At 33.0% G+C, this 103,006-nt stretch overlaps 2 protein-coding genes across 2 annotated transcripts; one reads left to right on the top strand and one right to left on the bottom strand.

The window, feature by feature from the left end:
* Positions 1–7,083: 7,083 nt before the first annotated feature.
* On the bottom strand, positions 7,084–83,094 carry MS3_00009124 (uncharacterized protein). The gene is made up of 8 exons (XM_012940808.3): positions 82,839–83,094; positions 34,927–35,026; positions 25,436–25,518; positions 19,659–19,803; positions 14,944–14,998; positions 13,027–13,282; positions 9,675–10,031; positions 7,084–8,493 (listed from the first exon to the last, which is right to left on the bottom strand). Coding segments are annotated over exons 1-8 (1,620 nt in total). The 5' UTR covers positions 82,840–83,094; the 3' UTR covers positions 7,084–7,870.
* On the top strand, positions 54,442–61,690 carry LAMC1_35 (Laminin subunit gamma-1). Its single transcript, XM_051217458.1, has 2 exons — positions 54,442–55,166; positions 60,535–61,690. The coding sequence occupies exon 2, from the start codon at positions 60,989–60,991 to the stop codon at positions 61,457–61,459; it is 471 nt and encodes a 156-aa protein (XP_051064866.1). The 5' UTR covers positions 54,442–55,166; positions 60,535–60,988; the 3' UTR covers positions 61,460–61,690.
* Positions 83,095–103,006: the final 19,912 nt, after the last annotated feature.

The following is a 103,006-nucleotide window of genomic DNA, read 5'->3' as shown; positions in this document are numbered from 1 at the left end:
TCGTCTGTTATACGATGAGCCAATATTGGATCACCCCGTATTTTACCGTAAGATAACGGAACTGAGTTAAAGTGTCTGTCTTCATTAGATAGGCCATGTAGACCTTTTTACCATTTTAGTCCCTGATCGTCGAACTCGTTCAGGCATATCCGCCTCATGCTTGAGTCCCATATTCCAAATGTGGTTGAACGAAAATCGGATACAATAATCTAAACATTTCTTCATCCAAATACTGCAAAGACCTACGAGTAGACCATAATACCCTATAGCATTTCGCAGCAGCAGCAGCCTTACAGTGATTGGTAGTTCTGACGTCTATGCTTAGTATGACCTCTAAATCTTTGTGGTTTCTTACTTTGGGTAATAAGAAACATTATTCAACCGCATCACCACCTTATCAAGGGCTTTAATCGGATCTATGAAAATTACATCAAAGTTTTTGTGGGTTTGTGTAACTCTAAGATTTTGTGAATGCGTTTATTTCAGGATAGTGGGGATCGTGATTACCACTAGCTCTCTATCAAGTCTCTCTTAAAGCCATACACCTATAGAGCTGTGTTCACTTCACCGTGTTGGGACAACATTCCAAACGTTAGAAACTCCCAGTGGGAAAAACTGAGAGCATATCTAGGTTTTTACTGTCAAATGTCCGACATTTTGAGTTTGTTAAAGATGCCCCATGTCGACAACGCCTTAACCAGTAACATCTTCTATAATCAGAGCGTGCCAACACAGTGAAGTCAGAAGCGAAGAGGATGAGACATCAGTGTAACACGAAGTGATGAATTTAATCTGGCTAGCAGTTGTAGAGGAAGTGGAGCGCGGCGTACTCACCGATCTGGTGCGGATTCATGACCGGGCGCTTTAGCTAGGTGAGTCCATTAAAACTAATGTGGTAAGCAACAAATGTCGAAGACCTACGGGGCTATTTATTTTGGGGATTTATTTATCTCTACAATGTTCTGGTAATATGCTAGTTTTTGATTGATTTGGTGAGATCAATATGTTTCATGCTATTGTAGCGTGGCGTCGAGTCGAGATTAACTATGAACACCGCTACCAAGAAAGCACGTGCCAAGTAAATCAGAAGGCGGAGGTTGAACGTAACCAAATAAATCCATAAAATCCCCGAGAAGCCAAATATCAGAAGGCAGTTAATGGACCAAGTCGAGATATATTTGCTGGCGATCTCATGGTATCGAAAGAATACCGAGATCGTGCCAGGATACAAGCTTGGTTACAGAACGTAGCCGAATTCGCGCGAAGTCACAATCAAAGTGTAAGAATCAGAATGGAAGCATAATATAGCTGTCATTAGCACAGTCAAACAAAAGCACATTAAAACAAGCACTGGTACAGTTGGTTATAATAATGATTGTTTTTATTAAACCAGTCGTGTTCTCGTGATAAAGGTCAGTCACTACACCATCATCAGATCACCTCTTATTTTCCTGCAGCTCAATGAGACTAATCCCATGTGTTGGGATCTTTCCTCGTAAGATTTGTGCTGTAGACCTATCACTCACTCGGTTGCACGTCTCAATAATACGTCTAAGTGATTTGTGTGTATTCTGAAGAGAGAGGAACTGACAATGTTCTGAACTTCAAGGCGAGTTTGTGTATTCATTTTGAGAACGTGCTAGTAAGAACTATGAGACAATGGCACTAATCTGTCTTCATAAAACGTGAAAGTCCATATGTATTTTTGCTACATCTCTAATGTATTTTAAGATGGAGTCCTGGCCCCCATTGGTCAATGTCCCTAGATCTCACTCTGTTGGGCAAAACGGAGAGGATTTTTGTGGAAGATGTGGATTGTTTGAGTATTGTTAGGTTAAATATTCCCAACACGAAATTTTGAGAGACCACAATTTGACCTGTTATCCACCATCCATTATTCCATTTTTGTGAGCCCTTTTTGTGAGCCCTTTCTGTAGATCTGGTGAATCGTCTCTGCCGCCTAACGACCTGGATATCTCGCTGTCCTAGTGAACCTCCAAAGAGACCACATGCCGGTTTACTGATGGTCTCTGCCTACTGTTTTAGCATCACGGGACTATTGATGTCATACCCTAATGACGTATATTAGCTGTTAGCTTTTTCTGAAAATATTTACTTTCACTTCGCATTTTAGTGTCACATCCAGTTCTTATTGCCAAGTTATGGCTGCCGTTAAACCCCTTTCGAGAAGCCTTCCAACTACACAAGACTCCCCCTTCTCCAGGTGTGCATGTAGCTTGAAGTAACTTCCCGAATGATATCTTATGTTAACTACCCATGGTCGTTACCTCTTACATTCAGCCGCTGATGTCGCCACGGAGTGTGTTTAATTTTTATCAATTTGCATTCAAGTTCCATTATATTGTTGTAGCGGAACATGATTACGTGTCGTCTTACGCGGTATTCCTCTGTGACAGCGAAGTTAGTAAAACATTATGATTTATAGTAGGTTGGCCATTTCTATGGGAACTGTTGAGGTCTTTCCCCACATGGTGTCAGACATATAGGACTTCCAATGAGTCTTCTAGACTATAGAAGTTTACGGAGATCAGATGGGGAGAATTGATTATAGCTGGGTATGGCGGAAGTGAAAGTCCGAACTCATAGATCACCGTTGTTACCTACGCCTGGGCGTACCATCACCACTGCTGTACGTCATGTGCATGAGCTTCATCCATAGTGTCGCATATCAGTTCAGGTTGAAGATGCCACAGGTATTTGAAGTTTAATAGACGCTTTATCAACAACACCTCTGATTATGAATCGTACCCAACTAGTGAAATCAAAAGACAGAAGTGAGGAGGTTCGAAGATATGTTTGATAGGTTATCAATATGCCGACGATCGACTAATCTAGGCTGGCTAGTGATTGTAGGGGATCTTGAGCACGACGTTCCCACTAATGATCTGGTGCGGATGCATGACCGATCGCCTTCAGCTAGGTGAATCCACTAAAACTAATGTGGTCAGCATCCAATGTCGAAGACTTACAGAGCTATTTATTTTGGGGATTTATTTACCGCTACAAGGTTTTCAAGAGCTCTCTGATGTTTTTCTTGCCGTAGCTTTCACAGATTATGGTTTATCGTGTTGAACTCTGCTGTTTGAGGGTCATGTATTGCTAGTCTCTGAGACATCAGAGGAATTTATTTCGCTATATCTTCGTCATTCAGGATTACTATAAGTTGAGGGAGCTTACTCTTTATTGCTGTTTTGCCTCTGTAAAAGCAGTACAGTCTCAGTAGGATAACGACCAAGCAAGATACAATATGTATCTCAACGTTGTTTGTCGAGATCTGTTCTGCGTTCCAGTAGACTATACTCTGATGATAAGACAACTAAAAAGAGTAAGAAGTTTTATTTAGCAAAACTTTTCATTCAATAGAAGCTGTATAAATTGTGTATTTCAGACGTATTCGGTTTATATACAAGCAGACCAAACCGCATCATATCATTAAATAAATAATAGTTATACAAGATCAAGTCAAACGTGTCTGTGAGTGTGAGAAACTGAAACTTGTAGACTGGGAATAACTCAAGAATAGTTAATAATATAGTAGTAGCTAACAGATCAAATAAAAGCTTATAATGAGAGAAATATAAATATTTATAATCTAGTGACTTAATGGTTACACAATAAGAATATATATTTAATAACAATCCATAAATAGTTCCCAGAAGTTACCCAAAATTCGATCTTTTTCGGACGCAGACATTCTAGCGAGCTAATTTGCACTTTTCAGCAACTTTCTCATAACTCTCGCACATGGACGCTTTTGAGTATACAGATTTTTAGTCGACAATCTGATAAGTCACATCTGATTCAAAATAAGTAAATTAACCTACATAATCCTAACACTAAACAGTCCTTTTTTCAGACAAATTTACGCCAAATTATCTATTTTCGCTCGGCACAAGTGTACTCCAATGATTTACTTTCCCCTAAGTTTAGGCCAAATTTCTTAGTTTTCGTAAGACTGTTTATTTTCCATTCGAATTAATATTAACCGGTCTGACTTGGTATATGCTTATGACGTTCATCACTACTTTCTCAGGGAGACCAAGTTTTCTACGCAGCCAGCATGATTTAGGGGAATGGTTCATGTCTGTAAAAATCATTTTCACTTACAGTTTTTAAATCTATCAGCGTTAGGATATTAGTCAAACGTCTACATTGTGGCTGACAGATATGATTATAGTCACCCGCAGTCTGATAAATAAATAGGTTAGCATTTCATACTGGGTTTACTAAACATACGAAGTTTTCAAAAATGTTTCCTATTTAATAAACTATGCTAATTTATACAAACTTTTACCGTCTACATCTTATTTTCTTACTCATCACGTCCAAATGAGATTGTGGGTGTGTGTGTAGAAAAATCGATCTAGGAACAGTTGACAACAATGTCGAAAAATCAGAAATATTTCTCGTGTATCATGAAACAACTAGCAGGGGGATTCTGAGGTTGAAGACCATAATTATCAAATGTGGCTAAGTCGGACGATGAGCATGAGAATCTTCATAAACTACTATTGCTAAAATGTATTTCGTATCGCCATTCGCCACATACAGTCCCGCGTAATGGATACTGGCATAGATGTTGAAGTGGAAAAAGTTAGGGGCTGTTAAACCATAAATTCACTGAGTATATATGTAGATTGCATTGCTACAGACTACGCGATAACCTTTGTCAGTGGTTTAAGACATTAGGTGACTATGATGAATAAAAGTATCCAAATTATTGTAAGAAATGGGAATTCCCTAAACGGTAAGATCTAAGCCAGACAGAACTAGATGAGCGAAAACGAGCATATTGCATTTGGAATTCGAAATCAGGCAGTCATCAGGTACAAAGTAACCATTAGTTCATACAAACACAACAATGTCCTCTTCCAATTTTTCCGAGTATTGTTATCTGCTATACCTGTTTGATATAAAATCCCTAAATATCCCATCTGTTTAATATTAGTAACTCATTGGTTTCTTGACGATTCAAACCTAAGTAATTCCCGCGAATAATTGGATCATATCACACAAACCAATGAGTCAGATAGGAATACAAGTCAAGACAACAAGAAGCGAGCTCAGAGAAATCAACTGGTTTATACAGTCTTGTGACAAAGATATTGGATGTTGGAAGTCACATAAGTTATTTATTCGGATTTTTATTAAACTTTACGATGCTAAATATGTGTAACTATCTGGACAAATTTATACATACCTCTTTTAAAACCTGATACGTTTGACTGAAACTAGTATTATTCTGACCCGTCGGGATTCCAATCATAACAATTATTATTGTAACCTTATATATCCTCATTTATTACGTCCTCTATAATTTTCCAGTTCTACTTGATTTACTCTTATTTTTATTGGTTGGTTTGTCTTTCGAAATACTATATATCCTATTGTGTATACTCAGATTTTTGTGTTATTCAAAGGACGAAAACCTTATTGAAAGTTCAGACTCCTCCTTATATATTCGTATCAAGTGTCTATAAAAAACGAGTTTGCTCATTTCTCTGTATTAATTTTTCTATTCAGTGTTCATAAGATAATGTATACTCCATCAGATCTAAATGTGCCGGATTCAATCTAGATTTAGGTAATTAATGCTGACAGACAAGAGGTCTAAGAATAAGATGAAGTGACCATCCAGTGTTTCCTAATATTTGAAAATTCTTCAGATAACACAATTCACTAGAGTGAGCTCCCAATCCCACTATCTTGGGGAAAATTTGGGGAACTTTATATAAATTTTGAGGAGAAACCCCAGTGTTATAATATTCTTGGGAAATATTGGGGAAAACTCGAACGTTTTAGAGTTTTCATGCCATCTCCCCGAAATTTCCTCAAAATTTTCTATAGCAATTTCCCAAAAATTTACCCAAAATACACGTATCCGAAATTCATTCTAGTATTTGACTTATTTAATTCCGTTATTCACTAACAGTATTTAAGTCCATAATTTTATACAAGGATTGACGATATGTACATTTCAAATAACATTCATTCATACGATCGACCTGGAGTCAGATTCAGTGCCACAAAAAACTGATTAACATGTTTTTAAAGAATAGATTACAGTGTTGTTTTGTTTTTTGCTGTTATGTATGAATGATAAATATTCGGTATTTTGATTGTTAGTAGCTTCCGTAACCTAATTTGTATTTATTTATTTGACCAATATACCTACCTGTTGATGGAAAAGTCAACATTAGAACAATTCATGTTTTTTATTTTTTATTTTCAAATTTTTCAATGTTTGGTTTGATTTCTAACAATAATATCATACTTCCACAAATATTTTGTCGTGTGACTTCGGAACATTTACATGTAACTCAATAATTAGATTATAATCCTTCATGATATCAATAAAAACTCAATATTCTGCACAACCCTATAGTGATAATTATCATTTGCTCACTAGTAACTAGCTTTAAGAGGTAGTTCTCAGAGTTCTAGTGAAAGGTAGTGACCAGTGGAGTTCAACGGTGTCAGGTGTGAGTTAGTTACCTACTCAAGACAATGAAAGATGGTCGCGCAATATTGTGAATTGGTTGAAGTTAGAATTTAACAATGTTGGATGATGGCTCAGTGGTCTAGAAGTTAAACGTTAGCGCGCGAAACTGAAGGTCCTGGGTTCGACTCTGGCTGGATGCGCACTGTTAAGGAGTGCCATACTAGAACGAAACGGCCGTCCATCGCTTCCACGTTTTCAGTGGTGACTTAACTTGGATCGGTTCTTGACTTCAATAAAGTCGTAGTATTCATTTGAAACTCAGTGTATCAATAAGGCTATTGCTAGTGTTAACTTATGACTCCAATTGCCTAGGATAAGTTAAAATCGTACCCTAATTTAATTATATATATTTCAGTAGTAAGAATCGCGCAAATGAACACACTATGAACACTATGAATTCCCTTTTTTTGTGGTAACTATATTTATTCCATGTTAATCATTTCTATCTATTAAATACAAGACCGTTCAGTACTAAAGTAAAAGTGGTTTAAAATATGTTATATAGAAGAATCCTAATGGACAAAACTATGTTATTTGAAGCCATAAGTGTATAGTTTAAAATTCATTATGAGCTCCGGTGCTCCGGGTTGTTTACTTATCTGTCAACTGAATCTCATCGTTAAACAAATTAAATTTGACTAAGGTCCAAATAAATTTCAGTAACCACTTTTTACTCAACATTAGTGATTGAGTAAAAATAGTCTATGAAAAATATTAATCTCTGTATTTAATTAATATGCAGTAAATATCATTACATAATAGCTGTTTTGATAAGAATATTGAAGAAGAAAAAAAAGATCTATGATGAATACTGACTGACAAAGTTGACCACAATACCTTCTTTTCGCCCCATTAAAATAAACCCAACTTGAACATCAGTAATGGTGACAATGTGTCGTTAATAATTTCTTGAATAAATGTATGCAGTGCTTTGGATTGTTTTCCCATTATTATTATTATTATTATTATTATTATTATTATTATTATTATTATTATTAGTAGTAGTAGTAGTAGTATCGTAGTAGTAGTGGTAGTAGTAGTGGTGGTGGTAGTAGTAGTAGTAGTAATAGTAGTAGTAGTACTGAGATCAATTTTTTTAATGATAGAAATGATTGATTCAATTGGAAATTGATCCCTGATAATATTTCTATCAGTATTATGATTATATACTTGTTTAATACTAATATCATCACAATTTTTTATTCAATGTTTAATTCCACGGATATTGATGATAATCATTTAAGATGATATTGATGAATAATGAATATGTACATGAATATAATTAATACATGTACATGCTAATGTGTATTCATATGTATCGTTGATTTACTTTACGTATGATTATTATTAAAATGTACTTTTTGGACGTGATTCTCCAGGATTTGAATTCATACCTCGATGTAATAATTCTGATAATAATGCATCATGTTGTGATGCTACAATAAATGGTTCTTGTTGTCCATAAACTAATTTATTACTCTTGTAATCTTTAGTTAAATAACGAGATGGTTGGTTTCTATGAACAGAATTATTATTATTATTACCATTACTATTAGTATTATTATTACGATCTTTTACATTAGTTGTATATATTTCTTGTTTATAATCACGTGGTAAAGTTGAACTTATTTTTGTATTCATCAGATTGTAATATTCTAAATCATGATAAGGATTCAATGTTGAATTAGATGAATGTGGATCGAATAATGTATGAATTTCATCGGCATTAATATATGGTCTATCTAAAATAGCATTACTTAAAATATTTGCTATAGGATAATTTGAATTAGATAATTTACGACCAATTGTATTACTAACAATTGGAGCATAAGTTTTATTAAGATGATGTTGATTTTCCATAGACAGACGTTTAGATGGATCAAAGTTATGATCAATTTCATCATTTCGTATTGTTATGTTGGATTTCTTTGATAGTTCTGTTGTATGTGAATTTTTTATGACATTTACACCTAAAATAGAATAATAAATTCAAAGTTTGAATTAACGAAAAGATGCGAAAGTGAAAGAGACTGACTCTTCATTGGAATATTATTATGACTTATGGCCCCTATCTAATATATCACATTATTAAAATCAACAATCAACAAATCGATTTCTATGACCCTTGCTTCCATACTAAACCAATGATACGCCAAGTGGCACTAATAGCTTTGAGTCAACTCTAAATCTTTATTAGTCTTCGATAAAGTATATTCTTGTCTTACCCTGCTCATTGAGCCCAGAACATAATAATCAGCCTCCATTGTATGAATATTGTATTACAGGTATACGTAGTTTATATACAAGCAGACTAGACCTCATCACACCATGAAATGAAAAATAATAATTATACAAGATTGATTTAAAAGTTCCTGTAGGCAGGAATGGCTTTAAATAACAGATTGAAAGTAAACTAAGAATAGTAAATCGTATAATAGTAGTTAATGGGTTAAATGAAAGCTTATGATAAAGGGGATATAAATATACATAACCTAGTTACTTAATAATTATACAAAAGAATATATATGTGATAATAGTTCAACAATAATTCTGGCAGTTGCTATTCATTTAGTATTTGTTGGGTAAAACATATATGATTCAGTGTAAGCGTAAATATAATCATCTATGTTAATGAAATTCTGCATTATGTTCAATATTCAATATCAGTACAGGATTTTGTGGAGATAATAGAGTTTTCGTAGTTTTACATTATAAAAACCAACCTTAATTAGACCACTATTAAAAATCTGGAAGTACTAGAAGTCTGTTTCACTCTAGTATGGAACTCCTCGGCAGTATGCATCCATAATATCGCACACGGGAATCAAACCTAATACAACACTTTTATGTAAATCAGTCAATAATGTAAGTGAATAATCAACAAGATCAAGATGTGATGCAATGAGGATCAATTAAATAGTCTGTCTTAAAGTTAGGATAACCCATATAGGTGTAACATTGTCTTAGACACTACAATAAACAACTGCCATTCACTTACTGTTTTTCAGGTTTTCATAAACATACCTTCTATCACATCATCCATCCTTAAAACTAAAATCCATAATCAAACTAAAAGCAAACTATACAACAATTAAACATTGAAAAACACAGAGTAAAAGAAACAAGACTAAATCACAAGATAAACAATTACCTATCTCTTTTGTTTCTTCTTTCAAATCTGTATATTCATCATTATTCATTATGTTATCATTCAATGTATCAGTTAATTGATTACGATTTATTACAGATTGATTAGATATAAGTTGATTGTTTGAGTTTGATGCTATTCGTTTACTTTTAGTTCGTTTTTTCTGACTTAATTCATTATGATTGCTATTTGATAATTCTGTAACATTATTATTATTATTATTATTATTATTATTATTATCAGTAGTAGTATTAGAAGTTATAGTTATATAAGAATTGAATTGATTTATGTTATTCTCTTTGCAGGTATTCAGTTCACCAATAGATTTGATTGTTTCCACAATCTTTGAAGTGTTCTGAACTGATAATTTTTTATTAAAAGTTAAAACAAAACAAAATGACGTAGAAATAAAATTGTTTCGTATAGTTTTTGATTTAATCATATTAATAACAGAAGGGGTTTTTGTGGATATTATAGTAACTTCAATAGTTGAGATTATGAATCAATTGAAACTAGATCACTATGGAAAACCTGGAAACACTGAACGGCCAACTCGTCCTATTGTGGGACTCCTCAGCAATGCACCGGCTCAGTGGGATAGAGGTTAAGCGTCCGCACGCAAGACCGATAGGTCTTGGGAACGAATTCCGAGAGCTAGATCGTGGATACACATTACTGAGAAGTCCCATACTAGGACGAAATGGATGTCCAGTGTTTCCAGGTTTTCCATTGTGGTCTAGCTTCAATTGACTCATGAGATCAACTATTTAGTATTGTTTAATTTTCAAGTGATATTCACCATAGTAGTTAGAATATCGTCCAACTTCATTGATTATTTAATGTGTGTTTTGTTCAAGTGATTTCAGGGGTACACATCATTGAAGAATCGCATACCAGACAGAATAAAACAGCTGTCCATTGTTAATTAAATTCTAGTGATAGTCAAACTGAGTTTATTCTTTAATGACTATCAACTGTAAATTAAAACTAATCTTTACATAATATCAGAAGGTGTTTTTGTGGATATTATAATAAATTTGATGGTATAGATCATGAGTTAATTGAAGCTATACCGCGATGGAAAACCTGGAAGCAGTGGACGGTCGTTCAGCAGTGCGCATCCACGATACCGCCTCTCGAGATTCGAACCCAGGGCGCTTAATTTCGTGGATTAGTTGAAGTTGGACATTAAAACCATTGGATACCGGCTTAATTATATTAGGTTTAACAAAGTGTCCAGTTATTCAATCTACTAACAAACAAATGATAAATTTAAAAAAATTTATTACTATTGCTAACATAGTTAAATCTAATATGAATGATGAAAATTCCTGAAAATTAACTTCTTAATTGTTATTCAATAGTACTGTCGTATGTAAGACTTATGTGGACAGACACAAATAGTACGTAGCAGGAATTGGAAGTTGATTGTTTACCAGCAGAAGAGTAAAATAAAGAGAAAAGGAAGGAAAACGAAGGACAATCAAAATAATGACAGGATTGGAAGAATGATGAAGTATGTTAAAGATAACTGAAGAATGGTATACAAACAATGTACTGAATGTATGATTTTCGTATTTTACAAAGCTGCTGTTTGTTTTTGTATTAAACATAGATTGCTTTTCCCCATATGAGTTTACATTCACTGTAGTAGTGGTTTTGAAAGGTTCCATTATTAGTTTTTTTTAATACTTTTTTTCGTAAGGAATTATCACCCTTTTGTCAGTAGAAGATTAATTATTCATCAGTTCAACCATAAGGTGAAGTCAAATTAGTTCAAATTTCATATATTGATCTACAGTTAATTTGTGAGATACTCTGATTAGTGAATTTCAGCCCTGTCACCAGCACCAAAGTTTATCGTAAATTGATTGAATGTGAAGATATTAAGTATTGAGTAATAATGTGTTCACTAAAAGACGGAGTTTCTGGATATAATCCTGATAACGTTACAGATGTATGTCCTATGTTCTGACAAAAAGATCTTCCAGTCCACTGGTTTCTTAACTGATGTCAATCAGTAACAAAATTATGTCCACATCGTGCAGATTGTTGAATTTCTTTGAAATCTTCATCCGATCAATATCAGATCATCACTGAAGCCGGAAAGCACTAGAAGACCGTTTCATCCTTAGATGGCAATCCTAAGAAGTATGCATCTACAACATCGCACCACGGAATCAAACTCAAGACCTTTGATCTCAAGCGCAAACGATGTTTAACCCCAATGAGTCCATGAAATGGAGCAACCATCTTCCGTTGCCTTGGGTGGATAACTGCCTCACTACCTCCCCAGTGTTTTTAGGTTTTCAGTGTTGGTCTAACTTGGTCCAGTTCATGATTTAAATGATATCCGAGTTAAATGTACCACCACAAAAGTAGAAAGATCAGATAACCGGTCAAAGATTTAAACTAGACAACACAACACAAGAAGAAATCAACCTAAATGCTGCTCAGCTTAACTTGATGATGACTGCTACTTCAACTACGAGTTAAGAACCAAATAGAAATCGAGAGATAAATTCAAAAGTAACTAGATTGTAATCTGAATTTTTAGTTATTTCTAGACGAATAGAATTGTCTAGATATCTGCATATATCTTAATGATTACTTTTCTTGAAACAGATCCATTGAATGCTTCCCTGTTTCCGTCAACTAACAATCCTTATTTAAACAAGTTAGGAAACATAATTTCCACTTGAAGTGTTAAGAACCGTTTTGTCAAGATGAATGGATTATACAAATTCAGTCCATCAAAGTTTAAGGAGAACTTTCACTGTTTCGATAGCTGATATTAATTTCTAAGTGAATAAACTTCAAATAATAGTAAGCACTTCACTCCGAGTTAAATTGAACAGTGGGAAGAATTGGAATACAGGAATTCTGTTTTCTCCTATTTATAACTCGTAAAGTGGATGCACTTTACAAATGAAAAAAAAAACATTTAACTCCATCAGTATATTTCGTCAACCTTTGACTTTCTATGTTTCATCAAAGAAATTATGATATTCGACATTAACAGTTCAAATATAAACAAGCAGATTATTGATCTCCGAGGGAAGGACACTAATGAACCTTTAAAAATTGGGAGTAATTACCTCTCAAAGGTGCAGCCGAATATTACCAGCGCTATCCACCTAACTAATGCGTTGACATGACAACAGAAATAGGTCCGCTTTTGTGTGAAATATAAAAGTTCAGTCAGCAAAGGTTATATAAAACTATCTAAATAATTCAAAACGTTCATGGGGAAATTCACCTACCATCAAATATGTAGCTAAATTTAATTGCCATAAAACAGTTCATCTACTTATGCATTATTAAAGTAGTTAAAGTCTAAAACCAAATGTTTTACCTTCATTTCGTAAATTAAAATCGGAATATTCATCATTTAGTTTTTGACAATGATCATTATGCTCTGAATTGGTTTTGGCTTGCTCAAATTGGGCTTCTATGTCTTGTTTATCATTATCCACCCCAGGATCACCATCATCAAAATGACTGTTATTATCCAAAGAATGAATCGATTTATTTATTGAAGAAGTTTCCTTCTCATCAGAATGATCAAATGTGATTTGTGTTTGTTTGTCAGATTTCTCTTTGATATTTGACTGGGATGACAGTAAAAAAGTAACAGTAATAATAAAAGGTCCTTTTTCTGAAAAAGGAGCATTTATCTCAGTTTATTAATTTTAAAATAGTTCAAAATGTCTGTATGTGTTTGTACAGTATTTGTGTTGGAAGATAGATTCTAGGTGTTACTTATGATTCTAACATTTTATCGGTCTTAGTATGTCTTTCTTTCTAAGTAAATGAACTGTAAGTATAGGCTTGTGGAGGATATTAAGTTTTTGATTGGGATCATGAACCGACTGATTTTAGACCACTATTGAAAGCCTGGAAGCACTGGATGGCTGTTTCGTCCTATTATGGAACTCCTCATCAGTGCGCATCCACGATCCCGCTCGCGTTTATGAGTGAGACCGAAGGCTCTGGGTTCGTATCATGAGAGCGAGAACTGATGATTGTGAGTTCGAATTCTATAGGGATTATCAATTCATTCAAGTTTGCCGATTGCCAACTAGCTTGAAACCTATGTTCAGAGTTTCCGATCAGTTATCCCGAAACCCCTAAATTATTCAATAATTTGCACCATCATTTATAAGAGCTTGTATAGTCGCATTTACACTCAGTGCTTGTTGGAAGCATGTGGGCTATTTGTACGAATGCCTTAATATCAAGTTCTTTTTATAAATATTATGGTCTTATAAATGCATGCTATACCAAATAGTATTTTCAGTGATCACTGCTGTTAAAACATATATATACGGTAAGGAATACCTGTCGCTGATATCAAATAACTGCACAGCAGCTTTCACAATCAACTGACTGAACATTCGTGATAACACGTTTCTTTATAAAGGAGGCCGTGACGGTGTTTTTTAGAGCAAGGGTGAAAGGTTTGCAACTCAACCGTTCCGATTAGAGAATATAATACCACCAATAATATTCATATGAGCTACAAGAGTTCTTCATCATCTCAAAAATGAGTTTAATTTGATTAGCTACAGCCTAACAGTAAAATTTGTGATACACTTGAATCTGTTTTACAAAAGATGCTCAAAGCTCATATCCATCGATTCAAAAACCAAGGAGTTACTTAATAAGCTACTGACTTATGATATCCATATCTCAGTTACTAGGTATGATATTTGTATTAGTTGAGAAGTATGAACGACAGCATAGCGATGCATGTAGATTAAGCGGATGAATCACAAATGGGTCGAAACGCTGTCCCTGAACTTCACCGTAAATACGTGTTTAGAACGTAACTAATATTCTGATGTGCATAAATTACTTAACTACATGTTTCAATAGATCATATTTCCGAAGGAATTCAAGCAAACTCAGTGGTGGATGCATAAAATGGGATAACCAAACCGCTTAAGTTATAATTATTACATTGTTGTTGACTATTATGACTTTAATAATACTGACAGATAACGCTTTATGGGTTATGAATTTAATCCGCGTCACAAAGATTAATTCCGTGATGTGGACATATCCAGCTGAAGGCTCTTCAATAGTACTAAACAAGTGTTTTGTGATCCAACCATTTATCGTAATTGAAAGTATAACTTGTAAACTATTAACCATTTGTATTTGGAGTCAATTTAGTAAGATAAAATGTTTTTCTATATGCTATAATAAACAGTTAGACAGTGCTTTTTTCAAGACAAATACTATCATAAAACATTTTAAATAGAAATACCTTCATTGCTAACTCGGTCATTTTTCTCCATCTAGCATAATCTTTACGTCTACGCCTAAAATGTAAAATAAAAAGTATATTACTGGAAAGTGGAAAATAAGTAATAAGACAAACTGTTACAAAATACCAGTGAATAGATGTAACTCCACTAAGTATGTTGATGATTGATACAAAAAAAATATTAAGGAATTTTGTGATCAAACATCTTTTCCCAATTAATTCACATATTATTATGTAAGTTTGGTCACAATGATCTAGGTTATTCGTGAAATACCCAAAGTTTCCCAAAAAAATAGTAATATGATCATAAGTTTCAGGAGTTTTGTGGTGAATGAATCTAATGTTCAGGATGTATTTGTCACAGACTGATCTTGGCAGATGTTAAAATAGTAGATAAGGACTGTTGGAGAGTTCCATACTAGGATAGAACAACTGTCTAGTGCATCTTCATTTTCATTGGTGCTTCAAATGACAATAATCTGTGACGAATATAACCAAGAAGAGGTTTATTAGTTAAATAGATAATGTAATGGCAGTGTTCAAGTAAAAAGAAACTTAAAATAATGATTTTTAAACCAAAGTTGTTTCTGAATTCTGAAAATACGTTTTTTCACAAGATGATACTAAATAAATAGAAAACTGGTGAAACATTCGTTAAAAAGTACTTGAAAAGTTATTAGACTTCAGTGAAATTTCAAAAGTTGAAAATTCAACTGATTACATTTTTCTTTAGTCCGACTGGTCAAACTTTTAATGAGCTTCTAAAATTCCAAGGTCATTTGAACGTCCTATAAATATTCCTTGCTTATCTATCTATCCACACATCTATCTATCTATCTATCTACAAACCTATTTGTCATATCACATAAAGTAGGCTTCTAACTTATTTTCACAGTTGAATTCATGGGTCGATCTAACTTAAACCATCAAAGAAGATCTTGATGCGTTGAACAACTGTTTCACTCTAGTATGGGATTCTTCAACGGTGCTAATCCATGATCTCGCACGCGGGGCTCGAAACCTGGATTCCCATGTTAGTCTAGTTTAGATCAACTCGTCAATTGAACTGTGAAAATAGCTATTCTCGAAACGTTTTATCAGACTAAATTATACATTATATGACAAGCTTTTTCTTATTTCTGACAACATCTTCACTTCAGTCCTTAATTCGGTATTAAATTATTAATTATATCAGAAGGGGTTTTTGTGGATATTTTGGTAACTTCAATAGTTGAGATCATGAGTTATTAGAAGCTAGGCCACGATGGAAAACCTGGAAGCACTGGAAGGTCGTTTCGTTTTATTGTGGGATTCTTCAGCAGTGCTCATCCACTATCCCGCCTCGCAAGATTTCAACCCATGACTTATCAGTCTCGCACAAGAGCGCTTAACCTCTACACCACTGAGTTGGCATCCAACAATGTCAATATCTAACTTCAACTAAATCACGAGAATGAGCGACACATCCACCATTGTCATCAGTGAGTTACTATCTCACAACTGATCCAATTGAACTCCTCTAATCACTACTTCTCACTAAAACTCCAAGATATGCATTTTAAAACCAATCCTTAGTGACCATATATTGATTAGTATCAGAAGGGGTTTTGTGGATATTATAGTAATAGAGTAAATATTATAATAATACATAATAATTTAGTTAGTATTTAATTTATTAAAACTATGGTTTAAGCACAAGTTAGATAATAATAAGTGAATGAATGACATTGAAAAGATGATTGTTTAATTTTCGCTCTATAACTTTATGTACAAATTTCAATAATATATCAGATTATTGAATATGAACATGTATTCTATTCACAAAATATCAAGTTGACCTTGGTAACCGTTCAAAAATAAAAATTCTGATCTTGAAAAGTAATTTCTTTTCTTTGTTTAAATAAATTAATTTCATTTATATTAATTTAAACAACATGCAACGTGACCTGATTATCGGTATCATTACCAAGGTTTGATTTGATAATTTCGAATAAATTGAGCATTGGGTAGATTGTTATAAATAAATAAATAATATATTTGTAATATCCCAATGAGTAGGAACATTAGATTTTCTGACGTTTCGTGACTTAGTTCAAGTCACTTCTTCAGACAATAACTAACCAAACTAAAATTAATCCAAGTTTAAATAGTAGTCCCGTTGTACTATTTAAACTTGGATTAATTTTAATTTGGTTAGTTATTCTCTGAAGAAGTGACTTACATTAAGTCACGAAACGTCAGAAAATCTAGTTTCTCTACTCATTGGGATATTACAAATATATTATTTATTTATAACCTCATTATGTTCCATTTAAACAATTTCAAATAAATTAAGAATTATCAGATTCATGGGTTTTTTGTGGAGATTGTAGTCATTTTAATAGTTGAATTCATGAGTCGATTTAATCTAGATCATCATGGAAAGTTTTGAAACACTGGACAACCGTTTCGTCCTAGTGTAGGACTCTCCTAATTGAAAAGGCCATCCAGTGCTTCCAGGTTTTCTATGGTGGTCTAACTTTAATCGACTAATGAATTCTACTGTTCGATTATTACAATCTCCACAAAATCTTATTCTGATTACTAAATAACTGATCATTTATGGTCTTGGATTGGTATGAACTGTCTTTTTTCAACTATAAGCCTACTTTGATACTAAGAGTAATTCTACGTGTTGAATGTTTTCAGTTTTTAAACAGAAATACATTGCAGATTAATCTGTGATGTAATTTATTGTTTGTTCGATTTGGTTATAAAATCCAGTTGTTTCTAATGAATAGATCACTTGGGAATTAAAAAATTGCTTGTCTAGAATACCAAAGTAATATTCACTCATATGTAAGTAGTGTAAAATAGTTAGAATAAACTGCATTAATTTCATCTATTTCAGTCTGTAATTTATCAATAAGATTGAAGTGGTTCACACGTTATTCTTTAATACTGATATACGATAGTGAAAGTATGGATAAACAAGCATTTAGTCTACTGACTATCAAAAGTATGTGATTTCCTTTCCTCTCACTCGTTTCTACTCCGAACTCACTGAGTTTGACTGTTTATAACTGTGTTGAATAAAGTATTATATAGTCTTTACTCATTCTGGTTCTCTATTCTTGGTCGTGGATCATGAATTTCACATAACGCGATTAATCTATTTATCGTATTAAGCTTAGTATCCCTGATAGAGAGAAAATATATTTTAAACCGTTCATTATATCAAATACTAGATTACACAAGTATAGATCGTGACATATTGCTAATTCTTCTCAGTATAAAGAGTGTTAAATGTTAATTCTTTCTAATGTATGTTGTAAATGACAATGAACCCAAGCCTACCATTAAATACAAATTCTATATTGTTAATCTTATACCTTAATCTTAAGTCCCTAATCTTAATGCTAAATCTTTATAACTTTTTAATCACTAGCTAGGAGCAATGTATAAATGTCTAAGATACTATCTGGATTCATATGAATGTTCAAGAAAACAAGTTTTCTATATCCATGTGGACGAAATCGAACATAACTGTTATTGTGTTTTATAGGGATAGTAACCTTTAAATGAAAATATTTTTACCTTTTATAATATTATTGCTTTTTTTTAATGAACTAATTATACAGAAAAGCTGTTTTCTATTTCTGCAACAATTAGCTATCATTCATTGGGATTGCTTTATCGAACCGTATCAAACTGAAATGATGACCATCTATTATATCGCTGTTAATTCTACTGAATGAAATATAATATAATAGGTATTGTTGAGAAGTTCTACTGATTTATTGTTCAATCTGAATCAAGATGTAGAATGTAGAATTAAGAGCTAGTACTATGCTCAAGGTTATGAATTTTGGGTTTATGATTTACGTTTTAGAATTAGAGATAGGATAAAGGATATGATATCGAATTAAGAATAAAGACTTCGGGTTTAAAAACAGATTTAAGATAAGGATTATGATGCTAAGTCCAAAATCCTAACGTTAACTCCATGAACCAAAGCCCGATACTAACCTTTGACTCTAGCAGTTAAGAACCTATTTGAAACTAAGAAAAGTTCATTAATCATGTGGAAATTACTTATTTCCTCTGGAATTCAAACAAAATTGTCAACCAACATCAAAGTCAGAATTTTGAATACAGAAATTAAAACAGTTCTACTGTATGGGACTGAAACTTGGAGAATTACTATAACCATCGTCAAAAGGGTCTAGGTATTTATAAACAATTATCCACACAAGATACTCAATATCCGTTGGCCGGATTAAATAGTAACAACATACTGTGTCAGAGAACAAGTCACCTTCGTGCTGATGAGCAAATTAGCAAAAGATGCTGGAACTGGATAGGACAAACATTGCGGAAATTATTAAAAAGCACTATAAAGCACGACCTAACATACAATCCTCTGAGGAAAATAAAAGAAACAGACCAAGAAACATATTGCACCGGAAATTGGAGCCAGCCATCAAAAGAATGAACAGTACTTGGAAATAACTAGAAAAAAGAGCCTAAAACAGAGTTGTTTAGAGATCCTTAGTCGGAAACATAACAGCGTAAGTAAGTAAATTATCCTTCACTTATTTATACTTGTCACTTTCTGATTGGTTAAAATAAGTCAGTACCTCAAAGCCAATCAGCATAAAATTATTTTTAAAAAAATCACATTTAGCTCATCACCATAGTGAATTCAAATTCTGTATTGAAAAATAATCACTTACCTAGAAATATACCAAGCTAAAATTAACATTCCTAAAAATGTGACCACAATGAATATTAATGCAGTCAATGTCATTGCACGATCAACTGATCTTTTAATCATAAAACCTTCATTATTCTCATGATTCTCATGATGATTTATATTTTCTAAAATGAAAAAAAACAAGAATAAAAACCATTATTAAACTTTAGAAATGAGTAGTTTTGTAAAAGTATCATTATTAGTATACTTCTAAGTAATTTAATTACTTACTTTACTTACGCCTGTTATTCTTCGTGAAGTAACATAGGCCGCTCACCAGTATTCGCCATCCAACCCCGTCCTGGGCAATCCTTTCCAGCTCCTTCCAGTTGTTATTCATCCTTTTCACATGTGCTTCTATTTCCCTACGTAATGTGTTATTTAACCTTCCACTTTTCTGCTTCCCTTCACGATTCCAAGTTAGGGCTTGCCTTGTGATGTAGTTTGATGACTTGCATAATGTATGTCCTATCCATTTCCATTGTCTTCTCCTAATTTCTTCTTCATCTGGAAGCTGGTTTATTCTCTGACACAGAAGGCTTTTGCTGATGGTATCCGGCTAATGGATGTTGAGTATCTTGCGTAGATAACTATTTATAAATACTTGCACCTTCTTGACGATGGTTGTTGTAGTTCTCCAAGTTTCAGCTCCATACAGTAGAACTGCCTTGACATTCGTATTGAAGATTCTCACTTTGATATTGGTTGAAAGTTGTTTTGAGTTCCATATGTTCTTCAACTGTAGGAATGCTCTCCTTGCTTTGCCTTCTGAGTAATTCTTTTGTTAATATTCATAATTGATTTCTGATCAATCTTTGTTGACATATATGCACCTTATAGGAACCATCTTGATATATTCACTATATTGAAATTTGTATAGAATAGATGGAATTATGGCTAAGGGTGAAATCCAAGACCTATATTTCGTCTTATTATGAAATCTATCAGCTGGATATACTTATATGTTAATATTGATGTCCACAAGTTAGTTCCTAGTGAATATCATGTCAATGTGTTTGAAGCGAAAGATATTGTGTTCGTGTCCCATTGGAAACATTAACACAAAATACGCTTTCTAAATTCCCTAACCAGTCACAATTCCATCTATGGTAAGATAGAAGCATATTTGATAATTAAACTAATTTAATGACACTTAAATTGATAGTTAATATTTATTAAATGAAATTAAGTCCATTACATTTATTATGACTGGGTGAATAAATGGGAATAGGAAACTTTGAAAACTATTCTCCTGTGAATCAGTTTACATACATATTTTTAATGTGTATCATTTAAGTGATCGACTTAGGGTTTTCCTATACATTCCTAGTTGTAAGTTCCCAATTGACGTATTAAATACTGTCATATTAACTTCACTTGGTGTTGTTTTACTTGTATCTTCCCATTGTTATTTAGGACATAAACTGATCAGTCTCATGTTGGCATATGTGCATCCTCTGAGGATAGCCTCAATATAGCCTTAAGTCACAAGGTTTTTAAGCAAAGATGGATAGTGGCTAGCAGTGGAATCCAGGACGCGCGTTTCTTTCTATTTGGGACTGCTGGTCAGCTGGATGTACCTGCATCACAGAGTTGATGTTCACTTTGGGACTCTAACCTAGTACCATTCGCTTCAAACGCCATCATATTATCCACTTAGCTACTGAGTCCTGATAGCCACGTGCTTGTGCAATGAGGTGAAGTTTAAATTCACTTGGTGTTGTTCTACTTGTATCTTCTAATTGTTATTTAGGACTGCAGTTGATCGGTCTCATGTGTATTATGTCATATTATTTTTCGTACATAGATCATTCTTAATTCCTTATGAACCCATTATTCAAACTATTATCAAGAAAATCACTAATATGTACATATGGTGAATTATCATTTATTCTGTGCTATGATTTTGTATAATATGTATTTAATACTATGCTTTTTAAAGTTTGAATAATATAAGGTGCTGTATTCTCTAAGTTGGATGGTTTAATTGTGAAGCTTTCATTGTAATTCCAGATGACATTTGTTGTGTCTTGCCAAAAAAGAAGGCTGGTTAATGATTGAGAATGACTAGTTGATATCACGTACTATGTTGCTAGTGGGACCAGTGACCAATTTCATGAATTTATAGACTGACTAATGAATGATAATCAAAGCCTTAATACTGATTGGCCCTCGGGCCCCCTTCTAACCTAAGGGTCAATCAGAAGACGTTGACAGTAGGCAGATTAGTTCTCTATTGTATCTAATTCAATCACGGCTAAAAACTTATAAAATAATGTATTGAAAATCCCTGACCGCATAGCACGCCAAGTTAGAATTTGTGCTCTTAGCACCATCATACAATATATGACTGAGGAAGGAGCATACATTACATAATCAAATAGCAATAATTAAAGAATAGTAACGTGTATAAAAACAATTAATAGATCAATTGGAAGCTTACAATAAAGGGAATATAGAAATGCAATATTATAGTTATCTACTAATTATGCACTGAAAATATAAATAATAATTATCCGGAAAATAGCTCAGCGAATTTTAACTTTCCTTATATTCGTTTCATTTTCTACATGAAAGAGATATGCGCTATCGGTTGAAAACAATGACTTAATTTTCTTAAACAGATAGCTATATTTTAATAGTTGAGATCATAAGTCGTTTGAAGCTAGACCACCATTGAAAAACCTGGAAGCTCTGAACGGCGTGGGACTCTTCAACAGTGCACATTCATGATCCAGTCTCGCGGGATTCGGATCCAGGATCTATCGGCCCACATTACCTAAATGAATTCATTTTATTATCTTTTAAACAACACTGAACGATTTATTAAAAGAAATTATGTTTTTATCAACTTTACATCAACAGTAATTAAAACAAATCATTTCAAATACGAATATAGTTTGATCATAATTTTACAAGAAAAAATCGTTTGAATATTTCAATTATTACTTTAGATATCTTTATTAGATTTTGTGTTCTGTAACGACGACATTCTTTTTCTTGAAAAACACCCTGAACTTATCGTAATAGAAATCGCAACACCTTACTGTCTAACACAGTTGGCCGACTCAGTGATCTAGAGGTTAAGCGTTCACTTGCAAGATACAAGATCCTGGGTTCTAGTGCTGTGTGACATATCGTAGATGCTCAGTGCTGAAGAGTTTCATATTAGGACGAGCTGTCCGTCTAGTGCCTTCAGGTTTTCAATAGTTTACTAGCTTAAATTGATTCGTGTATTCAACTGTCAGTCTACTACGATCTCCATAAATCTTCATAATGATAAAAATTGATTTATTTATCGTTTTGTCACTAAAAATTATGTTCTATTTATTCACTATTAAACTGATAATATTGATAATAATGAAAAGGAGGAGGAAATAAAATATTTTATTGTTATGATGAAAAAAAGAGGTAAATAAATCATTATATATATATATATATATATATATATATATATATATATCATCAATAGTTCTAAAATATATATTAATGATCATTGCTTAACACTTATCAATCTGTGTCGTGTAGAGACTGGTATCTACCCCAGACAATGGACGAATGGTTGTGAAACCATTTATGGATCGATAGAAGTTAGACTAACACCGTTGGATGTCGGCTCATTAGTCTAGAGGTTAGGCATTAGCGAGTGAGACCGAAGGTCCTGGGTTCAAATCCCGTATATGCGAGATCGTAGTTGCACACTACTGAGTAGTCCCATACTAGGATGAGTTGACCGTTGATTGTTTCCAGGTTTTCAATAATGGTCTAATATCAATCGATCTCAATGATCTCAATCAAATACTTAACAATCTTTATAACCATAATACCTATCAATTAAACAACTTTACAATGAGTTAGAAAAAAGTAATCACAAAGATATGATCAATCTCTAATCATTCTATTTATGAATTAAAATTTAATTTAGAAGTGATATTCATTTAAAACTAGTGGAAATAATATCACTCATTGAAATCAATGATTCATGTAAATAACAATGAATTGGTTTGATAATTAGAATTAAGATAACCAGATTCGGATTTGTTTTTGTTTTGTTTTGTATGACGCTCAACTTGTATTTTAATAAGAGCTGAATAAAAATTAGGTAAATTTAATTTGGAAAATGCTTTGAAAATAATGAATGTAACTTCTGTAACCAAGTCATGAGTAGGATATTTTAGTGACCCGTTAATCTGACTCCACTTAGATCGTACGAATGTTTGTTATCACATATCCTCGTACACAACCATCTACTTAAATCACGTTAATCAATAACGGAATTTAGATAAGTCAATTAACGAGAATGGCCTCTGAATACACATATTTTGTGTGTAAAGTGAATGTAATAGGACAAAGCAAAACGACGCCCAGGGGAGATGGCTGGTAAGTCAACTCATTTTTAGCCAGCCGTTACTCAATATTTATAGGCAGACAATATAAACTACAGACCTGTGATGAGACATGGGATATGAAGTGTACATATATATACGCTCATATAAAAAGTCAAGATTGATAAGCGAATAATTAACAAGGTCAGAATATGACTCAAGTAGAATGAATAGACTGGGCTGTCCGAAAGTTAGAATAAAGTATATGGGCTTAACATAATAAGTGACACTACAATATTACGTTTGAGTTGAATTGTAAACAACATTTGCTATTTATGTAGATTGTATCTGAGATGGTAAATTACTTTTTTTAGTCTATTCTACTGATTCATGATATAGTCAAGGATGTTTGTAGGGTTTCTCGAGATCCGACGTGTATTATCATCTAACCAACATGGAAATATATTTCATTTATGTATGGTTTGTGCATTCAGAGGGGATTATTTATGCAAATCCATTTGTCATTCGCAATAATTATTTCGTCCACTGTACAACTGTTGTTTATACTAATCTTGTTGACACAATGTGATCAACCAGCCAGTTAGTAGGTAATGGTCAATGTTTATCCTAGTAGTATGAACGTCCTCATGATTCAATGATTTCTATTTTTAGAAATCAAATAACGCTCTATACATTATCCTTTAAGTGTAAATGAGTGACAAAGGGTCATCAGTTAAGTGATCGATAACAATCAGTTCAGTCATATTCTTGATTTAAATAGTATTGAAAGTATTTCGGTCATTTTAACTTCATAAAACTCATCATTGGACTTTATCATTAAGTATAGTGTTTGCAAGTTTGAATCTTAAAAAAATTTCTTTCATCATCGGAATACCAGTTAAATAAACATTGAACTAGAATTATCCCCAATATCTTCTATGTTAGATGCCCGTGTCGTTTCTAGAACTTTTGATAATCTCTTAGTTCATTTCAGTTGACTAAAATAATCTATAATTGTCTTCTATGAACATAATACAATAACGCAAGTGACATGGGTTGTGAAAAAAAAGTAAATGTGACGGTGTTAAAAGAGATCTATAATGTAAAATAGAGTCCTGTATGAAACATTACCCAACTAAATGAACAATACTACAAACTGATTAGATATTGAAACATTAAGCATAAGCTTATTGAATATTCAAAGACCCTAGATATTAATTCAAATCTCGTTTAAACTGAACTCAAGCTGATGAAAGTGAACTATTGGCTAAGTAAGAAATTAATCTTTGCAACGAGACTAATGATATACTAATTTATTATCATTTTAAAAAGAGTTCTTGTTTATATTTTGTTACGACGAAAGTTTTGAAACGCATATTGATCAATAACAATAACCCAAACCATAATGTAATATTTTCACCGCATAACTTACTTTGTATTTCTTCAACTTCAATTTGTTTATCTTTACCAGGAGCTTTATGTTCACACTGCGGTCCATAGAATGGCATAAAACAGCTGAAATGAAAAAAAGTACAAAGATCAATAAAGGAAATTGCGTAATTTTTGACAAAAGTAATGAATTATTTGTTGTGGTAATTTTATAGGGAATTTCATAGAATTCAAAGTCAGTTTACATCGACACTTCAGGTCTTGCATTTCATCCTGCATGAAATTGTGGGTTAGTATTACTTCAGAGTCGTAAACTAGAATAGAAAAGCATTCCAGTGTAGTGAAGTGAAACTGACTTTTTGCCATCTGGAAAGGAGGGAAGTAAAAGTTGATAAGGACATGATCTAGATTCTAGTTATTTTTAGAACCTTCAAGTCAGTGATTAAACTATTATGCTATGATTTCCACTTAAGTCCAAACTGTAAGTTAATACTGTTAATACTAATAAAATACATGGAGCTTATGGGTAGTGTTACGTCTTTGATCCGTCTACCTAATAATATACAGGTTACAACTTGTCTCAATCTAATCAATTTCATTTATTAACTATATGCACAAAGAATAAGAGTAAGGAATTTCTGAAGTGTTAATAAGATATTATAAACTGAAAATATACAAAATTGCGTTGTTTGAAAGTAGTAGTAAGCAGCTTGTTGAATGAGTTTTAACATTAAAAAAGGACGAGTTTAATATAACCAGTCAGATGAAAAAACCATGAAATCTAGGCAGTTGTTTCGTTTCGGTATGGAACTTTTGAAAAATGCCTAACCACGACCCTTCCATAGAGAATCAAACGCAAGACATTGAATTAAACCATGTCCAGGAGACCGAACGTCTTGGTTTGGATTCGCTATGATAGGTTCGTGGATATGGACTTCTGAGAAGTTTCGTGCTAGAATGAAATGGCCGTTTGGTGCTTTTAGGTTTCTTATGATGGTCTAAGAAGGGTCAGTTCATGGTTTTACAATTTTCACAAAATATTATACTAATAATATAGAAACGGTTGTTATAAATTTAAGGAGTGAAAATATTAAATAAAAATTGTCAAAAACATTTTGGCCGCTCACAGGTAATATGATTATCATAAGCAAATATCACCTAAGCATCGTTGAGCAATGTATGTTTGTTAAGTAAATAACCTTCCAGAGTTGGTTGACGATGTATGTATAGGATGGATAAATTTCAACGTTAAAAGTAGCTAGAGGAATTTCGGGCGTGCGTTGTTTCTCTGTTCTCATCAGTTTACCTGACCACTGAATTTATCCCATTTAAAACTTATTACAGAATTAAATATAATGAAATTTGTAAATTGTCATTATAATGTGATATAAAAGTCTTTTATCATTGTTATTCTGTTTCATAGACTATCGGTAGTTTAGTATCGTATATTGTTTAATCTCTTTCAAAACAATTGATTATATTAGTTCTAATAGTCGGATTCACGAGTCAATTGAAGCTAGACTACCATGGAAAACCTGGAAGCACTGGGTGGACAACTCGTCCTATTGTGGAGCTCCTCAGCAGTACATATCCACGATTCAAACCCAGGGCCTATCGGTTTCGCGCGCGAACGCTTAACCACTAGACCACTGAGCCGACATACAACGCTATTAATGTTTAACTTCAATTAATTCACAAAATTGAGCGACACATCCACCATTGTCATCAGTGAGTTACTATCTCATAAGAGATTCGGTTGAACTCCGCTAGTTACTGCTTTTCACTAGAACTCCAGGAAATACCTGTAGTGACTCACTTTTATCACGAGAACACGACTGGTTTAATGAAAACAATTATTATTATAATAACCAATTGTACCTGTGCTTGTTTAATGTGCTCTTTGTTTAACTGTGCTAATGACAGCTATATTATGCTTCCATTATTATTCTTATACTTTGATTGTGACCTCGCGCGAATTCGGTTACGCTCTGTAACCAAGCTTGTATCCTGGCACGATCTCGGTATTCTTTCGATACCACGAGATCGCCAGCAAATATATCTCGACCTGGTCCATTAACTGCCTTCTGATATTTGGCTTCCGGGGGATTTTATGGATTTATTTGGCACGTGTTTCTCTGTAACGGTGTTCATAGTCTACCGCGACTCGACGCCACGCTACATACCTCTTAGAGATCATCATCACTAGTGAGCATATAATTAGATATTATAGTAATTTTAACAATGTTTCCAGGCATTCCATGATTGTCTAGCTTCAATTGATTCATAAATTCAACTATTAAAATTACTATAATATCCACAAAACCCCGTCTCTGTTTATAATTGACTATATCTTTATATAAACTTATTTAAACAGTAAACCATCTTAAAGGGAGCAAGAACAAAGATTGGTGCAGAATAATATGGATTCATTTTATTTCATTAGGATCTCATCAACTGCTTACAACCTAAAATATTTAAAATTCAACATTATTACAGATATTGACATATTTATACATAAGAGGGTGATTAAGGATGAATAAATGTATCATGGTGTAGCGAAGATTTCGATAGTTAATGAGATCATAAAATTTTGTCTCGAATAAATAAAGTTTGAGAGGGGAAGTTCCGGAACATTGAAATAGTGATTAGAACTCATGAAAATAGATTAATGATAATAAAGAAAATAGGAACTGAAATCAGTTAGTTATGAATGACGTAATTTTAAAATTCAGGAAGAGTTGGAATAGTGAATGACGTAATAAATAAATAAGGAGGGTGTTATTGTTACCATGGTAAAGAAAGATTTATTACTGTCTCTTTTTGTATATATAGGTTTGGTTTTAGACGTTTGATTGTTAATGCTTCAGCAAATTTCAGAAGGTTGGAGCTTGATTGTTTACTAATCACCTTGGAGGACTTCAGTATATCGACTTCGTGTCCTGTGTCAAGGAGATGTCTTGCGACAGCGCTGCTAAATGCTTTTAGTCCGGTTGATCTCAAACTGTTCGGAATATGTTCTTTGAATCGGACGTAGGCTCTCCTTTCTGTTCTACCAATGTAACTGCTTTGGCAGATACATGTAAATTTGTATACACAGTTGGTGGTAACATGAAAGGGATACCTGTCGACCTTTGATTGTGTCAAAGAACATGTCGTTTTGGACAGGACAATCAATTTAGCTGCAGGATATGTTTTTGTCAGTGCAGTTTTAGTCTCATATTGATTGACCCTGTGACATTATCGCCTTTGAACTTGAGTTGAATAAAACAGGTTTTTTATTTACTGTAGTTTCTTTGGGTATTTTATCTTCACGTTTGCCATATTTCTCAATAAATTTCAGTGGATATCCGTTATTCTTTAAACATTTTTTAACATTCATAACTTCCTCTTTGTTGTAACTTGTGTCTGCAGATTAGACGACAGCGTATTATCGATCGAACCAAAGACGCGTAAACACATAAAAATGGCCCAGAGTTCTGATTGGCCCTACTTCCCTGTCTAGCCCAGCCAGTTGAGTCCAGAACGCAAGTCTCAGCCTCTGTAATATGAATCCTCGTATTTCAAGCATACTCTGTTTATATACCAATCAACCCGACCACAACGTACCAATAGAATAGAAAATAACATTTGTACAATAATTAGCCAGAAGTGGCTGTGAATGAGCGAGGTAGCGATTAACAGATAGCGAATAATTCATGAATGGTAAATCGTTCAATAATAGTTCATAGGTCAACATAAAGCTCATAATAAGAGGGGCATGAATATGAACAGTTTAGTTACATAACAATTATACAATAAAAAATATACTCATAATATTGGTCCATAATTGGATCCCAAAAATTACCATTCATTATTCTCATCGGGATACAACACTCTTCTAGTGTACTGCCGGCAGTACAGTAAACTATCTAACAAAACTACTTATCTACAACATTAACAATATCTCTATACTAAAAATATTCTTCAAAGAAAAAAAAGAGAAAAAAATATTCAAAAATTTATCACAATTTAGTTGTTGTTTTTGTTTTTATTTATCTTGTAACAAAATTGAATCATCAACCAGAACTGGTGACAATGAAAAGAAAATCTACTAGAAGAATAATGTTCCAATAAGATTGATTCAATATATGTCATTTATTTCTGTACATTTTTACATTGATAATGTAACTTATATAATGAAAGGTCGGTTAAAAGTTACATCATATTGAGATGATTTAAATGTAACCAGTTGGATAAACTCAATAATAATCATCATCGTCATAATAATAAGCGAGATATACAGGATAATAAAAAAGGGAGGGGGAAGGGGGAGGGCGGTAGAAACAAACTATTAAAATGAATTTAATTGGAATTTTATTATAAATTAATAAAACTAAGCATCGTTATTAATTTTCATAGGAGAACTATAGTAACCTGATATGGTTTTTTCATTTGGTAACGTAATTGAAAAGTAATTACATTTTTTAATGATTATTTTATTATTATTCTTAGGGAGGAAAAAATAAACATAAATTATTGCTTTCATTTGTTGTTGTTGTTGCTACTTTTCTTATTATGGATGATAATATGAGCATAGTAACTGGATAGGGATTGTATTATACTATTGACTTCATTATTACGTAAAACATTGATATCTTAGTCTAGTTATAGAAGTATGGTTATTAAGTGAAGTCATTATATATGATTTTTATTTTGGTGACGAAAATATTACTTATTAATGAATATTAGTAGACTTTGACATAATTACTTTCGTCTACTGAATAGAGTCAATTAGGAATTGTAATAAAAAACTGAATCTTAAATAGATGGTAATGAGTAGATTTGGGAAAAAAATATTGAGGTAATTGTTTGGTGACATGAACTATTGTAATGAGACAAAATTCACAGTTATTTGATTAAATAGTTATCTTGTTTTGGTATAAAACAGATTACAAGCATTACAATACAATACAAGCAATTCAGTAAATTTAATTTAAAAGCGAGATTCTATAGTTTACATCACAGATTGATCTTAGCTGAACAACCACGAAAAAAACAAAACAGAAAGTATTGGACAGTTGTTTTGTCACGATTACCCTCGTTCGCTCGCTAAAGTTTAATTTCGGAAAATGATTCTAATAGTTCTGACGAGAAACCGTGGTCAGTAGAGTTTAACCATGTCGAGTATGAGATAGTTACTTACTGATTATATTGAAGGATGATTGCGCAATTGCACGGATTGATCGAATTTAGATATATAAATTATTGAATATTATCTCAATGGTCTGAAAATTAGAGGCTTTCTACGAGGCTTGGGAGTAATGTTTTCGATGATTCTGTGGGGTTGTGGATATGGACTACTAAGGAGTCCTACATTCGGACGAAACAGCTGACCACTACTCTCTATTTCCCACTGATTGTTTGAATAAAAGTAGTTCGTGATGATACTTTCAACATTCAACAATTTACATCAGCCTTTATGGTAATAGAGGAAAGTTGACAATTTTCATGAATGGACTAATAAAAATAATCTCAATCATCTAAAAATCATTTTATAATTTGAGATTTTCCACTGTTTCACTTTAAAAAAGTCGTCAGTTCTTCAGGATTCTTTAATCAACAAAAAATTAGAAACATTATTCTTGAAGTTCATATCAATGAAACTAGTACAAGATTCTAAAATTTACACCAATCTACCAGCGCGTAGTAACCTTCAATAGCTTAGTCATTAATGTTTATTAAAAGCTATCGATCATATTTACAACTTTTTAACTAAGCTGACTTACCAGATATCATGGTAATATCATGTTTGTATTTAGCAATCTAGAAGCAATATTAACTGAAGGTGACTGATAATTATCTAGATGTTTTATCTAAGTTGTTATCGAGTTGTGAGCATGCATTTTTTTTTATTAAGCTTCTATTATGGATAAAGCATTTAATAAATTAATGAGCAAACTTTTGATTATTCAAAGTTTAGGACAAATTTATTGATCTATCGATGATATGTTGGTTGTTTACGAAACCAAACTATTAAGGGAAGCTTCTAAATGATCTTAAAGCAAAGACAAGGTCATTAACCTGAACATATTATGTAGAAAATGAATATGTCTATGCAAATCATTAACACGGAAATGATGTGATAAATTTCGGATGAAATCTGTTCCGTAGATCAGTTACTGTCCAATGAATTAAGATCTGACTGTTAAGCTTAGTTCTTACCAGTCATGCAAAAATACTAACCAATGAAAAGTTAATTTCTAAATGGTTAAAGTTAGTACGATAGGTCACAATAATGGACAACTTTTGTTGATTGTGTTCCAATATAACCCGTTTCATAACTAGATGATAATATGAATATAGTAACTGGATAGAGATTACACTTAGTCAAAAATGAGTTCACGAAACAAACAAAAGCTATCTAGTGCCACCCATTATCATCTAAATCTTCCTCTGCTGATTGTTACTAGAAAGTTAAGTATATTGAGTATATGAGTAGATGAATTCATCATGTTAATTTCGAACATAAATTTTAATACATTAAAACATGACAGACATAAATAATCAAGAGCTTCATTCACGTATACTTAGTTGACATTAGACGCCAAATTGACGCCACTATATCTTCTAAAAATACCTATTGAAGTCCCCTTAACCTACCTTACTTCTCATAAAAAAAACTACAAAGTGTGGAAAAGTCTATCGGAAACCTATGCAAACTAAACTTGATCGTTTGATTAAAATAATTCCTTAACTATTTCCTTTTAAATGATTATAATATGTCAGAAAACTATTCAGTCTACTATATTGAAAAATTAGGAAATCTATTTAATGTATAGAATTTATACGTTTACTGAATTAAACTGAATAGAAGTTGATCATTTTATATATTTCTTTGTTAATTTCTAACCTCCCTCCCCCTTATAATATTAATCAATTGATTTTCTTGTCACCAGGCAGTAATTAATTTTTCTGCCAAATTTATTTCGTTCTTTGAAAATCATGACAGTTACCGAGAAAATTCTTTATCTCATAAGTAGTTATTTTTTAAAAAAATTCAAAATTCTCCCAAAAGTTCTCATAAGCAAAGGTAGGCTACATATAATATAAGTAGTATAAACAACATTTAGGAAAATAATCAATAAGATTCTTAAGTGAATACTGTCTCACTGAATTGCTAGAAGCTTTCATATTTGCATTTTAATGACAGACCATAACAATACATTATGTAACTGGGATCGGTATAAATTTAATTTACAAATGCTGATCTTATCGATATCAGATCATTATCGCCTAAAATGCTTAAATATATAAGAATAAGTCTTTCATCTACTAACTCGATACTGACATGAAGTAGGAATAAGCCGAAAAATCGGATCAATTTAGTGGTGTTGGTTTACCTATTTTGTATACTTTCATTAATTCAAATTATTTGTTTTTGTTCATCATTGAGGGAAATTGTTTAAAATTAAGTTTTCTCACAAACCATTGCAACAACTTCATTGAAATTTATGCTAAAGCGGAGACACAGCATCTAAGGAAAACAAATGCATCACCTATGGAATAAGTTATGCCACACGTTACGAGAACTAAATTGGATAATGTGAATCATGCTTTATTTACTTATACACGAACATAAGCTATATCAAAACAACATGGTATGCTATCACTACTACTAATGAAACGACAGATATAATTCTTACTGGAAAAATGTTCAAATATTATATAGAGTGAATTCCAAGGAAGTTGGAGAAGTCTTAAAAGCATGAAATTCAGAGTAATCACTAATCAGGAAGTACATCAATAAAGATCTAATTTATACAATAAAAACGAATCAACCACATGATCATAGATCAATTAAACAAGAATATCAGAGTGAACTGATTTAACATTTCATTTATGAGTAGAATGATCTTTTCGACATGATATGAATGTTGCTAATGTTGTACAGTATGACTATAAGAGCTCCACAAGCAAACAAACTATTTTGGTCAATTAAAAAACAAAATCAGAATAGACATTGATTGTTTAACGTAGATTATAAATGTAGATTATTTGTTTTTCTCCGTTCTAAACAGTTTAACTATGAATAAGGTGTAACTCACTTGATTGAAGGTAAATTTTCTAGCCTATCTCATATAAATAATAATTAAAATGATGTGAGGAGAAGATTAATCTAATTATACAAGAAACTCATACACCAGAAGTGACAGATAAATTCAATTCAGAAAATATTCTGGATGGGAAGCCAAACAATAACGATTTTTATGTTATTTATTTTAACACATAGATATTGGTACAAGGAGGCATCAAATACATATGCGCCATACAAATCTCATTTGATGTGTGAGAGCTGTGATACCGCTCGAGTGCCCAAACTAAAGCAAATGGTTTTCTTAGGGGGCCACACCCAGAGCCTTCGACCTGAAGGTCTGATTCACAAGGCAGTGGAGCATCGTAAGGAGATGCAGTCCCATGGTAGCCGGTGACCTACGATTGGTTCATACACCATTTGTTCCTTCAGGATACTGGAGCACATGTGCACCATTGGTTTGGAGTGAGGGTTTTACAGCTCCCCTAGGTGGACTCTCCATGTGCACCAACCCGGTTAAAGTGGCGAGCATTCGCTTTTCGTCCTCTCGATTTGGTAAAAAAGCATCCCCGCCACGAGAAGGTAATGAGTAGGACTTGCCTGGCAGAGGCTATATAGGCGTGGTCATGTGAGAGCATTTCGAGAGGGAGAGCGGACTCTCCCCGCTCTCGGCCATACCAGGGCATTTGGGGGCTAAAATGAAGGGGGCATTGAGACTCAGTTATTCTTTTAAACACCAGGTAACTATTTACAGCTTAATTGTTGAATAATTTGCTTTCAATAGACACTGTTATTAAATTATATTAGATCTCTACTTCATTATATAAAGTACTTCTCGAATGAATCGGGAAAATAACCATTTTAGTATGATATTCCAATGAAGAAGGAAACTGATATTTTGGATATTTCGACACTAGGTATAACTATTCGTCGGTCTTACCACAAATATATTTTTCTGACCAAATTTCACATGAGGAAAGCTATCTGTTATTGAACAGTATTGAATCGTAATTCGTCGAGAATGTATGTATAAAAACACCATTCAGTATATCACTACCCATAAATGTATACTTTATATATTATTTATGTCATATTTGAAATGATCTCTGAAGATTTCATACAATTAAGACAAAATCTTTTGTATTATAAACAGAAATAGATGGTGGGTTGCAGTGGAATCCAGGATGTACGTTTCATCAGCTGAATTTATCTGATTCCTAGATTTGAAGTTCACCACTGTACTGGAACCTAGTACCGTTCACTTCAAAAGTCATCACATTATCCACTTGGATACTGAGTTCAGATATCCACTAGCCTGAGCATTTTTGCTTAAGATGCAGATATTCCAATAAGAAACTGATCAATTCCAGTCCAAAAACATTAATGGGAAGATTTAAACAAGCAAACCAAAATGAATTAAAATCTTTTTCATATATATATTCATGATAATTTTTCAAACTGACCTGCACATATATACACTTGGATCGCCGGATAAATAAAAGCATTCTCCACCATTTTGACAATAATCTTTAGCTTGAACTGGGCAATGATTAAAAATTGGCACTGAAAAGTAAAAAAAAAAACAAAAAAAAAACATTTGATAAAGTGAAAAGAAACTAAACACATGGGGATTATTTGAGTAATTGATTAAATGATTATATTGAAACATAAAATATAGTTATTGTTATACATGAAATCAGTTATCGTTATGGAATTATATGCGTTGGCAAACTATTAGAAACCAAACAATACTGAAACGTTTTTTTTGTTCTTGTATAGAAATCTTCATCTGTCTGCATTTTTTACTTTATGTAATACATAACTACAGAATATTAACCTCTCATGGTTGACAAAATATCAAGACCTATGAGTCTATACTACAGTAAATGTCATAAATTAAAAACCAAACAACTATTGAGCATAATTTTTAAAAAAAGGATATCAGTTCACAATGAAATTTACTAACATAATAGATAGTTATGCAATAAAATTGTTTTATCAGAATGGGTTTTGTGGAGAGTTTTTAGAAATTTCATAGGTTGAAAATTGTTTTATTATTTAAGCTATAACAGTGTTGATAATCAAAATATACTGAGTTTTAGGTTGCATAGTTTTTTATTCCAGTTAATATAAATTAAGGGTGGGTGAACACATACCAAAATGGTTGCAGAAACAAATGAATTTCAATGGTCAAATAAGATCACAGGATAGACAGACATCATCCTCCGTTGAGAAACATTTGATTGAGACGGGTCATAAGGTTGACGTCAAATCAGCATTTGTAGTGTTATACAAAAGCCTTCAAGGACGTATACTAAGGTTTATTGAAGCCTTGGCTATACAGAAATTGAAACCTCCTTTATGTGTTCAGAAACAATTTGTCCTTACACTTAACCTACCCTGGTAATGCTGATTGATTATACAAATTGGTAATCACATTTGTTTTTGTGTACTTTAATATTTTGCCTTTGTTATGACTTACCCTTAACCTGTCTAGTTGACTTTTTAATTTTTCATATATAAATGTTCTTAACAAGTATATGTATGATCAGATTGTTCGTAATATAAAATACACAGAACTTTAAAGAGAATAATATCAATTCATTTTCTTTCATAATAATGATTATCATCAGCTACTTAAAACCTATGATATATATAACTATATGATTCTTATTTCTGCTACTATCAATATTGTGGAATGTTTTCTTACATGTTATGAAGATATATTGAAAATTATTATTTAACTGCGTAAATTTATTTGCAACTTTGCTATACTATATTTGACATGTGATCATATTCATTGAAAAATTGATTGAAGGTAAATGTTGACACCGTTTGATATCGGCTTATTGATCTACAGGTAAAGTGTTTGCGTACGAGATCGATGGTCCTGGATGTGCAACAATAAGGAGTCCCATATTCGGATAAAATGGCAGTGTTTTGCTTTGAGGTTCTTAGTGATGGTCTAAAATTGGTCGATCCATGATTACAGTAAAACTCAACAATCTCCATAATTCTATACCGGTTATCGAAAAATGTTGACGAAAACCTGACGAAATAAGATGATTTCAAGTTACTCTGATAAAGTCTAACTTTTAGTATATGGAAATCCATAATGAGAACTAGATACACTCCTTATATTTCAGAAAGCATCCATATTATTGCCCTATTACCGTTAAACTATATAAGGTATGGTAAGAATGTAATAAAGTGACGAACCCGAAATAATTGAAATGAATTTTTAGCCAGTTATTAGTCCGTCAGACAATAGTTTCTTTAAATGATTAGTTTATGGAAAAGAAAACAGTAATCTAACAAAACGCATTTAGAATTTACATAATATATCAATCGAACAAACAACTTCATGAAAGTTCACGCATTATGCTTATGGAACGTTAGTGTTGTACGTCCACCAAAAAAAAAACACAAATGATTTTTTAAAGAGTCAGATCGTTCTTGAATAGAGTTGGGAATTAGGACTAGAGTTTTCATTACGAATTGATGTTAGCTATGTTGAAAGAATCCATTGTAACAATATGGACAAATCGATATCGCGTAGATATTTATGAGGCACTGCCTTAAATCTGATCAGATCATCCATAAAATATAATACTACCGAATTGAGGATTTTAGAGTTATTATTTTCGAATAGGATTGAGTAGGTGATATGTTTTAAACTATACAAAAGTCTTTCTAATACATGCTTTATATGTTATAAACTAATGTCTGCTATTAAACTCAACTCGATTTCGTAATCATGGCAGTCTACTTAGCGACTAATCAAAATTAAGTCAAAATTATCATATCCACCATCTTTGTATGCAATAGCGATTAACTTTCTTCGTTCTGTATATTTTCTTTTGTGTAACTGCATAACTTAACATTTCAATATGTTGAAATTCCACAATTAATGTAATACTCATAGCATAATCTAGTTTTTTTTTTTAAATTAAATAACTACATAAACGTAAACATAACCATTATTTCACTTGGCAATACATTAAGTTTACATAACACCAATCAATTTGAAACCATTCAAATTAAAAACCCTTCATTTTCGAATTAACCTCCAAAAAAACACACACACACAAAAAAAACTTTTTTCTCAACTCTGATTGGCTCATCTCTAGATAATATATTCTATCCCCAAATTAAAAAAAAATAAACACATCAGTTACATAATATTAAATGTTTAAATGTTCAATTTTTTTTTTAGAAAAATGAATTAAAACAAATTTTAAAACATTCAATAAATTTTAAGTTGAATTATTGATTACAAAAATTAATTATTTTAGTTTTAACAAATTTTGAACATGCAAGATTTTTCTCTCTGTTTTTTTTCTTTTTTAGTATCAGTTTACAAGTAGAATGTAAAACGGATGAATTATTTATTTATTTATTTCTGTAATTTCTATTAACAAATAAACAAAACTGTTTGTTTTTATCCAGTTTCTCTCTCATGTAATATCATACGTTGAGATTAGATGGTGGTTGGAGGTAGTCAACAGGAAACCCTGGACACGGGTTTCGTGCTACCTGGTACTCGTCAGCAAGGTGTACCTGTAATCTTGAGGGAACTGGTGCTCCCTGGCGGATTCGATCCCATGTCACCTAGATTCACAATCAGAGACGTTACCACTGAGCTATCCATGCCGCGACTGACCGTCAGTAGGACTGAGATGTAATCACAATTGATGGATCACTAGGTGGTGATCAATCTCATGTGTATCAAGTCCTTATTTAGTGAAGATCGAGCGCCAGTTCCCTCAAGATTACAGGTACACCTTGATAATGAGTACCAAGTAGCACGAAACCCGGGTCAGGGTTTCTTGTCGACTATCTCCAACCACCATCTAGTCTCAATATATAGTGCCCGCAGTGTCGAGTCACCTAGACTGGTGGCCACATTGCAACATGATCGATAGCATTCGATCTGCACTAATAATAAGGACTTGACACACATGACATTGATCATCACCCAGTGATCAATCAATTGCGAACATCATACATACTCAGTGTTTTATTTTTTTTTAATTTTTAAGTTAGGAGAGAGAAAAAAATTAAAAGAAAAGATTTAAAATAAATAGAATAAATATAGACACTTATTATTTGTCATTGTTAATATCATGTTTCGTTGAACAAAATTTTATTTGACAATCTATAGATTTATCGGAAAAACATTTTTTTGAAAGAAAAGAGAAAAAAGAAAAGGAAACTAGGAAATCAAAAATCAATTTATTATTTGAATCAAACTGGATAATATTTATAATCAAAGAAAAAGATTGTGTTCAATGAAGCTAGACCACCATAAAATACCTGGAACCATTGAATGGCTTTTTCGATTTGGAGAGTCCTGTACTAGGACGAAACGGTTGTCCAGTATTTCCAGATTTACCATGATGATCTAGCTTACATCGACTCATGAATTTGTGGTGGTCGGTATTCAATATAATCCTTAAATTTAGTATACAGTTCGATCGAGCGAGTGAGCGAATATGAGTAAGCGAGTACAACTAAGCGAACGAGAGCGAGACGAGAGTGTGTTGAATATGAATAACATGGACATATATATACCTAGTGAAATGAATGAGTCATCGAATCATATAAGCCGTTAGTAGTAGTAAGAGTAGCAGAGTGAATAAATGCGTGGGCAGTAAGCAATATTCAAGCATACGTATTTCATACAAGCACAAAATAATAAGGGTACAATAAATCGCCATAGTGCGGATGTCTTTGTCCGCTAAATAAGTTAGCAAAAGGGCTTAACTGTGTTAAATGAGAATAAACTCAATTGCATGTGAGTCGCTATAAATTCAACTATTAAAATTACTACAATCTCCACAAAAAAACTCATGAATCTGATCATTCTTAATCTATTTAAAATTGTTTAAATGGAACATAATGAGGTTATAAATAAATAATATATTTGTAATATCCCAATGAATAGAGAAACTAGATTTTCTGACGTTTCGTGACTTAATGTAAGTCACTTCTTCAGAGAATAACTAACCAAATTAAAATTAATCCAAGTTTAAATAGTACAACGGGACTACTATTTAAACTTGGATTAATTTTAGTTTGGTTAGTTATTCTCTGAAGAAGCGACTTGTACGAAGTCACGAAACGTCAGAAAATCTAATGTTTCTACTCATTGGAATATTACGAATTTATTATTTATTTATAACAATCTACCCAATGCTCAATTTATTCGAAATTATCAAATCAAACCTTGGTAATGATACCGATAATCAGGTCACGTTGCATGTTGTTTAAATTAATATAAATGAAATTAATTTATTTAAACAAAGAAAAGAAATTACTTTTCAAGATCAGAATTTTTATTTTTGAACGGTTACCAAGGTCAACTTGATATTTTGTGAATAGAATACATGTTCATATTCAATAATCTGATATATTATTGAAATTTGTACATAAAGTTATAGAGCGAAAATTAAACAATCATCTTTTCAATGTCATTCATTCACTTATTATTATCTAACTTGTGCTTAAACCATAGTTTTAATAAATTAAATACTAACTAAATTATTATGTATTATTATAATATTTACTCTATTACTATAATATCCACAAAACCCCTTCTGATACTAATCAATATATGGTCACTAAGGATTGGTTTTAAAATGCATATCTTGGAGTTTTAGTGAGAAGTAGTGATTAGAGGAGTTCAATTGGATCAGTTGTGAGATAGTAACTCACTGATGACAATGGTGGATGTGTCGCTCATTCTCGTGATTTAGTTGAAGTTAGATATTGACATTGTTGGATGCCAACTCAGTGGTGTAGAGGTTAAGCGCTCTTGTGCGAGACTGATAAGTCATGGGTTTGAATCTCAAGTGGCGGGGTTGTGGATGCTCACTGTTGAGGAGCCTCATACTAGGATGAGTTTTCCATCCAGTACTTACAGGTTCCTCATGGTGATCTAGCTTCAATTTACTCATGATCTCAACTATCAAAATTACTACAATCTCCAAAAAACCCCTTCTGATACCAAAGAAAAAGAATTGAGTATAAATACATTGTATTAGACAGTAACAACTGTAAATGAGAATGATAAATTTTGGGATCCATTGTATTTTTGATGAGCATAAGTTATATTTTAAGAGGATATTTAGGAGGATATTACATAGTTTATGAAATGTTTTTGATATTCTACCAATTGTAAGCTTTTATTTGAGTGTTGTTATATGTTTTTTTAATAATAAACTTATTGTAGATCAGTTATTAACTAATTAATCAAGGTGGGAGGTTACCTTAAATGCCCTAGTTAGGGACATGTAGTTTATGTATATGATTGTATAGGTTTTGGAGTCATATATATATATATATATATATATATATATATATATATATATATATATATATATATATATATTCATTTTAAATTGGCTATCATCTTGGGACTTGGAGGTAAATGATTTTTTCGTAGATCAATAAACGGTAGTATATTAGGTCAATTAGTTGAGACATCATTATTATTGGTTCGAGCATTGCAGAGAACGGTAGTAATTCTTTCAATCATGAATGATTAAACATATATATGTATATGATGAGACGTTTCTAGAAATATTTAAAACCTTAAAATCGTATAAAGTATCATATCATGTAGTGAACTTATAATAATTACATGCCAAGGATATTCTTTCCTGATAAAATTCATTCTATAAAGATGATTTACATTAAATATGAGAAAAATCCACATTATTTACATTGAGTCACAATTATGAAAATTCCAATTAATACTGTGAACGAATATTTGAATGTGTTTAAACATAATAGAACATTCACAACAATGATGTATGAAGTTAAATATAACCTAGTTCTCGTATTTCTGATATTTAGATCCCAGTGGAATTTAGAAAGAGGATTACGTTTTGCTTGAATATCGTCAGTTGCATATACCTTTATCCTAGTGTTGATTCAACTTGAAACTAGTATACTTCACATCATAAGCTTAATTCATTTCCCGTTGAACTACTGAGACTAGGCAGACACTATCTTGTTCAATGAGTATGTAACTATTCACAAGAGTTAGCAGTTTTTTATTGTTGATATTCAGGAATGGAGATGAAACCGTGTATAAACAAATTACACTGATTTAGGTAGTTAGTTACAAGTCTTAATTAATTTGAATTATAATTAGTGGTGAAATGTTACTTTTCATACTTTATCTTATGAATAAATGGCTGGTCAAAATTCAATCCGGACTATCAACTACAGGATATCGCATTTGAATTGGTTGTGTTAAATTTTCCCAATGATGTTTAGGACTGAAATTGATCAGTTACTTTTTTCACTCTATTATAAAAACGTGAGGTTATCTGAACTCAGTAACTAAGTGGGTAACGCGATGGCGTTTGAAGAGAATGATAATAGGTTCATGTTCCTGAATAGATATCAGCTTTAGGATGTGGTAGATACATCCGGCCGACGAGTTCCAAATAGGAAAAGCATTTCGTCCTCAGTTCGGTTGCTAGCTACATATCAAGTTTAATAAAACTTATGATATAACCTTCTGTCAAAACAATCTACTTAGGACGTATATAAGGCAACAGAGATTGACGTATTTTCAGTCCTGTATATCAACAACGGAAAATTTACAAACTTACTATTAGCTAGTTTCGATTAGTGTATGTTGGATAAGAAAACTGTCTAATGAACGAATCTTAAATGGAACACATTTAAAAAAGCAATGCTAAGTGAATAATTATTCCATTTCTTTGAAAATTGTTGAGTTTTAGAATTTATTTCATGAAATTATTTTAGTTAGATAACTACCCCATTCAGTTTCTCATATCTGGCAACCGGCATTTAGCATTTTGATAAGTTACAATTGGATGTACAATTGTAGCGTTCCCTGGAACGCCAACATACAACTTGTCAAGAGAAATTTCACAAATATTGAAACACTTAGTGGATTTATCCAAACTGCTGAGTCCCATACTAGGACGAAACGGCCGTCCAGTGCTTTCAGGTCTTCCACGGTGGTCTAGCTTCAATAGACTCATGATTTCAACCAGTGAAATTTCTAAAATCTCCACAAAACCCATTCTGATAAAAACTATAGACCTAGAAGTTATAATATTGCTAAAATTCAAGAATCCGAAAAACAGTAAAGAATACACTCAGACACAACTTGAGCCTTGAAAAAAACACTTGAGTCATATTATCTTAAATAATCAATGGTAGAAGAGAAAATGATTGTATAGATGATTTTAACCAGTACAAACGTAATAATTTAGTAGATAATAAATTCCAATCAAATATTAAACAAACATCCCTTTTTATCTAAATGATATTTCCGACTGAATTCATTGATGCAACAAAATGTTAACGTCTCTCATAATTTTTCTTTAAGGAAAGTTAATCAAAGCTTCATGTCAATCAATTTTAATGTTCAAATCTGATAGATGGATCATAGTAAGTTATATTACTTAAATGAGTAATATGAATGTATCTCACAAATATAACTTATTTTCTAATGTTCATAATTGATCAGTTATATAATTCTAAATTAATCATAATCCACAAAAATATGTGGGATGGATAAGAAAGGTTATCATTTAGATAGTTCATTTCAATGAGAATAATCATTTCAATATTGAGATCATTTGTTTTGTTTACATTTTCACAATAGAAACAAAAAAGGTTACTTCAAGGTAAACTAATCATTTAAATAGATAGATTATAGAGTTTCACACATGATTCTATAATTTAAGACTTATATAATTATCAGAAGGGGTTTTGTGGAGATTTTGGAAATTTCAATAGTTGAAATCATGAGTCAATTGAAGATAGACCACTATGGAAAATCTAGAAGCAATGGACAGCCGTTTCGTCCTATCAAGGGACTCCTCAACAGTGCTCATACACGATCCTGCCTCCCGTGAGATTCGAACCCATGACACATTAGTCTCGCGCGCGAGCGCTTAACCATTGTACCACTGAGCCGGCATCCGACGGTGCTAATGCCTAACTTCAACCAATCAATGATGTTGCACCACCGTACACCATTGTCTTCAGTGAAATGATTTCTCACACACTACCGAAGAGTCCCATACTAGGACGAAACGGTCGTCTAGTGCTTCCAGGTTCTCCGTGGTGGTCTAGCTTCAATGGAGTCATGATTTCAACCAGTGAAATTTCTTAAGATTTGTAAAAACGGATATACTTAAAATTCATTTTCTCAAATCAATCACTCATATGAAGTTCTTAATCAAACTCAATATTTTAACTTAAATAAATATAAATAACGATTGATTGAATTGTAAATAATCCCAATACTCTTTTTATAATTATAACCATTTTATTTTTATAAACTAACAAATACATACTACTTATTTCTGATTATCATCGACATAAAGTAGTAATAATGATTAATTAATGACCGTACCCTTTATTCAAAAATAGAAAGAAATAAAAAAATGTAATAAAGAACTATATTCATTGTTTTGTTTTTGTTTCTTCCTTTTTTATTTTTCACATGACCTTCATAGTTAGATATTTCAAGCAATCTAGATAATATAAAGAAAATTTAATTAATGTACCTAACTGTTGTCTTTTTATTATTAGTTTCATTCAACAAGATATTGCTATGTAGGGAACAAGAAAAATGATTCATAAATCATTTTGTTTTGTTTTTCTTTTCTTTTTTTTCCAAGAAAACTATTTTTTGATTAATATGAATGGTAAAATGATTTGAAAAACTATTTATGATATTTCTCAATTGTTATTGTTTAAATGAAGTAAATAGAATGAAAGACAATATCTTCGGAATATGGACGTTTATGGGTTCGAGTAATGTTACATTGGTTTTTCAAGAGAACCGTAAATCATTCAAACTTTTATGTGACAACTTAAACAGTACAGCTCAATACTGTTCTTAGGAGAATCAGACACCATATAGGCTTAAAATTTACAACACGAGCAGTACAATTCAATTCCACTTCATAGGAGAATAAGACATTATATAGGTTTTAAAGCTACAATGTTGAACAGTGCAGATCACTTCTGTAGCGCAACTACAAAGGTACCCAGTACCATGGTGGACCAGATCGACATGTAGAGGTTATATTATTCTACCTTGTGCTAAGTTTAAAAATTTTTATTTCTGGTTACAAAAATACACAATTTTTTATAGTTGAATATGAATACATAGGAACTGAACAAAATATAACTATTATTAATAATTGTGAGTTGTATTCATCACAGATTGATCTCGGTTGGAGTGGTAACATTGAAAAGTAGGATATATGTTTGCGAATTATTAACAGTGTTCTCACATAACCTGTCAGTTATCTTATCAAACGAATAGTTGTCTATTGGAACCACTAGGTCAGTGTTCAATTATACGGTTACAATTTTAGACAATTTGCAAAGTTGCATGAAAATTGTACAATGCTGTATGTAACAAATATTTCACTCTTAATCTGTTTGAACTCTACCAGTTACGATTTCTCTTACTAGAACATAAAGAATATCTTAGTTATGTTTGATCATAAAATTTACATTATCATTCTGGACAAGATAATCGGCACTTAATTCAAACAGCAGATCAATGACTTTTACCTAAACTAGGTACTAGCGATGTTTTCCAGATCGAAAATGGGGGCTTTAATAAAACATCATTGAAAGCTTCCACTTGAACTCGATGTTTATCATATCATTCTAGTTTAAAACTCTTAAAGTCTCCAATGACATAATTACCTGAATTATGATCAAATATAAGATATTCTAGTCTAATAAATTACCATTTTACAAAATCAGAAAAAAAACATTAGATTCATTTTTCAATAAAAGAACAACTTTTTCGATTCAAAGTCTTTTATAATCAAATAAACTATATTTTCCTGTCTTCTATAAAATGAATATTATTAAGTTTTATTAATATATAAAGTTTAATGTAATAATCAGAGAAGGAATGCCGGTTCAGTGGTCTAGTGATTAAGCGCTCGCGTGCAAGACTGTTAAGTCCTGGGTTCGAATCTCACGAGGTCTTGATCGTGGATGCACACTGCTGAGGAGTCTCATACTACAATGGAACGGCCATCCAGTGATTTCAGGCTTTTCATAGTAGTCTAGTTTTAATTGAAATAGTTAATATACACTCTTGTCACCTTTTCTAATCAGTTATTACAAACACTGAAATAATGTAATGCATATTTGAGTATATAAACTTTACTATAATATTATGTAATACTTTTCATTTCGTCACATTTCTTTTCATTTCTCTTAAGAAAATAACCAGCTTTTTTTAACGTCGGTTGTTTAGTTAAGTGAATAACAAACAATAAATTATTTTGTTTATCTGTCAACTATTGACAAACGACTTATAATCACGAGATGTATTTCAGTAGTTCTATTGATTTATGCATATAATATTTGGTTTGGATTTTGTTTCCTTTGGAAGTCTTACTTATTTATGCATTATTATTACCACTATTATTATTATTATTATTATTATTATTATTATTATTATTATTACTATTGTTATTACATCTTTCTGTATGTATGTGTTCAGAGGTATATATATTACTTAAGACGAAATTGATTAGAAAATCTAAGAAGGTTGTCACGGTAACTCTTTTTTTACAAAACAACATAGTATTTGGGTAATCTTTATCTAATTCGATTATACATTGTACATAACCATTTATCGACTATTTTATGGACAAGAAATGTAAGAAAGATTGAGGAGGATAGAGAATATGTTTGTAAAAACAATAAGAAGAAAATTTCAACATTATTGTAAGGACTACAAAATAAGTTTGTTTTTTAATATTTGTTGACTTTTATCATACTGTCCAAATGTAATAGTGTTTTAAGTGTGTGTATGAAATACTGGTTAAATGTAGTAATGAACATTTGTAGTGTATTATATTCAATGATTAGTTGTTATCCTATATGTTATCAGATATCAGTAGTCTAAACGTTTCTACAAATGTTTTTTTTCACTTATAAATAGAGAACATAAAATTGTCAACCTTGAGCAGTAACAGTAATGACCTAGATGGTTTCCATTAACAAATAAACATACAAACTACCTATCTATATCACAAATCTATCATTATAAAGTCGAATGAAATTAAAGTATCTATGGTCATTTTACGTGACTAATAACTATGAAGCTTTTTTTATTTTACTTTAAACTTAGTATATTTTTTTTACTATAGAAACTCATTTATTCAAAAGCTGATCGGTTAGTGTTTGAATCTCCCATCAAATGGTGGATGTGTGATGTAGATATATTTTTTTTACAATTTACATAAGATTTATTTTCTGACTTGATAAAATGTTGACAAGGAGAGTTTTTGAGACAATGATCTAGGAAACAAGTATGTTAAAACTGGAATCACTCTGATCATTTGTTTGACTACAACACTTATTATTCAGTGCATAAAAACACTTGTATGATTCGATTAAAAAGTCACTTGAACAAAGAAAAAAAAGAAACAACTTTCTATAGATACATGTTTTAAGTGGAGACTGTATTTGATTTAGATGGTAGTTGGAGGTAGTCAACAGGAAACCCTGGACACGGGTTTCGTGCTATTTGGTACTCGTCAGCAAGGTGTACCTGTAATCTTGAGGGAACTGGTGCTCCCTGGCGGATTCGATCTCGTGTCACCCAGCTTCACAGTCAGAGACGTTACCACTGAGCTATCCGAGCCGTGACTAACCTCCTGTAGGACTGAGATGTAATCACAATTGATTGATCACCACCCAGCTATCAATCAATTGTGACTGTATTTGATAGAATCAACACTTACTGTGATGTTGCTCGTGTATTACATCATTTTAATTAAACAATGTAACAGTAGATGTTTCTATATCAATCATAAAGAATTCAGGTGTTGCATAATGATATTTTTTTTAAGGTGAATACCAGCTTACAACATGTTTTGAGAGTTCTTTTCATCACAGGTTAAAAGTTCACTGTTTAGATCCTGATTTAGTTCATCACTAGATAGTCTGAAATTTCATCGCTTAGACTTCATCGAATACCGATATCAGCAATGAAATTACTAAACAATCACGAAGATCAAGTTTGAAAATATTTAACACTATGTGATGTTAATTTCAACTATGAATAAATATATGATAATTGTTTATTGAAACGAATACTATACAGCTAAACTACTGAATGATAAAAATCTATTATTCATAGTTATCGGACCTTGGTTAGCACTCTGCTGTGAGATAATTCTGGATACCATATCTATGATTTGACCATGAATATTCTTTGAGATTTCAGGTCTTAGATATAGCGGTTTTGTTTCCTTCTATTACTTCTATGCAATAAATATTCCTTTGGACCTTTTCATGCGTAGACTATTTGTTTGAGTAAATGACGAATAGTCATATGAGCATTCACAATCGTACATAAGGTCAAAATAAAACCCTCGGATCTTTCTGTATAAATGATACTATTTATACATTGAATTAAGATCACTTGCTTTACAATGTAAATTTTAATTAATGAATAAGATAACACTGGGATCATCTGGTGAAATTGTTGCATTTTGTCTGTTATGTTATAATTCCTTTATGCTGAATATATCAATGTTGATATAATGCCGGCTAAAACGTTAATATCAGGTTACTTTTTGAAGACTTTTCAATGTCACCATTCAATATCTAACATTGCTAGTAGATTATACCATTTAAATTTACTTCTGATTTACATTGTAAGTAATTTTAGTAATGACATAGTGAAGATTTCGTTTTAGCTTATTTAGATCATTTTGGCAGTGTGATATTTATTTCATATAGTCTTCTATTTGAAATTAGGCGTTGATAATGCTGTCCAGAATGAAAGAAAAGCTTCACAATTAAACCAGCCAGTTTACAGGATTGGATTATTTTATCTATGATATAATGAGATGAAAAGATAACTTTATTTGGATAAATATTTTTGTATCAATTCATTATAAATTTTGGCCAGAGTGACATGTGAGAACTTAGTTTAATGTGACGTTTTGAGGTTAATATTTTGTTATATTAATTCAGCATAAACTGTGTTCACTGTCATTGAAATCAGGCCTCAATCTAAATTAGATAAATATTAAAAACCTGAAAGCACTGTATGGTTACTTCGTTCTGGTACAGGACTACTCAGCAGTACACATACATTACCCTGCAACCGAGAATGTAACACCAGGACCTTCGGCCTTATGGGCAATCATTTAACGTCTAGACGATTGAGCCAAAATCTAGTGATGTGCAGAATCAACCCCAGTATGAAAATCGTGAACTTCCGTTCAGTGTAACAATTAACACATTCGGCATTAATTCAGGTGGACTTTATTCAGTGTATATTTTTTACGGTAACTTTATGTATTTTCTCCTAAATGTAATATTATTGTACGTAAAAATTAGTATGTTTATGATTGTATTTTGTTCTGATAACGTGATTTTCGGACTTGTTAGGGGAAGTGTTTTTTTTCTGTCTTTACATTACATTGTGGCAATCCCAGTAATTTTTATTTCAAGGTATAAGCATTAGGATTAAAAAGTTGTAGTAGTTTTCGAATGTTAAGTATAAGCTTTAGGACTGCAAATTTCACAGAGACCATATATGAGGAACAGCTATAATAAATTACTTTAATGACAATTTTGAACCTCTTAGATCACACTTTCAGAAACTAATCTATAATCAACTACTTCATTATAATTATGTCAGCGTATTGATTAAGCGACAAGTTATATATAGTGAAGCATAGTTGACAACTATGTGAAATTAATCACTAGTATAAACGAATTCCATTACAATGGTTACAAACAACTAAGTATGATAATATTCTGTTTTAGAAACACAACTGAGTTAATTTATTTGTTTTGTTAAATTTCTTTAAAAGACAAATACTACTTGTTGTAATCTAATAAGTAATTTTATGCATAATATATTGTAAATTAACTAGAGATTTAAAGAAGTCATATCGCGGACTACTTATAAATATGTTCATAAATTCAATTCAGTATACCCTATTTATCACTGAAGAAAATATACTACTATTATTCATACTAATAACAATTTCAATACTTGGTCAAAATATGAGAATTTTTTTTCAAATGATAATAGAAAAAGTTCACTTTAAACTAGATTTGAGAAATCTACAATAAACTATCGCTTGATCAACGATTTTGAAACATTGAATTTCTACTAAAATGAAATTTAACAAATGATTCTTAAAGTAAAATTCACTTGGTGTTGTTTTACTTGTATCTTCCCATTGTTATTTAGGACTGAAATTGATCAGTCTCATGTTGGCATATGTGCATTCTTTGCGGATTGCCTCGATATAACCTTAGGTCACAAGCTTTTTAAGCAAAGACGGATAGAGGCTAGTGGCTGGAATTCAGGACATGCGTGCACAGGATGCACATATGCCAACATGAGACTGATCAATTTCAGTCCTAAATAACAATGGGAAGATACAAGTAAAACAACCTCAAGTGAATTTAAACTTCACCCCATTGCACAAGCACGTGGCTATCAGGACTCAGTAGCTAAGTGGATAATGTGATGGCGTTTGAAGCGAATGTTACTGGGTTCGAGCCCTGAAGTGAACATCAACTCTGGGATGCATGTATATCCAGCTGACGAGTCCTAAATAGGATGATACATGCGTCCTGGATTCCACTGCTAGCCACTATCCATCTTTGCTTAAAAAGATCCTTAAAGTATTTGACAATCTTAATTTATCAAAAGAGGGATTTATGGAGATCGTAGTTATTTAATAGTTGAATTCATAAGTCAATTGAAGCTGGACCACCATGGAAAATCTGGAAGAACTGGACATTCAACTCGTCCTAATATGGCATTCCTCAGCAGTGCACATCCACAACCCCACCCGGGGATTCAATTCCATAATCTATCAGTCTCGCGCGCTAATACCTAGCCTCTAGGCCATTGATTCGGCATCAAACGTTATTAATATCTTATGTCAACCAATTCACGAAATTGCAATACCGTCCACCATTGTCTTCAGTGAATTACTATCTCACAACAGACCTGGTTGACATGTAATTGGTTCATGAATTCACCTATTCAATGTTAATTTAGTTTAGATTATAATATAAAGTTAGATAATCAAGGATATTGGATATTCTTTTTATCATTCATCGAATTAAATAAACAATTCTCCTAGATTTTATTATCAAACATACAGTAAATGTAAATGTTTATCAATTAATTGTGATATGATACATGAATAAAAACCATTCGAAGGAGTAAAACTGAAAAACCAAGTATTACGATACTTATTAATATTACATCATAGTCTAGGTTCGCATAATAGTACTGATTAACTTCCTTATCAAAAAGTAATCAGATTCTATGAAATAAAAACTTTTACACAATTGAATAATTGATCCCAGATTTATCTAATATTTTACAATTTTAACTTTGATCAATTTGTGATAGGATGAATCCGAATTTATTGATAGACAAATAGGAATCTAAGTCTGATGTGTTTGCTTATAAAAATTATAGGAAAAGTTTGTAATTACCGATGATTCGTTCAAATATGCTGCTTACTCTGGATAAACTCCTAACGAAGATAGTTATCAGTAGTAGTAGTAGTAGTAGTAGTAGTAGTAGTAGTAGTAGTAGTAGTAGTAGTAGTAGTAGTAGTAGCAGTAGCAGTAGTAGTAGTAGCAGTAGCAGCAGCAGCAGCAGCAGCAGTAGCAGCAGTAGTAGAGCAGCAGCAGCAGCAGCAGCAGCAGCAGCAGCAGCAGCAGCAGCAGCAGCAGCAGCAGCAGCAGCAGCAGCAGCAGCAGCAGCAGCAGCAGCAGCAGCAGCAGCAGCAGCAGCAGCAGCAGCAGCAGCAGCAGCAGCAGCAGCAGCAGCAGCAGCAGCAGCAGCAGCAGCAGCAGCAGCAGCAGCAGCAGCAGCAGCAGCAGCAGCAGCAGCAGCAGCAGCAGCAGCAGCAGCAGCAGCAGCAGCAGCAGCAGCAGCAGCAGCAGCAGCAGCAGCAGCAGCAGCAGCAGCAGCAGCAGCAGCAGCAGCAGCAGCAGCAGCAGCAGCAGCAGCAGCAGCAGCAGCAGCAGCAGCAGCAGCAGCAGCAGCAGCAGCAGCAGCAGCAGCAGCAGCAGCAGCAGCAGCAGCAGCAGCAGCAGCAGCAGCAGCAGCAGCAGCAGCAGCAGCAGCAGCAGCAGCAGCAGCAGCAGCAGCAGCAGCAGCAGCAGCAGCAGCAGCAGCAGCAGCAGCAGCAGCAGCAGCAGCAGCAGCAGCAGCAGCAGCAGCAGCAGCAGCAGCAGCAGCAGCAGCAGCAGCAGCAGCAGCAGCAGCAGCAGCAGCAGCAGCAGCAGCAGCAGCAGCAGCAGCAGCAGCAGCAGCAGCAGCAGCAGCAGCAGCAGCAGCAGCAGCAGCAGCAGCAGCAGCAGCAGCAGCAGCAGCAGCAGCAGCAGCAGCAGCAGCAGTAGTAGTAGTAGTAGTAGTAGTAGAGTAGTAGAGTAGTAGTAGTAGTAGTAGCAGTAGTAGTAGTAGTAGTAGCAGTAGTAGTAGTAGTAGTAGTAGTAGTAGTAGTAGTAGTAGTAGTAGTAGTAGTATAGTGAACGAGAACTTAAGTGTGGACAATCAAATGTATATGAACACAAAATTACAGAAAATCTTAGTAAAATCTGACAACTATACAGCAAATATTTCATTTACAAAATGTCGATCAATTGTCTCAAACCTGACTATTCCTTTTGCAAATATCAGTCAATCGTCTCAGACTTCATTGTTCTTATGTTTAATGTGATGTGTGTTACTAATGTTGACAGATAAAAGTAGTATGTATCATTAATCGAAAGTTAAATGTCTGCTTGCAGAAGGTTAAGATCTAAGAAAAGAGAACGAGAATAGAGAATGATTGCTATGGAAATGATGGAACAGTAAAGTCTGAGACAATTGATTGACATTTTACAAGTGAAGAATTTACTGTATCCCTCTGAGATTTTACTTAAAGATTCTATACTTTTATGTTCAAATATAGTTGGTTGTCCTCTCTGGATATTCTTGTTCATTACAGTAGTAGTAAGTTAAATCATTTCAAATAAATAAACTGGAATCAAGTAGATATTCAATAGTTCTTTTCTTTTAAATTTGGTAAACTTTTTTTTTAAATTCTTATTCAATAATTGACATTTTACAAACTACAGTGCAGTTGTATCAAATTTGAAAATAATTAAAAAATTGATTTGACCTTGAGAGATGTAAATCATAAATAATCAATAGCTTAATAGGAAATTCTATGTTCAATTTTAAATTCTGTTCAAATTCCGAACTCAATAAAAAACAAACATCGATAGAATAGTTCAATAGAAAGAAGTATGAATTTTTTACATTTAAAAATATGATAAAAATTAGGCTGTTCACGATTTATAACTCCGCCTTCAGCTCTTCTAGGGCTACTACCGGTCGCAAGCTCGGGTAAAGAGGGAAGGTTAGGCATGTGATCGGCAATCCCATCCTGTATTGTGGGAGAGAACAAACTAACTTTCAACTGAGAAGGAAATTAGGAAAAGACGTTGGAAGTGGATAGGACACACATTGAGGAAATCACCAAGCCTATGTCCCTCTATGAGGGGTAACAGGCGTAAGCAATATATATATATATATATATATATATATATATATATATATGATGTTACCCAGTTACTCGAGGTGCACTTGCATGTGTACCGTTCTCAGGACACAAGGAATTGCACAGGTGCCACCCGCACTTCACCTTCCCATCAAGGCCATACAAGTTGATTTGGTTTGGTCGGCTCGATCATTGATTATCCAGTCAGTGACCACATAATGAAACACCCCCAGATGGGAATAGTTTCATAGTAATTGGGAATTGAGTTGATGTGAGACACTAATCAGCAAGATTTTACAAATACATTCTTCTTTATTTATGGAAATTAAATGACGAAAATAGTCCATAAATACTAAATTAAATTAGTATTATAAAGGAGTAATTAAATAATTTGGTAAATGTGTTATCTCAGATGATTTTAATAATTTAATTATATAATATTGAAAATTCTGTTCATGCACCAAATTGTTTCTAGTCAGTTGGATTCATTTAAAATTTCATTATCAGCTATTGTAAATAAAACGTACAAGTATTACTGTATTGATGTATATGTTAGATGTATTTATAGTTAATATGTCTCACCGAGGAAGACCAATGAAGTTGTGGAGCATTGAATATCTATTTGGTCTTAGTATGGGATTCCTCAGATGAAACTATTCACAACCACTCAAGATATAAAAACCAAAAACAAACGCTTAACCTCCCATATCTATGAGTCTCCATTTAATGGTACAATCCCTACTCTAATCAGTTTATGAAGCGGGATGAAAATTAAACAGTGTAATTGGTGACAAATTTTTCTTTCAGACGTGTCTCAACTCCAAAAGTCACAAATTTTTATTAGAATTATATTAAAATCATGAAGCGATTCACTAGTGAGCTGACTATTATATTTAGTTGAAGAAGTTTTATGTAAATCGGTTCGATTTGTAAGTTGAACTCAAATTGTATACAGTTTCTGATCTAGTGGTAGCACGAAATCGGTTCTTCTTTCATTGAGCTACATCAATTTTTCTGTCCACTTATGAGAGAGATATAAAGGATGAAACAGATAATAAACTTACGATTTAGTGAAAGATAAAAAAAGAAGGCAAAACCTGGAAGCACTGGACGACTGTTTCGTCCTATCGTGCGCATCCCCGACCCCGCCTTGCGGGATTCGAACCCAGGACCTATCAGTTCACATAAGGACGAAACGGCCATCTGGTTCTTCCAGACTTTTCATGGTGGTCTAGCTTCAATTAACTCATGATCACAACTATTGAAATTATTACAAACTCCACAAACCCTCTTCTGATACTAATAAATATGTGCTTTTTCTCTTTAGTACAATTCGTAATCACAAATTCCCGACAGATTCTATTAAAATGATGATAATTATCATTTGGATACAGATATAATAAACCTCAACAGATCTAAACATGATCCCGAATTTCAAAGAAAATATAAAACAAAAAAGAATAATCATATTACAGATCAACATTTAATTCAATATTGTATCTCCTTAATTGAATATTGACCTTTTATCACTTAAATTTGTACAGAAAACAACGAAATAAGTTTCTTATGAAATATAATACATTTCTCTCATCAATATGAAATAAGCATTTTAATTATTTCCATTGGAATTTCATTTCATCACCTTCTATTGCCCTTATTCACTCTCCACGAAACAAACAAATAAACACACACACACATACACATACATTATATAAATGTATAAACCTAATTAAGTCACGGATATTAAAATAAATGACCCATGAAATGTAGTTCAGACTAAAAACAAAAAAATTGAAGATAGAAAAGAAGGGGATAACAACGATGACGACGACGACAATAACAACAACAGTCAAATAAGAAAACCGAATTAATTATTTCATTAGTTTCCTTTCATTCAATAATGAATAATTTGTCATTTAATAAAGTCAGTAGAGAAGTGAGAAGATATTTGACACTAGTTTTTTTGTGATAATCATTGACCTTATACATTAAGGTCACTTTTTTTTAAAAAGAAGGATATTTATACATTTAATGATGAAAATTGATCAGTTATTCTTATGTCAAAACCATGTACATATAGAGTTGAACATTTTATTTATTGAAAACATACCAAGGTGACTTGCTTGAATATTTGGGCTAACTGTTCCTGTCATTTAGATGTTTCAACAAGTTATCTGTTTCTTTTGTTTGTTTTATAGATCATTATGCTTAGTAATCACATAATCTACTTTAATGACAATTTTGAACCTCTTAGATCACACTTTCAGAAACTAATCTATAATCAACTACTTCATTATAATTATGTCAGCGTATTGATTAAGCGACAAGTTATATATAGTGAAGCATAGTTGACAACTATGTGAAATTAATCACTAGTATAAACGAATTCCATTACAATGGTTACAAACAACTAAGTATGATAATATTCTGTTTTAGAAACACAACTGAGTTAATTTATTTGTTTTGTTAAATTTCTTTAAAAGACAAATACTACTTGTTGTAATCTAATAAGTAATTTTATGCATAATATATTGTAAATTAACTAGAGATTTAAAGAAGTCATATCGCGGACTACTTATAAATATGTTCATAAATTCAATTCAGTATACCCTATTTATCACTGAAGAAAATATACTACTATTATTCATACTAATAACAATTTCAATACTTGGTCAAAATATGAGAATTTTTTTCAAATGATAATAGAAAAAGTTCACTTTAAACTAGATTTGAGAAATCTACAATAAACTATCGCTTGATCAACGATTTTGAAACATTGAATTTCTACTAAAATGAAATTTAACAAATGATTCTTAAAGTAAAATTCACTTGGTGTTGTTTTACTTGTATCTTCCCATTGTTATTTAGGACTGAAATTGATCAGTCTCATGTTGGCATATGTGCATTCTTTGCGGATTGCCTCGATATAACCTTAGGTCACAAGCTTTTAAGCAAAGACGGATAGAGGCTAGTGGCTGGAATTCAGGACATGCGTGCACAGGATGCACATATGCCAACATGAGACTGATCAATTTCAGTCCTAAATAACAATGGGAAGATACAAGTAAAACAACCTCAAGTGAATTTAAACTTCACCCCATTGCACAAGCACGTGGCTATCAGGACTCAGTAGCTAAGTGGATAATGTGATGGCGTTTGAAGCGAATGTTACTGGGTTCGAGCCCTGAAGTGAACATCAACTCTGGGATGCATGTATATCCAGCTGACGAGTCCTAAATAGGATGATACATGCGTCCTGGATTCCGCTGATAGCCACTATCCATCTTTGCTTAAAAAGATCCTTAAAGTATTTGACAATCTTAATTTATCAAAAGAGGGATTTATGGAGATCGTAGTTATTTAATAGTTGAATTCATAAGTCAATTGAAGCTGGACCACCATGGAAAATCTGGAAGAACTGGACATTCAACTCGTCCTAATATGGCATTCCTCAGCAGTGCACATCCACAACCCCACCCGGGGATTCAATTCCATAATCTATCAGTCTCGCGCGCTAATACCTAGCCTCTAGGCCATTGATTCGGCATCAAACGTTATTAATATCTTATGTCAACCAATTCACGAAATTGCAATACCGTCCACCATTGTCTTCAGTGAATTACTATCTCACAACAGACCTGGTTGACATGTAATTGGTTCATGAATTCACCTATTCAATGTTAATTTAGTTTAGATTATAATATAAAGTTAGATAATCAAGGATATTGGATATTCTTTTTATCATTCATCGAATTAAATAAACAATTCTCCTAGATTTTATTATCAAACATACAGTAAATGTAAATGTTTATCAATTAATTGTGATATGATACATGAATAAAAACCATTCGAAGGAGTAAAACTGAAAAACCAAGTATTACGATACTTATTAATATTACGTCATAGTCTAGGTTCGCATAATAGTACTGATTAACTTCCTTATCAAAAAGTAATCAGATTCTATGAAATAAAAACTTTTACACAATTGAATAATTGATCCCAGATTTATCTAATATTTTACAATTTTAACTTTGATCAATTTGTGATAGGATGAATCCGAATTTATTGATAGACAAATAGGAATCTAAGTCTGATGTGTTTGCTTATAAAAATTATAGGAAAAGTTTGTAATTACCGATGATTCGTTCAAATATGCTGCTTACTCTGGATAAACTCCTAACGAAGATAGTTATCAGTAGTAGTAGTAGTAGTAGTAGTAGTAGTAGTAGTAGTAGTAGTAGTAGTAGTAGTAGTAGTAGTAGTAGTAGCAGTAGCAGTAGTAGTAGTAGTAGTAGCAGTAGTAGTAGTAGTAGTAGTAGTAGTAGTAGTAGTAGTAGTAGTATAGTGAACGAGAACTTAAGTGTGGACAATCAAATGTATATGAACACAAAATTACAGAAAATCTTAGTAAAATCTGACAACTATACAGCAAATATTTCATTTACAAAATGTCGATCAATTGTCTCAAACCTGACTATTCCTTTTGCAAATATCAGTCAATCGTCTCAGACTTCATTGTTCTTATGTTTAATGTGATGTGTGTTACTAATGTTGACAGATAAAAGTAGTATGTATCATTAATCGAAAGTTAAATGTCTGCTTGCAGAAGGTTAAGATCTAAGAAAAGAGAACGAGAATAGAGAATGATTGCTATGGAAATGATGGAACAGTAAAGTCTGAGACAATTGATTGACATTTTACAAGTGAAGAATTTACTGTATCCCTCTGAGATTTTACTTAAAGATTCTATACTTTTATGTTCAAATATAGTTGGTTGTCCTCTCTGGATATTCTTGTTCATTACAGTAGTAGTAAGTTAAATCATTTCAAATAAATAAACTGGAATCAAGTAGATATTCAATAGTTCTTTTCTTTTAAATTTGGTAAACTTTTTTTTCAAATTCTTATTCAATAATTGACATTTTACAAACTACAGTGCAGTTGTATCAAATTTGAAAATAATTAAAAAATTGATTTGACCTTGAGAGATGTAAATCATAAATAATCAATAGCTTAATAGGAAATTCTATGTTCAATTTTAAATTCTGTTCAAATTCCGAACTCAATAAAAAACAAACATCGATAGAATAGTTCAATAGAAAGAAGTATGAATTTTTTTACATTTAAAAATATGATAAAAATTAGGCTGTTCACGATTTATAACTCCGCCTTCAGCTCTTCTAGGGCTACTACCGGTCGCAAGCTCGGGTAAAGAGGGAAGGTTAGGCATGTGATCGGCAATCCCATCCTGTATTGTGGGAGAGAACAAACTAACTTTCAACTGAGAAGGAAATTAGGAAAAGACGTTGGAAGTGGATAGGACACACATTGAGGAAATCACCAAGCCTATGTCCCTCTATGAGGGGTAACAGGCGTAAGCAATATATATATATATATATATATATATATATATATATATATATATATGATGTTACCCAGTTACTCGAGGTGCACTTGCATGTGTACCGTTCTCAGGACACAAGGAATTGCACAGGTGCCACCCGCACTTCACCTTCCCATCAAGGCCATACAAGTTGATTTGGTTTGGTCGGCTCGATCATTGATTATCCAGTCAGTGACCACATAATGAAACACCCCAGATGGGAATAGTTTCATAGTAATTGGGAATTGAGTTGATGTGAGACACTAATCAGCAAGATTTTACAAATACATTCTTCTTTATTTATGGAAATTAAATGACGAAAATAGTCCATAAATACTAAATTAAATTAGTATTATAAAGGAGTAATTAAATAATTTGGTAAATGTGTTATCTCAGATGATTTTAATAATTTAATTATATAATATTGAAAATTCTGTTCATGCACCAAATTGTTTCTAGTCAGTTGGATTCATTTAAAATTTCATTATCAGCTATTGTAAATAAAACGTACAAGTATTACTGTATTGATGTATATGTTAGATGTATTTATAGTTAATATGTCTCACCGAGGAAGACCAATGAAGTTGTGGAGCATTGAATATCTATTTGGTCTTAGTATGGGATTCCTCAGATGAAACTATTCACAACCACTCAAGATATAAAAACCAAAAACAAACGCTTAACCTCCCATATCTATGAGTCTCCATTTAATGGTACAATCCCTACTCTAATCAGTTTATGAAGCGGGATGAAAATTAAACAGTGTAATTGGTGACAAATTTTTCTTTCAGACGTGTCTCAACTCCAAAAGTCACAAATTTTTATTAGAATTATATTAAAATCATGAAGCGATTCACTAGTGAGCTGACTATTATATTTAGTTGAAGAAGTTTTATGTAAATCGGTTCGATTTGTAAGTTGAACTCAAATTGTATACAGTTTCTGATCTAGTGGTAGCACGAAATCGGTTCTTCTTTCATTGAGCTACATCAATTTTTCTGTCCACTTATGAGAGAGATATAAAGGATGAAACAGATAATAAACTTACGATTTAGTCAAAGATAAAAAAAGAAGGCAAAACCTGGAAGCACTGGACGACTGTTTCGTCCTATCGTGCGCATCCCCGACCCCGCCTTGCGGGATTCGAACCCAGGACCTATCAGTTCACATAAGGACGAAACGGCCATCTGGTTCTTCCAGACTTTTCATGGTGGTCTAGCTTCAATTAACTCATGATCACAACTATTGAAATTATTACAAACTCCACAAACCCTCTTCTGATACTAATAAATATGTGCTTTTTCTCTTTTAGTACAATTCGTAATCACAAATTCCCGACAGATTCTATTAAAATGATGATAATTATCATTTGGATACAGATATAATAAACCTCAACAGATCTAAACATGATCCCGAATTTCAAAGAAAATATAAAACAAAAAAGAATAATCATATTACAGATCAACATTTAATTCAATATTGTATCTCCTTAATTGAATATTGACCTTTTATCACTTAAATTTGTACAGAAAACAACGAAATAAGTTTCTTATGAAATATAATACATTTCTCTCATCAATATGAAATAAGCATTTTAATTATTTCCATTGGAATTTCATTTCATCACCTTCTATTGCCCTTATTCACTCTCCACGAAACAAACAAATAAACACACACACACATACACATACATTATATAAATGTATAAACCTAATTAAGTCACGGATATTAAAATAAATGACCCATGAAATGTAGTTCAGACTAAAAACAAAAAAATTGAAGATAGAAAAGAAGGGGATAACAACGATGACGACGACGACAATAACAACAACAGTCAAATAAGAAAACCGAATTAATTATTTCATTAGTTTCCTTTCATTCAATAATGAATAATTTGTCATTTAATAAAGTCAGTAGAGAAGTGAGAAGATATTTGACACTAGTTTTTTTGTGATAATCATTGACCTTATACATTAAGGTCACTTTTTTTTAAAAAGAAGGATATTTATACATTTAATGATGAAAATTGATCAGTTATTCTTATGTCAAAACCATGTACATATAGAGTTGAACATTTTATTTATTGAAAACATACCAAGGTGACTTGCTTGAATATTTGGGCTAACTGTTCCTGTCATTTAGATGTTTCAACAAGTTATCTGTTTCTTTTGTTTGTTTTATAGATCATTATGCTTAGTAATCACATAATCTATTCAGTTGCGTTTGTTAAAAGTTTACCATATTTCACTGTACAAATTACAAAAGAGCTCAATCAGAGACATCGTGGTTGCTGGCAATATATATATCGAAAAGGATACGTACATTAATCAGATGTCGATTCCTGAACTGCTAACATCTAACTGGAGACCACTCAATATTCATCTCAAGGGTCAATCGAGAAATATAGTCAATATCATAAGGAATTCCTAAGATGGATGAAACTGCAAAATCGTGCATACAGTACAATTGACAGACTCGTTCTAGGTAAAGACCGGTGTTAGGCAAGGTTGCTTACTCTCACCCTTTCTCTTTCTCCTAGTGATCGACTGGATCATGAAGACGTCAACACCTGAGGGGAATTATGGGATACAGTGGACAGCTAGGATGCAGTTGGACGATCTGGACTTCGAAGATGATCTGGCCCTTCTATCCCAAACGCAACAACAAATCCAGGAGAAAACGACCAGTGTAGCAGCAGCCTCAGCAGCAGTAGGTCTTAGCATACAAAAAAGGAAAATCAGGATTCTCCGATACAACACAGCATGCACCAATCCAATCACAATTGACGGAGAACATTTGGAAGATGTAAAATCCTTTACATATTTGGGCAGCATCATTGATGAACACGGTGGATCTGATGCAGATGTGAAGGCGCGGATCGGAAAAGCAAAAGAAGCATATTTCCAACTGGAGAACATCTGGAACTCAAAACAACTGTCTGTCAACCAACACAAAGGTCAGGATTTTCAATACAAATGTCAAGACACTTCTACTGTATGGGGCGGAAACTTGAAGAACTACTAAAGCCATCATCCAGAAGATACAGGTGTTTAATTACAGTTGTCTACGCAAAATACTTCGGATCCGTTGGCCGGACACTATTAGCAACAACCTACTGTGGGAGAGAACAAACCAGATCTCAGCGGAGGAAGAAATCAGGAAGAAGTGCTGGAAGTGGATAGGACACACATTGAGGAAAGCACCGAACTGCATCACAAGACAAGCCCTCACATGGAATCCTCAATACGAAAGGATGAGAGGAAAACCAAAGAACACATTACGTTGAGAAATGGAAATAGACATGAAAAAAATGAACAAGAATTGGATGGAACTAGAAGGGAAGGCCCAGGACAGAGTGTGTTGGAGAATACTTGTTGGCGGCCTATGCTCCATGGGGAGTAACAGACGTAAGTAAGTTAGTTACTGAAGAAATAATAAAAAAGAAAACTTGTTGGAATACTTTGTTTTAAGAATTCTGTATTGTATCGAAAAAATAGAATAGTGAATACATCTATTTTTTATTCTTTTTTGTATTTCGATTATATTACTGAACTATTATATTAATTAAGTTATTGAATATTATAATAATTGACTAATTATAAAAAAGATAAGGTCATAATCTTTTAATTGAACATTGAATTGTTCATTGGAATTAAATTACTTTTTTTTAAAATTTCTATTTGAATGAAATAGATTTACAATAACATTGATAGTAATCTATTAATCAGTCAATTATCAGCTAAATATCAAGACTGGATAAAAAACATTTTTCCATTACTTCATTCAAGATGAATGAAGATGATAGAAATTATATATGATTATCATGAAGTGAAATATTTGAAGTGATATGATTCTTCATGTCAGTTTCATCTGTGTGTAATAAATGTATACGAGGTTAAGTGTAATGAGAGAACTAATACAACTAGATATTTTAAAAAATATCCGGTTTCCATTGAAAATTATGTCAATAAACTCTTAATGTCAAGTAATGATAGAATAGTTAAAATTATTAACAAAATTATGATTATCAATATTAACTAATAGAAAGTTTCACTGATTGAAATCATGAGTCTATTGAAGCTAGACCACTATGGAAAACCTGGAAGCACTGGATGGTCGTTTCGTCCTAGTATGGGACTCCTCAGCAGTGCGCATGCACGATCCTGTGGATTGGTTGAAGTTAGACATTAACACCGTTGGATGCAGGCTCAGTGGTCTAGTTGGTTAAGCGCCTGGCATGAGACTGATATGTCCTGGGTTCGAATGTCGCGAAGGTGCGGGGTCGTGGATGAGCACTTCTGAAGAGTCCCATACTGGGACGAAACGGCCGTCCACTGCTTCCAGGTGTTCCATGATGGTCTAGCTTCAATCGACTCATGATTTCAATCAGTGAAATTTTTAAAATCTCCACAAAACTCATTCTGATAATAATAGAAAGTTGGTAAAACATTGTATTACTTATGAGTAGTATATATATGATGAGTAACTAATATTCGAATCATACCCATTAATAATAAACACATACATATCTTGATATACGCTTAACAAGATTATAATAAGATGCCGTGATTCCTTGATATGATCAATGATGACTGAATGATGTTATACAGTTTATAATGTTAACCATTGTATTCTGACTCAATAGTTTGAAATTTTGACTTGGAGAAGTGAAATTTAATCCTAGAAGAATAATGAATATACAATTCGGATAAGTCTTCAGTTGAAACCGAACAGTTAATCAACACTTCGTTGTTTTTAACAATTCTAAATCTGATGTTATTTCATGATGAAACTTCATATCAACTAGTTTGTTTCAGTTATAAGAAATTAGAAAACTGAAACCAAATCGAAACGATATGGATGTAACTATGGAGATAATACAATGTAGGATATGAAAACGTACCCAAGAAATTAAACTACTCGCTTTTTAACTTTGATTTAGTAATCTTATGAAATACTGCTGTTTGCTTATATGTGTTTATGTGCGGTACTTCTTTCTAAGAGTAGAAATATTTAACTGACTCTTGATATTTATTTTGATCATTAATGGAATTACAAAGAAATTTAAGATCATTTTTAAGCAGACAGATCTCGTGTTCTAAAACGGACTTAATTTGAACAAAGGTAGATAGCATTCGTAGTTTATATTATAAACTGGTTACATGAGGACAATTATTAAAAACTAGAAAACACTAGATAGTTATTGTATCCTAGTAGGGACCCAATTTCGCAGTGTGAAACGTTACTACTGAGCAATACCGGCAAAGATCTACTATAATATTGGTCGCCTCTCAATCATAAACGAATCTCGCTTTTAATTGCTCAAGGTCAAAATCTCGGACTGTGAGGCTGAATGATGGTGGTTAGAATTCCTTGGGGTGCATCAGTTCCATCCACGTTGTTCGTATACCTCTTTGACGAGTGTTACCGAGCACGAAACCCTAGAAAAAATAGGGTTTCTTGCTGACCCGACATCATATTACATCAAATAATATTGGCCACAACAGAATCTGATCAATAAACTTAAGCCATAGTTAAAAGACAAGACAAACGTTAAACTCGTTACTACCCGTTTGGTCAATCAATCGTTTACGCAGTGACCATTACGATGGACGATTCTGTACACAAAATAACTATGTGTGTACTGATACATTTAAAATCACTCTTCATTTTACATCATTTAATAATGATGAAATGTTACATTAAGGAATATTCTAAGTCATATGATAGTTTCAGTTAAACAATTAAGAGGAACTAGAAAACATCTGATATAAATGACAAGAATGAACTGTATTTCTAAAAAAAAATGGAAAAATATTTAATATTTAACTTAGCGGTTTTATTGTGTGATCTGATGGTAATACACTTGATTCCTGATTGGATGATTTATAAGTTCTAAATGTTGATAAAATAACTATATATAAACATCTGACTATTCATTGGTTATTTAATTGGAATATATTCAATGATATGAACTTTTAAGTCATTTGTACAGATTCTACTGTCATTCTAGTCAATATTACCAGTGCTTACATGATGGATAATATTGTCTAGAACAATAATTGGATCATTTATTTCTTAAAGAACCAAACAACACTAAAAGTATTCATCTGAGAATTAAGTTTTCAATATCATGATCTAAACGAACTCTTATTTCTTTTAATAGATATTACCATTATTATAAACAGAAAAATCTTCTTCTAACGATGTAATCATAATAATTATGTTTATTATGCAATCAGACATTTATTGTTTTTGTGAAGTAGATCTAATTAAATCATTGATTCGATCATAAACAACATAGAAAATATATTTAAAAAAACATTTGACAATTTCTTATCACTAAAGTGTTATATCATTAAATATTTATTATCAGAAGGATTGGTTGCGGTAAACATTAACACAGTTGGATACCAGCCTGGTGGTTCAATGGTTAAGGGCTCGCGCGCGAGACCAATAGGTCCTGGGTTCGAAACTCACGAGGGAGGGCGTGGTCATGGATGCGCACTGCTGAGTCCCACAATAGGACGACTTGGGCGTCCAGTGCTTCAAGGTTTTCTGTAGTGGTCTAGCTTCAATTAACTAATGATTTCAACTATTGAAATGTTTATTAGTCTAGAGGATAAACAAATTACAAATGTTTCATCTAAAACTTAACAGTTTAATGTTTTTTCACGCTTCAATTGTTAATTTCAAATGAATAAACTAATAGAACAACAATTCTACTTTAGAAAAAAAAATCGGGACAGAGATTACGATAAATATTAATTATTATTTATTTTTTTATTTACTTCAACTTTCTGCTTTTTCAGTTTTTTTTTATATAAAATGTGGGAGAGAATAAACTAGCTTCCAGCTGAAGAAGAAATTAGGAAAAGACGATGGGAATGGATAGGATATATATTACAGAAATCATCGAAATACATCACAGAGCAAGCCCCAATTTAGAATCTTGAAGGGAAGTAGAAAAGAGGAAGGTTAAAGAACACATAACGTTGGGAAATAGAATCAGATATGAAAAGAATGAATAGCAAGTGGAAAGAACTGGAAAGGATTGCCCAGGATATGGGTTGGATGGGGAGTGCTGGTTGACGGCCTATGCTCCTCCACGAGGAGTAACAGGCGTAAGTAAGTAATTCCTACTTTTGTTTCGGTTGTTTGCTTTTTGTTTCTCACTTATATTATTGAATGTACAGTTTCATTTGTTTTGTTGTTTAAATCATGATAAATGATAATGAAATGTTAGGCATGAAACAAAAAAATTCGATTATACTAATCTAATATTATTAGGATGGAGGTTTGTGAAGAATGTAGTCAAACGTCTGTTCAGTGCTTTGATGGTTTTCAGTGGTGGTTTAGCTTACACTGGCTCATCAATTCAACCAATCTATCATTGTCAGATGAGTTTTTGTGAAAATTATATTAATTTCAATGGTTGAGAACATGAGTGAATTGAAGCTAGACCATCATGAAAAACCTAGAAGTACTGGACGGCTCGTTGGATGCTGATTCAGTGATCTGCTGGTTAAACGCTCGCGTGCAAGAACGATAAGTCCTGGGTTCGAATCCCGCGAGGCGGGATCGTGGTTGCGCGTTTCTGAGGAGTCCTACAATAGGACGAAACGGCCGTTTAGTGCTTCCAGGTTTTACATGGTGGTCTAGTTTAAATTGACTCATGATCTCAACCACTAATCTATTGTTAACTATAGATTCAAAAACTTCAATTCAAAAAGTGAATAATCAGAATGACCAAGTTTCCGTTAATAATAGTAATAATACTTTTAGTAATGATACTGATGATAATAAGAATTATAAGTAGAGATGGATAGTGGCTAGCGGTGGAGTCCACGATGTGCGCTCTGTCTTATTTGGGACTCGTCAGCTGAATGTAACTGCATCTCAAAGTTGGTGTCTATTCCGGGACTCGAAATCAGCACTGTAAGCTTCAAACACCATCACTTTATACATCTAGCTACTGAGTTCAGATGGAACGAAACGCGAGTCCTGGATTAAACAGCTAGCCATCACCCATGTTTTTCTGTGATTTAAAGCGATATTGAGGTAATCCGTACAGGATGTAAATACGCCGATTTGAGACTGATCAATTGCAGTCTTTAACACCAGTGGAAAGATTCGAACAACGAATACGAAATGAATTAAGATCATATTAATTATTTTTCAATGAACACGATAAGTTATATAAGACGTTTTACGTAAGTAAATAAATAAGCATAGATTCAACAAAGTCAAAGTTTGGCAGACCATTTTAGTTCATTTTAAACAAATTCGAATAATTAACTTCCTGATAATTAAATAATGAATAACATGGAATAATGATTATTAATTTTTATTATATCTTATGTAGTATGGAATATGAAAACTATAGGTTTGAATCAATACGAAAAGATGAGCGCTAACTGTTGCAAAGTCTCAAATGAGTACGGAACTACTCTATTACTAAGATAGACAGTAAATCAGTCCTCAATTCCTCAAGAGCTAGTTACCTATACTCAGTGGCTTTTTTCATTAGTTCTTTAGTTGACATTTCTCATTACATGCCGATTATTCATAACATAAACAACATTATTTAAAGAGTCCTATTTGTTTCGTCCAGATAAGAATAATGAGTGGTAATTTTTTGGGATCTATTTGTGAACCAATACTATACGTATATTTTTATCGTGTCATTGTTAAATATCTAAACTATTCATATTTCTCTTATTATAAACTTTATTTTGACCTATGAACCATTATTATACGTTTTACCATTCTTGAATTATGCCCTGTCTATTAGTCACTGCCTTCCACATTCACAGCCACATTTGGCCAAATTTTGTACAAATGTTATTTTCTATTTTATGGTACGATGTGGTCTGCTTGATTGGTACATAAACAGCTTACTTACTTACTTACGCCTGTTACTCCTCGTGAAGGAGCATAGGCTGCTCACCAGCATTCTCCATCCAACCCTGTCCTGGGCAATCCTCTCTAGCTCCGTCCAGTTGTAATTCATCGTTTTCATATCTGCTTCTATTATCCGACGTAATGTGTTCTTTGGCCTTCCTCTTTTTCGCTTCCCTTCAGGATTCCAAGTTAGGGCTTGCCTCGTGATGCAGTTTGATGATTTGCGTAATGTATGTCCTATCCATTTCCATTGTCTTCTCCTAATTTCTTCTTCATCTGGAAGCTGGTTTATTCTCTGACACAGAAGGCTTTTGCTGATGGTATCCGGCTAATGGATGTTGAGTATCTTGCGTAGATAACTATTTATAAATACTTGCACCTTCTTGACGATGGTTGTTGTAGTTCTCCAAGTTTCAGCTCCATACAGTAGAACTGCCTTGACATTCGTATTGAAGATTCTCACTTTGATATTGGTTGAAAGTTGTTTTGAGTTCCATATGTTCTTCAATTGTAGGAATGCGACCCTTGCTTTGCCAATCCTCGCCTTTACGTCTGCATCTGAACCTCCTTGTTCATCGATGATGCTTCCCAGATATGTGAAGGACTCTACATCTTCCAGAGTTTCGCCATCAAGGGTGATTGGATTGCTGTTCTCCGCTTTGAATTTCAGGACCTTAGTTTTCCCTTTGTGTATGCTGAGGCCTACTGATGCAGAGACTGCTGCTACACTGGCTGTCTTCATCTGCATCTGTTCGTGTGTACGTGATAGGAGGGCTAGGTCATCTGCGAAGTCCAAATCGTCTAATTGGTTCTGAGCTGTCCATTGTATTCCGTGTTTTCCTTCAGATGTTGTGGTCTTCATAATCCGGTCGACCACCAGAAGAAAGATGAAGGGAGAGAGTAAACAGCCTTGTCTGACTCCGGTCCTTACTTGGAATGCATCTGTCAGCTGTCCTCCATGCACTACTTTGCACTGTAGTCCGTCGTATGAGTTCCGGATAATATTGACAATCTTCTAAGGAACTCCGTAGTGTCGAAGAAGTTTCCATAATGTCCTCCTATCTACACTGTCAAACGCCTTTCCATAATCAATGAAGTTGATGTATAGTGATGAGTTCCACTCAACTGATTGTTCGACGATGATCCGTAGTGTTGCAATTTGGTCTGTGCACGACCGATCTTTACGGAATCCAGCTTGTTGATCTCGAAGTTGGGCGTCTACTGCAACCTTCATCCGGTTCAGCAACACCCTGTTGAAGACTTTCCCTGGTATTGACAGTAGTGTAATGCCTCTGTAGTTTTCACATTTGCTCAGATCTCATTTCTTTGGAATCTTGACGAGGTGTCCTTCTTTCCAGTCCATCGGCACTTGTTCCTCCTCCCAAATCTTTTTGAATAGAAGATAAAGCATGCTTGTGGTTGCTCCGATGTCTGGTTTCAGTGCTTCAGCTGGTATGTTGTCGGGTCCTGCTGCTTTCCCGTTCTTGATTTGTCTGATGGCCATTCTAATTTCTTCCGTAGTTGGTGGGTTGACATCTATAGGAAGATCTATGTGTGCTGCTTCGATGTCCGGTGGATTCATTGGAGCCGGCCTATTCAGGAGTTCCTCGAAGTATTCTACCCATCTGTTTCGCTGTTGTTGAATTTCGGTGATTTTCCTGCCTTCTTTGTCTTTGACCGGCCTCTCTGGTTTACTGTATTTCCCTGCTAGTTTCTTCGTTGTATCGTGAAGCTGTTTCATATTTCCTTCTCTAGCAGCTTTTTCTGCCGTCGTTGCTAGTTCTTCAACGTATTTCTTCTTGTCGGCTCTAATGCTCCTCTTCACTTGTTTGTTCGCTTCTATGTATTCAGCTTGTGCTTGGACTTTCTCTGCTCGTGTTCGGCTGTTGTTAATTGCTGTCTTCTTGTTCTTCCTTTCTTTGATCTTGTCCAGTGTTTCTATAGAGATCCATTCCTTATGATGGTGTTTCTTTAGGCCCAGAACCTCTTGACACGTTGAAGTTAATGGTTTCTTGATGCCTTTCCAGTTGTCCTCCATAGTAGTTTCTTCTTCTTTCAGTAGATCTTGAAAGGCTTGGAACCTGTTGTTGAGAGCTATCTTGAATTCATTGAGTCTGTCAGTATCTCGAAGGAAGGCTGTATTGAACCTTTGTATTGCTGTTTGTCCACTTGTCCAGTTCTTTTTTAGCTTCAGTTTTAAATTGGCTACAACTAGGTGGTGATCTGAAGCTACGTCAGCACCTCTCCTGGTTCTCACATCTTCCATTGTCCTTCGGAATTTTTTGTTGATGCAAATATGGTCTATTTGGTTCTCTGTAGTGTGGTCCGGTGAGATCCATGTAGCCTTGTGTATACGCTTGTGTGGAAATATTGTGCCTCCTATGACCAATTTGTTGAATGCACATAGATTTACAAATCTTTCTCCATTTTCGTTTCTTTCTCCCAGTCCATGTCGTCCCATAATATCTTCATATCCAGTGTTGTCTATTCCGACTTTGGCATTTAGATCTCCCATCAGAATAGTTAGGTCCTTTCTTGGGCATTTCTCAATGATTGACTGCAGCCGCTCGTAGAACTTATCTTTAATTTCGCCGTTGCTATCATTAGTGGGTGCATAACATTGGATAATATTCATTAAGATCCCCTCCTTCTTTGTTTTGAATGATGCTTTGATGATTCTGGATCCGTGAGATTCCCATCCTACAAGTGCATTTCGTGCTACTTTGGACAGCATAAGAGCGACTCCCTGAGTGCGTGGAGCATTGTCCCCTTCGTGACCGGAGTATAGCAGCATCTCTCCCGTAGCTAGACTTTTCTGTCCAGCTTGGGTCCAGTGGGTTTCGCTGATTCCCAGTACTGCTAAGTTGTATCTCCTCATTTCCATTGATATTTGACTGGTCTTCCCGGTTTCCCACATTGTTCGAACGTTCCATGTGCCTATAAAATTTTTTTTGCTCTGGTTGTTAGAAGGGGCATCGGCCTCGTGGCTTCCGAAGGAATTCGGCTTTCACCATGAAGCGTCATAATTCTTCTAAATGAAGACCTTCTAACTCCCAGGGCAGAGTTAAAATGGTTCGGATTATTTTTTCTGGTAAGCGTTTTTTTAGCGAGTTAGTTTTCTACGGGATGGGGTCGCTAACCCCATGCCCAACCCTCCTCCTTTACCCGGGCTTGGGACCGGCAGCAACCCTATAAGAGCTACAGGCGGAGTTTGAAATAAATGATTCATAATGCAGAGGCTGAGATTGGCGTTCTGGACTTAACTAGCTGGGCTAGGCGGGAAGCAGAGCCAATCAGAATTGTAGACCGCTCGCACGTGTTTTGCGTGTCTTTGGTCGATCGATAAGTCAGTGCTCTCTAATCGGCGGTAACAAGTTATGATAGTATTGTATTTATCATTTCAAAATATCCAGTGTTAATTATTTGAAGATGTGTTAGGTAATGAAAGCAATCGATCAGAAACAACATATCTAGGATTTATACCAGCTGATACATGCCGACAAAATGTGTTTTGTCAATCTTGAATCAATGAATTCGCACTTCAAAATATATAAGTAAATTGGAAACATCAGATCAAATGGTGGATAGATTTTTAGATGAATTTATTTAAATTCTAGTAGGAATTTATAATTTGATAACAACTCCTAATTAACATCGGATTGAAGTTGTATTTTATCCTTAATAAATGTTAACTACCATAATTCAGATGTTTTATGTTACATAAAAGATTATGTATCTAATCGAGTATAACTTTGAGAATTATGTTATGCACTGCCAAGTTATAAATACCAAGAATAACATAAAATCATTTTCACTTAAGACTTATTTAAATAAAAGTTACCTAATCAGCTATCGATAAAAATAGATGTAACACTTTTTTTATTTATTTAAACAAATTAACATAGGTACAAGGAGGCACCAAATACATATGCGCCACATAAACCATTCGATTTGTGTGAGGGCTGGGATACTGACCGGGTACCCAAACCGAAGCAGGTGGTTTTCGTAGGGAGCCACACCCCGAGCCTTGGACCTAAAGGTCTGACCCACAAGGCAGTGGAGCACCGCGAGGAGATGCAGTCCCATGGTAGCCGGTGACCAACGATTGGTTCAAACACCATTTGTTCCTTCAGGATACTGGAGCTCATGTGCACCATTGTTTTGGGATCCGGTTTAAGCACCGGACATTCGCTTTCCGTCCTCTCAATTTCGTGAACAACACCCCCGCCACGAGAAGGCAATGAGTAGGACTTCCCTGGCAGAGGCTGTATACTTGTGGCCGTGTGAGAATATTTCGAGAGGGGGCCGGGGCCACCCCCACTTTTGGCCATACCGGGGCATTTGGGGGTTGAAATAGATGATTTACTAGTGAGACAATTGTTTTAATTAGCAAACATACACACATATGTATGCGTCTATATATATGTATAAAGATATTATATATTCATTAGTATAATGCTTGGTTCCACATTTTCTTGATTAATCCCTGTATAAATCAAAATCGGTCCCACTTAGCGAAGAAAAAATCCCTATATGAACTGATCAATTATAAATGAATCAATCCATCAAAATTATTCTACTTTGTCTAAATAAAACATTATTCAAAGATTCAAAAGAAAGAGATTAAAATAAAAACCATAAGAGTGGATAATGAAGATGATTGTCTTTTCGTTTTTTTTTCCAAAAAAAAATGTTTTTCTCTATCCAATTTCTAGGCGATAAGAATGAACTTTGAATAGTATCATCGTCATAGTAACCGGAGAAATGATATAAAAATCTCCTTTTTAAATAGTGTTATAACTATTGTTCTTTCTTTTTTTTGTAAAAGGCGTTTCGGTTATGATGGTAGAAACACTAGGGATTATCTAATGTTATTCTATATGTATTGACCAGTGTGTTATGGATCATTGAATATAATATGTTTCAATTTTTAATTATACATATATCTTTGGTTAAAAAGAAACTAACACCAGAATGAAGGATAAAACATAATTAGGGAATATATAGAGATTGTGCATATTTCAGTTGGCTTTCAACATCGACTGACTTCCTTGAATTTCATGAAACATTACAAGACTAGTTTATTTGTAAACTTTTCAGTATTGTTTGTTATGACTTGAGGCCTTGATAATTTATCATATGATAATATCGTCAATTAGAGACACTGTCTTATACCACCCAACCAATCACTCATAAACCAGTACGAACAGCCCAGAGTATTTATTGGTCATCCGTGATGGTAGCTTAATACCGAACCTCGCAGGTTCTGTCCAGAACGCCAATATCAGGCTCCATCATGTGATTAATATATTTTAGACCTACTCAATTTATAAACAAACAAACCAGACCGCATCATACCATAAAATCGAAAATAACAAATGTACAAGATCAGGCCAAAAAGTGGCTAAGATTGTGAGATACTGTAACTAATAAATCAGGAATAACTTAAGAATAGTAATCATATAATAGTAGTCAATAGGTCAAATAAAAGCTTATATTAAAAGGAATATGATTATACGTATAATATAGTTACTTAATAGTTATCCAATAAGAATATTATATAACAGCAGTCCATAAATAGATCTTAGCGGTTACTATTCACTTATTCTTCGTCTAGATATAACATAGTGAAAACATTACTTGTCTGAAGACAATACTTAAAGTCTTTAGTAAGATCAAAATGTTGGGATTTAGGAATCTATACGACAAGTTTCAGTTGATTCACAATAATGAACGAGAATCATCTGTTCCTGTTTCCTATGAATTATTGCCTTGCACCGTAAATAATTAAGTCATACTGTGGTGTGTGTTACTGATATCAACAGATATTAGTAGTATATATCGTCAGTCAAAAGCATGATGCATGGAGTTAGAAGGTTCGGAATATCGAAGAAAGAGAGCGAGAACAAAGAATAATTAGTATGGAAAAGAAAGAACAATGAAGTCTAAGACGATTGACTGATAATTACAAAAGGAACAGTCAAGTTTGAAAAAATTGATTGACATTTCGCAAACTAAGTATTTACTTTATGATTCTCACTGTGCAGCATCATTGATGAACACGGTGGATCTGATGCAGATATAAAGGCGTGGATCGGAAAAGCAAGAGCAGCATATTCACAACTGAAGAACATCTGGAACTCAAAACAACTGTCAAGCAACACCAGAGTCAGAATTTTCAATACAAATGTCGAGACAGTTCTATTGTATGGGGCGAAAACTTGGAGAACTACTAAAGCCATCATCCACAAGATACAAGTGTTTATTAACAGTTGTTTACTCAAAATACTTCAGATCCGTTTACCAAACACTATCAGCGACAACCTACTGTGGGGGAAAACAAACCAGATCTCAGCGGAGGAAGAAGTCAAGAAGAAGCACTGGAAGTGGATGGGACACACATTGAGGAAAGCACCAAACTGCGTCACAAGACAAGCTTTCACTTGGAGTTCTCAATACGAAAGGAGGAGAGCAAGACCAAAGAACATTTTACGCCGAGAAATGGCGACAGACATGAGAAAAATGAACGACATTTGGATATAACTAGAAAGGAAGGCCGAGGACAGAGTGGATTGAAGAATGCTGGTTGGCGACTCCAGAGGGATTAATAGGCGTAAGGATAGTTCTCGGATTTTACTGAGGTGTTTTGTAATTTTGTGTTGAAATACATTCGATTGTCCCCACTTGTGTTCTTATTGACGACGATACTTGTCATGTTACTACACAAAATATCTAAAGAAATCTTAAATCTGATATTAGTTAAATGTTGTACACTGAATATTAATAATTCCATTAAATTACTAGATAGATTTAAAATTTGATATGAAATTCTAAATACTTTATTATGATTTGTTTAATATTATAAACTATATGGCTATGTAGAACTGAAGGTTTCATATGAGGCGGGAGGTTCACCATTGGTATTGTGGATGGTTCAGCATTGCATTGGTAAGTTTTACTGACTGTTCATGCACAAAATTGGTTTGCTGGTTAACCTATTTCATTCATACTGGTGGTTGCTTTCTAGTGTTCTCAAGGACCATTGTGATTGGGACGTTGTGAGGCATGTCTCCATTGCTAACATTAATGAGTTTGACTGTTTTGTAAGAGGAATAGGTCAACTTTGGCCTGTTCGTGCTGTGCATAATTGATTCACGCGATCATTGATCCGAATAACTATACATGTGATGCAAATATGTATATAAATGGTGCGAATGGTCCACCAGGGTGCTTGGTACCTATTTGGTTGCACCACAGAATTGAGCTGTACTATTCAGATTGTAGCGTTAAAGCCTATACGGTGTCTTGCTCTCCTGTTAAACGGGATTGAGCTGTACTGTTTGGATTGTCACGTGAAATTACCCTGGCCCACATGGGTATATTATATATTTTATCACTAATATCATAATATTTATTAAATTAACCAATCAAAAATTAATATAGTAAAGAAAATAAAAGTAAAATGAAAAAAAACACAACTTGTTTTCACTCTTCTAAAGTACATGAACTCACTATTGAATCAAGAAGAAAATGTTTTTTCAAAAAAAAAAGGTAATAAATATTTTCAATGATTATTGTATCTAGTTGAATTTTCTTTTTATCAAGTATCACATTGATTTATTCAATGTAAATAATGAGAGAAAAAAGTAAATCAGAGTGAAACATTCAAAATGTTTCTTATTTATCCTTTGAACAAAAAACAGATCAAGAGTACAATGTAATTGGTGATATTGAACTAGAAAAAAACTTTCATGTTGTTGTATAATTGAAGATCAAATTAATGATCTTCAAATATTGTAGTAATGACTTAATCTTAAAATCATGAAGGAAGTGTTGTGTAACCAACTTCTGTTTATTTTAGGTGAGTAATTGTCATGCATTTGACAAACTTAAAATGCGTTAGTTATAAAGATTGGAATGAATACAAACAAGCGAACGCTTTTGTGCAGGTTTGGAGGCCTCAGGTTTTATCATCTGTAATGAAATACAAATGTCTTGCGTTCAGTCCTCCATAATGGTGTGAATGAGTACTGTTGACCAGTTGAGTATTACCACAGAACTGCTCTATATGATAATGCACTTCGATCAAAAATACCGAATCGATAATCTACAGGTTACGTGTTGACGCGTGAAACCAAAGGTTTCGGGTTCGATTCGCGTGTGCTAAGTTAAGGATTCACAATGCTTAGGAATCTCATATTAGGACGAAACGATAACTACTGAAATAATTTTGAATACAGAACAAGAATTGTCGGTGAGACTATAATTCATGGACGAACCAATCAGATTTACGATAACAAGTCTTGGATTTTGACGCGAAATTCATTCACCCGTTTGGTTAAATAGAGTCTTGGCATTATAACTAATGTCAGTTCGTGATGAAAACCCTGAATCTAATTCTTAACCCTAATCATGAACTGTAAATCATAATGAGAAATTGGCCTTTGTACTACTGGGATGGTTTTCAATGATTCATTTTAAATTGATTTATGACCACGTAATGTTAAACAAAGAATAAATATTAGACTTCTAGATGTTTTAGTTATTAATTAAATAATGGAAATGTTGAACGTTTATAAATGTGTCATTATAAGAAAAGATTTGAATAATCTCATTGTTATTATTCTTGACTGAGCAACCATATTTTGATACAGATACATCAGGTTGATGAATCGAGTGTCGTGAATCATACTATTAGTCATAATTTGTTTATACTGTATTTCTGGTTAGTTTGATGTTATATTTGTAAACTATCTTAAAACAGCAAATTCATAAAACGAACAGTGTAGAGTATTGAAAAGAAACAATCTTGATAATTATCCAAGTTTCAATAGTTGAAATCATTATTCAATTGAAGCTAGACCACCATGGGAAACCTGGAAGCACTGAACGGCCGTTTCGTTCAAGTAGATTGGTTGAAGTTAAACATTAACACTGTTGGACGTCAGCCAGCTCAGTGGTCTAATGGTTAAGCGCCCACGCGCGAGACTGATATGTCCTAGGTTTGAATCTCTCGGGGAGTGGGATCGTGGATACGCACTGCTCAGTAGTCCCTCGATAGGACGAAACGGCTGTCCATTGCTTCTAGATTTTCCATAGTGGTCTATTTTCAATTGACTCATGATTTCTACTATTGAAATTTCCAAAATCTCCACAAAACCCCTTCTGATAATTATATAAGTCTTAAATTATAGAATCATGTGTGAAACTCTATAATCTATCTATTTAAATGATTAGGTTACCTTGAAGTAACCTTTTTTGTTTCTATTATGAAAATGTAAACAAAACAAATGATCTCAATATTGAAATGATTATTCTCATTGAAATGAACTATCTAAATGATAACCTTTCTTATCCATCCCACATATTTTTGTGGATTATGATTAATTTAGAATTATATAACTGATCAATTATGAACATTAGAAAATAAGTTATATTTGTGAGATACATTCATATTACTCATTTAAGTAATATAACTTACTATGATCCATCTATCAGATTTGAACATTAAAATTGATTGACATGAAGCTTTGATTAACTTTCCTTAAAGAAAAATTATGAGAGACGTTAACATTTTGTTGCATCAATGAATTCAGTCGGAAATATCATTTAGATAAAAAGGGATGTTTGTTTAATATTTGATTGGAATTTATTATCTACTAAATTATTACGTTTGTACTGGTTAAAATCATCTATACAATCATTTTCTCTTCTACCATTGATTATTTAAGATAATATGACTCAAGTGTTTTTTTCAAGGCTCAAGTTGTGTCTGAGTGTATTCTTTACTGTTTTTCGGATTCTTGAATTTTAGTAATATTATAACTTCTAGGTCTATAGTTTTTATCAGAATGGGTTTTGTGGAGATTTTAGAAATTTCACTGGTTGAAATCATGAGTCTATTGAAGACAGACCACCATGGAAAACCTGGAAGCACTGGACGGCCGTTTCTTCCTAGTATGGAACTCAGCAGTGCGCATCCACGATCCCGTGGATTGGTTGGAGTTAGACATTAACACCGTTGGATGCCGGCTCAGTGGTCTATTTGGTTAAGCGCCTGGCGCGAAACTGGATTCGAATGTCGCGGGGTGCGGGATCGTAGATGCGCACTGCTGAAGAGTCCCTTATTGGGACGAAACGGCCGTTCAGTGCTTCTAGGTTTCCCATAGTGATCTACCTTCAATTGACTCATGATTTCAACCAGTGAAATTTCTATAGTTTTATTAATTCTTTGGAATTGATATGTTCTGAATTTCATCCCAGGTGTAATGACGGATGCACAGTGCGGATAGCACTAAAACGACTTTGTTTTTTTCTTTAACCCGAAAGATAAGTTTTGAAGGCATTTCTATAAATAATAAAAGCATTAGGATTAATTTAAATATCGGTATGGAGTCGTGGAAATTGTTGAATTATTGATTGAGATCATGAATCGATCAGTGTTAGACCACTATTGAAAACCTGTAAGCACTGGGTGGCCTTTCCGCACTGCTGAAGAATATCATTCCATGACGAAACGGTCTTCTAGTGCTTAGAGATTTTTAATGATGGTTTAACATTGATCGATTGATGATCTCAAACAATAATTATTCTAACTGTTATCGAAATATATGACCAGTATGTTTAGGTGTACATTTCCTTTCGTTCAAATACCTGTATGGAGATAGGATGCTAAGAAATAAATAATCCTTGGCATAACCACGTTCTTAGCTTGATTGTAAGTGGTGAGAGAATAATGACTAGAACTCATTGTATTTGAAAATATTATCATTACACAAATTATTGAAGTTGATATCTATCCTAAACAACAACAAAAAATAGTAACTGATTATATCAGTTTTGAATAGTGAGAAGAAGAAGAGATATGAAAATTGTTCAATAAAGCAATAACAGGTTTAAAAGATACATTGAAACTACAGTTGCATTGATTATATTCTTACAATACAGTGGAGATCTATTCAAAGATAAAACAACTGTTCAATTCATTTTTTTTCTTAATGATTGTTTAATTAAGGTAATTTCATGATGAAAACTATAAATTTTAATAATTTTCACAAATTTTTCATATTAAAGGGTATAGCATGTTTTATAGTTTTTACACTTCGAATGATATTTATTCTTCTCTTTTGTTTCTTATAAATTTAGTTTTTTCTCTTTGTCCAGCATGGGTCCAATGAGTTTCGCTGATTCTCAGTACTGCCAAGTTGTATCTCCTCATTTCCGTTGCTAATTGACTGGTCTTCCCGGTCTCCCACATTGTTTGGACGTTCCATGTACCTATAGAAATTGTTGCTCTGGTTGTTAGAAGTGGCATCGGCCTCGTGGCTTCCGAAGGAACTCGGCTTTCACCATGAAGCGTCATAATTCTTCTAAATGAAAACCTTATAACTTTCAGAACAGAGTTTAAATGATTTTAATTATTTTTCTGGTTAGTGATTATTTTTTAGCGAGTTAGTTTTCTACGGGATGGAGTCGCTAACCCCATACCCAACTCTCCTTCTTTATCCGGGCTTGGGACCGGCAGTAACAGTGTATAGTAACTAATACTGATACCATATTATATTAGTATTCGCTGGTTACTTGTGAATAATTAATCAACGGTAATATATTTTCGTTTAACAATTTCTACTGATCATTTCACCCTATTGATCTAAACACTAATATTGTTTGTTATTAAAAATGAATGAGTAAATGCAGGAAAAAAAGATGTTTTCACAGGGGATGATTATAAATATGTTTTTAGTATGTACTTAGGAAATGATTCACAAAGTTCTAGTGATAAACTTTGATTAATGGAGTAGATGGAGGTAGATAACTACTGGAAAGATTTTGAAAAAAAGATTACATAACATTACAAGCCGATTTAAGTTAAATACATGAATTGTTCGATACTACTTCAGTGGTCTAAAGATCAATCCCTCGTCACGAGACCTGAATATTCCGAGGTCGATCCTTTACGACAGAATCATGAATATGCATTATTGAGGAGTTTTAAACTAGGGCAAAGAACTATCCAGAACTCCTCAGTATCCAATACATATTTAACTAATGATAATCCACGACATTAAGTATAACATTGTGTGATTTTCTATGATATTCCGTTTTATTTTCATTTATGTTTAATCAGTCATAAATAAAAATGAATTAATTACGTACCTAATACTTATTTTTGTACAAGTTATGAATCAATTACAATGTTTTGTGATCTTGTGGTTGTTGTATATTGCAATTTCACTTTTTACGTTCAAAAAAAATAAAAGATACATCGCTTAGGTCAATCAGCGTTAATATGTACATTAGCTGAATTATGGGAATCAGTAACGTAATTAGAAGATAGAATACTTTAGTTGTTTAAGTTCATATAACCTAACGTAAACTATCTTAATTATTTCTTTTTTAGTTGTATGTATTTTCGTGTTAAATAGTACTTATCAGCTTTCATCCCAGATGATAAACCACAGAAGTACTACTATTAATACTAATAATACTTTTAAGATATAAAAAAAATATGAAATCCTGATTCACCTCCTAGTAATATCCAAAAGAATTATTCAATGAAAACTAAAGAAAAGTTTGTAACCATACTACTGAAATACTACTTATATATTCACTTAAATTTATAAATATATCAATCTAGAAGTAAATATTAAAGTTAATGTTTTTAATTCAAATCCCAAAAATATATTTTCTTCGTATAACTATCATATATTAAGACTAGACAAAAAGGCGAGATCAAGATGTTTAATTCAGTGTAGTGTTTGGTTCAGTATTGTTTCCGCATTTATTTCATTGTGAAAACAGTTCGGTAGAATATTTATTTATTTTCATTTCACTTGCTATACATACTTCCCTTATATGTGATACTTGTAAGTAAATCACTAATTATTTGTAGAAATTACTACTTCTAATATGTGTCCTGTTGGTTGAAGCCGGATATATTTAAGGGCGTCACATAAATTTTCTACTACAATAAGTTTTGTCTTTTAAGTTGAATAGTTTTTGGTGGAGTTTTGTTCTCTCAGCTGGATGGTTTGGTCGTGCAGCTTTCATCGTTCTTCTGAACGACATCATCAGCATAAACTTCGTCCACCTGAGCTACAAATATTCTCCACCATCTCAAGTTGAATAGCACAAATCGAATCAGTCTCTTGTTCTGAATAATCAATTGTTGACAAGTACAAAACATCAACGAATTTTATTTTAAGGACGATTTAATTCACTAAAAATACGGAATAAAAAATGACACTAATTTAACAGTTATTTATTTTAGTAATTGAATTCATGAGTCCATTTAAGCTAGACTGCCAATGAAAACCTGTAAGCACTAGACGACCAACTCGTCCTAGTATGTGGTTTTTGAGAAATGAGCATCCACGATCTCGTACGTGGAACTCAAACTTAAAACTTTCGATCTCACGTGTTACCACATAACATTTAGACCGCTGAGTCAATATCCGACGGTGTTGACATCGAACTTTAATCGATTCATGATCTTACGTAACTCTTCATCCATTGTCTGAGGTAGATAACTGTCTCCACCCGACACGGATTCGACTCCACCAGTCAAGGCACCACGATATAACTCTAGGAAATGAGTTATTATTTATGTAGAAAAGTGAATATTTATATTGATACAAATGGGTGAATAAAGATTGAAGATCATTAATTAAATCAGTTATTTGATGAGATAAACTTTGAAATGTTCATTATTTCATTTCATGTCAAACTATTAAAAAAGGTAATAAATGGATGAAAGAATGAAGTTTATTCTTTAATGTTTATAAAAACAATAATCACGTATTGTTACGTACCATGAAATCTAAACTATTACGTCATAAAATTCAATGTAATGAAAACATTATTTGTCCTAATTAAACCTGTAATATTATAATCGGTAAACAATACGACTAAATATAAAGTCGACAAAATCTATGTGTTTTAACATAGTGGATTTAATTTTATTAGAGGCGTTCATCGGTATATACCTCTGAGAAATTTCATACTGGTGTTCGATGGCATACATATAGTATGTAAATATAATAATTACTAGGATTTTTTTATTTTAACACATAGATATTGGTAGAAGGAGGCACCAAATACATATGCGCCACACAAATCTCATTTGATATGTTTGAGGGCTGTGATACTGCCCGGGTACCCAAACCGAAGCAGGTGGTTTTCGTAGGGGGTCACACCCCGAGCCTTCGACATCAAGGTCCGATCCACAAGGCAGTGGAGCATCGCGAGGAGATGCAGTCCCATGGTAGTCGGTGACCAACGATTGGTTCATAAGCCATTTGTTCCTTCAGGATACTGGAGCCCGTGTGTATCATTGGTTTGGGATCCGGTTTAAGTGCCGGACATTCGCTTTCCGTCCTCTCAATTTCGTGAACAACACCCCCGCCACGAGAAGGCAGTGAGTAAGAATTCCGTGGCAGAGACTGAATATGTGTAGCCATGTGAGAGCATTTCGAGAGGGAGAGCGGACTCTCCCCACTCTCGGCCGTACTAGGGCATTTAGGGGTAATTACTAGGATACTTGACTGAATTTATCGATAATAACTAACGGGTTTTGATTCACTACCGATCAAGTGGTATGACAACCTTCATAACGTCTTGTTTTGATTTATTATTCAGTCATGAATGCAAAACTTTTGATAAGCTTCATGTTAGAAGACGAACATGAGTCCGTTCTTTTCGATTTATGACTATTTTCAAATTGTTGTCATGAAATTAACATTAGTAAAATACATATCTCGGAAGCATCATCGATGAACAAGGAGGTTCACAAGCAGACGTAAAGGCGAGGACTAAAAAAGCAACGGCCGCATTCCTACAATTGAAGAACATATGGAACTCAAAACAACTTTCAGCCAATATCAAAGTGAGAATCTTCAATATGAATGTCAAGGCAGTTCTACCGTATGGAGCTGAAACTTGGAGAACTACAAAAACCACCAACAATAAGGTACACGTATTTATAAATAACTGTCTACGCAAGATACTCAACATCTATTAGCTGGACACCATCAGCAAAACCTTCTGTGTCAGAGAACAAACCAACTTCCAGCTGAAGAAGAAATTAGGAGAAGACAATGGAAATAAATAGGACATACATTACAGAAATCGTCAAACTGCATCACGAGACAAGCCCTAACTTGGAATCCTGTAGGAAGGCGGAAAAGAGGAAGACCAAAGAACACATTACGTCGGGAAATTAAAGCAGATACAGAAAGGATGAATAACAACTTGAAGGAGCCGGAAAGGTTTGCCCAGGACAGGGTTGGATGGCGAATACTGGTGAGCGGCCTATGTTCCTTCACGAAGAGTAACAGGCGTAAGTAAGTAAGTACATTTTGAGTGGCTTATTTAATGAAGTACTTTAGATTCACTTTATCAACTGCAAAAGTTTATCTTACTGATTATAAATAAACACCAAATAACGTTGAAATTAACGACATCATTATTTAAATTTGAATCGATCAATGACGTAACTTACTAATTATCTATGGTTAAAATCACTTCAATAATGCAATTAAATCCATATGATTATTTCAGTTAGCTATTAGAAGCTAAGTGTAACGTGGTAACAATGATGAATAAACTGTGTTGTTTTTTGCTGATAATTATTGATTTGTCCAATTCTTTTCTGTATTGAATAACACCATCTTTTTATAAACAAATAATTGGTAAATATTACATCATCATATTTAACGGAAACTTATATAATGTGAAATGTATGGTGGAAAATAATTATTGAGTACAATAAACTACTCAAAGTTAATAATCAACAAATAAATTGTGGAAGAATCATTCTAATTGGTTGAATAATTTAACCAATAAAAGAAGAGTGTTAAATATATTTCATTATTTCCTCCTTTCTTTTGATTGGTCGATTTTTCCATTCATTTAAAAAATAAACACTTGTACTACTGATAGAGTTATTATTTGATTAAGCCAATTATGGCATTAATCAATCATAATGTTGAGTTATAAAATATGAATAAATAAGTCTCACGTTATTGTGATGACCTAATATTGTCTGGGTAAAGTCAAAATAGAGATTTGTGGAGATTGTAGTAGTTTTAATAGTTCATTTCATGAGTTCATCAAAACTAGAAACACCTGGTAGAAATGAACAGCCATTTCATCTTAGTATGGGACTCACCAACAGTTCACATTCACGATGTCATATGTGAGACTCAAACCTGGAACATTTGGTTTCGCGTGCGAACACTAATATTTCATAACAGTAAGAGGTTAAGTGTTCATGTGCGAGACCGAAGGTCCCTAGTTCGAGTCCTACGTTTAGGATTGTAAATGCGCACTGTTGAGTAATCTCATACTAAAACGAAATTCCCGTCTAGTGATTTCGGGCTTTAAATGGTTTTTCTAGCTTAGATCGACTCATGAACTCAACTATTAAAAAGTTACATTGATAATATCAAATGGAAAATACAAAACAATCCAGTGCTCATTTATTTGTAATTATGGTCTAGCAAACATCAGTTTTTAATCTCAAAACAGTAAGGAAAATATTTTTATTTTACGTGAATTTGAGTGAAAAAATTTCTAAGTACTGACTAAAGATTTTTTTCAACTACAATTTAGCATAAAAACTCAAGATATAATAATCTCCTGGAATATTATTTCGCTTAGTCTTAACCATTTATTAAGTGAAATAAATATTACTGATGGAATATAGCTAACTGGCAATCGGTACCGATAGTCCACTGAATCAATTGTAAATGAGAGTCAATAGATTTAGAATTTACAGTTTGTGGGGACTAGTGTAAATGAGAAACTTGAATGATGAAAATAAAAAAATATTCCTGAAAGTAAATGATTCTTGAATAACTTTGAGAAACTAAGAGTAATCTATAGTCAGTCATAAAGTAACTATCATGGAGAATCCATAAGACATATGGAAGAAATCAAATATTGTATACTGTTTTTATGTGATATGAAGACTTTTACATATTGTGAATGAGTTCCTCTCTTTTCAAGTGGTTTAAAATCATTTTTCATCTGTATGCTCTACATGACTATGGCTAAGAACTTAATCCCAATTACCACAGCAGTTTAATTTAGTTGTTCATTAGTTTAAAATCGATTCATGACATAAATGATCCTTGCTAAATGAACTAATTTTTCACAATCAATTTCAATGGTTAACTGTTCAGACATTTTATTATGAGGGACAATTTTTCAAGTTTATAGAAACCTTGGCTATGTGTACAAACAAGAATTGTCGTAACCTTGAATTCACCTTTTGTAATCCTTAAGTCATTATATGTCCTAGGGTAATGCGACAGTTTCCTATTCTATATAATATAATGTAAATTTTTCTCTCTACATTATTTATACTCATTACATTTTGTACGGGAAGTTGTAAAGATTGTAATATTTTAACAGTTGAATTCATCAGTCGATTGTTCATAAATATAAAACTCATATTGTTCATATCAACACTGTCTTCTCATTGTTCTATCGACATTACACTGTTAATACTTTATTTCTTTCTTGAAAAAAAAACACACTAATTAATGCTTCAATAGTTATCAGTTGAATAACACGTTCCATTATAAATTCAATTTAAATATCCGCCACTTAATTTTCATATTCATCATTCATTTTACAACATTAGATCATTATAAAAATTTAGTTTCTCACATTCATTCATTCATTCATTCATTCATTCATGCGGAATTTCAATTATCCTATGTGTTCGTGATAAAATTCACAAAATGTTTTCTGTTACTTAGTGCATTTAACTAAAAAGAAAAGATACTTTAATAAAAAGAAAGTAGCTTAAACTGCTTTAGGGATAAACAATACATTGACTAGTAGGGATAACATAATTTAAAGAGGCTTTGTTTATTTTTTTTTTATTATTCTTACATTCAAGTCTTTTGTTCATTTTAAAAACTTAAATGTTAAAACTTAGAGGGAAAAATAAAATGAAATTCGAGATTGATAAGTTGAATTAACCTGGAGATTTCATAATCTGTTTTTTTATGCAAATGTTTAATTGATTCGGTTGAGACTGATAATATGACGGTTATTCGTGAAGGTCAAACTTATTAATCTAAAGTACTTCGAATGAAAGGCTGTTAACAGATAAGATGAATGTTTGGGGAAACCAAATACACTTCGATTACGTAATCTAACAAACAAATGTATATATTTAAACAGTTGAGAACATGAGTCAATTAAAGCTAGACCACCATGGAAAATCTGGAAGCACTGGACGGCCGTTTCATTCTATTGTGGGACTCCTCAGTAGTGCGCATCCACGACCCCGCCTCGCGGGATTCGAACCCAGGACCTGTCATGGGTCTAGCTTAAATTGACTCATGATCTCAACTGTTTAAGTTACTACAATCTCCACAAAAACTCTTTCTGATATGTATATATAACTGTTCACTGTATATTGATCACTTTCAAGTTTATTTGGTTCTTTAATACTGATCGAATTTTACTCGATTATCAGTCAAGTTACAATACATAGCAACTATACGAAATTTCGGTTTCGGCTAGAATAACCTAGTTACAAACTCTAGGACTGCATAACTATCTGAGGCAGATGCGAAACCTAGTCTCTAAAGTTCCTGTTCACTACCTAAGATATAAATGAACAAAAACTTAGGGGATACTAAATATGAGTAAACTTTATAGACAGTATGGCTTGTGGTCAATCGATAGACTACATATGTTATTGAATATTCAATGAATAGAGCAAGTTGAATATCAATCAATCTTTAATTGAAGTTATTCTGTTCATAATATGGTTAGTATCTGTTGTCATTTTACCATTCATCAGATTGATAGATGAAGTAATTAATGTGAGACCATAATTTATAGACGAACCAATTAGATTTAGGATAACAGGTCTTGGATTTAGGCGCGAAATTCATCAATCCATTCGGCTAAATTTAATCCCTTACCCTAACCATCAACTGCAAACTACAATTCATATTCTTCACACTGGTTTAAAACCATCAATTTACCTCAGCATGTTGGTGAATATTCTTAAGATCACTTTAGAATCGTCTGTAGATCATTATATTACAATCCTATACGTTGGAAACGAGAAAGTTTAATTTCTTCAAATATATCAGTTTAAAAAGTTTTAAAAGTTACAATTTATTGACTTAAGAGTTACATAAAAAATTGAAATTTCCTTTTAGTTATGAGGATAAGTAATGTTGTATTATGCCGCTTTCATTGCTGGTCGATTCCCAAGTGATGATTTTAGTTACAATATTAATGTTTTTCAAAACAAATTTTGAAGCTTGGTTTTATTAATACATTCTTACATATCGTTAAGTTTTATATTTAATCTAGATAAAAATGTTCACCTTTTAGCTTAATTAATTATGTAGTATACACTGTGTAATCCTTTACAATAGACTACGGTAGCTTCCATTTACAAACGATTAGGTTATTGTTTCTATACAAAACTGGAAGAACTTGAACTTCATAAATTCGAAGAATGACACTTCACACTATAACTGTATTCCCCTATGTGATGAAAGCGAGAAGTTAAGTGCTCAGTAAAAACTTGACACTTAAGAGGACGAAATTATAATGTAACAACTATGTTCCTACTAGCAATAAACATAATCTTGAAACATGCAACAAAGTATGTAAAGTAAAATTGAGAACAACAAATCAAATAACAGTGAACGTCACTACAGAAAAAAGAATGAAAAAAAGTATTATGCAAGGTATCTTTACACATCAGCACTACTGTTTATTAACAGAAAAGTAGAGAGTTTAGGGTGCACTTAGAATAATATTTCTATAATTCTGAGTTAGATTTAAGGTAACCAAGTTAATCTCAGTAGTATTATCCAAAAGCCTTTTTGAAATTAAGGCTGTCAATAAGTGATGACTTAGTAACTAAAACATTTGATTTTTGAGCCAATAGATCACAAGTTTAAATACCGATTAGTATACATCACATTTCGAAAGTCTTCACAGAATCCCTATCAGTCACATAAAAAAGTGTACCTATTTCTTTATTTCTTAAACGAATAGTATTTGCTGTAGGCCACAGCTGAAGTGTAAAAATTTACAGTTTTGATAAGTACACATGACTAACCTAATAGACAAAGCAATTAGTCCCTTTGATAAATTTCGATAATGTAATAAGAAGACGACGATTATCAGAACTATGTGATGATATATTAGCGCAATACATGTAGAACAAACTGATCACACATATACCTGTTAAGAACATTTATATATAAAAATAAAAGGTCAACTAGACGGGAAATGGGGTAAGATGAGACAAGGATAATAATAAGAGTAATAATGATAATAATAATGTGAACACAATTCGAAACCTAATCACTCTGAATAATAAGTCAATATTACCAGGGTAGGTTTAAGGTAAGGAGAAACTGTTTTTGAATACACAAAGGGGGTTTGAATTTTCGTTTGATTTTCATTTTAATTAGGACTTTGTAATTTTATCATGATAAATGGTAACTCAATTACTATGATAAATTATGGATCAATTCAATCTGATATTCATTTATTTTCTCATTATTTTAGTTATGAATTAATTAGTTGCTGGGTAACTACTAGGTTGTCGATTACTCAAATTTAACCATTATATATATATATATATATATATATATATATATATATATCAGATGAGTTTTTGTGGATATTATAGAAATTTCAATGGTTGAGATCATAAGTCAGTTGAAGCTAGACCATCATGGAAAACCTGGAAGCACTGGACGGCCGTTTCGTCCTATTGTGTTGATATAAGTTTTTTATAACTTAGTGTTTTGAGTATAAAATCAAATTTTAATTTGATATTTTCGAGGGTTTATTTTTCTTTTCCATTGAATTGTACTTTTGTCCACTATGTATAATTTGACAAATAGGAAAAGTCGAATTTTAACTTAACAGTAGAGTATGAAGTCGGTAGTTCTTTTATTTCTTTTTTAACTTACCAACAGTCCACTTGAACTTATGACAAATAACTACTCATGTGTGTAGAGAAAATTAAAGTATCATTTATAAGAGATGTTATCTAAATAAAGTTGATCAATGTTGCGGTGTTGTATTCTCTAAAGTAAATAGTTTTGCTGATCAATTCAAAGATTAGAGATCAACTGAGTAAAAAAAGATAACACGAGTGTGAGAACGAATAAAGACATTATAACCTATAAAGACAACCAATCATGACCAAAACTATCACGATGAATCGATAATAACACTTGTAGAATAACCGGAAAGCTTACTTCAACATGAACTAGATGTTGATAATTTTTATTCAAAACGACAATTCAACTAGCTAACACAGATTATACTATACCACCGAAAGCATAAACTTAAACTGTTGAATTTTCTCTTATATTTCAAAACTCTTTTAAAAGTATCACATACCTATGAAAAATAGTCAATATTTTCTGTAGTGATTATCAGCAGGAACCCAAGATGTACATTATTGTCTTCAATAAGATGTTCTGTGTTCTGAATAAAATATCATTTCTGTAATTTGTTATTGAATTTTATTACAACATTTATTTAACACATAAATGTACACAATATGATGTCATTTGTTTGTTGATTACTATAATTTATCGACGACCTTTGAGTGACTCTAAAGTGACTTTGAGAATGTTCACTTACTAGTGATAATTAAGGGTTATAAACCAGTGTGAAAAACAAAGATTGAAATTTACAATTGATGGTTAGGGTTAGGAATTAGATTTAATATTTTCATCACCAACTGACACCAACTAAAATGTCAAAACGCTATTTAGCCGAATTGATGAATGAATTTCTCGTCAAACTCCAAGACATGTTATCTTAAATCTGATTGGTTCGTCTATACATTCTAGCCTCTCCATTCAATCTATACAAGTTAAGAATAACAGAATATAAGTTCAGAATTCATTATTTTTCGATAGTAACCATTTAATAATTAGGGGACTTTATAGTTAATATCACGTACTGATTATAATCAGATGATGATTAAAATCCAGGAAATATTGAACAATTCTTTTTATTCTATTATGAGAATTACTCAACAATGAACAACTAAGACCCAATAAGGGTTCGAACTCAGTATTTTAGAACCATTCATTCTGTATCCAATACTTTACATATATACATACTTACAATGTCTAAATTCCAGTTCATGGAAATTCTAGAACAGTGTAGAATTTTCATTTTTTTTAAACCCGAATTTCGAACATGTTAGAAACTTATAAAAACTAAGGATTATAGGACAATTATTTTAGATTTCATTATTCTACAAGATAGAACTGATTAGAACTAAGAAAACACACCTTAGTTGTTTTTTTTATATGAAAAGATAGAGGACTTTTGTCAAATATCACGCTAATAGACTTGTTTAAATCTCACAATTTAATGAATAAAACATATATAATTGGTAGGGGGAAAATTTTTTAGTATCTTTCTGAAAAGGAAATTATGGTATCATATATGATGAATGCTTCCTCCTTACTGAGATTATCAAGGAGACTGTGTCACGGTTCTCGTATGTTTATAAGAAAAAAGCTGAAATAAATCATGCTAATAATGATTAATTGAATAAAAGGCGAGTTTTTGGCGTAAAAGTTGGTGGAGTATCAGAGTGAATATCAACTTTAGGATGCAGGTACATTTAGCTGATGAGTCTCAAGTAGGACGAAGTGCGCATCCTGGATTCTACTGTTCACCATTATCCATCTTGGTATAAGAGTGTCATCACTGTCACATAGAATCATCTGAATTAATATTTAGTGAATCTATTAAAAGATTAAATTCATAAGGACTAGAAATGTTGTATGAAAACGATCCAGAAAGAAATACACCTATTAGCATTCAGGAAAATTAGACTTTTGTGATGATATTACTACAATAATCAAATCAAATAATAAATACTTAGGATTGTAACGCTAATAATCACGCTTTGATATTGTTAGTTTCAATACTTCTTAAGCTAAATACTTTTGAATGATACAGACTCATGTCTAATTGGCTGAAAGTAGGTCCAAAATCAATAGGTTACGTTCAACATCACTCAAGGTAGACTTGATAGTATTGTTGCATCTGATTTTGACTTAATTTGTAACATCTCACATATGCAAGGCTAATGACCTACATTTGATACAAAACCACATTATTAGAAATCATGAAAAACAATAATAAAACTTTCTTTTTGTGATCATTAGTTCTGTAACATCAGTTCGGCAGATCAACATAATAAAATTTTATCTTAAAAATCATTAATCAAATCAAAACACATGCTTAATATTTTTCATTCCATTTTGTTCACACCATATGTACGCACACACTGTAGTGAAAAGCAGGAATAACTGGATAGCCATTTTATACTCACCTTAACCTAAAAACAAGACACTGAAGCTTCGTGGTGAGCTCTTGATTTTTAGAGATTTATCTTTTCAATACCCGGTAATGTTGCGAATGTATACTACTAGAGCATTGATTACAAGGGTGAAACAACTCTCCAGTGCTTTTTTGTTTTCACTGATGACCTAATTATAATAGTAAATATTTATTTTAGAATTTATTAATCAAACATCCAACAAAAACTTCAGCTTCCTTCCTTATTTCATCTAACTAATTTTTAAGCAATGTCAATCTATCTTTGGTGTGAACATCTGTGTAAAGTGTTTGTGAAGATTATACCTCAATGAATGACCTTAGTTAGAGATTAATTGTTATGTCTTAGTAAAGATTAAATTACGGGTAACTTTTGAGAACTATTAATGGAATAATATTATATATATTCCTATTTTATAACTGTTCAGTGAATAGACTATGCATATCTATATTCCCCTTATTATAAGCTTCATTTTGACCCATAGATTATTATTATTATAGGATTTAATATTCTTAAACTATATTCAGTTTATTGATTACAGTCTCCCACGTTCACAGCCACATTTCGGCTTCAACTTTAACAAGTGTTATTTCCTATTATATAGTGTGATGTGGTCTGTTTGACTGCCATATAGACCATGTATGTTTGAAATAAATGATTTGCATAATGGAAGCTCTTGGCGTTCTGGAATCAACTAGACAGGCTAGGTGAACAAAGGACCAATAAGGACGCTAGGCTGCTCATACTGGTCGAATTTCATCGATTTAGCACAGTACTAAGATTGAATAATTCGTGTTTGGATTGGCAAATAATAATCAAAGCTTAAAATACACAACATTAATTGTGAAGAAACGAATTAAAACAAACTGATAAACTGCGAAAAACTGTCGGACAGTCAGTCAGTAACAACGTAGAACTTCGTACGTACGTACATCAGTTCGAGTTGCCCTACCACATTAGCACAGAGCTGCAGTTGCCGATTCAAATCCCGTAGTGGTCGAGGTAGTAAGAGTATAAGCAGTAATCGGAAAGATTAGGGTTTGGAGATGTTGTTTAAAGAATATAATCCAATGAAATAAATTTGGAAAGAGAAAAAGAGAGACAAGGAGGATTCAGGAGATTAGAATTTGGGAGAACACAAAGAGTGTATGCACCTGCGCCACTGCAAACGATTTTGAGTCATGTCACTCAGGGTCTCTAAGCATCGGTTGCTATCATCTCGCGAAAAACTGTGAAATATTATTACACGTAATGTTTAATCTCCAGTAACCATAATCTAGTTGATATGTCCTCTGTATTCTTCTAATTACAAATCTTCATTTAATCTATAAATTGTTGTCATATCTTTTATTCAAAATTTATTGAAATTAAAACATCATCATTGTATCCTAATTTTGTAATTTAAATGACCTAATTCATAATGTATTAATTTTCTCTCTTCTCTTGTCAACGAATCAGTATTCAAACAGTAGATCATTAGTCAACGAATAGGATAGTTTTATGCATTCAAGGATAATTATTCACAAGATAAACTTATCCATTCATATGTTTTAAGGTTATATTAGGTAGCATGGAGTAATAAGATAAATTTTCCGAGATATCTAATTTGAGGACCAGTCGGCAGATCAAGATGATTTCAATAACAATAGAAAACTAAGAAGCATTAAAGAAAAACTTTTTTTCTTACAAGTTTTGTGCAATAGTTTAAAAGTTAGGCGCCTATCATGAATCTGATCACTTATGGGATAGAGAATGAGCATTATAGAGGAGTGACACGCTATTATAAAACAGCTTTCTAATGTTTACTGGTTTTAGATGACTGTCCACCGAATATCAATTGATGATTAATACATATATGTCCGTTATTTTTTTCTCTATCCACCACGAAGTATTTACATTCACTAAGGGGATTATTATCTATGGAAATTATATATTGATTAAATAGTTAGACTAATTGAAATATTGATCAATAATAATAACAAATTTCATTTAAAAAAAGACAGAAGTAGTTAATAAAAAACTTTCTGTTCAAGAGAAAATAAAAATGAAAAACTATTCACGTCAATTTTTAACAAGTAAATAAAATTACACTGGTTGAAACCATGAGTCAATTGAAGCTAGACCACCGTGGAAAATCTGGAAGCATTGGACGGCCGTTTCGTCCCGCACCCCGCGGGATCCGAACCCAGGACCTATCAGTCTCGCACCAGGCGCTTAACCACCTAGACCACTGAGCAGGCACCTAACAGTGTTAACGTCTAACTTCAACAAATCCACGAAGTTGCGCCACCGTCCCATACTAGGACGAAACGGCCGTTCAGTGCTTCCAGGTTTTCCATTGTGGTCTAGCTTCAATTGACTCATGATTTCAACCAGTGAAATTTCTAAAATCTCCACAAAACCCATTCTGATAAATAAAATTGATTTAAAATTAGTTTAATTAAGAAAACAATGTTCATAATTATAGATAAATTCACTTGTTGTTGTTTACTTGTATCTTCCCATTGTTATTTAAGACTGCAATTGATCAATCCCAGAGTGAACATCAATTTTGAGTTGCAGGTATATCCAGCTGACCAGTAGTCCCAAACAGAATAAAACGCGCGTTCTGGATTTCACTGTTAGCCACTATCCATCATTACTTATAAACCTTGTGACTTCAGGCATTATCGAGGTAATCCGCACAGGATGCACATATGCTAACAAGAGACTGATCAATTGAAGTCCTAAATAACAATTGGAAAACACAATTAAAACAACACCAAGCGAATATAACTTCACCCCATCTCACAAACAGGTGGCTATTGGGGCTTAGTAGCTAGGTGGATAATGCAATAGCGTTTGAAGCGAACGGCTCTGGGTCCGAATGCCAGAGTAAACATCAACTCTGAGATGCAGGTACATCGAGCTGATGTGTCCCAAATAGGACGAATCGCGCGTCCTGGATTCTACTGCTGGCCACTATACATCTTTGATTATAGATAATCCTGAACAATAAGATGCCAGTGCATACAGCTGATGAGTCCTAAATAGAATAAAACGATGTAAGGTAAAGGTTGATCGTAGTCGATTTGGAACCTTTGGACCTAGATTTCATGCTATTTAACACTCGTTAGCATGGTGTACCTATAATTTTCAGGGAGCTAATACTTTCTGGCGGACCTTTTTACACCTTGTTCATCTGATTTTCTCTTCCTTTCTGTACTTCTATTTCAACTTTGTTGATTTAAGCATGTAAAATTGTGAATTTATAGTCAAACTACCATATATGGATTAAAGCTGTCTGCTACTTATGATAAGCCTTAATGTTGATTGATAAATTCACTTTATAATACAAGCTTTGCTGCTCTTGCTAATGTTTCGTTTGAACTTCGAATCAGTTGTTCGAATTATGTGATTAAATAATACAAGAACTTCCGTTTTACTATTCTCAAATCATCAATAATTAATTGTGGATCTACTACTCAGTTTCATATCGCAAATGACATGGTTATGTTCAAACTAGGACTTCATATTAGTGGTGATTTGAAGATATGTCATTAACATAATGAGTTTTGCGTTAGGATAACAATCGTGAACAGATAAAATAGATTACTGATAGATAGTTTATCTATTACGTATTTTCGAGTTCTGACTAGCTGCTATGTTAAGGATCTCATTGAACCATTAAGTATTAAGATTTCTCTATTATTTTCAGCTGAAAGTCATTTTGTCACTAAATACAATAAATATCCATGATCCTGTAATCGAAAACTGAACGATTTTATAACTCACTCAGTAATTAGCAAACTTGATCCCAAGAGTCCAAGAACATAAGAAAATACTAATTCATAACAAGTAGCTTTTATACTTCGATTTTACTGACAGTCATTAGTTCCTTAGTAACATACTCAATATTTATCACTATGGATAATTTTTTTTATTAGATTCACTGAAAAGTCGAAAATGCTAAATTGAATAAAAACTTATCTAATTCACGTTATTTAAAGTTGGTTGATCATAATGAATCCAGTAGCAATAAGCTATTTATCTAAATTGATCATAAACTAATTACCTACCGTTTATTCTATCATGATCAGAATTTAATAAAAAATAATAATAGTAACTAACAATTTGATCAAATGATTGATCAATGCATGATTTAAGCATATAAAAGTAAAGAAAATATAGAGTACTCTTAGATAAATTGAAATTATCATCATTGGTATTATTGTTTACAGTTAAAAGGATACTGATTGTAAGTTAGATAATAATCGTTAAGGTAGTAGCAATGAGTTGGATACAATTATGTAGTAAGGATATTGGAATTGTTTTTTACTTCTGCCTCCAGATGCGCTGATGCGGTTGAGGATGGGGACAGTTAGCTCTCTTGAAACGCTCTCACATGGTTACGCGTATGCAGTCACTGTCAAGAAAGTAATACTTATTGCTTTCTCGTAAAGGGAGTATTGTTTGTGAAATTGAGAAAACAAAGAGTGAATGTTCAACGCTTCAATCAGTTTGTTTGGTATGGTGGATCCACCTAGGAGAGTTGGAAAATCAGAATTTCAAACCAATGATACACATGGGCTCCAGGATCCTAATGGAACAAATGGCGTATGATTCTATTGTTGGGGCTACATCTTTTAACGTTACTCCATTACCTTGTGGATTGAACATCTAGGTCAAAGGCTCAAGGTGTGGCTCCCTAAGAAAACTGCCTGCTTTGGTTTTGGTGGTCAGGAAGTATACCAAAACCCACACAAATCGAATGACGAAGTATGACACATATATTTGGTGACTCCTTGTACTGAGGTTTATATATGAATTAGTAAGTGTGACAATTATTAGAGAAGAGATTTGTAAGTTTTGTTGTCATTTCGTATATTCAGTTGTATTAGGTGATTTCTAAATCATTTAACTGACCACGAACTAACAGCTGTATACTTTTGATGTTGTTGTGTCCTCTAATTTGGTTGGTTTAATTAGAAATTTTTTATGTTGCTACTAACTAATATAAATAGAGCTTATTTCACTTGAAATTAAGCTGTTTATTGTATTTCCATATATCGAATCAACCAATGTTGACAATCTTAACGTTGAATGATTATTTTCTGAGGTTAATATTCGTGTTCAGAGTTTTATTTCACAGGCACCTGGACACATAATTAGATAACCATTTGTGTATATTTCTGTAAATAGAATCGGTGTTGATAAGTCTATCAATTACAAATTGAGTTTGTAGGTGTCATTACCAAGGTTTGATTTGATAATTTCGAATAAATTGAGCATTGGGTTGATTGTTATAAATAAAAATAATATATTTGTAATATCCCAATGAGTAGAAAATTGGATTTTTCTGACGTTTCGTGGCTTAGTGTAAGTCACTTCAGAGAATAAATAACCAAATTTGGTTATTTATTCTCTGAAGAAGTGACTTACACTAAGCCACGAAACGTCAGAAAAATCCAATTTTCTACTCATTGGGATATTACAAATATATTATTTTTATTTAATTACAAATTGACTTGGATAACATACTTCTGAAAGTTATTCGGTTTGTTTGCATTTCCACAGTCCAGAATTCTGACGTTTTCCTAATCAAATTTATCTCAGTGGTTATGTGGATGGGAAATTTTTAAAAATGATATTTTATTTGTCTTTCGATATTGTGTGTTTTGGTTCATATGAGCTGAAATAAAGTGTATATGTTGAACTGTAAAAAACCTTAATTACAGGGGTTTCCAAAATAGTCATATTGAGTTTCAAAACATTTTTCATATACGGTAAAATAATTTGTTTACTGGTTACTGAGGATACTTTATTGTTGATTTACTGGTTGTCTAGACACTCTTTGATGAAGTTGTGGGAATAGCCGTTTTCACTCGGGACAAACAGAAGGTGAGTTTCTTCACCATTCCATGTCATGAGAGTGCTAAAGTGAGTCTTGGTTCTTTTGAAAAATAACTCCTATTGTGTGCCGTTGAATGTGTGGTGTTACAGTTTATTATTTGATCTGTATACTTATGTTTCTAAAGTTCTGATATTTGTCCTACTGATTATTACATTCAAGGATGGAATTTTCTTGACTAGTTCTGATTTTCATGTAAACATAATATTTTTAAAGACGCTGTTAATAATTTCATATGAATTTCCGAATCGATGTTTGTTAAGAATGATAAATGAGCTCTCCATAGAATGTATCCCAATCTGTAACTTGGGTCTTTTGCGAATAGTTCTGATTTAAGTGATTCTAATGGATTTGCTTGTAAATCTGTCCATCAACATGAAAATATGTTGTAAAGGAAAGATTACTGAGTTCTAACAAACAAGACTGATACGTAGCATCTCATATATCAGAATGTAATAACATAGATTGTTATTTATGGAGATATTTTTTAATAAATACACACACTATACTAACTGTTAAACCATTTAGTGATTAAAGCTCTAAACGGAGATCAGTTAAAGGATTTTGAACATAATGGATCCCTAGCGTTACATATGTTTGTGAACTATATAGGAATTTACGCTGAAACGCAACTATATCATATTTATCTTAACATTACACTGATCTCATTTTCTGAATGTAACCCTGCACAATGATTATTATTTGATTTTCTAAAGTTCTAGTTTGAATGGATCGGCTTACATTGAATAGGTTTTCAATACAGACTGCTATCAGTTGTTAAAGGATTGATATTTAAGGAGTACTAGCCAGCTTAATTTTTTTAATTTTTGAGGCACTTTAAGAGTCATGTTAGATGTGAACATAGTTATCGTACTAGTTAGTACAACTCAGCTTACAGTACGCCCAATATTGAGGTAAATGGTGCACCCGGTTAAAATTGAACTCGCTTCAATTAGCTTCACAGTATAAACGGTTTAATCAGTGACTAATCTCATGTACGACTTGAATTTTTACATCTGACTGATCCGTGTGTAGTGAGTGAACTATAGTAAATACACAAAAGACGTGATTTTCAATTATTAGACATTTTACTCCAGTGTGTTTTCATATCATCATGGATGAACAAGGAGGTTCAGATGCAGACGTAAAGGCGAGGACTAAAAAAGCAACGGCCGCATTCCTACAATCGAAGAACATATGGAACTCGAAACAACTTTCAACCAATATCAAAGTCAGAATCTTTAACACGAATGGCGAGACAGTTTTACTGTACGGAAATGAAATGTAGAGAACTATTACACCATCATCAAGAAGGTGCAAGTATTTATAAATAACTGTCTACGCAAGATACTCAACATCCATTAGCCGGATACCATCAGCAATAGCCTTCTGTGGGAGAGAACAAACCAGCTTCGAGGTGAAGAGGAAATTAGGGAAAGACGATGGAAATGGATAGGTCATACATTACCGAAATCATCAAACTACATCACGAGGCAAGCCCTAACTTGGTATATTGAAGGGAAGCAGAAAAGAGGAAGGCCAAAGAACACATTACGTCGGGAAATAGAATTAGATATGAAAAGAATGAATAGGAAGTGGAAAGAACTGGAAAGGATTACCCAGGACATGGGTTGGAGAGTGCTGATTGGCGGCCTATACTCTTCCACGGGGAGTAACAGGCGTAAGTAGGTAAGTGTTTTCATTTCGAAATGTAACATTGTGTGCTATGCTCAATATGAAAAGCTTTGACATAGATATTACAATGATCAAAGTTGTATTATTTTTACTAAGACGAAATTTATCAAGCTATCAATCAAATTTTTCTCAATGAAATTACCTACACAGTTTTACGAAACAATGTAATACCAACAGAATGAAATGTAACTCATTAAACCAAACAGTAATACTATGTTATTTGTGAATTCCCATGTGGTATGAAGAGTTATTCGCTTACGAAATCATAATATGAATCACAGAAATACTATATAACTATATTGTAAATATATGCTACCTGAGAAGCTTTCAGGATATTCAATTGTTTGGCAATATGCATCACAGTACCTCAGTCTATGCTAATTAATGTATGACTGTGAGACGTAACTGTTTAAGCAGAAAATATACACTGGTTACACATATTCAGTTCAGGAAAATTTGTTAAACCAATAAATGTAGTTATGTATTTCGACAAACTAATGTTTTACAGATGACAATTGATCTTTTCATTTTGTGATCGAAGTGATGCATTAAGTAGAATCATATGATAAAAATATTTAAGTAGGAGCAGATCAAAACATTTGGATAGGTTACCAAATCATTTTTACCATTGACATGAATGATGACGTTATACGTACAGGTTGTTAAACATAAAAAATGGATTCTTAGTGGCATATTAATACCAATACTGACATTATTAATGTGGTGTGTGCTCTGCTTATATTGATATAAGTAGTATATGACGCGAGTCAGGAATGTAATGTCTGGCAGCAGAAGATGAGGAAGGTCAATAAAGGAAGAATGGGAATAGAAAGTAATTAGTATGGAAATGCAAGAACAGCGAAGTTCTAGACAATTATTGAACATTTTGCAAATTAAGTATTATAGTATGGTTTTTCTATTTTACCAAGAATTATGAGAGCTAGTTGCACAATACTCAGCGAATCTCCATTTGACATTGTAATTATCATAAAGAAGTATCTTTTTAGCAGTCACTGTCTTTGTTTGCGAAAGTCTTCAATACGTTCAGCTGATATAAGTATTTTATTTATCTAGCAAGTATTAAAATTCATCGATACCAACGTATTCAACCCTCGTTTTTTCAAAGGCTAGGCAAAGAAGAAAGATTTGCCGATTGACCTAGTGTTTCTGTTTAAATTTTCTAGTATTTAGCATCGTAATAATTTTTAAACTGCTTTCTTAATAATAATGAATAAATACAATCATTATTTTCCATACGATAGTTGTATCTCATTTATATTCAGTCTATGGATAAATAGACAGATACACTCTTATTTGCTATTACTTTCTAATCACAATTGCACTGTGTTGTGTCTTTTAGATTGCAGATTAGAGCGCAGTGAATTATCGATCGGACCAATGACACGTAGAACACGCACGAACGGCCTAGAGTTCTGAATGGCCCTGCTTCCCTGCCTAGCCCAGTCAGTTGAGTCCAGAACCCAAGTCTCAGCCTCTGAGATATGAATCATATTTCAAGCATACTCTGTTTATATACCAATCAACCAGACCACGTCGTACCATAAAATAGAAAACAACATTTGTACAATATTTGACAAGTGAAATAAACATTAACCAATAGGAAATGTCCATTTAAAGTCCAAGGACACCATTAGACTTAACAGGATAATTATTGGTATATTTTTCTGAATATCCCAACACACTGATTAATCTCTAGACCACTGAGATGATATCTATCAGTGTTCATTGATAACTTCAATCAATTCACGATATTTTGCCTCCCATACTAGAACAAAACAACCACCCAATGTTTCCAAGTTTTCAATGGTGATCTAGCTTAGATCAATTTGTGATTTCAATTGTGAAAATATAACAATTGATGAGTTACTAACGACTTATATGAACACTTTAAAGGGTACACAAAGTGAAAATTATACACCAACTTGAAATTTAATGGAACTGAAAACATAGATTTAATGTCATAAAGTAGATATTTTATAACTCAAATGTATGCTAACTCATACTAGAAGTAAGCGTTGATCATTTTGTTTAAATTAACAATGAAACCTTTGAAATTTAACTGCTTAGATCAGAGAACTAAATCAAAATCAATATCATAGATTAAGCAACTTCAAATAAAATAATATAAAATATACTAAGTAACAGAGAATAAAATGTGGAGCTGATCAGATATATCAATGTTCCAGGTATCTAAATTAATGATTGCCCTGGTTTTGAGAAGAGAGCATCAGCCTCGTGACTTCTGAAAGAACTCATCTTTCATCATGAGATATTATAACTCTTCTAAATAAAAACCTTCTAACTTCCAGGGTAAAGTTTAAATGATTTGAATTATTGTTTCTGGTTAGTGATTATTTTTAGTGAGTTCGTTTTCAACAGGATGGAGTCGCTAACCTCATGCTTTAATTAATTTTTCTCGAGTGTAAATTATTACAATGTCTCTGTTATCTCATAAGTTGTAAAATAAGAATGAAATAAGCTTTCATTCTAAATGTATACCGTTTACTTTCTATTCATTATATTTGTTAAATGTCATAATAGTAATATATAGTAAGGTAGTTACTAAATGACTATTGATTAAGTTTCAATTGTCGATATACAATAAATCAAGTGGATCATTATTGGCCATTAACTTTTTTTAGAAAAAAAAGTAAACTGCTCCTAGACAACTGTGACTCTAACAAGCTTACAAAGAATACAGACATATATGTATATGGTGTATAAAAGATGATTGGTTTTGTGAGTTGTTCCAACATTTACCTCGAATAAGTGTGAAGTATGATAACATGATTCGTAGAAATTTGTATGAATTTACTACATTGTACACAAGATTTTGTAATATTATTTTAAATAAATAAATGGTATTGGGTTCGAGTCCCAGAGTGAACATCAACTCATCCAGCTGACGAGTCCCAAATAGGACGAAACGCATGTCAAACTGAATTTCACTGCTAGCCACTATCCATCTTTGCTTATAATGCTAGTAAATTAAGGCAATATCGAGGCATACGTACAGTATGCACATATGCCAATAGCAGACTGATCAATTGCAGTCTTAAAAAAAACTCATTGGGAAGATACAAGCCAAACAATACCAAGTGGATATTATTTTCAGTGTTTGAATGTGTAATGTACTTATATAATGAGTATGCTTGAATTGTTTCAACGACTCAATGAGTTTTATTCTTCAGGGTAGTAAATATTTGAAACAGAGATTTATTAATGTGGTTGCATGTTTTAGAGTTCAAGCATTATGTCTAAGATGAATTTCAATAGTTGAGATCATGAGTCAATTGAAGCTAGACCATCATAGAAAACGTGAAAGCACTGAACGGCCGTTTCGTCCTGTTGTAGGACTCCTCAGCAGTGCGCATCCACTGTGTGGCTAAATTATATCTTTGTCTTTCGATAATGCAATGAGAAGACGAAGTTTGTCAGAATTATTTGATATATTTGCGCAATACATTTCGAACATTCTGATCATACACTTACTTACTTACACCTGTTACTCCTCGTGAAGGAGCATAGGTCGCTCACCAGCATTCTCCATCCAACCCTGTCCTGGGCAATCCTTTCCAGCTCCTTCCAGTTGTAATTCATCGTTTTCATATCTGCTTCTATTATCCGACGCAATGTGTTCTTTGGCCTTCCTCTTTTTCGCTTCCCTTCAGGATTCCAAGTTAGGGCTTGCCTCGTGATGCAGTTTGACGATTTGCGTAATGTATGTCCTATCCATTTCCATCGTCTTTTCCTAATTTCTTCTTCAGCTGGAAGTTGGTTTGTTCTCTGACACAGAAGGCTGTTGCTGATGGTATCCGGCTAATGGATGTTGAGTATCTTGCGAAGACAGCTATTTATAAATACTTGTACTTTCTTGATTGTGGTTGTTGTAGTTCTCCAAGTTTCAGCTCCATACAGTAGAACTGCCTTGACATTCGTATTGAAGATTCTCACTTTGATATTGGTTGAAAGTTGTTTTGCGTTCCATATGTTCTTCAATTGTAGGAATGCGGCCCTTGCTTTGCCAATCCTCGCCTTTACGTCTGCATCTGAACCTCCATGTCTATCGACGATGCTTCCCAGATATGTGAAGGATTCTACATCTTCCAGAGTTTCGCCATCAAGGGTGATTGGATTGCTGTTCTCCGCTTTGAATTTCAGGACCTTGGTTTTCCCTTTGTGTATGCTGAGGCCTACTGATGCAGAGACTGCTGCTACACTGGCTGTCTTTATCTGAATCTGTTCACGTGTACGTGATAGGAGGGCTAGGTCATCTGCGAAGTCCAGATCGTCTAATTGGTTCTGAGCTGTCCATTGTATTCCGTGTTTTCCTTCAGATGTCGAGGTCTTCATAATCCAGTCGACCACCAGAAGAAAGATGAAGGGAGAGAGTAAACAGCCTTGTCTGACTCCGGTCCTTACTTGGAATGCATCTGTCAGCTGTCCTCCATGCACTACTTTGCACTGTAGTCCGTCGTATGAGTTCCGGATAATATTGACAATCTTCTCAGGAACTCCGTAGTGTCGAAGAAGTTTCCATAATGTCCTCCTATCTACACTGTCGAATGCCTTTTCATAATCAATGAAGTTGATGTATAGTGACGAGTTCCACTCAACTGATTGTTCGACGATGATCCGTAGTGTTGCAATTAGGTCTGTGCACGACCGATCCTTTCGGAATCCA

Source organism: Schistosoma haematobium, chromosome 5 (genome assembly GCF_000699445.3).
Source record: "Schistosoma haematobium chromosome 5, whole genome shotgun sequence".
Taxonomy (NCBI): domain Eukaryota; kingdom Metazoa; phylum Platyhelminthes; class Trematoda; order Strigeidida; family Schistosomatidae; genus Schistosoma; species Schistosoma haematobium.
This window is presented reverse-complemented; position numbering and strand designations above follow the sequence as displayed.

Excerpts from the sequence above, each read along its gene's own strand:
- LAMC1_35 (XM_051217458.1), top strand. The coding sequence starts at position 60,989 with ATGAAGACGTCAACACCTGAGGGGAATTATGGGATACAGTGGACAGCT.
- MS3_00009124 (XM_012940808.3), bottom strand. Across the intron at positions 19,804-25,435 it reads TGAAGTTGAAGAAATACAAA|AAAATATAAATCATCATGAG; the intron begins GTAAGTTATGCG and ends TTTTCATTTTAG. Across the intron at positions 14,999-19,658 it reads TTAGCTTGGTATATTTCTAG|GCGTAGACGTAAAGATTATG; the intron begins GTAAGTGATTAT and ends TTTACATTTTAG.